A 137522-nucleotide genomic window follows, 5' to 3' on the forward strand; every position below is an offset into this window, starting at 1 on the left:
CGTCATAGTAATGTGGAATTTCCACCACTGGTTCAGGGCCACCAATGCAGATGAACGCTACGAATTGTGCGTTTGTTGAAGCTGGGAAACATTTCGAGATGCGATTGCAGGTTTCCCTCGCTTTATGCGGATTCGATTTGTGCGATTTAGCGTATATGCAGCTCGCCTGTTTCTTACCAAAATTCGCTCAATGCGGTTTGAATTCGCTCATATGCGGCTATGCGGTCGGACGTGGGACAACACTGTGTCTGTACTGTGTATGTGCACTGTGCGTGCTACTCAGCAAGCAGCTGCCTTCTCGTGCGCCCGATTTTCACCGCATAAAACGAGGGAAACCTGTACTACTCGTGAACTGCATTACACAATAGATAATTGCAATCCACTAAGAGTTTCAGCAGTTCCACGGGCCAGAGGCTTTGGCAGAGACGTGAGATCTGAGATTTGTACGTTGGGAATAAAACTCTAAATTTGACATGTAGACATCAAAAGGGCGTGCATTGCTACCATTTCACTGGGCTTCTGAACATCAAAAACCCAAATGGCATTCATTGCATGCACATTCGGTCATGCGTTCGGTGGTTTTATACATTTCAAACTTGGCAACAATAATTTCCAGTGACTGTTGAAATGTTCCCCTTGAGACAGAAACACGCTCCCCATCTTCTTGCAAATTAGATGCAGTGACAACTTAATTAATAATCGTATGAACGTGTTCACATACCGAAGATTAAAAAAGGGGATATATTTCTGGTTTTATGACAGAAGCTTGGTGATCGCTTTTTATCGCACGCGTCTTACAGAGTGATGCCCTTTTTGAAAAAAATATATCTACACACCCTCAATGAATTATTACGACACTTTTCGCGATGCAGTTCTTCTGCCGTTTATATATATATCAAAGCTATTTATCGTGGGGTTTTTTTACAACACATTTTCATTTCCAGGTAACACCGCATTCGTGGAAATTAACTGGAGCACATTTTTTGTTTAATATATATAATAATCTTATTACAATCGTTTTTTTATTACTATACATTCGTATTATTAATTATAATAATCATGATAATATAACATGATTAATTATAATTTGATTTAAAGCTTTCGTGACTGTAGGGATTCATATTCTTGGTTCTTTCGGTAAAGTCACGTAGAAGGGAAATAATAAAATAATAAAAATATAAAACAATAGAAAAAATTCTCACGACGTTTCGACTGCAACACAAGCAATCATCATCAGGTGTGAAATCCACAGCAAGAAAATAAAATAAAAACATCGTGAGAATTTTTTTTATATTTTTATTATTTCCCTTCTACGTGACTTTACCGAAAAAACCAAGAATATGATTAATTATAATAACATTATTTAAGAAAATGTAATTCCAGAAGTTTAGAAAACCCATAACTTAATGGCATTGACCAAACGGACCACAATGCAAGACTCCAAGTCGAGAGACAGAGGGCCAAAATCGTTGTGCCTCTTTCGCCACGGAACTCGTGTCCGGCATTGTCAACGTTTTAACTCTCCCGTTCAAACAGCCGCCCATGCGAACTGCGAAACCTCGGCGACTGTCGATGCTGATGAACGATGACAACGTACGGTGGTGAATGGTTCGTAAATGCTGTAACAAAAACAAAATCAGTGTCTCATCGAGAAAACTTTGGCAGAATGGGTGTGCGCGCAACACAACAGACATTGAGAAAACTTGGGGTTGTTAGGAACTGCCAAAAGTTAAGCGATCGCTTGTCTACGACAACACACTGGTCTTGTGCAAGTTTTATATTTCGAAATAATGTAATGCTCCATAAGAGGGTTTTTTTGGGGGGTTAGATCACGTAAATACAAATGTACCGTTAAACCCGCCACCACCCGACACAGCCAAGTAGCAAGGTTTGACACGTAAGCAAAACATGCCAATTAGTTACTAGTTCAGCACACCGGTATGTTGGAGAGTAAACCCACAACATCATCACGACGTTTCGTCGGTAATTACAACCAGTCTCATCAGGCGACAGCCAGAGCTGTGGAGAAATCCTCCTGCTTCGGTCTTAGATAGAGGGATACATGTGATGTTGTCACTTGTGAGCCAATCGTGTGTCAAGACCAGACGGGGGAGGTGGGGGTGCTTAATGTATTCATATAAATTACAATGTTACGCGGTTTATTATCATCATTACGACCGACCATGCACTGCAATAATTTCTAAACAATGCATGATCATCGAATGAGGCTCTCCCTCGGTGTTTGTCCTCAGAAATTATCGAGACGTCAGACTCGTTTGCAAGGGGAAACTTGAAGGACGGTTCAAGCTTCACTCCGTTTTTTTGAATGTGCAGTCATTGGTGACTTGGCTGAGGCCATCACCTCCACTTGAGACCCTTGGTTCATCACAGGTGGCTGCTGCCTGGATTCGAAGTTCTCGGTGGTGCCGGCTGTGACCTCTGTGACCACTTTTTATTACACGCCTTTTACACGCTTTTATTTAACTCACTCTGTCTGTTGTCGTATCCTCAAATCTTGTAACGCAATTTTAACCCACTTCCCAATGTGCTATCGACTGCAAACTTGGTATACGTATGTCATACTGGTGACAATACTATATTCTATCATTACAAATAAAAAAAAAATCAACAATATTTTGTATATGTTATGTTTCGGCTTGGGTCTAATTGTTCACGCTCAACTCACGTTGGCTGTAAAATACCACGGTCCCTTACGTTATGGCAAACTTCGGGGTCACTTCCTGGAATCGTGGAGTTCTGCCATTACTCGTACGGTACATTTCATTAAAGCGTGTTTTTAAAAAAAGTGTTTTTAAATATTACTTATTAACGTTCAACTCGCAGCCGATTGGTTGTTTTTTTGTAATGCCGATTCCCCATCGAACTCGTGAATTGCAGGGAAGCTTCTACTTCGGTGCTGCCATTACGTACGATGGGAGCACTCGTAACGCAGAGTTTGAATCTGCCCACGCGCGCTGGGGATGCGTGTTTGCAAAGCAGGGTTTTTACGATTTACGATTTCAAATTTGGCGATGTTACGATTGTCACCGCGTCAGTTTCCCTTTAACTGTGCAACTGTAGTTCACATTTGTGTTGTTGCCGTGAGATCTGGCGGTGTTGGTCGCAGCGGTGCCCTTTTCCACGGTGATATTTCCTCTTTGCATCGTACCGTATCGTTTTGTTGTGCTTTGATGTACTCGGGAGTACAGATATAAAGGTCACTTGAAAGTTATCCAATTGCAGTTTACTCGACGTCGGCCTGCCATGAGTTGTTCCAACAATTACCATCTGCTCAAGCTCTCAGTTACACAAGCGCGAATTATATAATAAAAATTGCCACTAAAATGATGACGTCATCTAATCACCCTGGCTCAGTTATTGTGCGAAGTGTTTAGGCCCAGGACGGCTGAGTCACCCCCCCCGTAGATATGGCAGAGGTCGCAAACGGGTTTTGATTCCTTACCCGTACCCGTACCCGGCCGTACCAGGGTCGCAAATGGCTACCCGTACCCAGCAGGGTACGGGTAGCCGGGTATCGGGTAGGGTACGGGTATCGGGTACCCGGTTGCGACCTCTGAGATATGGGCATTGCCTCATTCCATCAGTGCACAACCCTGAGCAACGCACAAGCCCACACGTGACGTGCAGCACGATGCCACCTCTACATACGTTAGACCGGTGGCTCGGTGTGGTGCCGCAGTGAAGCATTCTAATTTCACGCTCTACTGCCCCCGTCGGGTCACGGAAACGAGCGATCGTGTCGCGAGAGTAGGAAACAACATTGGCAGATGATTGCTCTGATAAACGAACCAAATCTGGCCAGGTGGCGCTGCGGTTAGATCACTTGAATTGCCATCGGTGGAAGGGCAAAAGTTCAAGTCCTGGTCTTGGGGTTGACTTGCGGCCACCCAACCAGCCTTGAGATCCGTAAAATGAAATCTAATTTGCGCAGATAATGCCGCGGGCGTCTGCACATCGGCTGTCTTGTGCACTGCTTTGTTGTTGTGTTTTTGGTGTGGCTGTGGAGCAAAACGTCGGACATCGTGCTGACCAACACACGGTGCAACCCAACATCACATCGGAGAGCTGCGCCTTGATGGACGTCAACGGCGGTTGTGATATGGAGCGACTGCCTTGGCAATGTGGGATTCCCTGCTCCACTGAGGGCCAGCAATGCGTGAGCAACCGCAACGCTCGTGTGACACCTTGACTTCGCTGCATGAACCGAGCTCCTTCATGTTGGACTCCCGGAAGGCAGTCACGTCCTGGGTTAACCTCAAAAGCCAACTGACCGAAACAACAACGCTCCTATTGGGAGGCGAAGAGAGAATTGCTTGCACGTTGTTTCAATGTACACGGAATCAAAGCAAATTACTTTTATGGTTGAACAACATTTTTACACCCAAAGTTCACGCAGAAAGCGCCCCAGCTTGGCACCATCATTCCGTGAGACTGGGCATGTAGAGCGAGGACAACTTTCTCGTCGTGACAACGAGGCGGCGGCTGAGATGTGAGACAGCTGACAAGCGATGGAATTACGATGGGAAATCTCAGGCACCCAGGCAGAGTTAAATGAGAATTCAGAGTCACAGTGAGTGTCTGTTCAAATGAGCGATATTGAAGCGATGTGCATCTCCTTTTTACAGCTCTGAACCAATGGTGGAAATTCCACGTTCCTACGACAAGGACCCCACACCTCCGATTGTGTGTATGGCGCGAAATAACTTCACCATACATAGGGCAATCACCATTGACTTATACTACAACGTAGGACTAATTTGATCGACCCCAGAGGGCTGATGGGCCGGATAAACCCCCGATAAGTATGATAAATAAGAATAGGTCTCACCCTTTCTGGCAATAAAACAGGTGTTAAGATGTTCAAACACCAAATATATTTCACTGCTCAACCCGAGCTATAAAAGCTCTGATTCTTGAATTTGCTTTGAACTGTTCGCATGTTTGCGTTCTCTGGTCTGACGCCGGTGAGACTCGGCAATGAAGATAATCGTCACGAGCGTCATAGTGACCCTCCTGTTAGGGAAAGGCAGAGTCTAATACATTTTACGCTTTCAACCTCGTTTAGAAAGCGTAAAATATCGACCAAACATAGCAGCGCAAACCCTCCCGAACAAAAGTCATGCGACTCACTGAGGCCTTTCTGTATATAGATAGATAACTACATGAACGTTACTATTGGTATCGCACACCGGGAAAACGGAGTTTCTCTGTTACTTTTAGCACGAAGATATCGTAACGGATAGCCGCGCTGTGGGTAATGTACGCACCGCCGAGACGGGCTGTAGACCAGTGACGGTTCAACTTCACCGCGTGTCGGCCGCGTCCTGTTCGGCGTTGTGTCCGACTATTCTTAGGTTTTTTTCGGTAAAGTCACGTAGGTAAAACATTAAAATTAATAAAAGTAAAATAAAATAAAAATCACGACGTTTCGGAGGCAACACAAGCTTCCGTCTTCAGGTGGGACCGTCACAGCACGATAGCTGTATCAAGTGATACGTCGTGATTTTTATTTTATTTTTATTTTACTTTTATTAATTTTAATTTTTTACCTACGTGACTTTACCGAAAAAACCTAAGAATATGAATCCTTGCAGTAACGAAAGCTTCAAACCTAGTTGTGTCCGACTGTTTGGCACCACGCGAAGCTTCCAGGCACGCAGCAGCGACAGGTCGAACATCACGCCGAATGCCACACAGCAGAGCCACGCAGCTCAGCCGTGACAAAACCCGACAAATCAGTTGCACGTGTTTGAGCTTAAAATCCTGTAAAAAAAAAACTAAAGTAAACTGTTTTAATTTCAATATGGGATCTTTCTTGCCAGTATCAAAATATAAGAAGAGGTTTTAACCTTTCTGGCAATAAAACAGGTGTTGAGGATGTTAAAACACCAAACAAGATATATATATATTTTTAGATTAGAAGTTTTCGTGACTGCAAGGGTCCATACTCTTTGTTTTTTTCGGTGAAGTCGCGTAGGTAAAAAAAAATGTAATTACTGTATCACACTTGATACAGTAATTTTGCTGTGACGGTGCCACCTGAAGACGGAAGCTTGTGTTGCCTCCGAAACGTGATTTAATTTATTTTTATATTCTTTTTTACCTACAGTACGTGACTTTACCGATAAAACCAAAGAGTAAAGATATGTTTTGTTTGTGTGTTCACCACGAGTACGTGTGGCCAATGCAGACGGGATTCCTTGCAAAAGGTTTCTATTTGGTGTGTTAACATCTGAACACGTGTGTTATTATGTTTTTATTTTAGCAGTGAAGGCCCACTTTGCTATACAGCTCTTTTTCAGAAGCGACCTGGCCACAAATGATCGCTCAACGAAGTGGCTTATCACGTGGAAACATAAAGCAGCCAAAAACTTCTAAGTGCGTGATGTTGATTCTAAACGTGGAGGGGAAAACCGGAGGACCTGGAGAAAAATCCACGCGACCACGGAGACAGAGGAGAGACACACACAAACTCGAAATATAGAGGCGTCAGGTCAGGATCAGGATCGAGATCGAGATCGAACCCACGACCTCCTGTATACCGAGCGAGGGAGTTAACATCTCAGCACCGTGGCGCCCTGCTAAGAGGACATTCCTCCGTGGTCTCCGTCATGGCTCAGGCTCAGGTTGCGACTCGACTGGCGCCGGCTCTGAGCACGCTCCAAGCGGCACAAGCGCGAGCCGAGTCTCGTTGTAAGAGGCGCGCCGCGACTAGGTTCCTATGATCACTGTTTCATTGCTTTTATGGATTTATTTTAGTGATTTTCGAAAAGTTTTTTTGGTTTGGCCATGTTTGTTTGTTGTAGTACAGAGTTAAACCGATGGCCTTAATCTAAGTTGTCTTGTGGTTGTTGTTGTTGTTTGACTTGCATCCCACTGGGATTTTTGCACACAGCGTTGGTGTACGGTGCTTTGTCTGCAATATTTAGCTGTCTTTTCTTGGATTTTCTGTTTGCACTTAGTCACTTTAAGATGTTTTCTTGTTCATGTTTTTTTTTCTGTTTGTTGCGGTTGCACCCGATTCAAGAGCCGAATGGCTCACAGGGCTATACCTAATACATGAACTTGAAACTTGAAACTTGATGTATGCACACTGCGTTGAATTCCTTTTGCACCGTACGTAGCCAAGCGTGCTCGTCCCTGGACGCAGGGCCGGATTAAGGCACGGGGCCTTTAGGAGCTGCAGGCCAGCGGGCCTCCGCCAGCTGGAGAGGGCATCCAGAGATTGAAGTGAAAAGTGATTTCACTTGTGAATGCCGAATTTTATTTGTTGTTAGCCTTGCAAAAATAAGTTAGATTTTTCTTCAACTTTGTTTTCCTTTGGAAAATATTACGGGGGGGCCTCACACAGTACCTGTCGCCCAGGGGGCCTTACAAAATCTTAATCCGGCCCTGCCTGGACGTGTGTAGAACCGGGAGGCCACCATCGGTATCTGCCTGCGAGAAGCGGGCGGTGAGGAGGTGGGGGGTGATTATAAAGGACGTGACCCGTAGCGTCCGTTTGGCCGTGACGCAATTGATTGGTGTGCTCTGCGCGCGTGCGCGTGAAGCAACTCCAGCGCGCGCCTTTGATCTCACTTTCACCGTTCTCTCTCCACCCCACACGACCACAACTGCTCCAAGCCCCATGTAATTCGAGTACAGTCGACGGGTTTCTCTCTCGCCCCCCCCCCTCCACGTGTTCATCCCTGGGGTGTCTCAACCGAAACCGCAGGAGGAGGAAGCCACGGTGTCTGCACTGATGAGTTTATGGAAGTCGCTTCCACTTATCCACCACCCTCCGGGAGCACAAATTCCACCCTCCCCCACTCCAGCAGCAACAAAGATCCCCCGTATAGCCTTTAACAGACTGTTGAGGCAAGTGCTGTTAGCGAGCGCCTGTAAAGGCCGGCACGGCACACGAGGGGGTGGGTTCAAGTTCAAGTTCATTTATTTGATATAGCCCTGTGAGCCATTCGGCTCTTGAATCGGGTGCAACCGCAACAAACAAAAAACAAAAAAATGAACAAAAAACATCTTAAAGTGAATATGTGACTGAGTGCAAACAGAAAATCCAAGAAAAGACAGTAAAATATTGCAGAAAAAGCACCGTACACTAACATGTGCAAAAATCCCAGTGGGATGCAAGTCAAACAACAACAACCACAAGACAACTTAGATTAAGGCCATCAGTCCAACTCTGTACTACAACAAACAAACTGTGGCCAAACCAAAAAACTTATCGAAAATCACCAAAATAAAGCCATAAAAGCAATGAAACAGTGGTCATAGGAACTGTGACCGAATTTTCACAATAAACGTAACCAACATGTTCTACCAAACTCTGCAGCCATAGCTGGCTGCATGAGTCACTCCACAACAGTAGGAGCATCAGTCGGAGTATCAACATTTTTCAATGCACCTTTAAGATTAGCACATTAAATCGAAACACAGATCATACTTTGCAGCGATCATCCGGAGCGAAACATTGTATTTTAGGCCACTGAATTGCAGTGGCAGCTAGGGGTGGACAACTCCTCTAGGTGGCCAGCACAACGCTCGGCCGCCTTTGTCTCCCTAGTCGCGATGTTTACACACTGCACCGGACACTCATTTGAGACTGAGTCGACCTAAATGAGGCCCAGGACCGGTTCAGATAATCGTCACAGGTGTTGGCTATGGGAATCGAACTCGGTTCGCCAACACACACACAGACGCACGCCCACTAACGTCCTCATTTTCTTGCTTTCTAAATCACGTAATGCGCAACGCTTAATTGGGGCACCGTTACAGTTCACATCGAGTGCCAAGATGCTTAAGGACCGGCGTGGGCATGCCACGGCATCGGCGATCTTGGGCGCGAGAGGGTGGGGGAATGGGAATTTCAGAGTCGGACTTTGTGAACGAAGCGATGCCAAGGATCATCTTTGGCTGGTTTTAGTGGCGTGCGCTCCGCGGCACGGGTGCGTGGGTGGAGCAGGTTGGAGCCGTGAGCTCCTCCTGTTCCACGAGCTAAAATCGGCAGGATTTTGCCTGTAGGCCAGTACTATTGGGTGGTGCCACCATCTCAGCACGCACAGAGCCACGCGTGGGAACTGCGGTGGTGTAGCCGTGAGCTCGCTCTATTTGCAATCCAGACGGATGTCGCCGGTTCGGTTCGATCTCCCGGCGCGGCAGGCGTAATAGTTGGCAGGGGTGTTCTGTTATTATTAATCCCCCCCCCCCCCGCCTCTGTACACCCGCTAGTGCAGTTAGTTGATCGGCAAGTTTCGCGTGCGGTGGGGTGAATCGTGGCTACTCCTACCTCTCCTTCTACGACGTCTGGCCAGCTAGAGAGGCCCCCGAGCGCTCCTCCTCTTGAAGGCTCTTCCGCCAGCAGTGGCGCGACCAAGACATTGCAGGGCTGCACCTTTACCCCGCCATACACATCCCCCACGATGCACCGTCCCCTTTGGTGTGCATCTACAAACACGTGCCCATTGTGGGGTTTGTTTGTGTGTCGCGTATTCCTTCACTCGGAATGGCGGCCCGATCTCATCTTGATCTCGGGAACTAAGACGGGTTGAGCCTGGACAGCGCAGGTTGCTTACAGGCCGTACACCCACGAATATGCCCCGCGACCCGAAACGGCGTGGGCAGGAACCTCGTCCAGCAGCAGATGATGACGAGGGCTGTGCGCATGTCAAAGCACGTTCGTGAAACGTGCATTCAGTATACGACCTGTCCGCCCCCACCCCCCACCCCCCTTGCTGTTTCAGTGGAGGCTCTGCAGCGGTTCGAATGGAGGGGAGGAGGGGGGCTGTTGTCTGCGGTACATTGTGCCACAGCTCTCTTCAAAGTTCAAAGTTCATTTATTAGGTATAGCCCTGTCAGCCATTCGGCTCTTGAATCGGGTGCAACCGCAAACAAAAAACTAAAACATGAACAAGAAAACATCTTAAAGTGACTATGTGCAAACAGAAAATCCAAGAAAAGACAGCAAATATTGCAGAAAAATCACCGTACACCAACATTGTGCAAATATCCCAGTGGGATGCAAGCCAAACAACAACAACCACAAGACAACTTAGATTAAGGCATCAGTCTAACTCTGTACTACCACAAACAAAATACGGCCAAACCAAAAAAACTTTTCGAAAATCACCAAAATAAAGCCATAAAAGCAATGAAACAGTGGTCATAGGAACTGTGACCGAATTTTCACAATAATCGACGAAAACAAAATGTACTGCACTCGTTCGTGGCAGCAGTGGGGTGTAGGGTTAGCGAGAGTCTCTCCGCGCGTGTCCCTGAACAGCAGGCAGCCGTCGTCTCTGCATGTGGCACCGGAGCGGGGTGGTTGTGTGTGGCAGCATCTGCGCGAGCGGGGAGAAACGGCGTCGCGAGGCCGATGGTTCGAAGATCGCTTAATTTTAGCGGGATACTTTGAGCTCTCCGTGAGTTATGTTCGCCCCGCAGTGCGCAGAGAAAACCCGATATCATCATCCGTCATCATTTACTTGTTTTATAGGCCCATCCACCAATGCACAGGAAACCCCGAGTATAGTTTATATTCACCAATTTCCTCCCAGTCAAATCTGGTTTTGGTTAGCGCTTAGGGCTTATTTGCGCGGTACATTAATCCACCTGTGTGTGTGTGTTTTTTGTGTTGCGTTGGTTGGAAGCAGCGCGATTTCACCGCCGTCTCGTCGCTCGGACCGCTGCAGAATAACAACCCCGAGATGAGGACACCGCGTGCCGCTCCTCCTGAGCGGACTTGTCGAGTGGAACTCTTTGGTTTTGTCGGTAAAGTCACGTAGGTAAAAAATAAAGAAAATGAAAACTAAATTAAATCACGACGTTTCGGAGGCAACACAAGCTTCCGTCTTCAGGTGGAACCGTTACAGCCAAAATCACTGTATTAATAGAATTTTCATTTATTTTATTTTTACCCACGTGACTTTACCGAAAAAAACAAAGAGTATGAATCCTTGCAGTCACGAAAGCTTCAAATCTAGAATTTTCGAGTCGACTTTGCGAGAGCTCAGAGGTCAAGGTTGGGTGTAGAGCCACGGGGGTGGGGTGGGGGAGCAAGGGGATGGGAGCGGTCAGTGTCGGATGAAGCTCGGTGCGGGGCCTGTAGCGTATGATGTTATAAAGATAAATAAATAAATAAAACACGTAAATATTAGAACACAATTGTTTTACTCGCATAGTAAAGTAATTGCATTTTTTTTTATTTGTCATACAGCCAGATAATACGACAAATCGCTAACCTTAACGCTCATAAAAGTTGAAGGCGGTATAGTACTATGATAATAGAGCAAGTGCAGAATCACTGAACCGGAATTGATAGTTACATTTTTATGTTAAACTTTCGTGACTGCAGAAATTCATATTCTTGGTCTTTCGGTAAAGTCACGTAAATAGAAAATAAAAATAAAGAAAAAATAAAAATAAATAGAAAATTATAAAAACAAAAAACCCACGCCGTTTCGATCGCTACATAAGCGGTCTTCATCAGGCGGAGAGAAAAAAAAGGAATTTATAGCTTTAATTATTTAGCGCGGGGCCCTTGAAAATGCGGGGCCCGTAGCGACTACATATGTAGCTACTTTTGAAGCTAGGATAATCCGGCACTAGGGGGTGTGTGGAGTAATGTGTGTCGCTGTTTTGGATCACACGGCTGGAGTTCAAACGGAAACGGTAGGAAAGGGGCGCGCGTGCAAGAGGATGGGACACGGCAGGGCTGACTGAGAAGAAGATGGAAACGCCGGGAAGTTGTATCGTATTTATAGCTGGAAGTGAAAATGCAGTTGTTTGCATTTCATTAATGCAGGGCCATATTAATACCTTTTTTAAACGAAATGTTAGGGGGGGGGGGGAAGCCACCGCCTGCCTCCCTCGCTTGATAAGTTTCTAGATCTGCCTCTGGGTTTGAGAACCAGTATACGGCAAGAGAGCACCTTCCTCGCCATGGCGACCTCTGTGCTGCTGAGTGGGACACGTGTCTCCAGCGAGGGGGAGGCGCAGTGAGTGGCAGTGCTCGGCCCAAGCAAACCCTGCAGAAATGCAGAGCACCCTGGCCAATGGCGTAGTGACGACATTATCATCTCAGTGATGACATAATCGGTGACGGCATTATCAGTTCAGTGACATTATTGGTGACGACATCGGTGACGTCATTATCGGTGACGACATTATCAGTTCGGTAACATTATTGGTGACATCGGTGACGACATTATCAGTTCAGAGACATTATTGGTGACATCGGTGACGACATTATCAGTTCAGTGACATTATTGGTGACGACATGATCGGTGACATTATCGGTGACGACATTATCGGTGACATTATCGGTGACGACATTATCAATTCTGTGACGACATTATCAGTGACATTATCGGTGACGACATTATCAGCTCAGGGGGGTGCGACAATCGGTCAGGTGGGGGCCGCCAATATTTGGATCTTGCACAATTTTCGGAAGCCAAACGTGACTGCTCTAAATTAAATGAAAACAAAACGTGGAAGGTAAATGAAAGCATTTTCATGAAAATAAATGTAAACCGCGTTTTAAATACGTTGTTGTTCTTTGACACTGTTGTTGAAAATGCCACTCGTGGTGGTCGTCAAGGAGGCTCCAACTCGTAGCTTTGGCCACCGGGGGTGGGGCCAAGGCACCCACTGCTACCACGCTCGTTACCCTGCTGCCCCTAGCAGCTCGGGGGGGGGGGGGGAGCTCCTAGGTGGATGAAAATCAGCGTATCGAATACAGCCTCACGTTAAAAGCCTAATAAACGCAGCAAGCGAATTAATATAACGCGCCAATTAGTCTCTCACGTCTCTGCCATGTCCGCATTGCTCTCATTGTGTCGCACTTAACGTGTCATTTCTTGCCCAATAGTATTTCTTCTGTCAGCTCACTAGGATATTAAACATTCGATTGAAAGGAAGTTCCCAAAAACAATGTCTGCTCAGATTCCCCCACTGGGGCCGTGCCACCAACACCACTGGAAGGAACGCAAGGCTGGAAGTGGTTTATCGAGACGGGCACCTGAGTGGCGCACACAAGTTGGAGACCCAGGGATAATTGCGGACCTTTAGTAGCCCACGTCACCTGTGCGTGCATCAGTTGCAGGAACTTTTGTTTGCGATGACATCAACCGGTATTCACCAAAAGGACCCATTGCCCATTCCCTTCCTCGCCCCACCACTCCTTCCCGTCCCTCCCCTACCCTTCCGTGATCCCCAAGTCCCTCTCTATTGCTGTCACTCAATCCTCAATGCTCGTTCGCTCCTACATCATTCTATTATGTCATCGTTTTGTAAGCTATGTCCGGTGCCTTGAGTAAAGACGCTCTATAAATAGACATTCATCATTAGATATCGGAAACATACAGGCAGCTGCGACACAGGTGTGAATGCAACATTGTTTATTCCACGTACATTATAATTCTAACCACATGGTTAGTCTTATTAATTGGAGTTATTTGTTTCGTCTACGATTATCGTTTTAATATTTTCGAGTTCCAGCCGTACCTTTACGACTATACAACACACATTAATAATGTAGTAATTATAAAAAAAAACTCACTAATGGCATGGAGATGCCTTTATCCACCAGCGAAATTGGTTATGGCCGATGGTGATGCTTCCCTTGGTATGTTGAATTTTAACATCCGTTATAAGGCAATGCTGAAGTGAATGATGGTACTGTAAATGACAAATGTGACTCGCGTTTTTATTGCCTGCATGTAGTTGCCCTGTAATCTGCTTTATAACTTACAATTTGACTGATTTCCTGTATGAAGACATTGGGTGTTTCGCACTGAACTGCGGTGCTCAATTTCAGCCGGAAAGGTCCAGCACACTATTCCAGGAATTACTTTGGCATGCCACATCCATCTCGCTTTATTTTGCCCTCCAAGTTTTATACAGCTGTTCATATGATTACATAAATATACGGTTCAATAAATCTAAGATTAGTATGGATAGGCACACCTTGCACTTCAGTGACAGTGTCTTATGCCAATAATCCCTGTACCCAAGCCAACTTAGCCGCGTTCCAATAAAAATATCAAGTGAGACATTAAGCCCTGTGTATATTGTTCTGGATTGAATGATTCTGTAACGTTCACATCAAATTAGACCACTGCCTCACAATGTGTGCATTTCGCGTAAATGTGTTCACCGATTTTCGTTTTCCCTTGGTGCTCATTAATTCAGCGCATTTTTTGACATAAAACTGCACAGCATGTTTTGGAAATTCCACTTCTCACCTTTGTGATAAGCTTCGACAATGTACAATAAAACACGGGGCTTTTTAAGTGTAATTAAAAACCGCAGTTTCATATTACAGTGTCTATTTTATCCTTGCATCGGCATATCACATTCACCACTGTCCATACAGTCTGTTCCTCATTTAATCGCGTTTTATGTTACCTGCAATCATCATCGTCAGCGCCATCCATGTTTAATCCACTGCTGGATGAAGGATTGTTGAGCCTGCACGCGACCTGATGTAGCCGCCTCATCTCCTGAATGTCCTCTCAGACGCGTTCCTCACTGAGAAACAAATTGCAGAAATTAAAATCGTCTCTTTATAATACAACGTTAATTATAAAAGTTTTTCAGAATTTTCCACAATACACTCATTCAGAATGTCTACTGTGGGTCCCCTTAAACTTAGTGCCACAATTATACACCACCACCACCACCAACATCATCATCACCGCCGTGGCCAGAGATTGCGTGACTTCTAAAAGTCTTCGGCTGAGGATGTCTCTCAGCTACCTTGATGTCCTCAATGTTACGCATCGCATTCCACCCTACCTAGGCACGTAGTGTTGTCCCACGGCTAGCGTTGCAAAGGGCCCCCTGCCACAATTACCACGCTGTGACGTTGTATCATGTGTCTCACACGGTACTGAACTTATACTGCATTCTCCCAGCTGCGTAACGTGACCGCGTGTCACGCAGCATCGTAGAGCGGCTTCTTCTTTCGCATGGCATAGCAAAAACAACAATTTCGCATTCAGGTGGTCAAGCCCAAACAACCGCGTCAGGAGCAGCGGAGTGTATCGCCGTGATGTCTCCTTCGTGTTTGTGGATCGGGGCATTGCGTCATTATACGTTGTACGATCTGTTCTGGATGACCACAGTCGCACACTGGAACGTTTTTAAATCCTTTATATTAAGTTCGCTTGCTTGCTTGCGTGCTTGCTTGCTTGCGTGCTTGCTTGCTTGCGTGCTTGCTTGCTTGCGTGCTTGCTTGCTTGCGTGCTTGCTTGCTTGCGTGCTTGCTTGCTTGCGTGCTTGCTTGCTTGCTTACGACCGTGCAAATCTTTTGGTCGTTTTTTAACCCACTTCCCGTGATCCAATCGAGCTGACATTTTCCACACAGACTCGTTGTGCGAGACAATTAATGTTCGTGAAGAAAAATTCCCAAAATTTTACACTTTTTAGGCAAAATAAATTATTTTACATATATTCAAATAGAACTCATTCATAGCTTTGGCTGAACGTCACAGTGTAAGAGCCCAGAGCGTAACCCCTCCACAGGCCGTGGCGGAGTAGCGCAGTTGGTAGCGCCCTCGCTTCCCATGCCAAAGGCCGCGGGATCGATCCCCGCGTCCTCCACAGGCGAATATATTTTTAAATCCTTTATATTAAGTTCGCTGCCACGCATATAAAGGATTTATAGTGAAAAACTTTATTTTTACGGGTTATACTTATTTTATTTTCCATTTGTGCATCAGCTATCCACATCAGAGCGGCTAAGGACAATACAAAGTAGTGCTTTAATGGAAATCGCATTTAAATTCTGCCATTCGTCCCATTGCAATAAAATGCTTTGGATGTGTTTGGCAGTTCTACTGCGTAGAGTTTACAAAGTAGAACTCTATCTCCCTGGCTTCTCTATGCATGTGATATGAAGGGCCATTGCCTGAAAGATTGCCAATGATATATTTTCCTTTTGGAGGCCACGATGTTATTGACGAATGTGGTGAACGTTTTGTTATTTGTGCGTTTGCACTACAGTTAACACAGCGTCACCAAATAATTTGTTGACGCAGGTGTCCGTGATTGTGCTGTACAGCTCTCACCTGTGTGTTCAGGTCGTAGCTGTTCAGCACGGTGAATGATGGTTCACTCCACATCCTGAAAGCCAAATATTCGACATGCTGAACAACTCACAACAGCAGTTCTCAGCTGAATATGCCTATTGATGAGTCCTTATGAAAGCAAAACAAATATAGTACTGGGAGGTTACTTCCATAAAGTTACGGACGGTTTATCCCCGATTACCAAAGGTATTAGAACGAATGTAACGTAATCAGATGAATGTATGACTTAAATGTTGGTGCATGCAGCGAATGTTGAGAATTTCAAAGCACAGTTTTATTTACAGAGAAGTGATTTTGACCTGACGCGTGGTGGTTGAACACACTGTGTGGACGAGGTGAAAGTCAGTCTGGTAAACCATCCTCAACAAGGGGGGGGGCGGTAAGGGTGAGATGGGAAAACATTTTAGACTTTTTTCTCAACCGAGCTCTGTGAAAGTGACATCAGATGCAAGATCCACAAAAAACAAAATTGTTGATTCAGCCCCCCCCACCCCTCCCAAAAAATGTCGGTGCTAAATATTTCAACTTGTTTTTCTTTGTAAACATTCTTAATACTGTTGACTAAGGAGAATGCACCTGCACAGCTCTATGTGAATCCACAATTGAATAAAGGCCTCCCCACGTGTCATCCTGTCATGGGGTTACAGACCATACGGGACTTTAACATGCCAGTCAGCGCGTGTTTTGTGAAGGCGGCGTGAAGCACACACCCTGTAGCAAAGTTCAGTGCAACAGTGGCTTTAGATGCACCGCCCCCTGCCGACAGCGGAGCACCGCAGCAGCCTACAGCACACGTTTTGTGCACGTGGTCGCCCCATCCATGCACTTTCCAGGAGGATGCCTAACTTAGCTTCCGAGATCCGCTGAGATTAGTAACATTTTACGTAATTTGGTCATTACTGCTAATTGTATACGTTGACGGTAAAACATATCATAAACAGAGCAAATTTACAAATATGTAGCCTGGCAACTGGAAAAAATGTATTAACCATTCTCCGTTCCTACAAATGTTGAGAACCAACCTCATCATTGCCATTTCCTTATAACCATAATTTAACCCGAAGTACAACTGGTGTTGGTGTACCTTAAAAAACTTGCACAATTCTGCCACCATCTGGCAGCTTCTTGCCTGAGCCACTGTCGAACATAGAGGTAGCCTCGCTTTTGAAGAAGTGTCTGCTGTGCCAATATTCGCCACCAGGGGGTAAACAAGGACAACAAACGCCACGTTAATCCTGATACGCGGACTGAAACCCTCGGGGCCGAAACGCGTGAATCGAGTGTTCTCCATGTGACCACGTGACGGTTGATGTTGTGTATAAGAGTAGGCGCTGCAGTGACAGCGATGGACTTTCAGGTCACATTCTGGTCGTGCTGAGCCACGACCACAATGCACGGGCCCCGAGTGCAAGGAATGAAATGGGGCCCCAGTGCAATTCAGAAGCAGGATCTTTATTTATCCCGGAGAAATCCGATGAGCTATTAAGCTCTCTTTCACAGATGTTCAGTCGGTGGGAGCGGAATTTGTCCCCCTTCTCTTTGTAACCCAGCGTCTGCGTCTCTCCGACCCGTGTGAGCGCGGTGCAGTTGCAGGGCCTGCACACTCGATAGCAACGCCAGCTGATGCAAAGTACGAATCCACCCTTCATCCCACCGATGAGCTATAACGTACGAGTGCCACTGTGGGAAGCCAACAGTCATCTTACCCATATGCCGTGCCGGATTATCCTAGTAGCAAAAGAAGCTACATATGCTATGGGCCTCGCACTTTCAAGGGCCCCACGCTAAATGCTTTCAAGTTATCAATTCCGGTTCAGTGATTCTGCACTTCCTCTATTACTATAGTATTATACTGCCTTCAACTTTTATGAACGACTAGGTGTTCAAGTTTAGTGATTTTTTCGTATTATCTGGCTGTATAGCAATTTAAAAAATACAATTACTTTACAATGCAAGTAAAAAGCGTGTGTTTTAATATTTATGTTTTTAGCGCCCCTTTATAACATACCAGCGGGAAGTACCCGGCGTTGCCCGGGCAAAAAAGACACACACACACACATCGACTTAAACACACAGACATCGACCCACACACACACATACATAGACTCACACACACATCGATCTACACGCACACACATATGGACTTACACACATATTGGCTAACACACACATATGGACTTACACACACAGACATCCACTTACACACATTTGAACTCTTCTATTTACTAACTCAGCTTTTAAATATTAGTTTTCAATGTACGTCATGTTAGGGAAAGAACCAAGGAGGAGGGGAAATGCAAACAATTGTTAATGCACCTTACTTGCGGTCTTGCATACTTGGCAAATTAGGATTGAACTCTCCACATGGGCCATGGACTATTTGCTTGCAGACCACATCAAATAGGACAGGGTCTTGATGGGGGTCAAGTAGCTCAGCACTGATACATGTGTCAATGTCACTTGTATGAATTTTTTCCCTCATCCAAAGCAAAATGTGAGCATGAGGAAGACCATGTTTTTGCCACTCAATGGTGTGCAAGTTACATCTTGTCTTTCCAAAGATGCCGCCTTTTTTAGTCGTAATACGCCTCATGAGTTAATAAACTTTGAGTTTAAAGACCCTTGCAATGATGTCATGTCTGTCTGTTGGCTTTTGGTTTGGATAAAGCTCAACCTGGATATCCTTCCATCTATGATTGTAAGTGAAGGTGATAAAGAGATCGGGCCTGCCATTTTGCCTGATGTACGTCATGGCATCCTGAGTCTTCTCATGCATGTATCTTGGTGCAACTAATCTACCCACATTCTGAGCGTTTGCATCTACGTCAGCATTAATAGCGTTTCTGAGATGAGCATGCTGTTCTAAACGCAGGCGTTTTTGATGAAGTTGAATGTAAAGAAGGCGCTCACTCTCAATTTTGGCATAGTCATCAACAACATACTGGTGAAAGAGGTTGGCGCACCGTAATATGGGGTTTCCTCCTTGTCTGTCCATGATTATGAAGGAATAGAAGTCTTTAGAGGAGACAGTTTTGTGATGATGTCTTTGTCCTGTAGCTTTGATAATTTGAGAAATCTGGCCGTGCTACCCATCTTGGACTTGCCACAGTATCAGGAAATATTGTAGGACATCATATGCTCTGTTTGTCTCAGGAATTCGCTTGATGGTCCTGTCTTGGTATTGAAGCACAATGTCTCTCTTACCATGTTTCTCACCCACCGTAAGAACAGGAACCTCAACACAAGTTGGGGCATTGAACCTCCCTGCGTGTGTACTCTGTGTGTACTCTGTGTGTACTCTGCGTGTACTGTGTGTGTACTCTGCGTGTACTGTGTGTGTACTGTGTGTACTCTGCGTGTACTGTGTATGTACTGTATGTGTACTCTGAGTGTACTGTGTGTTTACTGCGTGTGTACTCTGTGTGTACTGTGTGTGTACTCTGTGTGTACTCTGTGTGTACTGTGTGTGTACTCTGCGTGTACTCTGCGTGTACTGTGTGTGTACTCTGTGTGTACTGTGTGTGTACTCTGTGTGTACTGTGTGTGTACTCTGTGTGTACTGTGTGTGTACTCTGCGTGTACTGCGTGTGTACTCTGTGTGTACTGTGTGTGTACTTTGCATGTACTCTGCGTATACTGTGTGTGTACTGTGTGTGTACTCTGTGTGTACTGTGTGTACTGTGTGTGTACTCTGTGTGTACTGTGTGTGTACTCTGTGTGTACTTTGTGTGTACTGTGTGTGTGTGCTCTGCGTGTACTGTGTGTGTACTCTGCGTGTACTGCGTGGACTGTGTGTGTACTCTGCGTGTACTGTGTGTACTGTGTGTGTACTCTGTGTGTACTGTGCGTGTAATCTGCGCTGACTCAATTACATAAGCGTTGCTGCAGTCGACATAATAAGCTGGCAATACGGTCAGCAGCTTAAAAAGCAGGTTACAATCTGCATGAAAGACTGGCAGTACACTGACCGAGGTAAAGAACCATGCAACAGTGCACATTATAGACTGGCATACACTCACCCTACCTCATAGGGGCCGTCCATAAATGACGTCACGCACCTGGGGGGGGGGGGGGTCAGACATTTGTGACGATGTGTGACGGGGGTGGAGGTTTGGGAAATGTGAAGTCACATCAAAATGCGCAACTTTGAATAAATATAGACAACACGTTCTACTTAATAAAATATACTTTTTGATAAATGTTTTCTCCTACAATGACAATAGTTTAAAGCATGTTTTATTTTTTGGGGGGAGGGGCAGAGCTTTGTCACGTCATATTTGAGGGGGGGGGGGGGTCTGACTTTTTGTGACGCCGTGTGACGAAGAGGGGGGGGGGGTAAAAAATCGTCCAAAATCGCGTCACGTCATTTATGGACGGCCCCTTACGGAAATTAAATGTAACAGCTAGTACCCAGGGAAAAAAGCTTTTAAATTGTGTATATTTACGGTCATAAACCATTGGTTAATGTGTACAACTGTATTATGCAAAAACAGTATGTTTGAAGGGAGCTGTGAATTCGTGTGTGTTATCTCGCGCAGTGTCAACACAAAAGAGAAATAAATGGCCCATCACCCCCACCGAACGCGTGTGACTTGGTAGGGCCCCCCCCCCTACCGAACGCGTGTGAGTTGGTATGGTCGAGCGCGCAAGCTAATAAATAAATAACCGAAAACAACAGTAAATCGCTAATTAAACTACCTTAAAGGTGACTGACGCGAAATCGGAATAGCACTGACTCAACACGGGACTTATGGCGTGCTACCTGGCAACTTTTGTTTAGCGTAAACCCCACAGTTTAAGAGCCAAATCCTTTGCAAGTTTCCGGCCGCACACACACAGAGAGACACACAGACAAACAATTACATTTATATCTTGATTTAAAGCTTTCGTGACCGCAGGAATTCATACTCTGTGGGTCTTTCGGTAAAGTCACGTAGATAGAAAAATAATAGATCAGGTGAAGACGATTGCCTGTGTTGCGATCGAAACGTCTTCAGGTGAAGACGATTGATGTGTTGCGATCGAAACGTCGTGATCTATTGAGGTTTACGTTCTATCTACGTGACTTTACCGAAAGACCTAAAGAGAATGACATTTATAGGTTTAAAAAATGCTACAGACCCCGCACGAGCTGAATCCGGCACTGCCCCATTGGTCAGCACAGTTTCGGGGTCTCCGGCCCAAAGATGCTGGGACACGCTGCCAAGGTCATGTTCGGAATTCATCCCAAATTCTGAGCCAGTTCTGCAGTTCTGCAACAGACTCAAAAGCGGTGTTGTTGTTGTTGTTGTTTCAGAGAGCCTACTTCAACGTGTGATCAATGCGCATTCGTGATGGACTGGACTCATAAGGGTGCACAATTTTAAAAAAAATCTTACTTACTTTATAGTAATGTGTAATTTCAAAGACTGATTTGTGGCTTCCAACAGAGATGATCGATGCCCCATAGTTATCTGATCATGGATACAACTGGGCCTTGATTAGTGCATCGACAGCAGTAAACACTTTGACAAGAGATCCTCTGGCAACATTAGTTACTTCGGTTACTGCGATATTACGATATGTCGCAGGATATAACATGAACGATAATCGTATTTTAACCTTTATGCAAAAAAAATGCATGTGATTTGCCGCTCAAATATTGTTTTACGGTTACAAACGTTTAATTTCCTGACAATATTTATGAAAGAACAAACACGCGAATTAAAGTTGTATTACCCATTAAATTAATGCTTTGTAATACGTTTTCTGCAGTGATTATAATGTGACGTCATGTTTTGTTTTTAAATATTTGTGGTGTGTTGCTTAACTTACAGCATGTGCGTTTACAGGAGTCACAGATTGTAAAGTGCTAATGATTAGAAGACCTCTGGCAGTGTTATATTCAATGTGTAATAACAAAATGTATGAAATTATATTATAAACATTGCGAAATTATTAATAACATTGTGGTGTAATCGTGAAGGTGTTAAAGGGTGATTGTTTATGCTCCGTGGCGAGATCAGCAAGGTATTTTGGCTCAATTGTGGCAAATGTAATATTCAGCAGCGGTGTGGCACGATGAAGCCACGCATCAGGACGGCGACACGGCCGAGTGCAAGGGTCGGAAACCGAATCAACAAGAAGAGCCATTTTTTTCGAATTGGGTAAATGTAATGTAATAATATTTGAAGAGCCACAATGGACGTGGTGAATACGAGACGGTCCTGAGTAAATAACTGGACTCCCATGGTAAACCGAACTCCCATGGTAAACCGGACTTCCATGATGAACTGGACTTCCATGGTCAACAACCAAAATAGCAAGAAGAGCCATATTTGTTCGAAATTCAAGGGCCGCACTGCGGTCCTTTGAGAGCCGCAAGGTTGCCTAGCCCGAGTGGCAGCACATGGGCGCACAAAGTCACGGTTCGACCCAGTGGCGTAGTAGCTACATTATGAGCTCAGGAAGTATGTCGATCGGTCAGGCGAGGCCCCAATCTTTGATTTGTCTCGCACAGTCACACCAAGGCTATATTGTACATCGTGGCTTCTCTTGCCTAACCCTCATCATTGTAAAAGTGTTGTGTTCTTTTCCACTGTTGCTGAAAACAAATCTCACGGTGGTTGTCAAGAGGGCCCTAACTCGTACATTTGGCCACCCCCTTGGCCAAGGCACCCCTGCCTCCACACTCGTTACGCTCATGGGTCGATCCCAGAGCGGCTGCCCTAACCGACCACCGCACCAGGGCGTCTTCTTCTCTCGTACAGCTGATGTAGATGCAGAGCAACAACTACAATTTCACATTCTTGGTTCTTTCGGTAAAGTCACCTGATGAAGGCCTGATGAAGAACGCTTGTGTTTCGATCGAAACATCGTGGGTTTTTTGCTTTTATGTTTAATTAAATGCATTTTTTCCTTTTCTTTTTCTATCCACGTGACTTTACTGAAAGATCCAAGAATATTAATTCCTGCAGCCATAAAAGTTTTAAGTTGTAATTTCACATTCAGGTGGTCAAGCCAGGTAACTGCATCTGGACGTATTGGCGGTACAAAGGTGTATGGAATAATAATAAAAAATCAAATGTTTACCAAATTTTTTTCACTATATTTAGAACATCTCGCGGGGTAGTGCGTCAAAATCAGTTCTCGAAGCAGTCGGAAGACGAAAGTTATGAGCAGCTGGACACGAAGCTTCACAGTCTGTTGAAGTATAGCACCCAGCCTGATGACGTTTGGCTCAGCGCTTTGAATCGTGCCCGAGACTTAGTCGGTTGGCGAGGGTTAGGTTAGAGAAACATGAACAATGTTGCCTATATTGGAAAACCCTGTCTTTAAATAGCATTTGGTTTTTTCCACGAGTTTTATATTTTGACCTCATTTGTTGCCATTACCATAACCCTAACGATCCCTAGTTGCCATGCTATCATCGGCGGGTCAAGATGACGACGAAGATGATGCTCCAGTCTCACCTGAGGCTCCTAAGGCAACGCAAGAAAGCTGCTGCTGCTGCTCCAGGCGCTCGCCTTATAAGTCGACCCAAAAAATCGCATCCCTCGGACCCAAGCCAATGGTCAATATTGACCTTTTCTAAACAAGTCTCCGTATACTGAATACACCTTCGAATCGCGTCGAACTTAGCGACAGGGTCGATGAAAGGCTGATAAACAGGTTTACTGATTCAAATTTCCATTTCAAAGTGTTTTATGAGGACCGGTGTGTGACGTTGCACAGGCGTACCGCCAATTTGTCCGTTTGTGGATCGGGCATTGCGTCGTTATATGTTGATACGGTCTGTTCTGGATGCCCACAGTCGCTAACACTACTGGAGAGTTTATTTTTTTATATTTCCCATTTGTGTATCAGGTATCCGCATCTTCCGCCATGGTTTGTGCAAGCGGATGCAGTTTCGGTAGGGGTGGACCATGAGCAACTTCGTGTAAGATAAAAAAAAACCCAGGTGATCTTCTGAGTTGGGTCTTTCACTAGGTGGCGTTTGTCTGACTTCGTGCGTGGTGCTGGCCACCCACCACCCCTTCGTGTACCCTTCCGGCCTTCATCGGTGCTGGCTAACAGCACTTGCCCAAACAGTCAATTGCAGGCTATTTGGGGGATCTTTGTCTTTGTAGCTTGAACCTCACGGGCGCTACTCGCTATCAGCACTTGCCCCAGCAGTCTGTTGCAGCAGGCGGGAGGGGGAGGGGGGGTTGGGGGTGCGGTGACCTTTGGGGGGGGGGGGTGAAGGGGTCAAAGGTCGTCGTCGTCGTCGGCCTCATCCCTGCTCAAGATGGCGGACGAGGAGCAGCAGCAGCAGCGGGGAGAGGAGGAGGCGGAGGGGACGACGCCGGCAGCAGCAGCGGCGGCGGCGGCGGCGCGGGCAGCCGCTCAGGCCAAAGCGCGGCCCAAGGTAGCGGCGGGAGAGAAGGCGGCGCGGGGTGAGGGAGATGTGCGGGGCAGGCGAGACGCGAAGTGGCCGTGGTCAATGAGGGGAGCGGTGGCGCAGCGGTTAGCGCTACGCTGCGACCCGGGTTCGAATTCCGCTCACGGCCAACACCACCAGTGACGATTATCTGAACCGGGCCTTCCCTAGGTCGACTCAGCCTCAAATGAGTACCTGCTATGGTGTGTAAACATCGCCACTGGGGGAGACAAAGGCGGTCGGGCGTGGTGTTGACCACCCACCCCCCTCGTGTAACCGTGCCTGTCTTCATAGGTGCTCGCTAACAGCACTTGCCCCCTACAGTCTGTGAAGGCTACACGGGGGGGGGATCTTTGTGGTCAGTGAGGCTGGGCAGGCTCCTAGGCCTCGCAGGGGAGACGTAGCGAGACGTCTGCCCCCCGTGGTGGTGGTGGTCTCCGTGTGGCTGAGCGACTCGTGGTGGCGCAGTGGTTCGCGAGTTGCACTCCACGAACCTGGCGGGGCAGAGTTCGATTTCCGCTCACGGTGACGTTTATTTGGTCTGATCTTGGGCCTCCTCCTAGGTCGACTCGGCCTCAAACGAGAACCCGGTGCGGTGTGTAAACAACGTCACTCGGGGAGACAAAGGCGGCTGGGCGTGGTGCTGGACACCCACCCCCTCGTGTGCCGTGCCGGTCTTCATAGGTGCTCGCTAACAGCACTTGCCCCAACAGTCTGTTAAGGCTACACGGGGGATCTTTGTCTTTGGTGTGTGGGGAGCGGTGGTGCAGCGGTTAGCTGTGTTTACCTGGCCACCCGAGTTCGATTCCCGCTCACGGCCAACATCGGTGACAATTATCAGAACCGCTCCTGGGCCTCCCCTAAGTCGACTCAGCCCCAAATTAGTATCTGATGCGGTGTGTAAAACATTGCCAACTGGGGATACAAAGGCGGCCGGACGTGGTGCTGGCCACCCCCTAGTGTGTCGTGCCGGCCTTCATAGGTGCTCGCTAACAGCACTTGTCCTAAAAAGTATGTTAAGGCTATTACGGGGGGGTGGGGGGGGTCTTTGTGTAGTGAGGGATTGCGTAACAAGGGGATTATTCTGCATTGATTGTTGTGATTTGATACGTGAACCACCCGGCCAACGTGTTTAGCAGCTCACAAGCAGCAAACCACGGTAGCGAGATTTTAACGACCTCGCCTGATATACAGAAGGTCGTGGATTCGATCCCGACGCTGTATATTTGGAGTTCTCCCCGTAGTCGTGTGGATTTTTCTCTGGGTCCTCCGGGTTTCCCCCCCCACATTTAGAAACATGCGTTTAGAGTACTTGGTTGCTATAAATTGGCACGTAATACGCCACTTCGTTGAGCTATTATTTGCGGTCAGGTCGCTTCTAATAAAGAGCGATATAGCTTGGTGAGCCTTACCTGGTAAAATATAAAAATTGTGGCGTGCAGTCCGCAAGTGGCGTTTGTGCATTTTTCTGCCACCCCCTCTGCCCTTGTGCTCTGAGGTAACTCGCACACACCTCGTCGTCGTCACACCACGTCAGGATGAGCTGCGTCCCTGCATCACTGCTTACGCGTGCCCGTGCGATGTGGCCCCTCTTGCCCTCCGTCATTTCTGTTTTTAGAAGATCCAGTTCGCGGACCAACTGCAGGAGGTGAGCAAGCGGCCCATGAAGACGGGAGTGGCCGCGTACTCACGCTCCATCTCGCAGTCTTCGGCGGACAGCTACAGCTCCGGTGACTTCCGCACAGCGAGACACACGAGTCGTACGGCAGCGAATGAATGGACGGGGAGTTTTGTGTTTAATGATGCCGACCACAAGCGTTCAGTTCACTGCGAGTGGAGCAAACAGCGGCACGTAGTATTTTACGATTTTACGATGATATACGTGCCCGTCTTCAGTTTTTCTTCAGATTCCGGAATCGGAATAAAATTGGAAGAATTGTTTTTTATTATTTTATCGGTATCGAGGCTCTCACAAGGCCATGTGGGAGTGCGTGTGGCTCAGTTTGGCGCCAGCTATCATAGAGTGCAGTCGTGTCACTACAGTTCTCTGCGACGAGTACAATTCCTTTAAAAACAACAGCATTCCGAGATTCAGTGGTAAAAGGGACCCACCCTGCAACTTACAGACGTCTCGGAACAGGAAAAGGTGAATACACCCACTCGCAGTATTAACCAGGATGGCCTGCAGAGTTCGATCAGCGAACCTGTGCCGCCAACGGTGACCACGGTTTACTGCAACCGGGCCCGGCTTCCTAAATAGGTGTCATGGCATCACAGGAACAACCAATCGGATTCAAGCCAGATATTGACCATGATGTCATGATGCCTGTCTAAGAACCCAAGGTCATTAACACGGTTATTCTGACTTCTGAGGTTGCTTGGTGCAGTTTGAAGTAAACGTCGCGTATCACACTGCAAAATATGGCTGTGATAATTGGTCTTTAACTTAGTGAATTGAAACAATATTTGGAATATTAAACGCTTCTACACGTGACAATTTAATTTGTTTGGCTGTGTTGGGTGGTGGAGTGTTTCGTGATAAAAAAAAAATTGCCCAGATCATTACGTGGCCTAACCCAAAAATCTATGACGTGTGTCAGGTGAAGCCATGATAATATTAATGATGAAACATCTGCGTTGACTGATTCATTGCTGGTTCCTGTATTTGCAGCGTCTTTCTCGGAGAGCGAGGATGAGGTTTCCCCGAGGGAGAAGCGACAGTCGAACTCCAAGAGCAGCTCAGACTTCTGTGTGAAGAACATCAAGCAAGCCGAGTTCGGCCGCAGAGAGATCGAGATTGCCGAGCAAGGTAGGGAATGATAATCGTAGCGAGAGTGACAACAGTGATTTGTGCTTGATAGAGCCGCCCTCCTTCGTGCCGGGACGTTTCAGCGCTTTGCACGCAATAAAGGGCACCCCCACAATGGCAGCTGCCCCGGTGGGCACAAGGTAAACTCGGATCCTGATCAGCAAGTGAGTATGTATCTGCCAGTAGGGGAGGGGGGAGGGGCGATGATTTGCCGTGTGTAATTCTAATTGAGTAATTTGGAGGTAATTTTTAAACATTTGGCTGTTTTGGCAAATACCAGTTACATTGTGTAGATGCTTTTTAGCTATGGGAGAAACCTGGAGGAAAACCCCATGCAGAACAAAAAGAGGACATACAAATTCCATGCATAAAGGCGGCCGAGTCAGTGGCGGAATGGTTAGCGCCTCTTGCTGCTTGCTGCAAGTTTTACCATGGTGCTGCCGCCATCCTGTCACCCAATGAAAATGAATGAATGAATGCACCATTGCAGAGATGCCGGCTCTGATGGCGCTGAGGAAGCGGGCCCAGGGGGACAAGCCCCTGGCTGGAGCCAAGGTGGTGGGCTGCACACACATCACGGCGCAGGCGGCGGTGAGCCCACACCCTCGCCGTCAAGTTCACGTGAACTACACGGCATCCGTGGGCCTCAGGTTGGCCGTGGTCGAGTCTTTGGTTTTGGTTTCGTGGTATATTCCGATTCTGAGGGACGCTGCCACAGTGGTGTGGAACAGTTAGCAGCAGCAGGGGGTCGAACCAAAAAAATGGCAAAACGGAGTAAACCAGTAATTGCACGAACCAAAATTGAAAACCAAACCTTTCATCAAATGTCCTGCTCTAGAATGAAACCCCTCCCCTACAAAAGAGCATTTGGTTACTGATTTTAATGAGTTCATTCATATAAAAAATAGTGCTTTATAGATTCACTGATTACTCTAGTGGGGACGTTTGCCATGGTCAGTTAGGTCGCTCGGGAGCTAACACCGCAGTGCAACGGTCAGGACACTGGACTTGCAATCCAGAGTAGTTGGCTCGATTTAAATCTCCTGGCCGCAGGGCGGTCCATAGGCAGGTGTGGGCCCCTCGACCCTTTCAAACTAAACTGGAAGTATTACATCTGATACCGTGACGTCGAAACGCGGGGCCCGTGGCGGTCGCCATGACTCACCGGACGGCTCCGTCTGACACGACCTTCTGCCATCGGACGGCTCTGCCTGGCCCTGGCAGTTGAAGCAATGGGGGATAAGTTGATTACCTCACCACCACCTCTGTCCACCTAGCAGTTTGCGTTTAGTATGGGTGTGCCCACTTTCAATACATCCGATCAACGTGGAAGAGTACCGCAAGTTCCTTCATCAATGGCGTGAGCAAGCAATTAAGGGCCGCACCTTTACTTTTGTACTTAAAAGAGTTTGGTTTGTGATGCTAATGCCGTGTCATGTGCGATGCTAATGGCGTGTCGTGTGAGACACTAACACCGTGTGTCGTGTGTATGTGCAGGTGCTGATAGAGACTCTGTGTGCCCTCGGGGCGCAGTGTCGCTGGGCAGCCTGCAACATCTTCTCCACCCACGATGAAGTGGCGGCTGCACTCGCCGAGTCTGGTGGGAATGCGAGCAAATCCCACTCTCCCATACTACTCAACTAGACTGTTAAACTATTTATATTTTACCAGGTAAGGCCCACATATAGCTCTTTTTCAGAAGTGACCTGGATATCACAAATTATAGCTCAACGAAGTGGCTTTGTGGGAATTTATAGCAGCCAAATACTCTAAACGCACGTTTCTACATATGGAGGGAAAAACCGGAGGACCCAGAGAAAATACACGCGATCAGGGTTCACATCGAACCCATGGCCTCCTGTTTGCCAGGCGAGGTAGTTAACATCTCAATGCTACCGTGGCACCACGACACAGGGTGGCAGTGTCTGACACTCATGCCTCACAGCAAAAAGTGCCTGGATTCCGCTCCCAGCTTGCATGCATTTCTGTTCTGCATCAGTTTCCTCCGGGTTCTCTGGTTCCTCCCGTAGATAAAATAAAAATATACCAATGCTGAAAAATTAGCCGCACAATTACTTGACTGGTGATACATGTCGCGGGACACTCCTCAAAGAAAGTCTTGACACTCGGGCGTTTCTGGGTGAATACACGTAAGAATAACAGTAATACAAATTGGGAGAATTCCATCCCTGCTACAACATTAATCGATTCCTCTGTCCTCATCCCCACGGGCTCCATCATCATCACTCTGCTAGCAAAAGCCAGATGGCCTGCTCGCCAGTGGCTACTGTGAACTTGGGTGTAATCTTATACTGTTCCCTTTCATCATCATCAGCCATGGTCAATCCACTGCTGGATGAAGGCCTCTGCAAGCCGCCGCCACCTCCCACGATGCAACAGTCCATCCAGCACCTGCACACTAACCGATTTCGTTGTTATTTTATCGACCGTCACCCCTGCGACTAGCTTGTCCTGCCGGAGCCCATTTTGCTTCACCGTTTTTAATGATCTCATTAACCCGTGTACGTTTCTCTAATCCACGTGTTCCTTTTTTGTGTGCGTGCATCTCTCCATGCTTCTTTTGTGTGCATGTTCGCTCTTTGCCCGAATCACCTTGCACCATGTGGGCATTACCCTGCCATTAGGCGATGATGATTTCTGCTGTGGCGTTTTCATTTTGAATGACGTCAAGGGAACTTTTCAGCCACAGCGAAGGGTGCGGCTTGTGTAAACACGTTTATTTGTATTATTATTATTTGATACAAAAACACTTGGTAAAAGAGTAGCTTGTACAAAGTCACTCCCCATAAAAAAGTATAGAAATATCAGACGAGGTTTTTTTTAGGTTGATTAATATCAGTTGTTCTGACGTGTTTATGAACAAAACACAAACTTTTTGGAATATTGTACCATGACAATCTACAAATGTTTATTTTATACAACACAAAGACAGCCTTAATGGCATTGGCATGGCAACTTATTTTAAAAGGAAGGGAGTGGGGGAACAGAGTTGGGTACCAGAGTGACTCGGCATGTTCTTCTCTCGCAGGCTTCTCGGTGTTTGCTTGGAAGGGAGAGGCGGAGGATGACTTCTGGTGGTGTATCGACCGCTGCATTAACGTCGAGGGCTGGCAACCGAACATGGTCTCCAACACACCACACCCACACCACGACACATGCCGCACACACACACCCCACACAGAAAGACAAAATAAAGACAAAGATCCCTCCATGGTCGATCAAAACGAGTAACACTTTGTAAGGAAGATCAATGGTGGCTGTCCTATGGGCAGACTTGCCTCTGCAATTGAAATGTGGAATTTTCACCGCTGGCTGAGGGACAGGAGATGAGTTCCACCTTCAAATGCTCATTTGAGCAGGAACTTGCCAACTGGTTGGGTGTGACAGCGATGTTTTTTTGCGTATTTTACCGCGCGGTGACGGTGAGATGGCGACGCCTTTGCCGACAGATCCTGGATGACGGCGGGGACCTCACCCACTGGATGTACAAGCAGTACCCGTCAATGTTCCGCACCGTGCGGGGCATCGTGGAGGAGAGTGTCACGGGCGTGCACAGGTGCTTCATGCACAACAACAACAACCGCCATTCGCCACTAAGTGGCGGTGATGTGAACACGGCGCTTGTGCCAGGCTATTTGCACTTTCGGGCCACGTTAAGTGTCGAATGCCCGCTGGCAGGGCTTCACGGGACAGACCCAGGTGCCATGGGTTGAATGACTGAGATGACTGGACGATGCACCACCTGTGCCCCTTACTGTGCTGTGTTTTAGCCGCCTGGCTCAGTGGTAGAACGAGTGGCTCGCAATCGGAAGGTTACAATATATAATCCTGTTTGGGGGTTGACTCATTCCATCATCCCTGCATGTTAGATAAAAACAAGTACCACTTTGTGAGGAAGATCAATGGTGGCCGTCCTATTGGCAGACTTGCCTCTGCAATAGAAATATACAGATCATTACCATCACGACTGCTACGCTTGTTTTATTCAGGAAAGCCTCGCCCAAGCCTCGAGACTCAATTTCAGGAGGGTCCTCTTTAAGTTTGTATCGGGTAGGGGACGATGATTGCTCTGTGTTTTTTTAAGTATTTTTTTTCTGCCTAAGGCCCCTCCCTCCTAATTGCAGTTTGTCTCTTTTCCGCACAAGGTGACTGCAGCAACCTGTAATTGGGCTTTATTCTGCTAGTCAAGAGCGGTGATCGTCTTCTCTGTGTCATCCCAATTGAGTAATTTGCAGTGTAATTCTTCAAATTTGACAATTTTGGACCTTGACGCCGGCGCACAACAGCCTCCTCTTATTCGCATGACGTCACCGGATTGTTAACGTCCACTGCGAGTGGACGGCAGGTACGTTATGGTTTGGGTAGATATTGGAGATTTCTGCGCATCTACTGTGCAGCGGCTGCGAGATTTGGCGTTGAGTAGAAAGCGTCGGTAGCCAGGGAGGTGTGGTGGCGTCAGCGTCTTCGTGCACCATGACAACTTGATCCTAAGTGTTAACCAGAGTAGCCTTCCGCATTCAAACCACAAATCTCTGCTACAGGCAGGTGAAAGCACTACCACTGGGCTATGTTGCTGCTCCATAGAACGACGTTGCCCTAACGCCATCTTGAACTTGGCTGAATGCTACCGTGTCATTGCACGCGATTGTTGAATGCTCCTTCTGGTGGTTGCCGTGTGTTTGTGTGCAGGCTCTACCAGCTGTCCAAGGCCGGCAAGCTGTGCGTGCCAGCTGTCAATGTTAATGATTCAGTCACCAAGCAGAAGTTTGATAACCTGTACAGCTGCCGGGAGTCCATTCTTGATGGGTGCGTAGGGCCTCTGTGCGCAACTCACACTGATAAATGTTAACGCGTGTTGTGTGTTCTATGTATTTGTATATATATATCTCTAACCTGGAAAATATCCCTTGAGATGGAACGGCTCGTTTGCAAGGGTGTCCAGGGTGTCAAGGGATGCATACATAGCAAATACGTAATGACAAATATGGTAAATACGGTAAGGCCTTGTTCTTTAAAAACTGGCAATAGTAGAATTCGCGATTGTAGATACGGTATGTTTAGAAAGGAAAAATGGGGGTTAGATTCTCGTGTCCGACAACATACAAGAGAGAATTTAAACGTTTCAACATATTCATCCTGTACTCGACACATAAATAGCATCCATATACTTAATTAAATTGTACAATGATACAAATAGAACATAACACAAATAATACAACAAAATATAATACATTATTTACCTCAACACTTGAACGTTAACGATACACCAACTAGGCGTCCGTATGGCACCTCAACGAGTGGACGGCTAGATGCACAAGGCAATGTGTGTACTGCACAAGGCAATGTGTGTACTGCACATTTGTGTGAGCACGTCGAGTGTGTGTGTGTGTTACACAACGGCTTGGGTACGCCCACATGGGGGCCACAATCCACAACTGTGCAAGCATCACTCCGCCATGATGCCACGTTGCTAAATCGCAAATAGTCGAGGTGGATAGGTGCGTAACGTGAACCAGTATACAGTAAATCCTTGCATTGCGAGCATAATTCGTTCCGGAAATGTGTTTGTAATCCAAAGCACTCGTATATCAGTTGTGATCACGTGGCGCTCGGCAGACAAAGCGTATGCACGTACTACTCGTATTGCAAGACCTCGCTCGTTAATCAAATTAATATTTATTTAAACATTTTGCTCGTCTTGCAAAACACTCGCAGACCAAGTTACTCACAATCCAAGGTTTTACTGTACAAATATGAAATTGTGAATAATCGAATTTCGTGAAAACTTCCACAAATGAAAAGGTTTTACTGCACGTAAATATCCATACACACATACATAGCAAACGTCAAAGACATACACCTAAAGAATACACGTATACTTAAGTAGGTTGAACTTCTTTCGCACCGTACGTAGCCAACCGTGCTAACAGACTGTAGGGGCAAATGCTGTTCACGAGCACCTAATGAAGGCTGGCACAGCACAAGAGGGTTGGGTGGCCAGCACTACACCCTCCACCTTTGTCTCCCTCGTGGCGATGTTTACACACCGAACCAGGCACACTTAAGGCTGAGTCGACCCAGGGGAGGTCCGGGACCAGTTCAGATAATCGTCACCTGGTGTTGACCGTGAGTGGGAATCAAATGCAAACCGCTATGCTACTTTTCCCCATTGAAAGACAAAGACACACATCAACATATAAACATGCACACTCATCCGTACATATGTAGTGTGGGTTTCACGATGGTGGAGACGCACGTTTGGAGGCAACACGGTTTATTAACACAAGGCTACGATACAGCGCGTAGCGAACCCTTAACACTCGAAGGGGTTACGGCCCCTTCACCCGCTGACTAAGAAGGTACCGCCTGCGCACTGACGTGCCCCACTACTGGGGCCACGGTCTCTGAGCCCTCCGGCTAGGGGTGACCTAGGGGAGGCTGTTCTGACCCGACCCAGCCAAGGTACAGGTTTCGACCACTGGCCTGCTCGGTCCCGGCCCTTACAAGGACGTCGGGCCCCGAGGGTTTTAGGGTCGCACCACTGGCCCACTCAGACCCGGCCCTTACAAGGGCGGCGGGTCAGGTGGGTCCCAGGGTCCTAGCTAGTCGGGCTTCAGTCTTCAACTGGCCCCAGACCCGTCCAGTGGTCCGGCTTTTATACACCTCCCAGCCCCTGGCCACACCTCCCTTCCAGAGAGTTCCAGGGGGGGAGGGGTCTCGGGGGATCCTAGAACACCCCGCAGCCCTCCCTGCTTTGGGGCTGGGGAATGTAGCGACCGTTATGCCGGTCCAAGTTACTGCCCCTGGTGGGCCCTGTCTGCTACTGCAGGTAAGTACACGTAGCCCCTTTATAGCGCGCTACACATATACCTAGAAATCGAAAGCAGGCCACATATATAACAAGGGTGCCTAACAGTTGCTACTCATTGCAATAATTCACAGGCATGGAAGCGTGCACTATGTCTTCCATCATAATTATATGCTCATGATTTTACACATACGCAGTGGCGTCACTAGGGGGGTGTGGGGGGTGCGGACCGTACTGGGTGACACCATCAGAGGGGGTAACACCACAATGACTGTCTATAACATTTTTGTGCAGTGTTTCAGCAGAAATGTATTATTTTTTAATAAAAAAATATCCCTGTAGTTATAACAACAACAAAATTTTCGTAAGCCCAGCTTATATGTACTGTATCAATATATCTACAAGGCTAAAACTCTGCTAATTTACTTTTTGAACCTTCTAATGCGCTCCGGTCAGAGCTGTCATTATTGCCCAATTACAATGATGCTTCGAATCACGTGGTTTCGTCTGCACGCGCTACAAGCACGCGCTGTTGTTTTCATCGCTGCTGGTCTCTACTTTGTGAAAATCCCATCCGGTTATTATATATTCATGTCGCCCAACCTCGCGTGTCTTGTGCAGTCTCAAACGGACAACAGACATCATGTTTGGCAGTAAGCAGGTGGTGGTGTGCGGATATGGAGAGGTGAGCTTTTGTGTCTGATGCAAACTTATCTGGGGTCTAGCACCCAGTTCCTACCGAAACTGCACTCAATAGAATTCAGAGTAGAACAGCAGTCAGGGTGAAGGATGATCCAACACTCATTGATTCACTCCCATCGCTCGCTCACCGGTGGTCAGTCGCCTCCGTGTCACTCTTCTGCAAATGCAATTGTCGTGGTTAATGTTCTCATGAACTTCACTCGTTGATTCCTGCACCCGTGTTGAGGACTCGGTCTCCCACACACCGACTGCTTCATCTCATCCACACTTGTGTGCAACCAACACTGCAGGGCATAACAACTCGCTCAACCACTCACTCGGTGATCCACTCAGCCACTTAGCCACTCAATGATCTATGCTCCCACTGTGGGTCTCGACACTTCTCTTTCTGATTATTCCCTCGCATCGTCTCTTTTCCCCCAAGTTGTTGCAATAACTTTGGCTCCATTCAAGAAACGTGTTATCTCTAATCACAACTTTGATTGTGCTGTTTGTTGCCGGCCCCTTGATGTTTTAGGGCTTTGGGGCTGTGTTCAGAAAAAATTGTGTTTAAGAAAAAATATATATAAATGCAAGTGTTGTGGCCCAGTGCAGGCTGTTGTGCCCCCCATCTTGCAAATGTTATTGGCTGCTTGTTGTGTGATTCACCTAAAGTTCCCATAATGGCAAACTTTGGATTGTCTTCAATATTCCATGCCTCATCAGGAGTTGGGCAGTCAATCGGTTTGATTTCTGCTGGCAGCCAACGTCGGTAACGAATATCTTTAATAATTCCGTGGTTTACCCAGGCTGTTTCACCCTTAAATAAGTACCAGTGTGGTATGTAATGAACATCAGTGCGCATGGTGTTGGCCACTCCACGCCTGGTTCGCCTTCGGAGGTGCTCGCTGACAGCGCTTGGTCTTGTTGCGTGCAGGTGGGCAAGGGCTGCTGCTCCGCACTGAAAGCGCTGGGTGCTGTGGTTTACGTCACGGAGATGGATCCAATATGTGCCCTGCAGGCCTGGTAAACATGTCGAGTGGTTGGGTCCTCTGCACCGATACATTCACAGAGTGGCAGTGCTTTTACAAAAACATTACTATAATAATGATAATAGTTTTTTTACCCTTTTATCTGGCAACAAAACTGACACCTTTTTTACAAGGGGTCATGTTTGCATTGACCACAATACCTGCGGTCGGAATGCAAACAAAAAACACAACTCTGATAATGTATGCACTGTCCTTGAAATTGGTTGGTCCACACCCGAGACAGCTTTTCTTAGAGCCTAGTCTCACATTTGTGCATACATTATCAGAGTTGTGTTTTTTGTTTGCATTCCGACCGCAGGTATTGTGGTCAATGCAAACATGACTCCTTGTAAAAAAAGGTGTCAGTTTTGTTGCCAGATAAAAGGGTAAAAAAACAATTATATTTTGCTACTGGCAAAGGAGGTTCCAATGGTGTAAAAACATTACTGTGCTCTCGTTAATGCTGGCTGCGAGGGCTATGCGTTAAATCACTTCACTTAGTCAACAAAATACACCGACAGCACACGTTTGTGTCTCCATATAAACAATAATACTGCGTGGTTCAGCTGGAGAGCGAGCGGAAGGTTACGAGATCAGATCCTGATTGGGGTCCACTCAGCCCATCATCTCTGCAGAGTCAATAAAATGAGTACCACTTTGTGGGGAAGATCGACAGTAGTTGTTCTTTGGATGGACTCGCCACCGTCACAGGAATGTGTCATTTCCATTTCTGTCTCTGCAGGGCCCTAAACAGGAGATGAGCAAAAATGCCTTTGCTCAATTTAGTAGGAAATCACTGACTATATAGGACTCGTTTTTATCTCATCCAAACTGTTCAACCAACACACTTCAGGTTACAACAGCACACCTACTCACCCACTCACTGTCCCACTCACCAACGCACTCAGTCACCCACTCACTCACCCACTCACTCACCCTCACATTCCACCCACTCACCCAACCAGTCACCACACTGCAGGTCACAACACTTCTCTTTCTGCTTCTTCCCTCGCACTGCTACACTTTGTAATTCCCTCCCATCGTCTCTTTTCCCAAAGCTCTTATTAGTACCCTTGCTCAATTCAAGAAACCTTTTCTTACTTCGATAGTGCTGTTTGTGGCTGACTGTTTGACATATTGGGCCTTTGCTCACCAACTGTTTTAAAGGACGAAATGAAAATAACGAAAGGCCACATGTTGTGCGTTGTGGGAATGCAGCTTAGAGGGCTACCGGATTGTGAAACTCGCGGAGATCGTGCGCCAAGCAGACATCATCATCACCTGCACAGGTGAGCTGCGTTGGGCCCGGCGGCACACGCCGCCGCCGCCGCGAGGGCCCCCGTTCCGAACTCACTCGCGCCGTTCACAGGCAACAAGAACGTGGTGACGCGCGAGCACCTGGACCGGCTGAAGAACGGCTGCATCGTGTGCAACATGGGCCACTCCAACACGGAGATCGACGTGGTGAGCGCGAGCTGGCACACGCTGGCACGCAAACGCTGACAGACGCTCGCTTGCTCGCTGATATGCGCTGGCGCACACTAACACACAATCGCTTGCTGTGACACGCTAACTCATGCCGACACGCTGACACGCGCTCGCTCCTGCTGACACGCTGACACACGCTCCCCCGCTAACACACGCTGACACACGCTGACATGCTCACACGCTGCCACAGACACACCGTCATGCACTGACATGCTGACACATGCTCGCTAACACACAGTGAGACACTCGCGGACACACACTGACACCCTGACATGCTCATGCGCTGACAGACACGCTGACACACAGGCACTGACACGCAATGACACGCACGCTGGAACACGCTCGCTGAAACATGCTGACACATACAGGAATGCTTGTTTACACAGGCTGACACACACTGACACACGCACTTTCTTGCCGATGTATGCGTCTGTGTGTGTGCGTGCGTCTGAGCAGGCGAGCCTGCGCAGTCCTGATCTCACGTGGGAGCGAGTGCGAGCTCACGTGGACCATGTGACTTGGCCCGATGGAAAGCGCCTCGTTCTGCTGGCCGAGGTACGGCCATGGTCAATCCACTGCTGGATGAAGGCCTCCCCAAGCTGTGACCACCTCTCACGATCATCTTTATCATCCGTGGCCGATGCGCACTCCATTTAGCTCCTGGACACGAGTTGTTTTCATCGTTCCATCTGCGTGGGGGACATCCTCGTCGGTGCGTGCTCTCATTTGGCCGCCATTCCGTAATTAGTCGTCTTGCCGTGACATGGCCGGCGCAAGTCCCCTTCGTGTTATTAAGCCATGATGTTTATAACTTGTGCATTTTTTCCGATCCGTATGTTCATCCTGTGTCTCGGTGTCATTCCCAGCATGCGTCACTCTTTGTTTTTTTGCTCACTTTTCATATTTTGTTTCATTGTACTTGTCAGTCTGCACGTGCCTCATCCAGTCACCATAGTCGGTCATACACACTCGTTAAAAATGTCTTGGGCACATTGCCACGTTTCCTTATCACGTTCGACTTCCTATATTATTCCAATCCGCTCTCACACACATTTTGCGTCATCATCATCATCCTGGTCCATCTTTAATTAAAACAATCCCATCAGATAAATAATGACACAAGGTATAGGACGATAAAATATTACACACAACCACATCAGTAACACAGCCCAGCAGGCTGCCTAAGAAGATGTGAGTGGGTGAGCAAATGGCTGAGTGAGTTGGTGAGTGGGACAGTGAGTAAATGAGTAGGTGTGTTGTTGTGACCTCCAGTGTGGTGGTTGAACAGTTTTGATGCAGAGGTTCGTGGGTGTTCAAATCCAGAGGTTTCTCTGGTTAATACTGCAGTGTATGAACCATACAATACCACGTGCCATCAGTTTCACTCACAGTGGCTGATAACTAGTCACAGTGGCTGACGTCATTTGCAAGAGTGGGGAATTTGTGCGCAGGTGTCACGGTCCAAATTTTACACGCCGCAAATTACTCAATTGGGAAACACGCAGAGCAATAAATCATCGGCCCCTACTGTGAACACTTTGCAGGACCCTCGTGAAGAAGAGTCTTGAGACTCGGTGAGGATTTTCTGGCTCTTGAGACCCTCAGGGCAACAAGGTCCAACAAGGGACATAATGGTCTGTGTCCTGCGTTTCGACATAATCTGGGACTATATGGACATTAATTCTAGATTTGAAGCTTTCGTGACTGCAAGGATTCATACTCTTAGGTTTTTTCGGTAAAGTCACGTAGGTAAAAATAAAAAATAAAAAAATGTATTTTAAAAAAATAATAGAAATAAAATAATAAATCACGACGTTTCGGAGGCAACACAAGTCTCCGTCATCAGGTGGGACTGTCACAGCTAAATTTACTATATCAAGTTTACTGTATCAAGTAAATTTAGCTGTGACGGTCCCACCTGATGACGGAGACTTGTGTTGCCTCCGAAACGTCGTGATTTATTATTTTATTTCTATTATCATTTCTATCATTTTTAGAATTTATTTTTACCTACGTGACTTTACCGAAAAAACCTAAGAGTACTATATGGACAGGCAAACTCCCGAAAGAATGGAAGCAGGTCAAAGTCATCACCATTCTTCTGGCCCTACACCTCCAAGCTGATGGAACGTGCCATGTTTGCCAGACTTTACTCATTATCAACCCCCAAAAAAAAATCGGTTTTCAAACTAGCCTTAGCTGCTGCGAAACAGACCGTTGCCTTCACCACCCTCATAGAGGCTGGTTTCCAGCGTCAACATAAAATCGGCACAGCAATGATTGACCTCTGTGGTGCTACCTATATGACACTGTTTGGCATAGTGGCCTGCTGCTGAAGTTGGCCAAAATCATCGGATGTCGTTCTTCATGTTCACCTAATCGACATGATGCTCAGTAACCGTACTTTCAGGGTGGACCTCGCTGATATCTCTGCGTATCGTTGCTTTCTTTTTTATTTTGCTCTCTGCATTTGCTCCTTTGCTGGTGATTTTTTTTTAAGCAATTCCTTTGCTTTTTGCTGTTTTTGCTGAACGTTTTTAGGGCCGTCTCCTGAACCGTAGCAGCTCGAGTGTGCCCTCGTTTGTGCTGTCCATCACAGCCACCACACAGGTGAACTGACACGCAGTGCGCGTCGGTGCTTGGTAGTGCAACTCGCCACTCGCCCTACCACTCACACTCACGATACCACTCACACTCACGATACCACTCACACGATGCCACTCAGTCACCGCTCACGGTATCACTCGTACTCACCCTCGATACCACTCACCACTCACGATACTATTCACCACTCTCACAATACCACTCACACAATATCACTCACACTTATTATACCATTGACACTCATGATACTACTCACGATGCCACTCGCACGACTCGCACATACTCTCCACTCACACACACTCGCCAACCACGCAAACACAGCCGCAGACTCCCACTCGCACACACCAGCACACTCACGTCAGATGTGTGCTGATTGTACCAGAAGTCATGCTCTTGCTCTGGAAAGTGTGCGTGTGCATATGCTAAACGTAAAAAACGTGTGATGACATGAGATCCCAATACTTGCATGTGTGCATGCGTGCTTGTGTGTGCACGCGTGTGTGTAATGGTTAACGCGCTGCGCGAATAACCCGGCGACCCGAGTTCTATTCCCGCTCACTGCCAACACCAGTGACGATTATCTGAACCGGTCCTGGGCCTCCCCTAGGTCGACTCAGCCTCAAATGAGTACCTGATGTGGTGTGTAAACATTGCTACTTGGGAGACAAAGGTGGTCGGGCGTGGTGCTGGCCACCCACGCCCTCGTGTGCCATGCCGGTCTTCATCGGTGCTCCCTAACAGCACTTGCCCCAACGGTCTGTTCTCTGCGCGTGTGTGTGACAGGCGCTGGCTCTAATTGAACTGTACAATGCTCCAGACGGACGCTACAAACAGGATGTGTATTTACTGCCGAAGAAGATGGGTGAGACATTCACTTCATCCCTGCTGTGCATTCTTTTTCACTCTTTGACATTTGCAGCGTTCATAATACCGTTAGGTTTGTTACGCGCTGCACAGCCGTTCGTACGGTGGCCGTTGTCACGGTTCTACTTCGTCGCAAATAAACTCCAGTACTCCCATTAGACCAGCACCTACGGGACACGCTCAGACATGAGTGAGGGAAGCTGACAAAGAGCTTCAGAATCCCAAAGACGGTTCAAAAACGTTATGATCTCTGGGAGGATCAGAGCAAAGCGCTCAAGGCTCGCCCATCGCATTATGCCCCAAAGGATGCCGTTACTTGCGTACTCTGTTCTACAAAATATTGTATGCACAGAAACGCACAAGTGTTGTTCGTGAGCACATAAGAGGGCCGGTCTGGCACACCTATGATGGGGTGGGTGGCCAGCACCATGCCCAGCCACCTTTGTTTCCCGACTGGTGATGTTTACACATTGTTACATATCGCACCAGGTGCTCATATATGGCTGAGTCGACCGAGGGGGAGGCCCAAGACTGCTTCACATATTTGCTACCGATGTTGGCCATGAGCGGTGATTGAACTCTGTTGCCGGGGCACCGCATTGTGAACAAAAGACAGCTCTCTATGTCGTCCTAGACATTAATATTATTTAATGTTTTTTAGCCAGGAAAGCCTCACTGAGTCTCAACACTCTTTCAGGAGGGTGCTGCTAAATTTTCGTGGTAGGAGGCAATGATTGCTATGTTCATCCCAATGAAGTAATTTGCAGGTAAATTTTATTTCAAATCCAGGGCGGCCTGCCGAATTTGCACCGCGAACCTCTGTAACAATCCCCAAGCACGCTTCCACCGTTCCACATTAGTCCCCAATATATTTCCAGACATTGCAATATGTGGCCTGATCAAGTGAAGGGAAAATCGGTCTCTATTGGAAGCACGTTATTGTTGGTGCTTCAACAGACTGTGTGTATCACCTGTGTCCGTGTCACAGACGAGTACGTGGCGAGTCTGCACCTGCCAACATTTGATGCTCATCTCACAGAGCTCACAGACGACCAAGCCAAGTATCTGGGGATGAGCAAGAATGGTCCTTTCAAGCCAAACTATTACAGGTGAGCAGCACATGCACGAACCATAGATCGGCTCGTATGGCCTTAACAGACTGTTGGGGTTAGTGCTGTTAGCGAGCAGCACCTATGAAGGCCAGTACGGTGCACGAGGGGTGGGTGTCCCAAGTGGCAATGTTTACACACCGCACCAGGTACTAATTTGAGACTGAGTAGACCTACGGGAGGCCCAGGACCGGTTCAGATAATCGTCACTGGTGTTGGCCGTGAGCGGGAATCGAACTCTGTTCGCTCGGTTTGTAGCGCAACGCGCTAATCGCTACACTACCACTCCCCACTACTAAGGATCCACGTGTCTCACACACACACACACAGTCGCTGGAGTGCAATAGATGTTTTATCCTTGAACCCGACCAGGTGGATCATAATCGAAAGGTTGCTAGTTCATATATCCTGGGTGGGGGGGGGGGGGTTTGACTCAGACCATCATCCCTCTGGGATTGTAAATTGAGTACCACTTTGCCAAGAAGATCAACGGTGATTGTGTCCTGTGGATCGACTTGCTCCCATCATAGGAATGTGTCAATTCCACGGTCACTTGGCCCAGGGCCGTAAACATGAGCATCACTCACTTTGGCTGCTGACCTTTGATGCCAGCCTTGTCCATGTGACTGACGCAATGTTAGGCCTAATGTCTGTATGTACGTTTAACTTCTTTTATACATAGCCAACCGTACTAATCGGAGGTGCGGGCACATTGGATACAGATAGATGCATTGGATGCAGGTCAGCGTCGTTTATTTCACAAGGACACATATTAAACCCTAATTTAAACACTTGTAACAGCATTGCCACCACTGCTCGCGTTGAACCAATGCTCCTAAATAATGCACTCCCAGAATGCTATGCGTCTGATCGGTCTGTCTACCTGGCGGGACAGACGGGTGGAGCAGGAGGATGTCGCCTGCGAAGTGATTTTGTTACATTCTCCACAGAGACGCTGGTGATCTCTTTGGGTCACTTGGAAGGACGTTATTAACCAGTTTAAGTCATAACTGGCTGTGATGTTTCCATCCTACCTGCCGATGTTAGTAGTTATTTTCGACTCTCTGGTTTTACATTAACAGGTTAAATGTCTCACTAACACAGCCACCGTTGCTGGTTTTCCTCGATGTGGCGGTGGCGCTACGATCTAACATTGACTTGCTAATCTCTCACAATACAACGGCCACCTCTGCAGCTTCGTAGTGGAGGTAGCTCTCCGATTTACCCGATCTGACATTTACATGTACATTTCATCACTAGCCCCGCCCACTTCGCTTATGACCCTTGGGCTACACCCATCTACAACCTTGATAACGTCCTGCCTCAGCAGCTCTCCCGCTATTCTTTCACCTGATGACGATTGCTTGTGTTGCGATCGAAACGTCGTGATATTTGTATGATTTTTTCTGTCTACGTGGCTTTACCGAAAGACCCAATGAATATGAATTTTTGCAGTCACGAAAGCTTTAAGTCAAGATATCAAATATTGGTTACCAACATCACATTTTCAACCTAGGAGTTGTTACAAAGGACATTTTACAAATACAGCCATTTTCTTCCTATGTGCCGGGGAATGGAACGTGGCCGAGAGAGTGTCCGCCGAGGTTCGTGTAACAGGTGCTGGGTGAATTGTTGGTTTGCCAGATCGCGAGAGCTGGCAGCCTCCCCAAGGTGAGGCTTTCATCCAGCAGTGGATAGATCGTGGCTGACGATGATGGGAAGAGTCACGTGTGTGTTGTCGTCTCTAGATATTGACGCAGACCAAGAGGTGGAGCTGACGCCAGGCCGGGCAGCGGAGGCGACCTCCACGGCACGGTGTGCTGCGTCGGCGACCGTAATCATGAGCCCCCTGGTGGTGGTTACAATCATTCAGCTTCGTGTAGCCACCTTCCTGCTGCAGCCGCGGCCCCCCCCGGGGCACCACTGACGTCTACTGTGCTAGTACAATAGAGAGGTTTGTGTTCAGGTTTTTTTATTTGCCAGGACAGAGGACGTGTGTGTGTGTGGAATACGATTGAATATGTGTTGAATGAAAACCCTTTCATCTTTACTGCCAGGACAAAGTGGGTGGCCCGGATATCACCAGACACATTTGAACCAAGTTGAATTATATTGTTATTATCTCAACACTCATTCGTGGAGTTGTCGAAACAACCAAATATAGGATCACAGAGCTTGGGCAATTGTCAATTCTGGCTGCCTTCCTGCTCGTCTGGGGTTTCTCCACGGCGGCGTGACGCGGTGTGCACCCGTAACGACGCTCGATACAAATACAGCAATTATCATTCCTATTCTCACTCAAACAGCGACATTTCATCACATTTTCAGGGACTATTACGAATATGCAGAAATGCCTCGGGGTGGGAAAAATATTTTATCATCGAATGTTTTCAGAAAGTGAAAACGCCTGACGCGCGCGTTGACGATTCCGCGGTTAGATGTAGCACATCGACGTGCGCGTGTTGTCGTAGAGAGTAGTGTCGCCTTAGCGTGCGTCTCCGCTTCAGTGCTAGCGCTGTGTTTCGCATTGAGAAGCGAATCGACCCTTCTGTCAATGCAAGCTGAGGGCAAATCAAGTTGCCCTTCTCCCCTACCAACGTTACACAAGGTGCAATTTGTCACATTTCCAGTGTGTACGTATGTAGAACTTCTCTCGCACCGTACGTAGGCAACCGTGGTAACCGGAGGTGCGGGGAAAGGACAACAATCTAAACATGTATGTATGCTGAACTTCTTTCGCACCGTACGTAGACAAACGTGCTAATCAGAGGTGCGGGGAAGGACAACAAACTAAACACGTATGTGTGCTGAACCTTCGCACCTTCCGTAGCCAACCGTGCTCATCGGAGGTACGACCGGAGGCCTTTGTGCAATAATAGATTGACACATAACTGATAGCAACAATATTAATTATGACACACATAGCAGGTGAATTATATTGCCTTACTGTGGGATACGCACTTTGAACTAATTATACTGATGCATATTAGCTTGCGAAGCCTCGCAGAGTCTCAAGACACAATTTCCGCAGGATCCTGCTACATTGGGATGTTCGGTTAATTCCAGCAACGAGAGTTTGGCTTCTTGCGAGAGGTAACCGGAGAACGTGGAGAAAAGGCAGCACAGAGGAGTGGGTCACACTCAAAGCTCCACCCAGATGGATTTAATAATCCATTGCTGTACTGCCATCTTCTGGCCAGCCCCTACACTACAGCACCTGCTAGTCCCAAGCACCCTCGCGCTCGACCACGATCCAGGCTCTCAACCCGACGGCTGGCGGCAATGTCCAGTAACGAGCAGCAACGAGGGAAACGCACACCCTCCCATCACACCACCCCCCATCTCCCTACCCCATCACATCACCCCCCATCTCCCTACCCCATCACATCACCCCCCATCCCCCTACCCCATCACATCACCCCCCATCTCCCTACCCCATCACATCAATCCCCCTACCCCATCACATCACCCCCCATCTCCCTACCCCATCACATCACCCCCCAACTCCCTACCCCATCACATCAATCCCCCTACCCCATCACATCACCCCCCATCCCCCTACCCCATCACATCACCCCCCATCTCCCTACCCCATCACATCAATCCCCCTACCCCATCACATCACCCCCCATCTCCCTACCCCATCACATCACCCCCCAACTCCCTACCCCATCACATCAATCCCCCTACCCCATCACATCACCCCCCATCCCCCTACCCCATCACATCACCCCCCAACTCCCTACCCCATCACATCACCCCCCATCTCCCTACCCCATCACATCACCCCCATCTCCCTACCCCATCACATCACCCACCATCTCCCTACCCCATCACATCACCCACCATCTCCCTACCCCATCACATCACCCCCCAACTCCCTACCCCATCACATCAACCCCCATCTCCCTATCCCATCACATCACCCCCATCCCCCTACCCCATCACATCACCCCCCATCTCCCTACCCCATCACATCAACCCCCAACTCCCCATCACCACCCCACTATCACCTCTCCCCCCCCCTCCCATCAAATCGCACCTTGCACGTTGGTTAGCCACAGGCTGGAATTGCAATCCAGTTGTCGTCATTTCCATGCAGTCTCGCGGTGCGACAGGTGAAACAACGTGGCAAGTTTCTCTTATCCCTCCCACGGCCGTTTCAATCTGGCCAGCAGTATAAATAGGTGCACCACAGTCGATTTTGGCAGGTCGCGTGTGTTGGGGTAAATTGTGGGCACGCCCACCTCTTCCAAACACGTCTGGTCGGCGTGGACAAGCAGATCAATACCGCTTGAGAATTGCCTCGAGTGGAGGCCATTCTGGCAAGCAGCGGCGTGAGCGAGCAATTGCGCGCATCTCTTCCCCGTCAGCCAGTACCCAGCTGTAGCCTTGTCCGTGCATGAGGGTCCTGCGTGAGTCTATTGTTCGCCATCTGTTGTGCGCGCACACGAGGGGATCGCCGCCACATCCCCAACATTATCACAGCCCCCTGGCTGCAGCTCCGCACGATCCATAGTGGATTTAAATCGCCACTGTTTAACGCGCGTAAACTGCCGGATGCAGTAATAATTACAGCGTATCAATTGTGACACTTTGTTTACCCAGGAAAGCCTCACTGAGGCCTCGAGACTTCCTCAGGAGGGTCCTGTCGTGTTTTCGCAGTGTCGGGCAAAGTCGCGCCGTATTTCCCAGTTGAGTCGGTTTCAGAGTAATTTCTCATATTTGGCCCATGCTTCTGGGCGCCCCTGACACGGTCGCGCTCCAACACTGAAGCTTGAAAACCCAGGTCTAGTCCTAGATTCCCAGGATGAAAGTGGAACCCCCTTTCAAGCATCCACGTGTGCAGAGGCAGCAATCCGCAGCGCTTTGGTAACGCGTTATCCGCCGGTTTGCTTCCAGTGCCAAATAACATTCACATTCTGTCACTCGGGGTGCGCCTCATAACTCATGCGTGTGCACCTTGGCATAATGCTTTCTACACTAACGGTTACCAGTGGAGAGTTCCTGCAGCTCAATTGAGGCATTGGTACTCGTCTACTCGTTTACAGCCCTACAGAGCCAGTGGTGGAAGTTCCACGTTACTACGGTGGAGGCGAGTCTCTCCGTAGGATAACCACTCGTAGACTTTGCAACACAGTTGTTAGTGTTTTACAGACCCGAACCACAGTGTGAACTCGCAACATTCAGATTGCGAGCCACGCAGTGAGCCACCTTGCTCATGACAATGACCAGCAAATTGCATAATTCTACACGTCCAAAACCGTGGCCCAACGCACCGGACAATATACCCAGCGCTTCTGCTAGGCCCCCACATCTGGTAAATAATTCACACCTAAGCTCTGTGCCTCCTGCGGTAATTCACTGCACAAAAAACCCTCCACCGTGAAAATTACATTGTAGGATAACATCGCCGTGCGCACACACTCGGGGAAATCGGGTATGGCTCCTGCGAATGTGTCGCGGCTTGGCGTGTGGTGGTGAATTCGTGGGGTCGCAGTGGGGGCAGTGCTGGGCGGGCGAGCGCGCACCTTTGGCAACTCGGCTTGCTTTGCGTTGCGACAGAATCGCGATTGCGCGGGCGTCTATGCGACCAGAGACGCGGGTTCCAAAGCTTCGGTCGAGATCGAAGATTGTACAAGACGTGTAGCGGACAGCTGCGTGCCACGGGGACGGCGTGTGGGCCCCGAGTCCTGGCCGCCGTGACGGCGCTTGTCACAAGGTGCGCCTGGGATGTGGGTTGCATTTCGACGCTCGGGGATTTCGCATTACAAACGCTCGATAACACTGGTCAACACACTTTTTCTGGCATAAGGTATTCCAACGGTTTAAAGGTAATTTTGGGGTGCTGATTCCAAATTTGACATCAGTTTTTGTCTATCATATTAGGTTTTTGAGATATCAAATATTGCATTTTCAATAAAAGCTGCAGAAGAAAAATATTAAATAAATGTGGATATCTACATAAAATTATATTATAAACACACTATCCTAAAAATACAGCACCATATTTTAACACTAAAGCAGTCACTGACTCGCAACAACTTGCAATCATAAGTGACAGAGTTAATTTCGGGTAAAATCAATGAAAATGGGGTATGCCGATAGCATAAAAATGAGATGTGATAGAGCAAATCTGAGACCAGATTTGGAATCAGCACCCTGAAATCAGTCTAAAACAGCTGCAAAAGTCCAGGCCAGAAATAAATGTTTGTTTTGTTGACCAGTGTAATACTCGTCAATAGCGCCGTGGTTCTGAATATGAAAAGTGTATACTGTACTAGGTTAGGCGACGTTTCGGGCAGTGGCCCTTCACAGCACATACGTTTAACGTGTTGCTCTCCAGCGCATTCGAGGCAAAGGAGACGCTGACTTTATTGTTTCGCTCCTAAAAAAAAAATGACGATGACAAGAACCGCGACGTGTACACCAGAGACGTGTTGGAGCGAATCCGGTCCCATTTGCGTGTAACCACTAAATAGCAATGCCTCTGTTTACGGACAAGAATCAAACGCGTCACACAATGCGCAAAGGGGCGATTTGGGGTGGGAGGGGGGAGAGGTGGAGGGTATAAATTTGTCCGAAAATGTGTAATTATCATGATGATTGCGTCAAAATTGAAATACTTCCCGTCGACAGCGTCTCACGTCATGAGGATCTTGACGAGTACATTTCCGTTGTTACTGTGTCTGCAAATAAACACGGCTATTGCACTCGCGCATAAACACCGTCGTGTTGTGGCTGCTGCTGCTGCTGCTACGTCTTCTTCTTCTTCCTCCTGCCCTTACGAGCCCCCTTCTTGGCACCGGGGCCTTGGGGCCACGCGAAGCCGCGCATGTTGAGGCCGTCTTGCACCCCGTGCGCGATGTAGTGCAAGTTGAGTAGCGAGGCGGGGCTCAGCAGGGACGATGATGACGACGACGATGGGTCGCCCTGCCGGGGACGCGATGCGCTCCTGCGTCTCCCGCTGCTCCTCTTCCTGCTGCTCCTGCCCGCGCTGCTCGCCCGGCTCTTGCTCCGATTGCTCCGAGCCTTGGGAGGCTGCGAGGGAGACGATGGGGGAAGCCACCAACATGAAATAGTCGAGATTGGGAAAAACTCGATTGCTTCAGAAGTGCTTTTTGGTGTGTGTGTGTTTCAGTTTATTATTCCACCGCATCTCCGATTAGCGCGGTTGGCTACGTACGGTGCGAAAGAAGTTCAACGTACAGGAGTACGTACATCGAAGCTGAGAGCTGCGAGTGTAATACTGGTAGGAACCTCCTGGTTACACCAGCCCACGGGATTATTGTGTCCGTCCGTCCGTCGTGCATCCAAAAATGGGAGGGGAGGGGCTGGTCACCCCGTGGTGCCCTTATAAAACTCAACATTTAACCTACTCACGCCGGCTTGTGCCCGCCCTCAGTCGGGCATATTTGCGGAATACACCACGCCGCCGTTGACCCTGGCCATTGACCGAGCAACCCAACGTTCCTACCAGCTCCCTCCGCAGGAATGTGTTATGAAAGGCCGTCAGGTGTTTTAAACAGATGTTGAGCCAAAACAAAGGCCAACGACGTCAAGCGGGCAGCAACAAACAGCAGTGTTATCAACGTTTGCGATGGATATGGAATTCACACTTGACAACACATTTCACCAGGTTATTATTCTCAAGAACGTGGGGGCGGGGAAGAGACGATGATGGGGTGAGGCAATTCCAAAGTGGAGCCGTGCGAGGTAAGAAAAGCCGGAAGAGAAGCGTTGTGGCATGGCGTGTGGTGAGCCGCGTGCGTGCGTGGGTGCATCGGTGTGTTGGTGAGCAAGTGTGCGTTCGATTCCCGCTCACGGCCAACACCAGTGACGATTAACTGACCCGGTCCTGAGCCTCTCCTAGGTCGACTCAGCCTCAAATGAGTACCTGGTGCGGTGTGTAAAAGCATCGCTATTAGGGAGACAAAGGCGGTCGGGCGCGGTGCTGACCACCCACCCCTTCGTGTGCCGTTCCGGCCTTCATAGGTGCTCGCAAACAGCACTTGCCCCTACAGTCTGTTAAGGCTATATGGGGATCTTTGTTTCTATACGGGGTTATTGGGGAGCGGTGGTGTAGCGGTTAGCGCGCTGCGTTAAGAACCCGGCGATACGAGTTCGATTCCCGCCCATGGGCAGCACCGGTGACGATTAACTGAACCGGTCCTGGGCCTCCCCTAGGTCGACTCAGCCTCAAATGAGTACCTGGTGCGATGTGTAAACATCGCCACTGGGGAGACAAAGGCGGCCGGGTGTAGTGTTGGCCACCCACCCCCTCGTGTGCCGTTCCAGCCTCGCAAAACAGCACTTTCCCCAACAGTCTGTTAAGGCTACACGGGGGATCTTTGTCTTATTGTGACCTGCGCGGTGTGGAGGTGAGCGTGGTGGCTGAACACTGGCTGAGAACCAAACGATCTGGCAGACAGTCCTCAACATTGGGGTGGGGGGGGGGAGTCAAGGAGTAGAGATCACGAGAAGAAGTCGCCATGGACATCTGTGAAAAGAGCTTCGTAAGTCATCGGATTTCTCCGGGACGAGTAAAAATTCTGAGAAGTGATTCTTCGAGTGGACTGGTCGCCGTGCTGCTGTGGCCCAGAGGCACTCGGTCACTCACCATCTGACTCCCGTCACACGCGCCGGGGCCGCTGGCTCCTCTGTGTGCCTGTGAAGACAGCAGATCTCGGCAAGGCGGTCACTCTCTCACGGGGGTTCACACTCACAGGGGTTCACTCTCACAGGGGTTCACACTTACAGGGGTTCACACTCACAGGGGTTCACTCGGGAGTACACATGGGGTCACTCTCAGGGGGGAGTCCCTTTCACAAGGCCTCACTCGCACAAGGGCTCACACAGGGATATACACAAAGGGGTTCAATCTCAAAGGGGTTCACTCACGGGGTTCAACTCACGGGTGGCCGCTCCGAGGTTCTCGTCTCTGGCCGCGCTTCCCGTCGCCGTGGCAACCGGGGCGTGACTCGCGCCGAGAGACGACAACAACTACAGCCTGACAACTACAGCCTGACTTAGCCTGACAGCTACAGCCTGACAACTACAGCCTGACTTAGCCTGACAGCTACAGCCTGACTTAGCCTGACAACTACAGCCTGACTTAGCCTGACAACTACAGCCTGACTTAGCCTGACAGCTACAGCCTGACTTAGCCTGACAGCTACAGCCTGACTTAGCCTGACAACTACAGCCTGACTTAGCCTAACAGCTACAGCCTGACTTAGCCTGACAACTACTGCCTGACAGCCTGACTTAGCCTGCCAACTACAGCCTAACTTAGCCTGACAACTACAGTCTGACTTAGCCTGACAACTACAGCCTGACTTAGCCTGACAGCTACAGCCTGACTTAGCCTGACAACTACAGTCTGACTTAGCCTGACAGCTAGTCTCACTTAGCCTGACAACTACAGCCTGACTTAGCCTGACAGCTACAGCCGATCTTACACAGCCGAACAATTGTATTTTCTCACCTCATTACTATTGTCATTGTAGTGCGTATTTAATGTGGCGCTGCACTCTGATGTTGTAGGAGAAAACATTTATTAAAAAGTCTATTTAATGAAGTAGAACGTGTTGTCCATATTTATTTAAAGTTGCGCATTTTGATGTGACTTCGCGTTTCCCCCCCCCCTCACACATCGTCACAAATGTCTGACCCCGCCCCCCCCTTTCGGTGCGTGACGTCATTTATGGACGGCCCCTTACAACAACGAGCGGAGCGCCGGGCGGTTGAAATACAGCGAGTTGGCACAGTAGGGGGTGCAATCTGCCAGTCATCTCAGTCGGTCAACCAGTGGCAGCTGCTGGGTTAGGTCCCGTGACCTCCTGTCAGCGACACTTCGACCACCTCACGTGGCTTCAAAGCGCACCGGGCCTGGCACGGGTTCCGTTGTGACGTCACCACCACTTATTGACGAACGGCGGCTGTTGTTGGGCTGTTGTGAATAGAGGGGATAATGACGTCACAAGACGCGGAGGGAGCAGGTGGGATGATGACGTCACGAGACCTGTGGTGGTGAGATAGGAGTGGTGACGTCACGAGACGCGGAGGGAGCAGGTGGGGTGGTGACGTCACGAGACACGGAGGGAGCATGTGGGGTGGTGATGTCACGAGACCTGCGGTGGTGAAATGGAAGGAGTGATGACGTCACGAGACGCGGAGGGAGCAGGTGGGGTGGTGACGTCACGAGACACGGAGGGAGCATGTGGGGTGGTGATGTCACGAGACCTGCGGTGGTGAAATGGAAGGAGTGATGACGTCACGAGACGCGGAGGGAGCATGTGGGGTGGCGATGTCACGAGACCTGCGGTGGTGAGATGGAAAGGGGTGATGACGTCACGCCACACTGGAGAGTTGAGGGAGAGGGATGATGTCGTCACGTGAGACGAGGGTGAGCTAGTGAAGAGAAGGACGTCAGGAGACGCGGGGGGAGGTGCTGAAGAGAGGAGTTGATGACGTCAGGCCGCACGCCTCCCACCCGACTCCGATTCCCTCCAAGAAGCGCCCCCATCGCCCCGCCTCATCCGGTGACGTCACCTCCATCTCCCTGGGCGTTGCCTCTCTCTCACCCCGCCCCTTCTCTTGCGTTTTCCTCGTGACGTCATAATAACCACTGTCACATTGGATCACGTGGGTGTTTATCTTCTTGGTTCTTTCGGTAAAGTCACGTAGAAGGGAAGTAATAAAACAATAAAAATAAAACATAATAAAATCATTCTCACGACGTTTCGGCCACAACGCAAACACCCCCCGAATCCTATAGAACTGCCGATATTTAATCTTAAAGCCCCTCTCATTAATATTCATTAGTAGGTGCCGTCCTCAAAATGGACACCCGCCACTCCTCATAAATAATCATGAACGGCTGACGCGACTCCGTATTGTCTACCAGGGGGGGTGGCACGTGCCCCCCATATGATCAGATCGAAATCCCTAATTTCGATTGAATCATTGGGGTTTATTAGTAATAAATCGGAATTTTGCGACCCCCACTGCCACTGTGTAGCATATTATGTTCCAGGGAATCTATGAGATGATAGGACAATAGTCTGAGTCCATAATTGGCAATAAGTAACGGCAAAGCAGTTATAAGTGAATTGTGCGCAGTTGCGTATACAGTCCACACGACTTCCCTGAAGGCATTCACCTTCAGCGAACGCGATGCCGATCAAACAACGCGGTTCGAAGTCGACCCCCGATCGATGGCTGCGCTATCGCCGCACACGCGTCGAATAAAAAGCTTCGGACAAGTCATAATAATAGGGTTTTCCGTCTTTTTTCTGGCAACAAAACTGAAACCTTTTTACGAGGAATCATGTCTGCATTAACCACAATCATTGTGGTCAAAACGCAAACAAAAAACACACTCTGATAATATAGTGGCATTGTCCTTGAAACTGATTGGTCCAGACCAGAGAAAGCCGCCTCTGTTGTGCACCATTCAGTTTTAAGGACAATGAATATATTATCCGAGTGTGTTTTTTGTTTGCATTTTGACTACAAGTATTGTGGTTAATGCACACGTGATTCCTTGTAAAAAGGTTTCAGTTTTGTTGCCAGAAAAAAGGGGGAAACCCCTATTATTATATTGTGGTACTGGCAAAGGAGGTCAAATGATGAAGGGACAAGTCCTTACTAACAACTCCTATTGGAGGGGTTGCCCCCCCCCCCCCCCATTGGGTACCCCCCCCCCCCCCGCGTCATTAATAATCGTTCACGGATGACGTCACTCCACAAGCAGAAAGGTGGAGCGGAAACTTACATTTGTTTAGGCACAATTGCTTGCACGTTGCCACTGTTATAAAGTAATCTACATGTCACCTAATGTAACGTGTGCCAAAAACGTCTGCGTGTGTCTCCCGCGTGCACCTCACTCCACATGCACCATATCTGCTGCATTAGACTCTCTAAATGACATTTTCAGTAGCATTGATAATAAGCAGTACTACGCCAGTCTTTTTCTTGACTTGTCCAAAGCCTTCGATACAGTAAACCACAAGATCCTGCTTAGTAAACTAAGTTGCCTCCGTTTCTCCAGACACGTAGTAGAATGGTAAAAAAAAATGTACCTCTCTTCTCGCACCCAAACTGTATTCATAGATGGTTGGAGGTCAAACAGTGGTAAGATAACGAAAGGGGTTCCGCAGGGTTCCATCCTCGGCCCCCTCTTGTTCTCTCTTCATGTCAATGACTTGGGCACTGAACTGGATCATTCTAGGGTGAATTTGTTTGCTGATGACACGATACTGATTACTGCTGGCCGCTCTCCAGACGACGTGATTGCTAAGATCCAGGATGATTTCAACAAACTACAACATCAGCTTGTTGCTCTAAAACTAGTCCTGAATACATCCAAAACAAAGGTGCTATGCTTCTCACCAGGACTAAAGCAGGAACCTATTTTTCCCCAATTACATTCCTTAAATAATTATCAAATAGAGCAAGTAAAGATATATAAGTATCTTGGGGTCATCTTGGATTCAAAACTGAATTGTCAAGATCACATTGATTATATTGGTAAAAATACAAAATAAAAAATTGGTTTTCTGTATCGACACAAACATTGCTTCCCCCTTATGTTCCGTTTGGAATTGATAAAAGCTACCATACATCCTCTACTTGATTACTGTGACATCGTATATAAATCAGCCCCCAGTACTGTACTGAAGAGGCTTGACCCAATTTATCACTCTTGCATTGAACTGCCCATATAGGATCCACCACTGCTATCTCTACATTGGGTCAAACTTAACATTTCTTAATGATCGACGGCTTGTGCATCAGATATTATTTATTCACGATGTACTTACAAACAAATCAGCAGACTACCTGCTGGATCTCCTCTCTGTTTCGAAGAACAAATGTGACCTAAGGTCTTCGCTCATTTACCAGCGTCACATACCTTACTGGAGGAAAGACCTTTGCTGTTAATGCCTCCAGGGTCTGTAATGCTATTGCCAATAAACTGCAACTAGGAACACTACCTGTGAGATCAGCACTAAAAACTGCTCTTGAGGAGTTGTACACCCCCCACTGTCACTGCTATGCAGAGTGGCCTGAAATCAAATGCACCGCTCCGGATATCCGCTGCAAAGTATCAACTTGAGTCTCGGTTAATGTGTGCTGATCTTTAAAGGTGCATTGAAAATGTTTGATACTCCTGCTGTTATGGAGCGACTCATGCTGCCAGCTATGGCTGCAAAGTTTGGTCGTACATGTTATGTATATCGTTTATTGTTACATTTTAATCACAGTTCCTATGATCACTATTACATTGTTTTCATAGCTTTATTTAGGTGATATTCGAAAACATATGGTTAAGTCATGTTTGTTTGCTGAAGTACGGAGTTAGACTGATAATTGTATCTAAATTGTCTTATGGTTGTTATTGTTCGACTTGCATCCCATTGGTATTTTTGCACACAACGTTGATATCCGGCGCTTTTTTTCTGGAAGCTTTTTACTGGTTTTTCCTGGATGTTTCTGTTACGAAACGTCACTTTAAGATGTTCTTTGTTCATGATTTGTTTGTTACGGTTGCACCCGAGTCAAGAGCCTCATGGCTCACAGGGCTATTACCTAATAAATGAAACTGAAACATGCCGCCCCTCCCCTCATGAATATTAATGTGTGGCTGCATTTCATTACTAACGCTGAGGATGTTGGAGCGAGTTAACCATGAAATTAATTCAACGCCACATCGCACTACATTTCCTGGCTTAATTTCCTTCTTCACCACGTCTAACAAAAGGTAGGTCAACTTTACGCTTCCAAATTATGCTGAAATTAAAATGTATGATAAACTCAACATTTTTCAGCTGCTTTGCGGGTATTGACTCCCAGAGGTGGGAAAAAGTCATTGTTATGCAAGTCCAAGTCGAGTCGCAAGTCATCAAATTCATGACTCGAGTCTGACTCGAGTCCAAGTCACATGACTCGAGTCCACATCTCATAGGTGGGACAAAGTCATTGTTATGCAAGTCCAAGTCGAGTCGCAAGTCATCAAATTCATGACTCGAGTCTGACTCGAGTCCAAGTCACATGACTCGAGTCCACATCTCATAGGTGGGACAAAGTCATTGTTATGCAAGTCCAAGTCGAGTCGCAAGTCATCAAATTCATGACTCGAGTCTGACTCGAGTCCAAGTCACATGACTCGAGTCCACACCTCTGTTGACTCCAATTAAAATTGTTTGCAACTCCGGCGAGCTAAAGCGGATAATTACGTCTCAAAGCACTGTCAGCTGTTTTATCACGTACTTCAATCACTGCCATCACTGCAGTGCTGCGGTCTAATGCTGTGAGGTGTTTTATGCCTTCCTTTTCTTCTACATTAACTCACATCAATACAGTGCTACAGTTACATGCAGTACGGTTTTTATGACATTGTTTTTTGCCAATATTCCCCGCCATTACATTCAGCTCATTAATTATCGTCACTCCCCAAGGAGAAAGGTGCAGCGGAAATGAAACTTTGTTTAGGCACACATGGCATTTTTGAACGTCCATTGTCCCCTCTTTATCCAGAGCTAACCAAATAACTAATCTAGTTATTTTTCATTCATCTTTTATTCTTATTTTTATTTCATTTATTTTTTTATTTTCACCTACGTGACTTTACCGAAAGAACCAAAGAGTAGAGCTAACCAGACTACCAGCCGATAAATTACCCAAGAATGTCAGTGTGTAACGCGCGTGACGTCACCCCACGTCGACCAGCCCCCCTCACTAATAACGATGAACAGGTTACGTCCTCCACATGGACCCGCCCCTCATTAATAATCATGAGCGGGTGACGTCACTCCGCATCGAACACCCCCCCCTAATTAATAAGCATGAACAGATGACGTCACTCCACATGGACCCGCCCCTCATTAATAATTATGAACAGGTGACGTCCTCCAAATGGACACCCCACCCCTACCATTAATATTAATTAACGCTATTGAGACATCAAAGTAAAAATGAGTTATATTAAAAATACTTTTTTTTAACTCGCTTTAATGAAATGTACCCTACTCGTAATGACAGAACTCCACGACTTCAGGAAGTGGCCCCGAGGCTTGCCATAACGTAAGGCGCCGTGGTCATTTAAAGCCAATGTCAGTTTACCGTGGACAATTAGACCCAAGCCGAAACATAACTTGTAAAAATGAATGTTTAAAAATATTTTGTATTTTTTTTGATAGAATATGGTATTGTCATCAGTATGACATAAGTATACCAAGTTTGCGGTCGATACCACATTGGGAAGTGGGTTAAAATTGAGTTACAAGATTTAAGGATACGACAACAACAGAGTGAGTTAAATAAAAGCGTGTAAGAAATCACTTCATGATGAACAAGGGATTACAACCTTAAAATGAAATAGATCTGTGTCACCGCGCCCTTACAAATTGCACACGAATTGATGCAATGAATATCACGTGGCGGTCTGATTTTCGCTTGCAAGTTTCAGTTTTACTGCAATACACCCGTCCTTCGACTGGATAACGCCTCGTAATGTACGAGTTATTTTAATACGTGCAACAACGTAATAGTTTTAATTATTGAAAAGTATTAAATGTTCATAATTAAGAAGATGAAGTAAGTTATGTTATATCTTGTCGACAATTGAGGATATTTTAAATACGTTTGTTAAACGTGTTGTCTATTTAACATTTTGCGCAAAAACAACACATCGTGCCATGTGGAAAATCCACTTTTGTTGTAATCGTGGACGTGACGTCATTCTAGATTTGACGTGACGTCATTCTAGATTTTACGTGACGTCAGCCATATGGGCGTGCGATGACGAAGGCACAGGTGAGGCGGGGGGGGGGGCGAGGCAATGCGGAGGGGGAGAGGCGGGGGGGGGGGGCGAGGTGAGGTGGGTGGGGGCTGAGGTAAGGGGGGGTGGGTGAGGGGGCTGCGGGGGATCTTCACCCCCCAACCCCCTCCCCCCCCAGCCCCCACCCCCCATCCCCCTCCCTCCTCGCGCGCTCGTCATAGGGAGTCCGTGCGCATGCGCGCACCCCGCCATGTTTTGAGGGGGCCGTGATCGGGGAAGCGGCGACGAAGCGGCGGAGGCGGCGGTGACGGCGGCGGCCCTCGGGAGACTCGCGGCGGCGGGCGGGGGGAGCAGGACAGGCTGAGGGGGTGGGGGGGGGAGAAGCGCCGGGGGCTGTTGTCAGGAGGAACGGGGGGGGGGGAAGCAGGAGAAGCAGGGGGGCGAGAGACGGGGGGGGGGGAGGAGCAGCAGGGCCCGGGCGATCGGGGGAAGCGGCGGCAGCGGCATCTGAAGCAGAAGTGAAGCAAGAAGCAGCAGCAGCAGCGGGGCAACACGGCGGGCAGCGGGAGCATTCAGGGGGGGGGAGGCAGCAGGAAGCACGGGGGGGGGGGAGCGGGGAGAGAGAAGCAATCGTGGGCGAGTGCGAGAAGCAGCAGAAGGAGCCGAGCGGTGAAGGCGGCGGTGTTGGTGTTGGTGTCTCGCCATGACGATCCTGCCCAAGAAGAAGCCCGAGAAGGAGGAGTCTGAGCGCGATGGCGCCGAGCTCCCGCACGGCCTCCGCCTCCCCGCGGGGCCCGAGGCGCGAGGCGCGCGGCCCCGGGGCCCCGCGGGGGGCTCCTGGGCCGGGCCGGCCGCGCGGGACGAGCGCGGCGGGGGGGACCGCGGGGGGGACCGCGGGGACCGAGGGGGCGTCGTGGTCGTGGGGGTCTCCGGAGTGTCCGGGGTGTCCGGGGTGTCGGGCGTCCCCGGGGTGGCCGGGGTCCCCGGGGGGGTCGGGCCCCGAGAGGCGCGGGCAGCCTACGAGGACGCCGAGAGCCTGGAGTGCGGCCCCAGCCACAGCAAGCGGAGGCACCGCGCCTCCCCCCACCGGTCCTCCCGCAAGAGCCACAGGGCCAGCAGCCACCACCACGGGGGGGGAGGAGGAGGTGGTGGTGGAGGGGGGGGGAGGAGGAGGAGGCGTTGGCGGAGGTCCCGTGGGCCCGGGGGCTGTGGGCCAGAGAGCCTCGGCCTCCCCGCGTAGCGAGGAGCGAGGCCCCGGGGTGGTCGGAGGAGGTGGAGGAGACCGAGGAGGAGGAGGTGGAGGAGGAGGATGTAACAGTGAAGATGAACATGAAGCCGGGGCCGGGCCCATCCAACAACAACAACAGCAGCAGCAGCCGCAACAGGACGCGCCGAGTGGGGAGCAGGTGTGTGTGGTGTGTGCCATGTGTACCAACAGGGGGGGCACAGCTGGTTCATCTGCCTCATCTGCCTGTCATCTCAGTCGGTCAACATATGGCACCTGGGTCTGTCACGCGGCCTCGGCGTGCACCTAGCCTGGCACGACCGCCGTCGTGACGTCACCGCCACGTGGTGGCTGCTGTTGTGTGGATGGGGGGAGCGGTTGCGCAGTGGTTAGGGCTGCGAATGCGCTACCAAACCAGATCTAAAGCGGTCCCGGGCCTCCCCTAGTTCGACTCGGCCTTAAATGAGCACCTGGTGCCGTGTGTTAACATCTCCACTGGGTAGGGGGCCATCCATTTAGTACGTACGCATGGAGGAGGGGGGGGGTTAACCCAAATGCTACGTTTGCGTATGGGGGGGGTGGTCACTGAGAATGTACACATAGGAAACGGGGGGGGGGGATGAAGCCTCGATAATAATGTGTCTACATTGGCCTTCAACTGAGTTAGATAGTCCGGCGGTGGACGATCTGTTTGCTTAAACACGTGAATATTATTAATCCTTGATCGTTTCTGCGTCGATTACATATCGGCCGTTTTATAGGATTCGGGGGGGGGGGGGTGTAAAGAGTCCGCGTGGGTACAGGGAGAGGGGGGGGTCAAGTTTTGACAGATTTGTGCGTCCCTGCTCAATGGATGTCCCCGAGACAAAAGCGGCCGAGCGTGGTGCTGGCCGCCTCCTGGTTGCTGTCCCGTCCTTCATAGGTGCTCGCTAACAGCACCGGCCTTCACGGTCTGTGAAGGCCACGGTGGTGGATATTTTTCTTTGGTATGTGATGGGAGTTGTGCCGTGTGGGTGTGGTATCTTGTGGTGTCATGGGTGGTTGTGGTTTACGTGATGGTTGTCCTTGATGTGTCATGCTTATGGCGTGGCGGCATGGTGCTAGTCATGGAAGTCGTGTGGTTGTTTGGTTTATTAGTGTTGGCGAGTTTGTCCGGCTCGTTGATGTGGTTCTGTGGTGGTGTCACGGTTGTTTACATGGACACGTGTGTTCATTCGGAACGTCGTTTGACCAAGTCCTTTAGATGTCGGGGTGCTCACGAAGGCGATGTTTCCTCTCGGAGACGCTGGGTGCGTGCGCCACGGTGTTAATTCTCGTTATTGTTCGGCGAGAAAAGCCAACCTCACCGAGAGTCTTCGACTTTGTTTTTATCCTAGGAGGGTCTTGCTAAGTTTGCGCAGCAGGGGGCGATGATCGCGTTGCGTTCCCAGTTGCATAATTTGGGGTGGAGTGGCCTCTCAAATTGGGACAAATTTAGATCGTGACGCCGCGGCACACGATGGCCAAGTCTCCTTCGAACTATGCCACGAGACCTTTAACTTCCACCTTGAAGCAACGTTCCGATTTTTTTTGACTGTGCCCTTTTTTCGCTGTCACTGGCCCACTGGACGTTTTGTGCCTTTTTGGCCCTGTGCTCGTCGATTGCGCGCAAATCTTCCTTTTATTTATAGAGCCGCCTCATTCCTGGGAGGATGCCCCCCCCGGGGCTGAAGGGATGTAGGTATAGGGCGCGTGTGTGTGTGTGCGTGCACGGATGGCACATCGCCACTAGGGAGTCAAAGGCGGTCGAGCGTGGTGCTGGCCACCCACCCCATCGTGTGCCGTGGCGACCTTCTCATAGGTGCTCGTTAACAGTTCTTGCCCGAACACTATGTCAAGGCTATACGGTGGATCTTTGTCTTTGTGTGTGCACAGATGGCTTTCACGTCGCCTTGCTCGTCAAATCAAGGTGTGAGTCGTGCTTGCCCTGGCATTTGGCTGGTCGTGCGGTGTCATCGGCGCAGGCGATGCCATATGCTTGCACACGCGTGTCTCTTGTCACTGAAGTGTCAAGTGATGTTTTGTTTAACCAGGTGAGCACTCAAGAGACCACCATAGTCTCTCATTTTCAAGAGTGACCTGGGGAACAAAGCAGACAATAAACGGTCACATAAAAAAGTACAACGATGAAGCAAATAGAAATCGGAGAAAAACCGACTCTATAGAAATAGAACGCAATAATCAAGTTGGCTTGGTTGGAGGAAAGCTGAGGTTGAGGGCCGCTGTTGACGAGTAACAGGTGTTTGGCTGCGTTCGGGTTTACTAACCTGAAATAGTGATCTGAGTAGCGCTTGCTTAAATGCCTTTGCCAACTCAAAGCGCCCTTTTTATCACAACCCATCGCAAACCATTTGAAGGTGACCCACTTTGACAGCTGTCCCTATGCCGGCACAAGGTGACTACTCGGCACCGGCAAGCAAGTGGTCAATTGTCGTCCAGTAGGGGGCAGCAATTGCTTTGTGTTTTGCCTAATTGAGTCATTTGAGGTGGATTTTTTTTTATTTGGATCATAACAGCGACACACGATGGCCTGCTCATTCCAAACCACGTCACGGGGTATTAACGTTCACTGTGAGGTGGAGACGGCACGTAGCATTACACATTACGCATTAATAACCAGGGTGGTCTGCTGGAGCCGAAGCGTGAACCACTGCAATAAGCGGTGAGCGTGCAACTGCTGGGCCATGTCGCCGAACCCAGTGTGCAGCTGCTTCAACGTTGAAGGGGCTCCACTCGCGATCCGTCTTGCGCGACCCTAACATCGCAGCTTCCCTTACTTTGTGCCGGGTCACAGTTGGGGGTGGTGGGGGGAGTCTTGACGAGTCCCCACTGCGTGTGCGCGCGTGTGCAGGGCGAGGCGTGGTTTGAGAACGTGCTGAAGGAGAATCAGGGTTTCATCATCAAGCGCATGTCAGAAGACGGAGCCTGCCTCTTCCGTGCTGTTGGTAAGTGGCAAAGCATTCCCCAGACATGAGCGGCTTCATTTACTAGGCACCCCATAACGTCAGGAGAGGGTTCTTCTTTGCCTCTTAAGATCTGGCAGTTAACCAGCATGGATTCAAGCAAGCCTGCCCGCTGATGAAACTGGTCCAGAGTTTGCTTGTCTTGTTGAGTTCTAAACTTGGAGAAGGCCTTGTTGTTGCTGATGGTTTGTGTAAGAAATACTTTTGTTCCTTTTTTTCACGTGGAGAAACGAATATGCGAAGGGGACATTGCTTTTTTGTAGTCTTCTGAGGTATGGAATGGCAACTTCACATTGGTAGGTCGAGATGAGAGATTCAGTTAGGTACATCATCGGATGCGGAATTGGCTTTTGTCTCGCCGGAAGGTTACTTTAAAGGGCGACTGTGTTCACGATGCGTTCCGTTGTGTGAAGTATGTCCGCACGGCTGCAGTGTGGATTGTTCTGTCATCATCGCCACTCGTGCATCAAATGTGATCCACATCGCCCCCCTTGGGGAGTTCTGGTGTGGTTTATGGTCACCCACTGCCGCCGGATTCGTGCGCAGGCAGGTTCTTTGGCGCTTGGATCTTCAGTCTGGCTCCTGTTTTTTTAACATCAACGCCGTCCCTGTTGGTCCCCCCGCTCCTCTGGCGTGATGTTTGATTCCAGAAGGGTCTCTGCTGCGGCCCAGTGGTTCACTTGATTTTAGCCTGGGTCGCGGTGAACTAAGAGTGTCAAAGTATAGGTTGGGGCTGTAAAATAAATAAAATATAATAGTCATACCCCGATTTTCTTCTCCCCCTTTTACGTCATTTTGCATATACGTCGTCAATGTATTGATGCCACTTCCTGATTTGCGTCGCCTCATCCCACACATCACTGACGGCATTCATCCTTTCTCATATCCGTCGCGTAAGTGTTTGCCTCCACCTAACGTCAAAATTGCTTCTATTTACATTATATTCTTGGTTCTTCGGTAAAGTCACATAGAAGGGAAGTAATAAAATAATAATAAATAATACATTTTATTGTTTTATATTATTTTATTTTTTCCCTTCTACGTGACTTTACCGAAAGAACCAAGAATATGAATCCCTGCAGTCACGAAAGCTTTAAATCAAAAAATTATATTTGCATTGTTTCAATATTCGTCGCACCTTTCAAGAACGCATCCCGACATAAAGCGGAGTGCTGCTGTACCAGTAACCACGTGAGGAGAAAAAAACGATTACCTGGCAGCTGCACATATCGAAATGTCGAGCAAAGAAAATACAATTTTAACATTTTTAAAATAAAAATGCTATTTATAGTGCACGCAATATTTCACGGACATAAATGACTGTGGCTGCCGCACAGAGCCAAGCTCGGCGTAAATCAAAAGCTTGGCGAGAGAGGTGAGGCTCTAAGTGTCTCTTAAAATTCGGTGGAGATTGAGTGCCGCTGTGAATGTGCAGCTGGAGCGAGATGGCGTTCCAGACGGAGGGGGCTGCCATGGGGAAACGACGCCCAGCAATGATGGTCCGGGTCCTTGGTGTAGAGAGGGAGGAGGTTGTGAGTAACGCAGTTGGCTGCGGAGAGTTCTACCGTGAGGTGTAGTGCAGGGTGACGGCAGCGGAGAGAGATACGGTAGACGACCAAAAGTAGAGTGGCAGCGTCACAGGCGGGCGATGTTGTAGCTTACCGTGCTGTTGGCGATGATGGGAAGTCGGTGCAGTAGGGAGCAGAGCCCAAGTGAAGGAATCTAGCCGAGGATGACGGGTGTTCGAGGACAACGTGGGCGACATTGTTATGCTACTTTTGGCGTTGAGGTTACTCGATGAGGATCGAACAAGGACGGAGTGGCAACAGTCGAGATGAAACCTGACTAAGGTGCGGACGAGGATATTGGTTTTTTTGGGAGTGATGAGTGGACTCAATTGATGAAGGGCCCTGAGGTGACAAGATCTTAAGATGCGGTTGGTGTGGCTGTCAAGAGTGATGCCGAGGGACTTGATGTGGTCGGGAGTTTGTGGACTGTAGAGCCAGAGGTAAATATGCTACAAGGGAGCTGGACGTGGTGAGACGTTGGACGATGTTGATCGCGCCGCCTTCGTATTTGGAAGCATCAATTGAAAAATCGAAGTGAGCCGTGGCAGTGCAACGGTTAATGCACTGGACTTGCAAGCCAGAGGTCGCCGGTTGAATTTGGCAGTTGAATTAGTGGAACACGTTTCTGAGTAGATATGTGTTAGGCACAATACTTGAAGCACACGAGTTGGTCCGCATTGATTCGTTGCTGAAATTTGAGGCACGCAGAGATTGGGCATAATTCCACGTTTTTTTTTTGGATATCAGCCATGGTCATGTCTATTGGCACTGTTGTGCATCGTGTGTGTATCGTACGTCATGCATGGTGCTAATTGTGTGTTTGTGGATATTCTGTTTGTGTGTGTGTGTCACATGTATGTCGTGTGTGCGCGTGGCGTCTGTATTTGTGTGTCGCGCATATTGCGTGCTTGTCGCGCATACGTGTCTTTTTTGTGTCGTGTGTGTGCGCATGGCATGTGGTATGGGTGTGCGTGCCGCATGTGCACGTATCGTGTGTGCATGTTGTGTCGAGCAGCAGACCAAGTGTATGGGGACCAGGACATGCACGATGTCGTGCGCAAGCACTGTATGGATTACCTGGTGAGTGCATCGCACCTTCAACTCTTCCATTCCTGGATTTTCGCACAAAAACAAAGAACACCAGAAAAAAAACTATTCTCTGTTGTAATACTATGAACTCCCATAAACCGTGACATTTGTTCATTTCAGATGAAAAACGCAGACTATTTCTCCAACTATGTCACGGAAGACTTTACGACGTACGTGAACAGAAAGCGCATGAACCACTGCCATGGCAACCACATCGAGATGCAAGCCATGGCGGAGATGTACAACCGCACCTTCGAGGTGTACCAGTACAGCACAGGTGCTGCTCCCAACCCTGTCCACTTCCTTGTTGGACTTGTTTTTACATTATTACGTGCAGGGTCGTCAAAAGTGTTGTTTATGCATGACCGGTATTCAAATGAAAACAGATTAAAAAAACGGTTAATACCGCGCACATAGAAACATCTAGAGCGATGAACATAACGCATTTTAGATGTGGAATTGAGAAACGGAGGAATCTGCCACAGCGGTGGCATGCTTAGCAAATGGGACAATCCGGAGGTCGTGGGTTCGATTCTAACTCCCGGCGCAGCAGTCAAACAATGGGGCCAAGATCCCTGCAAGTCGGTTGGCAGGTCGAGCCCATCCGACGTGCATTATTAAACTTTCACAGGAAATGATTACCAGTGCCTGGCTCTCTTGCTCATGAGCCTCGTTCTGCTCTCTGAAGTTGCCACCTGGTTAAACAAATAAAACTTGCATAATAGAGGCTTTTGGGTTAGATCGTGTTAATATATAAATGTGTCATTAAAACCCGCCACCACCCGACACAGCCAACTAGTAAGGGTTGTCACGTAAACAGAACATGGCCAATTCGTCACTAGTACACAGCACACCGGTTTATTGGAGAGCCAAGCCACAACATTTACAATCTGAGTACGACGTTTCGCCAGTAATTACAACTAGCTTCATCAGGCGACAGACAGATTTGTGGAGAAGTCTTACTGTTTCGTTCCTTAACGTTACTCAACCATGGGGTCCTGTGAGAGGTGAAACGTTAACCGATGTCACTGTTAAATAAGGGACTACTGTACTACGTGTGTGCGTGTATATATACACATGTGTGTATGTGCAAGCGTTTGTGTGTATTTTGTATATACATGTGTCCTCGCGTGTTTGCCTTGTACGCCCACTTATCACCCCGGTGGACACCCTTGCGCACACGTTTTTCCACCTCGAGGGATGTTCCTGGTGAAACATTTTTAGATGTAGCAAAGCTGAGTGTGCTGGAGCGCACTTGATGCATTGTACACGTTTTCTCACTGCTAAACGCCTATCGTGTTTCCTGCCACAGAACCAATCAACACGTTCCACAGCATTTACAGGACGGACAACGAGCCGATCCGTGTGAGCTACCACCAAAACGCGCACTACAACTCGGTCGTGAACCCCAACAAGGCCACCATCGGTGTGGGCCTGGGCCTGCCCTCCTTCAAGCCTGGGGTAGGCCGCCATCTCTTCAACTTGAATTCGCTGTGAACGGTTTATAAAAGTGCTTTTTTTTCCGAGCCAACGCTTGTGACGGGAAATTTATTTGAAAAAAAATACTTTCGTTTACGCACAAGGTTCGATTTGTTGAGTCGCCTCTGCTCCGATTTCTCTTTGCTTCGTCGCTGTACTGAATATTTTCATGTTATTGCCCTTTGTCAGTTTGGTGACACAGCTCTCTCTTGCAAATGATGACTCCTGGTCTCGAGTTTTCACCACCTGGTTAAAACAATTAAACTTGACACTTGAAATGGGGTCTTCTGTTTGTTGGGCTGCGAGTTGACAATTTCTTTGCTCAGGCTTTTGCCACGCACTGCTGCGATTCAGGAGGCCAGTAATACAGTTAGTGCATGGCGAAAGCTTGAGGAGAAATGCTGCACACGCAGACGAAGCTGAGAACCTTAATAAAAACGCTGTTGCTGAGTTCACTCCCAAAAGCACCGCACATCTAGCTGCTAGCAACATACAGTGCAATCTCATTCTGGCCACGCTACTTCTCGTAGGTCTGCAGTTTCTTATGTACTTGGAACTTCTTTCGCACCGTACGTAGCCAATCGTGCTAATCAGAGGTGTGGGAGTAGGAAATCAAACTAATCGGCCGAAGAAATGTGCTTTAACAGCACGGGTCTCAAAAGTCTGACTGTTCACGAGTTTCTTTGCGTGTTGGTGCGTTGTTTGTGCGGTAATGCGTTGTGTGTCAGTGTGATGTTTGATGGCTGTGTCGTGTGGTTGTGCCATCTTGTGGTGCAATGGGTGGTGCGGGTGGCATGGGGTGGTGCGGGTGGCATGTGGTGGTGTTTGTCCTGCCGTTGTGGTTGGGTTGTGTGGTGTGATCGTGTGGTCGGGTGCTTGGGTTTGTGGCGGTGCACACCGTAGAATGCAGATAAAACGCTCATGCAGAGTGCCATCAAAACGTCGGAGGAGTCTTGGATCGAGCAGCAGATGTTGGAGGACAAGAAGCGGGCGACCGACTGGGAGGCGACCAACGAGGCCATTGAGGAGCAGGTGGCGAGGGAGTCTTACCTGCAGTGGCTGCGCGAACACGAGAAGCAAGCCACACAGGTGCTTCCACCCACACTGGCACACAGGTGTCCACTCGTACCATCACCACCACGAACCCGGCAACCCGAGTTCAATTCCGCTCGTGCCCAATATCGACGACGATTATCTGAATCGGTTCTGGGCCTTCCTTAGGTCGACTTAGCCTCAAATGAGTACCTGGTGTGATGTGTAAACATTGCCACTTGGGAGACAAAGGCGACCCGGCGTGGTGCTGGCCACCTACCCACTCATGTCCCGTGCTGGCCTTCATAGACGCTCGCTAACAGCACTTGCCCCAATAGTCTAAGGCTATACGATGGAACTTTGTGTTGATGTGCGTTTGCGATGCGTGGTGTGACGTGTCGTGCGACGTCGTGTGCTGCGTGCACAGCCCAGGAAAGCCACCGCCACCTGCAGCTCGGCCACAGCAGCCGCTGCTGGGGTGGGGGGCGGGGGCCCTGCGGAGGAGAGTGGGGGCCGCTCGCCCCGGCCCCGCGTCGCGCTCTGCAGCTCCCCTGACCCCCCGGAGGCCACGGGCAGCGAGCCGGGGCCCAGGGGAGGGCCCTCCTCCGCGGGCCCTAAGCCTCCCTCTCCCGGCCCATCCATCTACTCCAAGCCTCCCTCCCCGACTGCCGGTGAGATCCTTACCCCCCCCCCCCCCCCCCCCCGTGTTTTTTATACAGTTGCTGAGCACAGGCTCAAAAGCCAAAAACTATCAAGTGGCCAGCAGCAAACAGCACTATTAAAAAAGTTGTAATAGATAAAGAGTTAACGCATCTCTTAAATTGAGCAAAGTTATTATTTTAAGAGCTTGGGAAAGTGACGATGGTGAGAGAACTCTAAAGTGCAGCAGTGCGAGGGAAGATCCATAAAGAGGAGGGTTGTGACCTGCATTATGGCGAGTGCATTGGTGGGTGGCGTGAATGAGTGAAAGGATTTGCGAGTGGGTGGGTAGGTGGGTGGGCGAGTTGTGTTGTGACCTGCAATGTGGTGAACTGTGGAGGAGACAACATAGTCTGGAAGCAGGTGGCGCTTAGTATTCATGGTGATTACACACCGCCACCGTATTAACGAGGACAGCCTGACCGATTCGAGCTGTGAACGCGCCCCGCGTGTCGCTTCTCCACGCGCCATCTCCATTCCAAGACCGTAACGTGGCCGCTCGCTTTACAATGAAGCAACCATGTCACGTGCGCCGCACGGGAGTTGCCATGACGACGCTCGTGTCCGTCACGTGTGCAGGCACAAGCTCCCACGTGTACTCCCCGCAGCCCTCGAGCAGCCAGGCCTTCACGGGCCTCCACGGGGCCGCGAGCCAGCCCCTCGACTCGCGCACCGTCATGCAGCAGATGTCGCCGACGGCCTTCGGTGAGCCGACATCTCCCTTGCTCTCACCTGCCCCCCCCCCACCCCGACCCCCTCGTCTGCTGCACATGTCGGGCTTGTATCACGGTGGCGACATGTTAAGTATCTCGCCTGGTAGACAGGTGTTGGGTTAAATCCCAACCCTGACGCCTGTATAGTTTGCATGTTCTCCCCGTGGTCACGTGGATTTTTCTCCGGGTCCTCCGGTTTTTCCCTTCACATTTAGAAACGCGCATTTAAAGTATTTGGCCGCTATAAATTTCTCCACGATAAGCCACTTCGTTGAGCTACCATTTGTGGCCAGGTCGGTTCTAAATAAGAGCTGTATAACTCAATGGACCTTCCCTGGCAAAATAAAAGTTTATAGTTTTAGTTGACGTGTCATTTGCACAACACATGGTAATGAATTGTTGGCGCTGTAGTAATGTTAAGCGGCTTAAATGCGTACGATGTGTGGGGGCTGCATGTGGGTGGTGTGTGGCAACTGTACATTGGTGAAGTGTAGGAGCTGTTTGTTGGAGAGATGCGCAAGTGAAGTGTGGACTGGGAGTACTGTACGGATGATGTGAGGGGGTGATTGTGTGTGATGCGTCTTGCGTGCTGTGTAATGGTATCAGTGCTGTGTTCAATGTGTGCAAGTGATGTCTGAAGTGAGTGTAATGTACATGGGAGCTGTGTCACATGCCTGTGCTGTGTGCCTACCTGCGCATTTCTGTACATCTGTTGTGTGTACGTGGATGTGTGTACGTGGATGTGTGTTGGGGATGCGTGTGCATGCATATTGACACTGCGCAGCTGGGGGGCGGTAGTGTAGCGGTTAGCGCACTGCACTACGAGCTCGGCAACCCGAGTTCAATTGTCGCTCGTGGCCAACACGAGTGCAGATTTATCTGAACCGGTCTTCGGCCTTCCCTAGAACGACTCGGCCTCAAACTAGTATCTGGTGAAGTGTGTAAACATCGCCACTCGGGAGACACAGGCTGGCAACCCTCGTGTACCGCTCCGGCCTCCGTAGATGCTCGCTAACAGTTCTTGCCCCAACAGTCTGTTCAAGGCTATACAGGGGATCTTTGTTTTTGTTGACACTGCGCAGGTCTCACGGACTGGGAAGATGATGACATTCTGGCCTCGGTAATGGCTGCATCTCAACAGGAATACCTGGACAGCCTGAGGAAGCATGCTGGGGGCCCCCCCCAGTCCCCCGGCAGTGTCCGTGCCCCCCCTTCGCCCGACAGCAGTTGATAGCAGCCCCCCTCCCCCAAAAACGAACGCACTCCCTTCGGCCCCCCCGCGTGGCTTCACCAGTCCCCGCCCCCCAGGGCCTCATAGCAACGATTATAGCACACGGGAGCAACGCAAGAGAAAGCGGCACTTCCTGAGGACTTAACACGGCGACACTCGGGACACAGCGACAAACGACACCTGAGCACATTGACACCTAGGCACGGCAGCAGGAGATGGTAGCACCCAGAGACGCCCAGAGCTTCAGACGTAGACACGTACACAGTAACACGGACAGACACCTAGGCACGCAGTTACACCTCGACAGTGCCACCTCGGCACACGGTGACATTAACAAAGTGACACCTGCTTAGCACAGTGACACGACACAGTGACCCACTTCTCGGCGACACACACGTCCCCAGATACAGCCCAATAGCGTGTGGCTCCGTCTTGGAGCACCCTCTGGACACGTGATCGCTTCTGTTTGGGTCGTCATTATTACACCTGTCGCAGCATCGGGGCAAGTCGTCACTCGCTCCCCAGCAGGGACTTGTGGAGTTGCGACTGATCCACCACAGTGTGCCAGAGTTGCGCCACAGAAGCCCGCACGAGGAAAACTGGCAAACGGGTGGCTCGGCGGTCGAGCGCGCCAGCGGCTCGCAACCGAAGGTTCCGAGTTCAAATCTCGGTTAAAATGAGTACCGCATTGTGGGGAAGTCAACAGTGGTTGTGCTATGGGTGGACTCGCCCCCGCCATAGGAATGTGGAGTTTCCACCACTGGCTCAGGGCTGTAAATGGGAGATGAGCACCATTCTAGCCTCGATGCTCACACGTGAGCAGAAATTACCTTTTTGACGATTAAAGGAAAGGGGACTCGGCCATCCCTCCGGTACTAAGAGTAAACGGGAGCCAGCAACTCGTGCCGCCAGGACGGCCTTCGCCGCCAACGTGTGGCTTCTCATTTTTACCGTAGTCCACCGTGTCGTTAGTTAGATGTGTAACCAAAACTTATTATTTTTATTATTAATGTACCTAAAATGACATACTTCACTTTCAGTATAGCCGATGTCTTCCTGTATTTTTTCATTGCTACCTGTATGTGAATGCTGAGGTGTTGCGTGACATTTCTGTAGGTGTCTTGTAGAACTAGCGCAGTGGCCTGCGCTCTGTAGGATGGGCGAGTGGGCCTTGCCGACTCTAAAGGTGCGCGGTTCCACAGCACGTCCGGCCCAGGCAATTTCCCTTCTTGCCAGAGCCGAGTGGCTGCTGGTGTTGACGGTGTTATAATCTGGAAGGCGAGGAACAGCTATTATTGTACAACTTTGACTACTGTTCAAATACATGGTTAATTTCACGATGCTGTGAACGGTACCGATTTGTTACGCACAGACACTAAAAGGGCTGGCGGTACCGTGGTAAGACACCGCGTGGATGTAAAAAGTCCTGGTCCGTCACGCGTGATTTATTCCACTGTTGACTGCCCGACGCCGCTGCCTCCTCCCTCCCAAAATCGGCCGCTCTGCAGTTGGTGGTGGCTGCTTTCCCAGCTCCAAGTTTATGGGTCCATGTGTGGGTTTCCGTGCTGGTGAAATAGTTGAGCGAGTAAGTGGGGTGGGTGAGAGTTGGACTGAGTGAGTAAATGAGTGATTGAGCGCATTGCTACAGAAAACTAATTTGCAGTTAACGTAACCTGCGATTGTGAAGCCACTTTGCTCTGCCGCTGAGCAAACAACTTAATGGAGTTGGGCCCAACATCCAAACGTAGGATCGCCAAGCTTGGAAATTTGCTGGCATGGGTTCTGAGCTGCCTTGCCACTTGTCTGTGGTTCTCTGCAACTCGATGTGAAAACGGCGCAGCAATGAGATGTAATTTGCATGAATGACGACGCCATGTACACCCACACAAGTTATTGTTTGAGCGATTTTTTTAGTTCAACTAGATATACAACGTGCAGATCATTTAACTCGTATGAACAGTGAATCCCTTAAGCAACAGTTTTCCCAGTCCAGACAACCCATTTACAACCACCACTCCGGAACCCGGCACACCAACAGCACCATGCAGCAGCAGCCAGTTTACGTCTAAATTAGGGGATCGTCGCCGTGAGGAACGCTAAGAATCAGACTGAAGCGGCCCAAGATATGTGGGTTATCGCATCGGTCGTCATGGAGACGAGAGAATCCGCACGAGCGGACAGACAGTCCCCCGTCGGGCGCTCCTCACAGCATCTACTACCAGGGCCTAGGCTCGCCATCGCCTCTGCAGAGCCCCCCTGGAGCATCCACGGGGGGGGGCGCAGGAGGTCGCCAGCGAGCCAGGCAATTACGAGGATCATGTGACGCAGAGGTCAAGCGCCCAGGGGGGTGGTTTGGAGGTGTAGGAGGCGGGTGGAGCAGCGGAGAGAGCCTGCTCCGTGTCGCGGGGGGCTTTGCTCTCCTCTTCGTCGGTAGCGTCTGCATACGGTGTCTCCAGAACCCGCAGCACACTCTGCACCTGGAGCACGCAGACACCACACACAGGGGACAGTGTTGGTATAGCAGTGATTCCTCGTTTAACATGGTTGATGCGTAACTGAAAAGTACTACGTTAAGCGAGGAATTGCTGTTTTGAATCACGTTTGCACGATAAAATGTAGCTTGTGACATCCCATGGCAGGACAAGCAAATGAGATGAGTGAACGCCGTGTAAAGGATCAATCCGTGTACTGCATCACACCGCTTAACCGCGCAGGTCGAGAAAGTAGTGTGTCGTTGACGACTCGGACGCTGCGTTGTAGCGCGCCGCGTTGTAACAATGTGCGTTCCGCGTTGTGCGAAAACTCGTTGCTTGAACACGCGTTAGGCGAGGACTTGCCGTACTTCGAATTCTTCTTGTGCCGGTGCCAATCACAGGGCACGGGTGTCGTGGTGACCACCATTCCGAATCGGTGTGAGTTTGTGAATGTAAAGGTGGGAAGCGATGGCAATGCGGAGGCGCGACGTCGTTTTGATCTCGACCGTGCGTGACGCGGCAAACTGAGGATCACCAGGAAAGACGCCGGGGCCGCGTCTCGCCACTGCTGGCAGAAGGGTGCCTCCGTTAGAGCCAACTCGGAGGAGTATTTGCTCTGCTCTACCACGTTGACCAGACGTGTTGGAAGAGGTGGACAGGACCCACATTCTACCCCACCAGATGCGAGCTGCCGATTGACCAACTGGCAAAACACAATGCTGGGGCACACGGGTGGGGGGGGGGGTTTGGAATTTGAGAAACTGGTTCCATCCGCCACGCCAAGGAGATGGAATGGCACCAGTCGCCTATGGATGGCAAGTCCAGCGTGTGAACTGTGATATTGTAGGTGCAGCAGCAGCCCTCTGAGGCTACATGCAGTTGAACATCCCCACTTCATGCTGGTCCCGCCTCCACACCCCCTGTCCCCCCTGTATCCAGATGTCGTAAGTAATAAAACAATCGTGTAGAATTTGTACTGCACCACACGGCTTCCGTTCACTCTCACAGGGAATGGCTCCAGTGCTATAGGAAGGTAGCCACAAACAGCACCAGCAATTCCCCCTGGCTCTTTGCTTGGCCAATTATCTTAAGTATTTTACAAGTGAGGACGGACTGGAATGTTTCGAGAAAACCCTTGCGTGATGAGTTGGGGGGGTATACACTCAATCCCCATACAGGTGGAAGTTATCCCACTTGCTGTACTGCCATTGTACCCCCACAGCAACCTCCACGCCCACAGGTTAAGGAGGTATTTCCACAAATCTGTGTATGATCCACCAACCCTCGTGGCCCGTACACCGCAGCAACTGCACGCCGTGAGCAGCTCGGCCATCGGCGCCCGTCGGGGCCGATGGCCCCACGCACCTCTGTGAAGTTGCCCTCCTCGGCGGCCGCGATGGCCCGCTGGGCGATGTAGTTGCGCAGGACGACCCTGGGGTTGGCGGAGTCCATAGCGGCGGCAGTCTCCCTCCGCCACGACGCCGCCTCCAGCCCTGACACCTCCCGCTCCTGCAGCAGGCGGCAGCTGCTCCACCGCACGGACACACGGGTTACCCACTGGGGGTCGCCTACGGGGGTCATCCACGGGAGGTACCCGCTGGGGTCACCCATGGTGGGAGGGAGGGGGTCACAGCCGCTCCCGCAGGAGCTGCCACTCTACCACTTCACACAGCTGCTCCAGCCCATGAGGAGTAACTAGACAACGTGACCCATTTGCGTATCTAGCGGTGAGTGCTGTGGATATGATAACCCAAGATGGGACGAGGGGGTAGGAGTGTAGTCGACGAGATCCCAGAGGAGGGGCAACTGCCGATTCTGGCGACCAAAGAGAAGACCTCAGCACAGGTGGTGGTGGTGGTGGCACAGCGATATCAGGGCAGTGCTTGGAGGTCGGCGCGCAGCGACTGCGGGATCTGGGCGAGGAGGGTGTGAAACGTCGGCAGTGCGGAGGCACGACCGTGGAATCGACTCGGGGGTCACGACGACGGCCCCATCTGCGCCATGCCGCCGCGACCCCCAAGGCTCGGCCAGGAAAGTGGCCGTGGGGCGGGGGGGTGCCACCTGTAGGCGTTGAGCCACTGCGTCCAGGCGCGAGCGTCCTCCGCCTCCTTCTCCGCCGGCGTGGCGAGGCGCCAGCGCTCCGAGGCCTCGACGCAGCGCAGCTCGCGCTCCAGCCCCGAGCGGCCGCCAAACATGCGCAGCACCTGCGGGTTGGCCTGCGCGAGCGCCAGCAGCAGGGACAGCTGTCTGCTTGCTCGCACAAAGACAAAGACCCCCATCCCCGTGCATCCTTAACAGACTGTAGCAGCGAGCGCTGTGAGCGAGTAGCACCCATGGAGGCCGGCACGACGCACAAGGGGGTGGTGTAGGCAGCACTTCATTCTAGATTTGAAGCTTTTGTGATTAATAGAAATAAAATAATAAATCTATTCATGGCCACCTTTGTTTCCCCAGTGGCGATGTTCACGCACTGCATCAAGTACTCATTTGAGTGCGATTCAACCACGGGGAATCCCAGGACCGGTTCAGATAATCGTCACTGGTGTTGGCTGTGAGCGGGAATTGAACTCAGGTGGCAGGGTTCGTAGCGCAGTGTGCTAACCACTGTGTCACCACTCCCCACAACACAGTTGCCTGACACGGACAATAACAGCCAAGTGGCGGTGATGTCCCCACAGTAACTGTGCCAGGCTGAGTGCACTTTGAGGCCATGTGAAGTGTCAGGTTTGCTGGCAGGTCATGGGACAGACCCAAATGTTATGGGTTGACTGCAATGACTGACAGATGCACCACCTGTGATCCCCACTGTGCCAATTTGCTGCATTTTCGCCACCCATCACTCCACTCGTTATGAGCTTTGCTCCTTTGCCGACCCCGACACATTTGGAGTTTGCATGTTCTCCCTGTGGTCACGTGCTTTTTTCTCTGGATCCTTCGGTTTTTCTCCACATTTAGAAACATGCGGTTAGCTGATAAACATGTTCACGTGATAAGCCACTTCGTTGAGCTACCATTTGTGATAGCCAGCTAGCTTCTAAAAAAAGAGCTATATCACTCTGGGTAAAATAAAAAAAATAGTACGTTCGAGACGAGATGCAAGTCGCTTATCGCACGTAAAGCACTGCAAGACGCCGAGGTGATTGTGTCGTTGCAATTATGGAGCTCTCTGACGCCGTGTCGGTCCTCCAGTCACGTGGCCACCCGCTTGGCCCTCCGAGCCACGAGTCAGTGGAGACCCTTGGGGCTCGCACCTGGGGTCGATCCTCGGCTTGGAGGCTCTCTTCATCTCCTCCACGGTGGCGCACTGCCGGCACAGCAACGTCGCCAGCTCCTCCACGGAGCCGGCCTCGAGCGTCAGGCGACTCAGCAGGCGGAACGAGTTGGTGAAGTCGGCGCCTGTTGGGCCGCGACAGCCAAAGGGTCACCACACGAGCAGGATATCTCAACTTTTGAGCTGTAAAACTTGAACTCGCGTAACGCGGCATGCCACCGCCACACGGTAATCGCTCTCGACTCAACCCCTCGTCTCACCCCACATCTCCCCCCCCCCCCCCCCCCGTTCCATCACCCCACCACCACCCGCGCCGCCATCAAATGGCACGCCGGCCGCGCCCGCCGTACCAGTGCTCTGCATGGTCTCAAGCAGCGAGGTCACGAGGCCCGCGTCGTCGGGCTGCTCGAGGAGGCCCAGGCCGAGCTTGCGCCGCATCTTGCGCAGGTAGGCCGCCTCGTAGAGGGCGCCGTACTCGTCCAGCGCCGGGCGGCTCAGCTCGGCGGGCAGCGTCGGGGCCAGCGCCTCCGCCAACTTCTCCAGGTTCCAGCGGCACATGTCCGGCTGCTGATCATAGGCGTAGCGGCCGCCTTCGTCCGAGCCGTTGCACACGTAGTGAGGGTCGAACCTGCGTACGAGGGCGAGAGAGGGAGCGGCCAATTACTTGACTCGCAGCTGCGGCGGTGACATCGCCCGGCGGGAGCGCGTTCGCTGCCGCGGAGGTCACGGAGGTTCGCGCTTCGAGCCGGGCGGACTGCCCTGGTGATCGCTGCGGTGGGGGTGGACCGCGGAAAAAATGCGACCTGCGCAACGTCTGCTTCACGGCGGGCGTTAAGCGGTCCCGTGACGTTCGAAACGACGAGGTCGTTGTGGGCCGGCGTCACGTTTCACGTTTGCCAAATCGTACAATTTTACCCGTAAATTCAATTTGGATCACACGCAAAGTAGCAATCGCCGCCCCCTCCTCGCAGACTAACGCCCAATAGCAGGCCAGTGCTAAGTAACATTTTGCCCGCAGGGACGGCTGCTACTCGGAGTGCCCTTTTAAATGCGTTGAGATGAGTTTGTGAGTCACCGATCGCGTGTGAAGCGAGACGCCCAGCGTGAAGGAGGGTGGCTCCATCAACACAAATCACCATGATAATAATAATGATCATTGCTATTTTCATGACTCTGCTTGTTGACCCAAGAAAGTCTCATCGAGTCTCAAAATACGTTTTTCATGAGGATCCTGCCAAGTTTTTGCAGTCGGGGTACACTGCCGGTACGTAATTTGCAGGTGATTTATCAGCATTAGGATGTTTGCGTTTTGTTTTAGTGATGGGGGAAACCAGAGAACTCGGGAAATCCGTGCAGAACAGGGGGAGAACATACAAACTCTACGCGGAAAGGTAGCCAAGTCGGAAATCCAACACAGGCTCTTAATAATAAAAACAGGTGAGCGCCTGGACTAGTGAGGGCCTGCACAGGTGAGGGCCTTGACGGGTGAGAGTATGGTCAGGTGAGAGCCTGGATGGGCGCGGCCCTGGACAGGTGAATGATGCTTGAGCTGCTGCTTGAAGGTAAATGATGCTGTTTGGATGCCGCTGAATAGGTGCAGCAGTGGTGAGAGGAATTCCAGACAAGCGGTGCAGCCACGGAGAAACACTGCTCAGTCATGACGGTGCTGGTTCTGGGGACGATGGGAAGATTTCGATAGCTCGTGGCACGGGACAGCAATTACCGGTCCATAAAGCCGAAGGGGCCATAGTCGATGGTGAGGCCCAGGATGCTCATGTTGTCCGTGTTGAGCACACCGTGGCAGAACCCCACGCACTGCCACTCGGCCACCAGCTGCGCCGTGCGCTGCACCACCTTCGTCAACACAAAGACAAAGATCCCCCGTGTAGCCTTGACAGACTTGTTGGGGCAAGTGCTGTTAGTGAGCTCAGATGAAGGCCAGCACGGCACACGAGGGGGTGGGTGGCCAGCACCAGGCCTACCGCCTGTCTCCCCAGCGGCGATATTTTTACACACCGCACCAGGTAATCATTTGAGTCTGAGTGAACCTAGGGGAGGCCCAGGACCGGTTCAGATAATCGTCAGTGGTGTTGGCCATGAGTGAGAATCGAACTCGGGTCACTGGGTTCGTAGCGCAGCGCGCTAACCGCTACACCATACATATATACACATGCCCAGTGAGAATCATCTAATTCAACTCCTAAAGATACCTGCAGGAAGTAGTACAAGAATAAATTCCCGACACGCAGCCCAACCCGGAAGCCCGCACCTGGATCCGAGAATCCTCAACCAACCATTAAGATCCATCTCTCATCAACTCTCAGAATCAGCGATGAGAGTAACCTGCGCAAAGCAGCTTGTCCACCGCCCGGTCTCCTCTACCGCCACACTGCTTGTTTGACATTTTCATCATGACCCAGGATTGCCTGGGTCTCAAGACTGATTTTCAGGAAGGTCCTAGAAAAATACGTTTAGATTACTCTGGTTCTTTCGGTAAAGTCACGTATAAAGAGAAAATAATACATTAAATACTAGCATACGACGTTTCGATTACAACACAAGCAATCGTCATCAGGTATAAATGAAATAGAAACACAAATCTAGTATATTTAGAAATGTAATGTAATACAACAGAGTCGGATAACATAACAGTCAACACCCTACCTGGTTGATTACGTTCTTTCTGAGAATGCTAAATTTGAGAGAGAGATAAAACACAGAACCAGAGACTTATAGACAGACATATAAGTAGAGACAGATATCACAGAGATACATAGAGAGAGAGACGTACATGGGCACACAGAGAAACCACGTCTCTGTGTCGAGGCCTTAAATAGAGAGAGGGGGCGGGGGCGGAGAGAGAGGGAGGGGTTAGAGAAATTAGCATGTCAATGAGTGGCACGCTGCAGAGGGAGAGGGACAACAGCCGAGACACACAGAGAGGGCAGAACATAAGAACGACAAAACGAGTGGAGACAGAGAAAGTACACTAAATCAAATAAACCTAGCAAAATTTCGAAATATAATGCAATGCAACACAGAGGGTCGGTCAACACACAATTAACGCATAGCCTGGTTGATTACGTTCTTCCAAAGATTGCTAAATAAGAAGTTAAGTGTGAAATTTGTAAGATACAGACACGAAGACCGATACACAAGCAGAGAGACAACAAAAATCCAGAGAGAGAGAAAAAAAAAAACTTTAAACTTCCCCGTAGAAGTGGTTCATATTTAATTTGGAGCTTTCGTGACTGCAGGAATTACTCTTTGGTTTAGATTGTTCGGCTGCTATAACAGCTCACTGGGCTTTGTATTTTTTTTGTTAAATGCTTCACCTTTCCTACACTTTGCACCCCTGACGTGTCTTGTATTGTTTGTTGCGGTAACGTTCTGACCTGCCCCTACTGGTCATCTGTAAAAAGAGTTTTCGAGCTCATCGGATTCCTCCTGCAGTATAAATATTCTAATTCTGTCATCCCAAACGAATAATTTCTCAGGTTATTTTTCAGCATTGAGATGTTTTGGCCAATACTGGTTGCATTGGAATCGTTTTATTAGCATTGGGATGAAACCCACGCAGAACAGGGGGAGATCGTACACAGAAAAGCGCTCGAGTGGGGAATCGAACCCAGGCCTGTCTTTCTGTGAGGTGGGAATGTTACCACTGCACCACCCTGCCGCCCAAGTGATATAACAATAAATGTCGTATATAATGGATACATTTGGATGTGGGGATTGTCCAATTTACCGGTGAGCAAGGTTAAACAATTATTATTGGTAAGTTAAATGCTTGTACACGGGGAAATCTAATTAATATGCATGTCGGGTGGTGGAGAGACTCACAACACACATTGGACCACATCATCACATGTCCTCACCAAAAATGTTTTTTTTTACATTATAATACTGTATGTATATATCCTCTCAACTCTAAAACTCATCACACAAAAGGAACTCCCTACCCGCTAGCAAAGCCAAATCCCTGAGCTTAGCAACCAAAAGCATCACAAGGCCTACAGAAAAGCTCTCTTCCATTCACCGGCATCACTGCCGGAAGAGTGCCCAGGAAAACCGTGTCAAGAGCACAGGAATGGCACACATTCTGCTGCTCGTGAAACTGCAAGTCACGCAAGACTGCCCACTGTCTCCCCCCAGAGAAAAGGGTGCCTCTGTTGAACCAGCGCTCACCGATTCAGACCGGTCACTTGCTCACCGGCGCTCAGTCGTATTGTTATCGCTCTTCTTTCGCGACTGCCATGGTTACCGCTCCCGTGAACTTCACTACTCAAGATTCCTTCACCAGATTCAGTGCTTCGTCTCATCCACACTGTTCAACCACCACCATGCTGCAGGTCACTAAAACTAACTTACCCACCCACTCAATCACCCGCTCACCCACTCGCTCACCCACTCGCTCACCCACTCGCTCGCTCACCCACTCACTCACTCACCCACTCAATCACTCACCCACTCAATCACATCACCCACTCGCTCACCCACTCACTCACCCACTCACCCACTCAATAACTCACCCACTCCCTCACCCACTAAATCACTCAGTCACCCATTCACTCACCCACTAAATCACTCAGTCACCCATTCACTCACCCACTAAATCACTCAGTCACCCACTCCCTCACCCACTCAATAACTCACCCACTCCCTCACCCACTAAATCACTCAGTCACCCATTCACTCACCCACTCAATAACTCACCCACTCCCTCACCCACTAAATCACTCAGTCACCCACTCCCTCACCCACTAAATCACTCAGTCACCCACTCCCTCACCCACTAAATCACTCAGTCACCCACTCACTCACCCACTAAATCACTCAGTCACCACACCGCAGGTCACAACGCTTCTCTTTCTGCTCCTTTCCCCCGCACTGCTCCACTCTGGAATTCCTTCCCATCGTCTCTATTCCCCAAGCTCTTAAAAAAAAAATAACCTGACTCGATTCAACAAATGTACATCCTTTTATCCAACACAACTGACAGTGCACTTGTACGTTGCTGGCCGCTCGATGTTCCGGGCCATTGGTTCTGGGTTCAACAAATGTGTTAAGGAAGTCTGCGCAGAAGCAGAGAAGCCGCCGCCAACCAATTTGGCTGCTGCTGGGAGGCAAGGCAGAGCACGCACACGCGCACACGCACACGTGTGTGCGCGTGTGTGCGCAAATGTGACCGATACGACCGGAGGCCCCGCACTCACCTCTCTAAAGAACGCCGCGTACTTGTGGCTCGCGCCGTCACCATGGCCTTCGAGCAGCTCTGGGTAAAACGTGTCGATGACGTAGTCGAGCATGGTGACCTTGATGTCCTCGCGGCCGGCGCTGGGGCCCGTGCGCCCAGTGTCTTTGTCCGTCGGTTTGAAGATCTCAAACGAACCAAACCTAAAACACACGATGGGTCAGCGTTGTTGCATCGTGTTGTGGTTGTCCCACCTGATGACGATTGCTTGTGTTGCGATCGAAACGTCGTGATCTATTATTTTTTTTCTACCTACGTGACTTTACCGAAAGAACCAAAGAGTATGGATTCCTGCAGTCACGAAAGCTTCAAATCAAGCCTTCACTTTGTCTGCTAGGTTTAAAGTGGTCTTTAAGGTGGACTGCGCTAACCATAACAAACACGCCACTTCACTTTTCATGTCTCCCGCCTCTACCCTCCTCAAGATTTGCATTTTCGCTGAACTTTTTGCCCAGTAAGGCCACTCACACGCATGAAGTAATGGGGGAAATAAAATCACTTTGCCACTGTCAAAAAAAAAACACGATAAAATTTTACCAACACGAGTAGCCTGAGCAATGGCGGGAGGGAGCGGGAAGAGTGACCCAAGTTAGGGAGTCTCATGAAGCTCCTCGCTGACCGGCGTTGATAACGTAAACAAACCCCACTGGGTTGTGTTTACAACATGTCTGCAGAGGAAATCATTTTACTATTTTGAATCGCTTTGCATGATTTCTAAATATATATTTTTTAATTTAGCAATTTTTTTTGGTCCGTGCAAAAATAAGGCGGGCCGAGTGGCCCTCCGTTGCCGACATCGTCATAAAGGAGCTTCGTTAACCGAGGTAATTGCCGCGGCGACCGGGGCGGTCTGCCGGATCGCGAGCGCCCTGTCGGGCCGTGTCCCTGCGGTGTCTTGCCTGAGGAAGGAGGGCGCGATTCGCAGCACCACGCTGCACTGCTCGGGCCGGGCGTTGCCGTCGTAGTGGACGTCCCTGAGCACCGTGGTGTGCGACGTGACGCACGAGCCGGCGCGCGTGGTCGGCACGCCCAAGTGGTGCATGGCCTCGCTGCACAGGAACTCGCGCAGGCTCGAGCGCAGGACCTTGCGGCCGTCCGCGTGCCTGCAGAGTAGGGACATCGTCATCACCATCTCCTCAACGTCACCATGGTTACGTGTGTCCGCAGTGCTGACATCATCACCATCTCCTCAACGTCACCATGGTTATGTGTGTCTGCAGTGCTGACATCGTCACCACCACCTCAACGTCACCATGGTTACATGTGTCTGCAGTGCTGACATCACCATCTCAACGTCACCATGGTTACGTGTGTCTGCAGAGTGTGGACATCACCACCTCAACGTCACCATGGTTACGTGTGTCTGCAGAGTGGGGAGATCACCACCTCAACATCACCATGGTTACGTGTGTCTGCAGTGCTGATATCGTCACCACCACCTGAACATCACCATGGTTACGTGTGTCTACAGAGTGTGGACATCATCATCACCACCTCCTCAACATCACCATGGTTACATGTGTCTGCAGAGTGGGGACATCATTAGCACCTCAACTCAATTAACTGCAGAATCTAAAATGTGATTTTGACTTAATTAAATTGCAATTATTACTAAAACTGCTCTTTTCTTAAAACTAAAATCAAGTTTCATTCCCTTCACCTATTATGGATATCAGATACAACATCATTGAACGGAGTGCTTCAAATACTTGGGTTTACTGATTAATGTAAAATGTACATTCCAACTCGATATTGATCACACCTCAAAGAAAATCAAATCAAACATCGGGATTTTTTTCTACAGAAACAAACACTGTTTTCCCATGACCCCTGCAAATTTCTGAAGCTATCATTCTCCCACTTTTTGACGACTGTGACTCTGCTTACACATCAGCTACTAATGAAACATTAAGCAGATAAGCCCGCTTTATCATTTTGCCCTTCGAGTTACCCTGATTGTACCATACAGTACCCACCATTGTGACCTCCACTCAAAATCCAATCTCACATCACTTGAAGAAAGACGAATTCTACATTGGGCATTGTTCATCCACAAACTCCTTATTGGAAAATCTGCGCTATATGGTACATGCCTAATTCATTAACCCCATTGTCAAACCCAAGAAACTTAAGACGTCCATCTAATTTTCTTTTAACTATCCCTAGAACAAGAACTTGGATTAGGTGACAAAGCCTTTGCCGTTGCAACACCAACACTTTAGAACCTTGCTTCCTCCCCTAACCTCGTAAATATTCCTTTAAAACATATTCTGAAGCAGAAGATTAGTGTCAAATACAGCCAGGTTTGCAACATGTGATTTGTAACTTTGTATCATCAATAGTCACATTTTAATGTGCAATGTAATTGAGGGAATGTGTGTTGTTGTCTTGGTGTGGTCTGGGACTGTTGTTGTTTTTCTGCCTTGCCCCAAGCTTGCATTTGTTGTTGACAAATCGGCAGGAATTAATGCATTCGTACAATTAGCACTTTCAGACTGTATTAATATTTATTTGTCATTTTTAGGGATTTGCTTAAATTTTCTCTATCTCGCACTCATATATATCTAGCACAAGTTTACCGGCGATACTCGCAGAGACGCCTCGACTGGACATCCGTGAAAAAGAACTTCATGGCTCATCGGATTCTTCCGGGATAAAGATTCTGATTCCGAATTTAACAGTAAATGAACTCAGTACAATGTGAATAAGGCCGAGTGAAAAGGTAACCTGTGCTTTAAATTGTAAACATATACCGAGTGTAATGTAGCTTTAGGAGAGGAGAGAGACTGGATTAGACCGGCAGATTTCATGGTTACTTGCAGAAATTCATCGGTGTTGCTTTGTGTTCTCTCACGAGAAGTGGTTACCTGGTTCCCAGAGTAGGAAACTGATTGGCATGAGTGGGTGTACAAACCGCACGGCGGCCTAAGTCACCGCGTGGTTAATTTGCCCGCGATACCTCTGTTGAACAGAATCAGAATATGTTCTTGGTTCTTTTGGTAAAGTCACGTAGAAGGGAAATAATAAAATAATATAAATATAAAACAATAAAAAATTTCACGACGTTTCGACTGCAACACAAGCAATCATCATCAGGTGTGAAATCCACAGCAAGAAAATTAGATTTTTTTTATTGCTGTGGATTTCACACCTGGTGATGATTGCTTGTTGCAGTCGAAACGTCGTGAGAATTTTTGTATTGTTTTATATTTATATTATTTTATTATTTCCCTTCTACGTGGCTTTACCGAAAGAACCAAGAATATGAATCCCTGCAGTCACAAAAGCTTTAAATCAGAATCAGAATATGTATTTATACTGGAGGAATTCTATGACCCATGAAGCAATTTTTACCAGATGTTCAGTCGGGGCAAGGGGGTAAGAACGTCACAACCACAGCACAAAAACACGACAGTCGTGCAAAATACAATAAAGGTCAACAAATCACTCAAAAACACACAAATAAAACGAAACCATCCCATCCTACCAGGCAAAGCCCACGGAGGTATTAATTTCTTTTTCAGAAGCGACCTGGCCACAAATGACAGCTCAAAAAAGTGGCTTATCACGTGGAAATTTAAAGCAGCAAAAGCCAGCCAGGCATTCGTAAACGGTAGCGGTGCAGCCCTCAAATTGCTTGCTTTGCCAGAGCGAGCTCTAGAGGAAACTTGGTCTATTCTTTCTCGCCGACCAGACGTTTGGGAAGAGGTTGACGTACCCCCACACTTTACCACCCCACACTCGACCTGCCAATCGACTGTGGCCGTACCCATTTCTATTTGCCGAGCGGGTGAGGATTTAATCCAACTGGCTACCTCTGTATTGGATGTCCAGTGTGAGAACCATTGCACCACTGTGGCAGATTGGTTAAATGTAAAACGTGTTTAAGACATTGAATACTGTACTGTACTCAAAATGTCTTGATGATGGGATCCAGGTCAACCCTTGCTTAACAGAGGCGATTAGGTGTTGCGTATTTCTCAATGGGTTCATTTAATCTGCTGGTTAAAGGAAGGACACGGGACCGACCGATTAAGCGACCAACATCACAACGCACACGCAAGGGGCACCGTGATTTGCCCTCCCCTCTATCACTGCCCAGAAAATCCCATCAACTGATACCTCAGCCCATCACGAAATCCCATCACCTCTGGGACCCCTACCCCCCAAGTGCCCCCCCTGGCACCCCCACCCCAAGTGCCCCCCCTGGCACCCCCACCCCAAGTGCCCCCCCTGGCACCCCCACCCCAAGTGCCCCCCCTGACACCCCTACCCCCCAAGTGCCCCCCCTGGCACCCCTACCCCAAGTGCCCCCCCTGGCACCCCCACCCCAAGTGCCCCCCCCCCCCCTGGCACCTCGAATACGGCGTTGGCCCAGCGCCCTTGAGCTGCATCTCCCAACGCTGCCCGGGCCCCGCCTGCACCTCGCCGAGGTACATGGCCGCACCGTCGCCCAGCTGCCCGGCGAAGCTCCCGAACTGGTGGCCGCAGTAGCAGTGGGCGGCCGGCTGCGCCCCGGGAAGGACGCGGTTCCCCGACAGGAACTCGGCCGCCTCGGGCCGCGCCGCTTCGGCCTCGGGGTCGCGCAGGCCCAGGAGCCGCATCGCGGGCACGGAGACCGCGACCACGCGAGGCCTCTCCACGGGGCTAGGCCTCACCCGCGAGAACACGGCCCCGGGCACCTGCCGAGGCGCCGGGTCGCCGCTGGGGTCCAGCGGGAGTCGGCGCAGCGCCGAGTTGTCGAAGCGAAGCGTCTCTAAGGTGCCCCCCCCGGGGGGGCCCGTGGCGCACGCACGAGTCGCCATGGCCCAGGCTGGCGGCTGCTGCTGCGGCTGTTGTTGTTGTTGTTGTCCTCCTCGTCTCTGTCCGAGTCGTCGCCGGCGGCACGGGTCTGCGAAGAGGCGGCGAAACGCGCTCATCCACGCAGCAGAGACGACGAAGAGGAGAGGAGAGAAGGGAGAGGGAAGGAGGAGGAGGGGGTGGAGCTGATGGACTCGGCAGCTGAACGCGGCGGCAGCGGTGGTGGCGGTGGCGGGGTCACACGGGGCCGTGACCCTGGGCTGCGTGGTCCTCGGGAACCATGGCGCTTGAGTCACTCATTAATTTCGTTACTTTACCAATTTTTAATGTTGCACTTATTTACCCAGGAAAGACTCACGGAGGCTCTCTACTCTTTATTTTTCATGAGAGTGTTTGCCGATGTTTTTTTTCAGTAGGGGGCGATGTTGCTACTGCTGCTGCTGTGCGCGCTTCCAGTTGAGTAATTTGAAAGCAATTTCTCTGCTATTGGGATGTTTGGCCAAAAGCAGTCACATTTTCGCGGGTGTTCAGCTCTGTTCTACATGGGATTCCTCCGGGTTCTACTGTTTCTTCCCAGAGGGAGAACATATAAACTACACATGGAAGGCGCCAGTCAGAAATATCGAACCCAAGAGCGCCTTTGCAATGAGGTACAAGTGTTACCACTTGTACTGCCACAATGCCCCTTGTGACCCCTAGTTCTCGAGATCAGGCCGTGCGATTCATTGTGGCGACCACCTGCCACGAGATCAGACGAGATATTTCACTTGGTCACCTCAGGTCGGTACCATCTGAGGTGGCCCAACTCTCGTAAGTGGTTCTGATTCTCTATATGGCCAACAAGTGAATTAAGTGATAATAAAAAGTGGGACATCACAATAAGCAGACATTGTCTCCAAATAAAAAAAAATACACTGTAAAACATGTTTTACGCATCTCATCAGTTACAGCCTTTGGGGAGTGAATGTTTCATGATTAGTTGAATACAACCAAACTCTGGGTCAGTTTCAACATTCTCTTCAGGAGTCAGACCAAGTGAATTATTAAATAACCCACTCATATCTCATGGTTATCACACAATTCAATGTTGTTGACCGCAGAGAAATAGAAGCAGCTAAGGTGATGCTTGGTACTGACGAGTGACAAACCCAGTCTGGTCGCATGGATGAAGAGACACGGGACTGGTTGACACATGAAATTCCATTATCAATTGAACATCAGCCTTGATCAATCCACTGCTGGATGAAGGCTTACCCAAGCTGCCACCGCAATCATTTTTCAATAAAAAAATGACCAACACAACAATACTGACTTTAAAATGCTTTATTCAAACACAAACTTCATGATACAGCATTGAAATAAATTCGCATCTGTGCATAAGACATTGTCAACATGAACAGAACAATATTAGGTACAAGTTAGGTACAGATTAATGTCCTAATTTCAGAGTGAAAGTGATATCCTGCTCAATCGAGCAACGAGACATTGTAGCTCATCTCACGTTTACAGCCCTGAGCCAGTGATGGAAATTCTGCATTCATATGGCAGGGGCAAGTCTTTCCAGAGGGCATTCACTTACCCGTCAAGTGGTCCTCATTTTATCGACTCTACAGGGATGAAGTTCTAAGTCAACCCCCCAACCATGAGCTGCTCCCTGTACCACCAAGCCACCTGGCTTTCCTATTAGCGTCTATAAATACATTAATCGCAGCACAGGTAAACGCACGAATTGCCATCTATATCAGTTAGTGAGATGTAGAGTAATTATGCGATCCTTTACAAGCATCAATCACCATTACCACTTGCCTTTTGCAAAATGCGGACAAGCAAGCATAACTCCACATGTAGGCCGCAGCCCTGCAATTGCTGGCAGAAGCACCTCCACTAGAGCAAACTTTTCAGTGGAATACTCATTGTTTTTTTCGGTAAAGTCACATATGTAGAAATAAAATATTTATAAAAAAATTTATTGAAATAAATCACCATGTTTCGAACGCAACACAAGCGCTCATCATCAGGTGGATGATAAGTGCTTCGAAACGTCGATTTATTTAAATTTAATTTATTTAAAAAAAAATCTACATACGTGACTTTACCGAAAAAACCAATGAGTATAATTTCTGCAGTCACGAAAGCTTCAATTCTAGATCTTCAGTGGTATGTTTGGCTCTTCCATGCTGACCATATGTGTTGGAAGTGATGGGATAACTCACACTTTACCCCACCATACACGACCTCCCAAATGACTGGTGTACCCCATTTATACTGCTGGGTGGAGAGAGGCGGTGGGGGAGAACCAGAGTATTTGATCAACTTGATGCATGAGGTGGAAAATTCCACTCTGTCTTGAGAACAGAGTTGTGAAAGGATGCAATATCATGCAGCGAGGGCAAAGCTAGGGTCAAGTTTAATCACGACAAAACCAGTGTCCATTTGTCTTTCATCAGAGTATATACAAAAGTAGCAAGTTGTACTTTACTTTTCAAACTTAGGTAAAAAAAACCTCAAACATGTGCTAGCAATGTCACAATGCCAAGGAAAGAATAATGGTGGTGCATTTGAGTAAATAAGAGCCCGGAGTGTCTACGTGGAGCAGTAACATGGCCCAGAGGCTGCTTCTTGCAGAGGTTCGTAGTTTGAATCTGACAGGCTTCCCTGGTTGATCCTGCGGTGTGTATTAACCACAACACGCTACACGTGGTCTGCTTCACTCAGTGGGCGTTAAAGATCTGATGACGTCATTCAAACAGTAGGTCATTGTGCCAAAAAAGAGAATATTACACTGCAAATTACTCAACTGGGAAATACATCTCAACCGTCACTCCCTCTTGATAAAGCGTAGCAGGACCCTGCTACCTGAAAGAAGAGTCTTGAGGCTTTCCTGGGTAAACAAGCACGTGTAGAAGTAATCGTTATTGTCAGTCCCCTCAACCACTCCACATGCATTCCTTCCGTCAAACTCCACACCTCAAGCAAACCCTCCCCGTGTCTTCCTGTCTCGCACCTACAAAGGCTTCAGGAGCTCTTCCCAGCGGATAGGCTGAGAGAACACCTCCCTGTGCAGCCACGTCTCGTAGCTGCAGCAGAAGTGCGAGGGCAGCTCCGTGGAGCGGCCCAGGAGGCTCTGAAGGCAGTTGTCGACGGGCGCGTAGTCGCAGCAGGCCGCCTCCCCGCTGTAGCGGCGCGCGTTGAAGCGCTCCACGCTGGCCCGCAGAGCGCACTCCTCTGCCTGGAAGTCCCAGGGCCGCGCGTCGATGTCTGCAGCCGCAAGACGACAGCAGATTTCTCAAACACACGGCGCCCATTGGCAATTATCCATAATGTATTGCGCGTGTGTGAACACAGTACCGGACGCTGGTGGCTATGCTGCACACGACCTGTAATGCTGCACTGTGCAGGCAGGGAGGGTTGGTGGATCACACACAGATTCGTGAAACTCCCCATCTTTCAATGGCCGTCGAGGTCACTGACATCTCCTGGCTTGCCAGGGCATGGCAGTAAAGCAAGTGGGTTAAATTCCATGTGTACGGGCGATTGAGTGTTACCCCCACCTCACACGTGGGTTTTCTCCAGGCACGACGCTTTCCACCCACATGTATAAAACTCTTCAATCGAGTTGCCTAAACAAGCTAATATAGGATCGCAGAGCTCGGGCAATCGCTGGTGTTGCTTCTCACCGTCTTCCCTGGCACTTGTCTGTTTCCTATGCCTCTGCGAGTGAATAAAAACTGCGCACACTCCGAGAATATTACTACGATTAACACCCAGGCAGTGGCTCGCTCGCCGCAGAGACCTGGCACACAGGGAAGGACGCGCAGAGCTGGCCACATACCGTTTCCAAAGGCCCAGTCGTCGTTGAGACGGTGCCGTACTTTCTGGTAGATAGCCGACATGGTCTTCATGTTGCTCTTTCGCCACTGCCGCCCGAGGTATTTGGTCTGAACCTTAAGCAGCTTGAGCACGTAAAGCTGCATCGTGGCCTGCTTCACCTTGAGCGCGCGCTTGAGAATGGGCGCCGACTTAAACACCACGAGCATCTGTCGGCAGACGGCGCCACATCACGCACAGCCCTAGCTGCGGACAATGTCCTTTCAACGGGGGTCAGGCAGGTGATAATGATGATATTAAACTTGTTTACCCAGGGTGAGCATCGCATCGCAGGAGGGATTAATGTTGCAATGTGTAATCACAGTTGAGTGGTTTACAGGTACGTTTTCAGCATTAGGATGTTTTGGCCAATATCATTTACAATGGGGGTTTTTCTTTTTGCTATGGGAGGAAACCGGAGAACCCAGAGGAAACTAAAAATCCAGAGACACCCGAGTCAGGAATCAAACACAGTCCTTTCTCACGGAGGCACAAGTGTCACCACTTTGACACTGTGCCGCTCACCCCTGATGAGCGTCAACTCAAGAAGTGCGTAGGTAAATATCTCCTAAGTGGATAATACTGTACGATTATTTCACGTGTAATCTGGTGAGACTGCATGTGACGAGGTCACTAGTTGTTGCTTAAGTCGCCCTCCTTCCACCCGGTCTCCATTGACCACAAAGACAGAGAAACACGCTGCAACTAGACAGCGTCATTCAGACGCTGTCTTTCCGACAGACCTGTTCTTCACCTGAGGACGGCTGCTTGCGTTGTGGCCGAAACGTCGTGAGAATTATTTTATTATGTTTTATTTTTATTATTTTATTATTTCCCTTCTACGTGACTTTACCGAAAGAACCAAGAAGATGAATCCCTGCAGTCACGAAAGCTTTAATTCGAAATTTATTTCTACATAATCAATAATCAGGCAACAGGCTTCCACACCAGTCCCTCTGTATAAAAATAAAATTATTTTTACACATCCCATTAGCTGCACGGCCATCTGGAAGTGCATCATTTCCTTCTATGTTTCATCAGCAGTCAGGTTTACTTGAACCAATGCTGGTGAACTGCCATATCTATGCAAGATTTTTACAACATGCGTCTTGTGTAAAGGTCCTCTCCGAACTAAGGAGTCGAACCGATTGGTTTTCAGGTATGGTGCGGGTAAACACAATCAGTTCAACTGGTTACAGTTTAATTGGCTTACAATGCTCTTGAAAGATTCAGTCCCGGTCAAAGATTTGCTAAAACCAGTTAAAATTGTAACCAAGCCCTGTTTTAGTGTCCATTGCATACAACAAATGCTAGTTCGGCATGGCTCACCATGGTGCGCGAGTGTTTCCACTTGGTGAGCTTGTTGAGGATTCGGAGGAGGTTTATGCATGAGAAGAGATTCCTCCAGCAGAACTGGGTTTCATCCCCGGCTTCCTGTACCACACGGACAGCAGAGTAAACACGTCACTCAGTTTGCATTGTAATGGTTATTTTGTGTAGCGTCATTCGTGCAAATTGCATCTCAAACCGCTGAAGAATTTGTAATGCGTGCAGAACGCAGTTAGAACCGGTGCCAACAATTACCTATACTGTAATGTTTGTACACATTGTATACAATATAATCGTTAGCATCATCATGCAAAATATAAGGCAATAAATAAGTAGACAATATACCTATTTTTCATATGTCTCCCCATATAAAATAATAGTATTTTCTTACACATCCATCAGCCACACAGCTTTGTGGGAGTGCATTTTTTCAGGAGCATTGGCTCAACATGAACACAACTTTAGACCGTTTTCGACATTCCGTGTCCCATCGGCAGTCAGGTTTGCTGAAAGCAATGCTCGTGAAGCGATATGGGAAGGAGGTGTATTGTTTGTTTAAAAGTGTTACCGATATTCTTCACAAAGACACAAATTATATTGTGTTATTAGATAGTTCTGCGTCAAACTAGGACTCATATCTAACAGAAAGGGTTCCTTGTCTATTGGTTCAAGCAACCTCCAACTAACTGCTGACGAGACATTGAATAACGAAGCTGGACCTGTGTGTGCTTGTATCAAACCATTGCTACTCATAAAAAGGCTGTGTAGCTGATGGAATGTGTAAAAAATACTTTATTCATGTTGACATAGATATGGGAAGGAGGCTTATTGGATACTTATTGATTTTGTTACAGATTACAGAGTCCTATAAATATTTAGTTTAATATTCAAATTTTAAACAATCCCACATCAAAATAGATTTTATGGACATCAAACTCATGCTTCATGAGATTGTCACTAGTTTTTTGCAACTTCTATTAAGTGGCCACGCAGCAAAACACTTGAGCTGTTTTGTTTGGCATACGAACAATAACTAAGTTTAACAATGTTGAATGTTTGAGGTCATTTGTCTAATCAACGAAGTGTCCAGATATTCAGTAATTTAAAGCTGGTGGTCTGGATAAGGCTTTTATACACAATGCTGGACACCTTTGTATGCTGTTAAATCTAATCACACACAAGCACGAGTAATATCCATTGCAACATCCCCCGTTAAAAGAATGACTCGAAATCTCAGCAGACCAAACTCTTGGAACTTTTAAAAGACATCTTACACATCTGCAGTTGTAATTCATGTTTAATATGGAGATGGGTGGTGGTGGGTGGAGATGAGGTTGATATGAGGTTGAGGTCAGGACTTACCAGGCTCTCTGCTGTCAGGTCAGGGAGGTCATGCACCACGCAGTATGGGTAATCCAGCACCACAATACTTAAAAACAGAAAAACACAAGTCACATCAGGCGACACAAACACAAGAGCAACTCCACATTGTCCAGGCATTCCTAGCTGTGGCTTGCAGCAGCACTGCTAATGAGTTGACTTGCAGTTGTATTTGACACAAGACCTCGTGTCTATTGACACGGGTGCAAAAACCACCCTCAATCCACGGTGATGTTTCTGTAACTTTATGTTATTTGGTTTTGACAAGTAATTTGTCCAAGCCAACCTAACAACAAGACATTATTTTCTTTCATAATGATTCTTGTTTGTGCACAGTTTGTTCTGGAATGCAGTGTTTTTTTCTCTGATTTCTATTTGCTTCACTGTTCTACTTAGTTTTGAAGTTATTGTTTTGTAATATTGGTTGATCCAGATGATAAAAGTGGTTTTACTGGGTGCTGGAGCACATTCATGCACCGTCAGCTGCATTATGGTTCCAGACGGAATATTTAGAGAATTATAATTGGAACTTTCCTGCATGTGCTCAATTCTGCGCGAAGGGTTGACACTGCCAGCATTGGTGTCTTGTGACAGAGGCAACGCTCCCTAGAATCTACAACACTCTGCCAATTTGGATAAAGCATGGGAGCTGCCGTGGTTGTAATCGTTCGCAAGTTGGACTTGCAATCCAGATGTCACCGGTTCGATTCAAATTCCCGGTGCGGTAGCTGAATGGGGTAAGTCGCGTGTGGTGGGGTAAAGTATGGGAACTCCCCTACCACTTCCAACATATCTTGTCAACATGGAAGTCAGGAGCAAATGCCCTGTAGATTTTACTCTCGTGAAGGCCCTTCCACGAGCTATGCGGCGTGAGCAACACTTGCATGGCCGTACCATTCCCATTACCTTTTCTTTGACGAGACATTGCTATGCAGTGTCAAGTGACATGTGGGGTCCTCATCTATAAACATCTGGCAGGTTCACCAGCATTGCTTCAAGCAAGCTCTTGCCGATCGATGAGACACCGAAAGTTGAAACCGATTCAGAAATTGCTAGTGATGAACCACCGCTGTTGAAAATAAATCACTCCCAGAAGGCCATGTGGCTGATGGGATGTAAAAATAAAAATTTTATTTTTTTACAAGAAGGGACAGATATGTGAGGGAGGTGAATTGTTTGCAGATGTTTTACAGATTTAGAGCTCACACCTGTTTTTGGCTGCGATGTAAGACATGATGTTTTGGTTGAAGAACTTCAGGATGAGAGGTATGCAGTTTGCAAACACCAGGTGCTGGGACATATACTCAAACTACACACGCCACACACACACGCCAGCCACACGACACGTAGCTGTATTGGCCTCTGTGGGTGTTTTCACAAGACATTTGTGAAATGGCCATAATAACAATATTTGTGTAGGTGTTATATAGCATTGTTATTAGCGCAAATCACATCTATAAACGTTGCTGTAGTAGAATTTGTAACATGCACAGAGGTGTGGGAAACCACGCGCAAGCGGGAGAGCAGCCAGAACTGGTGCCAGCTTTTGCTGTGGTCCTATATTGAGATATTTGGGCAACACCATGAACGCGTGTTTATACATGGTAGTGCATGCATAGGGCCCACATTGGTTAGACTGTAATGTACCGCTGCCTGAGAAAGAATGCAAGGCTGCTGTTCTGAGGTTTGTTTGTTTGTTTGTTTTATCACTTATCACCATCGCTGAGCACAGGCCCAAAAAATATCAAAAGCGTCAAACGACCAGCAACAAACAGCATTTTCCATTGTAACAGATAAAGAGTTAACACGTTTCATGAATTGAGCTACATTATTATTAGAGCTTTGAAAAAGAGACGCTGGGGAAAAAGTGGAGCAGTACAAAGGAAAAAAAGAGAGAAGAGTTGTGACCTGCAGTGTAGTGAGTGGGTGAGTGAGTGGGAGACTAAGTGGCCGAGTGTGTGGGTGAGTGAGTGGAAGAGTGTGTGGGTGAGTGAGTGGAAGAGTGAGTGGGTGAGTGAGTGGGTGAGTGAGTGGGTGAGTGGAAGAGTAAGTGGGTGAGTGAGTGAGTGAGTGGGTGAGAGAGTAAGTGGGTGAGTGAGTGGGTGAGTGAGTGGGTGAGTGAGTGGGTGAGTGGGAGAGTAAGTGGCTGAGTGAGTGGATAAGTGAGTGGAAGAGTAAGTGAGTGGGCTGGAGAGTGAGTGGCTGAGTGAATGTTTGAGTGAGTGTGTGGGTGAATGAGTGGGTGAGTTCTGATCTGCAGTGTGGTGGTTGAGTGTGGATGAGACTAAACTGTCAGTCTGGTGGTGAGGTTCACAGGTACAGTAACCATGGTAGTAGCAAATTAGAAGTAACATACTGCTGCTTTACTCTTAATTCTATCAAGTGCAGCGAGGTAGGAACAGGATTAAGCATTTGGCCGAACTTGTGCTTTGCACAGCAGCAGTGAAAATGGTTTGGAGGAACAATAACAGGAGTTGGGGTTATTCCATGCTCCAGACTCCATTCCATGGTGTGCATGCAGTGTGTGTGCTCACCTGGTAAATGTGGTTGAGTTTAAAGTGTTTCAGCAGAAGCAGCAGCAGCCCTGAGATGGCCTTGACGATAATCTCTTTGTGCCTATTGACGTCGATGCCCAGCTTCATGCTTTGCAAAACCGTTATCCTGCAAGCACACCCAAGCCACAGTGCTTTCCAGCTCAGATGGCAGATAATGTTCATCAATGAGCATCTGTTGTGAACAGTTAACCCATGTGCAGATTACAGGATGACAGGCAAGAGGATTTAATAATGTTACTTAGCATCATTCATGTAACCTGCATCTCAAAACTATGTTTTATTAACCACAAGAAAGTGATAAGGAAACCAGAACCAGCCTAATCTATGTGGTCCCATCAACTACTATAATGAGCCAATAATGTCTGTGTGTCCCGCGCGTGACGTTACTGCACATCGACCAGCCCCCTCATTAATAATCATGAACAGGTTACGTCCTCCACATGGACCCCCCCTTATTAATAATCATGAGTGGGTGACGTCACTCCGCATGGAGAACCCCCCCCCCCCTCATTAATCATGAACAGGTGACGTCACTGCACATTGAACAGCTCCCTCATTCATAACCATGAACAGGTGACGTCCTCCAAATGGACACCCCCTCCATTAATAATTAGTGGGTGACGCCACTCCACATGGGGGGGCGAGGCACCTCCTCCCCCCTCCTCAGCGTCAACTTACAACCCTCACTACAAAGGCAGAACCCTCACGTCACGCGATCTCCGTCACGCTGTTGAGACATAGAAGTAAAAAGGACGTCATGATGAACAAGGGATTATAAACTTTAAATGAAATAGGTGCGTGTCACCGCGCCCTTACAAATTGAACACGAATTGATGCAATGAATATCACGTGGCGGTCTGCTTTTCGCTTGCAAGTTTCAGATTTACTGCAATACACCCGTCCTTGGACGGGCAAAAGGCGAGTATTAGAATGTTTGGCCAATTGTATTCATCGGCGTTTTAAAGATGTGGGAGGTATCCCGAGTGCCCGAAGAAAACCCATGCATTCGATTGGGGAAACACTCAGTCCCCTACAGATTGGAATGAACCCACCTTCTGTACTTCCATACCCTGGCAAGCCAGGAGATGGCAGCGACCTCGACGCCAACAGGTAAGGAGTTTCACGAAACCTGTGTGATTCACCAACCCTCACTACCCGCAGTGCTGCATTACAGGAACGTAGCATAACCGCCAGGGTGCGACATAACCGCCAGGGCACAGTGTAGCCGCTAGTTTCGCTAAAATGTTAATGGGCTTGTTGTGTGAAATGCATGCACGGGTCAATGAAGGCGCGTGGGGGTGCGTGTGATGGGATGGAGGGCAACTCACGGCATTTCCTCTGGGAGTACGTCTGCCAAGATGTTGATGGAGTCTGTCTTGGCCTTGGATGTGGGTGCTGCTGCTAGCAGTATTTTGAGCAACGCAATCTGTAAATAAAAATACATGAGGCATTAAACTACTCAAGTGTCCTGGAAAACCTCGGCATCGTTAGGTGAGTGTCCGTTAATTGGGGTCCCAATAGTGTAGAGGGAAGCCCTCTCCATATATATGGCTCCCAGAGGCAGATGACACCAGTGAACATTGATGAGTACTGATGAGTCCTAATGAGGGCGAAACATGAACAGAGTTGTTTCTGTTGTCACAGCTGCCTGCTGGAGCAGACATCTTTTTCAACTCTTTGTTTTTGTGAACGACTCAATAACAAGGCCACTTGTTCAGCCCTTGAGCTGGTGGTCTAGACAAGGCTGACAGCAGTGTCCATGTGATGTGGTGGTCATGTGACATGCCTCTGCGCGTCGTTACATCAAAACCTTGCTGTTGTTTTGCTGCCTTGCCCAAGCTTGGGAATTGGTGTACTAATCCAACATTATCTAGTTTACATATTTAATTTGTATTGATTTACTTACCTTTCCCATACTTTGCACTTTCCTTTTATTATTGATGTTGCAACCCGCCCCGACTAGACATCTGTAAAAAGGGCTTCATAGCCCATCAGATTTCTGAAGGATAAATAATGATTCTGAGGTCGACAGCCGACAGACAATGGTCTCGTGCAGCACAAACTGAGAACCCAACGGCTACCGGAGATTGTGAATAGTTAAAACCAATAAACACTACACATGGCGTGAATCACTTCCCATGGTCCCCTGGAGGTCACCTCCGGAAGCACGCACCATGTTCTGCGGGAGGTTGGGCAGCATCCCCTGGTAGAGGATTTCTGCTGGGGTCTGCTCCACATCCTCTTCCCCCTGCCGCACGCACAAGACGCAGAACCCCGCAATGAGACGTGCGCGCAGAGGCGATCGAAGGGCAAGCGCTCAACGTACACCAACCGACAACACTGCTACACTGCACGGGGGGGGTCATTCAGCCAACGAGCACCCACATTTGTCAAAATTATTGATGATCCAGCACTCATGGATTCACTCCTATATCTTGCTCTCTCGCTGGCAGTTAATCGTCTCCTTATCACTTTTCTATTGCTACTGTAGCGGTGCCATGGCCTAGCGGTAATGTGTTTATTCTCTTGCTGCAGAGATGCACGGTTCTAATCAGGCCGTTAAATATTACACTCAGAATCCGTTTGTAAAATATTACACGGTGGATTATTATGATCCCGTACCTCATTCGAAAAAAAGAGCAGGACCGTTGTGTCGTGGCATCAAGCTAAAAATTTGGCAATTTTAAGAAAAATTACCTGCAAACTGCTTCATTGGGAAACCCTAGCAGGACCCTCCTGAAATAAATAATTGAGACTCGGTGAGGCTTTCCTGGGTAAAATAATAAAATAAAATTAACATTCTTCCCTCATTGGATCCTCCGTTGCACTTGTGGTAACCATGCCCCTTGTTACATTTCACGTTCAATTTGTAAATCACACCTATCCTCAAAATCTACGTTCCTTGTACAACGACAATCCGCCCAGGTGGCTCAGCGATAGAGCGAGCAGCTCGTAATCGGACCTAATGCGAGTTCGAATCCTGGTTGGAGTGGTTGACTTGGCCCATCATCGCTCAGGGGTCGATAAAATAAGCAACACTCGTTGGGAAAGTCAACAGTCACTGGCTCTGCAGGGCTGTAACCAGGAGATGAGCACCTCCTCAATGCTCATTAGGCAGGAACTCACTCCGACTCGCCAATGACAACTGCCTGCTGGGAGAGCTGGGAGAGCCGGTACCTGCAGCACGGGCATCCGCAGCAGCGTCTCCTCCCGCTGGATCTGCACTTCAGCTATCGATATGTACTTGTGCTGTCAGGAACACACATGCAAAGAGACACAGTGGTGAAGCGTCTGCTGATGCAAAGTCACAGGCTTGTAAAAACAGTGGTGAGTTACAGGACGTTTATGTTACATAACATTGGTTTACGTTTGTGCAATGTTTTTCCATTTATTCTGTAACACGGTTGGTTTTGCACCGATTTCAATTTGGTTGTCTCACTTTGATTTATATTTGGTTGTTTTGCTCCGATTACTATATGCTTCATTGCTGTCATACATTTTTACGATATTACTTTTGTCATTCCAGTGTCCCGGGCCACTTTTATAAACAAGGTTTAATCCCAGTTACTTGAGTTCTCACCAGGTTAAACAAAGTAAACGTAAAACTACAGCACCTGTTTCAAGATGAGCACACTCTCGTGGATAGGCCGCGGCAGTCCTACCACTGTCTCCGTGTCCCTGAGAATGTTGACAGAGAGGTCATCATCGTCATTGTTTTAACACGTGTCTGTGCGATTGAAGCGAAATTATGTTATTATTATTATTCCACTCGTTTACCCAGGAAAGGCTTATAGAGTATCTTTATCAGAGGGGGCCTTGCCAAGTTTTACAGTAAGGAGGCGATGTTGCTGCTATATGCGGGTATATTTTCAACATTGAAATCTATGGCCAATCAGTTACATTGTGTGTTGTATTTTTATCTGGGGGAAGAAACTGGAGAACCCGAAAGGAAACCCAATGCAGAACTGGGGGAGAACATACAAATTCCACATGGTGAGGGTTTACCCCTTTGTGTACTCCAGATTCCTCCCATAGCTCAAGAAAAAACAACGTAACTGCTATTAGCCAAAACATCCCAATTCGCCCTCTGCTCCACATGAGATTCCTCCGGATTCTACAGTTTCTTTCCAAAGCTAAACACACTCGAAAATGTTAACTGGTTTTGGCCAAAAATCCCAAATGCCGAGAAATTACTTACAAATTAGGATTACACATATTCTTTGGTTCTTTCGGTAAAGTCACGTAGATAGAAAAATAATAATAAAAAATAAAGTGAATAAAAAAAAATAATAATAAAAAACACTAATGTAGACTGTAGCCTGGTTCCTAATAGGAGTGAGTGTACTGGCAATCTATAATGTGGACTGGAGCTTGGTTATTCAGTTTTGCGAGTGTACTGCCAGTCTATAATGTAGACTGTAGCAATGGTTAAGCTGGGTGAGTGTACTGACAGTCTATAATGGTATTACACACATTGTAACATTGTGCCCTGCTGCAAAAACTTGAGCATGACTCTACTGAAAAAAAGTCTTGAGACTCAGCGACGCTTTCCTGGGTAAACAAGCGGAACAACAATAATAAATTTTGGCAAAACGAACACAACCGCTCATGTCTATTGTGCTCGTGGCGTAGATGGCAACTTCCAACAGAGAGCGGAAGACTCACCCTCCCAGCTGGAAGCCGATGAACTTGCTCCGGCTCGCTTCCAGAAAGTGCTCAATGTCCTTCTCCCTGCGAACACACGCGCTCACGGCGGTCACACCTCGCGCTGCAGGAGGCAGCAGGCAGCTGTGTGGGGGTTCCTGTTGCGACACCATTCGCGCGTACGTTTCTGTGACGCACGTTGAGTACCGGGAGGATGACACACTATGGCGCGGACGGTGTTCACCGTGCATCACGGAGGAGTGCGTGCCCATCGAGCACCAGGCGGGGAAGCTATGCAACGCACCACACATACTGAACCCACCTGACTTTGGGCCCCCAGGGCAGGCCCTTGGGCACGTGCAGGTGGGAGATGGACGAATGAGAAGCCAGAGCGTGGGACGGGAGCAGGTCCTCTCGCTCCATGAGGTCCCCCTCGTTTTCCGAGCCCCCCTCCCCCTCGTCCCCATCCTCGTCCTCGTCGCGGTTCTCCTCGCCCTTGTACGGGTCCTTCTCATTGAATGAGTCCAGGCTATCCTGCTTCAGCAGCCCCTGGTGCAACGCACATGCCACGGTCACCGTACGTGCAGAACGCGAGGGTTGTTCAGATCGGATTGGCCGTGCCTGGCGGTGGCCGTGCCGGGTAGTGGAGGGTTTTTCTCTTTCATGGGCGAACACGGTTGCGAAACGTTAACTACCTCGCACAGGAGATTGTGAGCTCATTCCTGACCCTGATGTCCATATATTTGGAGTTTGCATGTTCTCCCCGTGATCGTGTGGATTTTTCTCTGGGCCCTCCGTTTTTTCCTCCACATTTATAAACGTGCTTAGAGTATTTGGCTACTATACATGTCCACATGGTAATCGTTGCGCGATCAATAAAAAAAAGTTTAATATCTTAGTATTTTTCATGCAGTAACTATATGAAAGAGACCCAGTCACAAGTTTGGCAGACGTACAGGAAAGTGAAGCAATAAAAACATAACGTTAACCGGGTTTTACCTTCTTTTTGTCACAGTTACCCTGTAAGAGACGTGATCACAGGGTCTCGTGGTGAGTTTATGACATGTCGTGTTGTCGTGGTGAGCGTATCACGGTGAGCTTATCGCTGTGGCTGCCTCGTGTGGCTGCTACCCTGCGGGGGCGGCGCGCTCGCTTCTGCTGCTGCTGCTCCATGATGTCGGCGGCGGACGCGGGGGGAGAGGCGGCGCGCATGGCCCGCGTCACCGCCAGGCTATCCTCGGGCAGCACGGGCAGCGCCAGCTCGGCACGTCGTCGCACCTTGCTGCTCTGCAGCTCTTCGAAGCCTCCGAGGGACAGCTGCGCTCACGCACGGCATGGCAACGCAGGTTCGCGCTTAACACGTAGGGGTCGGTAGCTAATATGACGATTGTTTGGTCTAAGTTACCTGCAGGTTACTCCATTGGAATTAGACACGGCAACATCGCCGCAACAGTGAAAACACTGCAGACTGTGTTGAACACAGCGCCTTCCTTTGTGATATCCTCGTGCTATACAAATGGCATAGATAGCAAATCAACTAAATGATCATTGTTGCAATCGATTTTTTGGTTCGGCCACAATGATTTGGCCAACATTTCTGGCGTAAGTCCCTCCATCACCCGATACAGCAAAAAAACACCTTCAAACAGGCTAATAGTTTTAGCTTAAATGTAGCTTGGTAACATAAACAAGTAGGTGACATATAATCAATAACCAATCATAACATATATAATCATTAGTAAAGCTGCAGTTAACATAATGATATTCTGCTGCAAGCTATTATATTCATGAGTAGTTACACTGAATAACACATCATGTTAATCATTGGCCCAGATCATTTTTATTGAAATGTAAGTTAATCTAAAATGGTGAATATCCAGTTTGAAACATGATCGTCTTGCTGCGAGGTCAGGACACATGTTTAGGAAGCTGGGTCAGGTGACGCAGCTGATTTCCTGGATCTTGAAGATGCTTGACGCAGCTTAAAGCGAAACGTCGCGTATCTGTCTAAAATTAGTTGGGAGAATTGCTCTGCAATTAACTGCCGACTGAGCTGAGACAATAATAACCGACGCGTTAAACACGTGTACACCATGTGACAATTTTATTTGTTTGGCTGTGTTGAGTGGTGGAGGGTCTTACGACATAAACACTTTGGCCAGATCATTACGTGTTTGTGTACGAGATTGACGACAATGATACTCTGAGTTGCTAGTGGGAACCTGGCACCCAGTGTTTGTCACCGACCCACTCTCTCCCACTCACCCTCTCACATCCGCTCACCCACCCACATTCGCTTACCAACCCACACTCACCCACCCACATACACTCACCCACACACGCTCGCTCAACCACCGACACACTCACCAGCACCACCTTCCACAGCAAGAGAAGAACCTTCTTCATGGGAAAGTGCGGCGCGTGACCGCTGCAGAACCGCGTCAGCATGCCAAACAGGATCGCTGCCAGAGGGTCCTCTCTGTATATGGGGAGGCCTGCACACACACACACGATTTATCACAGCATATGATCGATCCCTAGATTAAAAACCCAAACAGGCCCACTCTCTCTCAGACACAGAGAGCGGCTTCAGCATGGAACAATCTCCCACACAGACATATGCCACCTGTCTCAAACATATTTATATCTTTAATCAAAATGCAAGCACACAAGCTTACAAGAGCACAGTCTAGATACACCGGCATTGTACACCATATCATTATTTATGTATTACAGTGGCGCATGCTGCGTATTTAGAGTTATGGGTGCATAGCCACTTGCTAGTCATCTCAGTCAACTCATAGCACCTGCGTCTGTCCGGTGACCTGTCGGCAGCAAGAGCCTTCCACACTTCAAGTGACCTCAAGATGCACCTAGCCTGGCACAAGTGCCGTGGTGATGTCAATGCCACTCAGTGGCAAATGGTGGTTGCTGTTGTTGAGTGTGTATGTGTGTGGTATTTGCATTCTATGCCTTCATGGACACTTGCAAACGAGTTTTTTCATCTCAATTAATGTTCCAGGTGAAATATTTTAACACATAAAATTTTAACAAAACACAGGACACACACACACCAGGCACAAACATCACCACAAGCAACTACAGCTACACCCACTAAATTCTCTAATCATCTCATCTAAACATCTTCTTGCATCCCTGACACTTTGCACCCCCCAAACTCACCCCTCACTATAATACATATTATTCATCGTTATCTCATCCAGAACTGCTTCCTTAGCTCCCAAGACTGCTGCTGTCTGTCACCCTCACAGCAAAAACAACCCCACACTTGACCGCAGCATCCTGGCCAATTCCACCCATCTGAAGCCCCCCCCCCACTCCTTTCCTGAGGAAACGGTGGCCTCTTGTGCATCAAGGCGCACGGCAATGGTTACCCAGGTCTTGTCGAAAGGTGTCACGCATTCTTGTCCACTCGGGGCGATCTCCCTCCTCCTCTCTCCGCAGCGTCTCCACCATGATGTTCATTATGTTCAGCAGCACACTGCAGGTACCACGGGTTCACGCAAGACCAACATGTAAACAACATGTAACCAACATGTAACCAACACGTACTCCCAGGGCTAATCGCAGCCACTTCAAACACCGTGAGCATGTAACACACACACACAACTTTGCACATCAGGCAGTCAATTAGTACCATTTAGTTAGCTATGAATTGATTCATTTTTTCGAATCCTGGTATTGGCTGTGAAAGACTACGTGCCAAGCTAAACCCAAGGATATATGGGAGACTTCATTGCCTCTTTGGCAAGGGTGACCTGGTTTACACAAAGAACAATTTAAGGACACAATATTTTAACATTTTAAATTAAACAAATCAAGCCTAACTTTAACAATAAATTGACACAAGTGTGAATAAGGCTAGTAATTCGTGAATGTGATTTTGCATTTAAACAACTTAAATAAAAAGATAAACAGGACTGTAATTTCTGGAAAATAAATTGATTAGCATAGGCAAGTAGGACATGACACATACGGTAATTAAACGTGAAAAAAATGTGGGTTAAGGCTGCCACAATCTCTCGCACACATCTCTCAAACCCACATGCATCCTCAGCCCCAACCACAGCCACTTACACCACAATACAACATGTAACACCACGCACACCCGGGCACATCCCTCAAGCGCCCAAATAAAACCCAAACTCCTGCCAGAAACACAACACAGTGACGAGCAACAGGTGACAAGGGCTGATTTCACATTAGCGAAAATGATAAACACTGTGTTGCGTTGGTAGCTGCATGTATAAAAAAAATCGTGTAAATTGATTATTGACAATTATGCCGCGGCCCAGCAGTAGCGCATTCGCCGCTCGTTGCAGAGGTTCGTGGTTCATATCTGGCAGGCCGCCCTGATTTGCTTTTTTACCAACGAAAGTCTCAACTCTGTTTTGGGAGGGTCCTGCCAAGTTTTTGCAGGAGGGGGCAATATAGCTGCTAAGCCAATCGAGTAATTTGCAGCTAATGTTTCAGCATTGGGATGTTTTTGGCCATTTCCAGTTGCATTGTATGTTGTTTGTTTTAGCTATGGCAGGAAACCATAGAACCCGTAGGAAACCCATGCAGAACAGGAGGAGAGAGAAAACAAACTCCACGCAGAAAGGTGCCCGAGTTAGGAATCGAACCCAGGACCTTTTTGCTGTGAGGCACAAGTGTTACTACTGCACCACCCTGCGATGTGTGCTAACCGTAAAATACTACGCTCCGTCTGCTTCAAAGTTGATGGTAAAGATCCGGTGACGTAATTAGAAAACATTTCCAATGTGTTCCAGCGTTACACTACAAATTTGAAAAATTACACCGGAAATTACTCAAGTTGGAAAACACATTGCATCATTACCCCCTTACTAGCAGACGAATTCCCCACTGGCAGACCTGTGCGGTCACCTCATGCCAGACAAGGACAGCTACCACTGGGGATGCCCTTTGTGAACAGTTCTATTAAATTAAAAAATGTAAGGCAGTTTGAGTTTGTGAAGAAGTTCAGCGAACGCCCTGTACATGTGACGATTATGATCACGACGGTGATTATCTCACTCCTGTGATAACTGCTGGATGGCACCTGGGCCCTCAGAAGGCCTCACTCACCGCAGCTCCGTGCTATCTGCCAGCGAGATGGCCGGTTTCCTCAGGGCACTGCTCAGAGCTTGACTGTTACTGCAACACAACACAGCTCAAAGTCAAAGTGAGTTCCGGCTCAAAAGAGCATTGAGGTGGTGCTCATTTCCTGTTTACAGCCCTGAGATAGACATGTACATTCTATATTTCTATAGCGGAAGTGCAACTATCCAAAACACAACCACAATTGACTTGCTCACAGAGTTATACTCATTTCATCCACCTTGGAGGGGTGGTGATGGGTTGAGTCAAGCCCCAACCAGGATTTAAACTCACAACCTTCAAATTGAGAGCCACTCACTCTACCGGCAAGTCACCTGGCTGGCAACACAAAACAGCCGGACACAACACATGCAAGACGGATTCCCTATCCATGTCGCAAAAAATGGGGCCAGTGTTCAAGCATTATTTGACCATAACTTGACCAAACTGGTCAGTGCGAGTTGAAGGCAGGGTGCATAGACTTTGGAGAAGGCTACAGTAGAATAGATTTTTCTGCACTGCCCTCTGCTGCCCATAACGTAGCACCACAGCAGCCTATGATACCTATTATGCACGGTGGTCACCCATTCAAGCACTATCCAGGCTCGAACCGGCTTTGCTTACAACATCCGAGATAATTGGGAGCATTGCAGGTGATTTGGTCATAAGCATAGTAGTGTTATTATAAAGCGTGCAGGTTTGCCTGGCAGAAATATGATTTTTTATTTCACACGGTAGAATGTTATACAATTTATATACAGCTTATATTTATAACGAAACTTAAGGGGGTATTAGTCTAGTCCTCCACATTGACCGGACGTGTGAGAAGAGATTGGCGTACCCACACTTTACCCACCACACGCGACCTGCCGATCGACAAACTGTGGCGAACCCATTTACACTGCTGTTGGGTGGAATCGAACCGGCAACTCGGTACATGTAATGTGCAAAAATGCAACTGCAACTAAAATATAGTGCGTGCTTACTCAGTTTCCATGTTCAGTAATTCCACTAGAGCGTTGAACGTTCCGACTTCATGCAACAGGAACACATTCTGTCGCACCCACTTCAATACCTCTGCCTCGCTGCTGCAATCCGCAAACGTTCCTGCAACGTCAACAGTTCATTTTGCAACGTCAACACATTTCATTCGCAACGTGCACACGACACGTGGCAATTGCATACGACCGGTGTCCAGCTTCAATTTCAAAAGCTACGATGTGCTCTCTGCTTCACTCAAAGTTAATGTTAAAGGACCCGTGACATCCTTGGAAGATCAGGAGTCCATTGTGTGCCGGTGTAAAGCTCCAAATTTGCTCAATTTGAAAAATTACACCTGAAATTACTCAATTGGGAATCGCACATCGCAACATCGGCACCGACTCCAGGACCCTCCGGGACAACATAGCCACCGTGCCCATTCACATCGAGCTACAATGTCAAAATCCGGGGAGCCAGCACAGGTGGGGGGCACGTACCCTGGGCCAAGTAGAGGATGGCGCGTGTAACCTTCAGCCGCTTCTCTCGGCTCGTCACTTCCAACCCATCAAGCAGCTTGAGAATGCAGGAGCGTCGCGCCTCATCTCCCACGTCCTGCCAGCACACGCCCTCCCCTGCACCACCAGCGGAGGCCACAACACCAGAGGCGGTGAGGAAAGGGAACCGACACCACCAGGAGAAGCCACACCACCAGGGGAGGTGCAGGGTCTCGTGCAAGGCAGGGAGCGATATATTCTGGTCCATGGACACATTCACGAGTGCACGCAACAAGTCATATGGATTGCCGTGCCGGGAGATGAAAACGAACCGGCAACCTCTATGGCAACTCCTCTATAAAACTGTAATGTTACGTCCGGCCAGGTGGCTTAGCGGTAGAGGCTCACAATTAGTGGCAAGTAAAGCTCTTGGGAGGGGTTGACTCAGCCCATCATTCCTCTGGGGTGGATAAAACCTCTATGGCAACTCCTCTATAAAACTGTAACGTCACGTCTGGCCAGGTGGCTTAGCGGTAGTGGCTCACAATTAGTGGCAAGTTAAGATCTTGGAGGGGTTGACTCAACCCATCATTCCTCTGGGGTGAATAAAATGGATACCAATAATGATTGTCCTTCGGTGACTCACCCCTGCTATAGGAATGTGGAAATACACTGTCACTGGCTCTGCAGAGCTGTAAACAGAAGAGTCTCAATGCTGATTTGAGGAAACGCCTGACTTTTGACGGTACAATGATAAAGTATGAATATGTTACACTAACAGGCTGTGTGTTTGATGTAAAAATACCGATCGATTTGAATTCCTCATCAAAGCACTTCCTGTTAATGGCAAATTCGGGCTCCTCTGTGTAGCTGTAGAGTTCTGAAAATCAAACAAAACGCAAGTCAAGATTAAGAGCCCGAGATATTTTTTTTTAAACAGTGGCTAAGGACAGTACCAAAGGCACAAAACGTCAAGCGGCCACCAACAAAGGAAACACGTTTCTTGAATTGAGCAAGGTTATTGTCAGAGCTTTGTAAAAGAGACGATGGGAAAGAATTACAAAGTGGAGCAGAGCAAGGGAAGAGGCAGAGACGGAGTTATGACCTGCAGTGTCGTGAGTGGCTTCGTCTATGAGTGGGGTGGGTAAGCGAGTGAGTTGTTGTGACCTGTAGTTCTAGATTTGAAGCTTTCGTGACTGCAAGGATTCATATTCTTAGGTTTTTTCCGTCTTCAGGTGGAACCGTCACATCCACGACAGCTGTGACGGTTCCACCTGAAGATGGAAGCTTGTGTTGCCTCCGAAACGTCGTGATTTTTATTTTATTTTACTTTTATTAATTTTTAATGTTTTACCTACCTGGTGACTTTACCGAAAAAACCTAAGAATGTGACCTGTAGTGTTCATGATGGTTGAACATTGTGGATGAGACGAAACCGGTCAGGTGGAGGAATCAACGAGTCAAGCTCAGGGGAACAGTGACCATAGTCGTAGCAATTTGCAGGACTCAAACATTATCATTCTTGTTGTGCCACCTTTGTTGGAAGGCTTATTTACCAAAGATGTTAAATAAGTCGTGGTGCCCTGGAGCTGTGATCGTTACCAGAAAGCTCAGCTGAGTATTCATCCGAATCGCTGTAGTTAAACTCCAGGTCTGGAGACTCGGGTGAACCCTGAAAAGGAAGCACAACACCACAGTGTCACATCAGTGCCTCTCTTCGTGGTATCCCGCGATCTGCCCGTGCCCTCTATCCCGCCATGCCCCCTCTCTCTCTACGTGCCCCCCTCTCTCTCTCTCACCGTGCCCTCCATGCAACCCCCCTTGTTCTCTCTCACCATGCCATGCCCCCTCTCTCTGCCGATGCCCCCTCACTCTCTACCCATGCCCCCCACCCTTTCCCTGCCCATGTCCTCACCCTCTCCCCACCTCCCCCCCTTCTCTCACCATACCCCCTCCATCTCTCTTCCATGCCCCCCCAACCCCCTTTCTCTGCCCATGCCCCCCTATCCTTCTCTCCCTACACCCCCCTTCTCTACCCATGCACACTCCCTCTCTCTCTCACCAAACCCCCTTACTCTCTCTACCATGTACCCCCACTCCCTCTCTCTGCCCGTGCCCCCCCCCCCTTTTCTGTACATGCCCCCCTATCCTCACACCCCCCCCCCCTCTCTGTCCATGCCCCCCTATTCCTCTCTCCCAACAACCCCCACCCCCCCCCCCTTCTGTTGTCCCCCCATTCCTCTCTCTCCCCACACCCCCCCCCCCTTCTCTGTCCATGCCCCCCTATCCCCCCCCTTCTCTGTCCATGCCCCCCTATCCCCCCCCCCTTCTCTGTCCATGCCCCCCTATCGCCCCCTATCCCTCTCTCTGCCCCCCGATCCCCACCCACCTCGGAGTCCTTCCTCTGCCCGCGCAGGACGTCTTTGAGCTTGGGCAGGCCGCGTTGGCGGCCCGCGCCTCCCGCCTCCATCATCATCATCACCACCACCTCCTCCCCCTGTCTCCACGAGAGGCGAGGGCCCAGCCTCTCGTGCCCGAGGGCGGCGGTGACTACCGATCGGCGGCAGGGGCCGGGAGGCCGGGAAGCCGAGCGAGCGGCTGCTGCTGCTGCCGAGGCTTAGGAGGAGGCTGCGGCGAGCGGCGAGGGAAGAGAGCAGAGTCAGTCAAGGGCGTGAAGAGCGAGTGGACCGCAGGGGGCATGGGTGACAGAGCGCGTTACATGCAGAGGGGGAGAGAATGAGAGAGGAGGGAATGAAGAGGGATTGACAGGGAACCTCGCCCCCCCCACCACCACACACAAACAACATGGCGGCCGCGCGACACGTCACGCGCGCGTCACGCCGGTGACGTCACCAACGCGGCATTCCCCTCACGCGGTGACCCCCTCAGGTATCCCCTCATACAGTTATAGTACATTGCTGATTCTATGCCACTACTCAGTGATACCCTCAGATATTCCCTCACGGTAATCCCATCTTATAGTGATCTCACAGAGTGATCCCCTCAAGCATTCCCTAATCCAGTGATCCCCTTAGATATCCAATCAGTGATACCAGATGTCCCCTCACACGGCGATCCCCTCACAGCGATTTCCTTCGATATCCAATCCCAGTGATGCCCTCAGATATCCCCTCAAACGGTGACCCAAGTATCCCCTCAGATTCCCCCTCACAGTGATATCCTCAGATATCCCTCGCAAGTGATTCATTTTGACTGTCCATCATCCCTCCAAGGTTGCGGATCACTGGATGAGGGTATTCCTGCGGGGATCAATAAACGAGGGGACCACCGTGTGAGGGGATCATCGTGTGATGAAACACCTGAGGGAATCACTCTGTGAGGGGACCGCCGTGTGAGGGGGTATCTGAGGGTATCACTGCATCAGTGGGGAGTTCAACAGTGATCGTCCTAATCATACTCGTCCCCGCCACAGGAATGTGGAAATGTCCACGGTCTCTGGCTCTGAAAGGGCCGAACGAGCAGGAAACTGTGGGACCTTGAGAACCTACAGGAGTTCATCTTCTTGGTTCTTTCAGTAAAGTCACAAAGAAGGGAAATAATAAAATAAAATTAAATATTTTTTTTTTAATTCCCTTCTACGTGACTTTACCGAAAGAACCAAGAAGACGAATCCCTGCAGTCACGAAAGCTTTACATCGAAATTTAACCTACAGGAGATGATGATGATGATGGGGCGCGGGGATAAAGGCGCAGCGCTGCAGCGGCTCGTGCCACACCGCTGGTGGGATGGCCTCCAGAAGAAGGGGAGCTCTTCAGTGGGGTCACGGTTGGCATCCTAAACTAAAAACTATTTTTTAAATAATCAAATCTTACCAGGGAAGGTACCACTGAGCTAAAAAGTTATGTTTTATTTATTTCAGAAGCGACCTGGCCACAAATGATAGCTCAACGAAGTGGCTTATCGTCGTGTGGAAATGTATAGCAGCCAAATGCTCAAAACGCGTGATTATTGATTCTCAACGCGGAGGGGGGGAAAAAACGGAGGACCCGACGAAAGATCCATGCGACCAACGGGGATCGAATCCGTGACCTCCTGTATACCAGGGCGAGGAAGTTTACACCTCGGCACCTCGACGCCACCCTGGTTAATACTGCAGCTGCACGGTATTAAACACGCGAAGATACACGTCGTCTGCTGCAACAGTGGACGTTAAAGATCAGGTGACGTAATTCTAAACGAGTCGGCCTTTGTGTGCGGGGGCCACGGTCCACATTTGAAAAAAATTGACACAGAAATTTACTTCGTTGGGATGACAACATAGAGTAGCAATCAGTGCCTCCCCCCCTACTGGTAGACAAATGCCTGATCGCAGGAAGTTCTGGACTTTTGAGTCTCCTTGTGCTGCATAAAGACAGCTGTCACTGGGGGTGCCCTTGGTCAAAGCAGCAATCGTCACCCCCTACTGACAGACCACAAGGTTGGGCATCTGGCTGACTATGGCGTATGTGGCTTTACAGACCGAACGAGCTGGATGGACATGCAGCATGGCAACCAAAATAACAAGCGCCATTTAAATTTTCAAATTCGGTCCCAAAAATAAAATAAAACCTCCCCCCGCCCCAATATTTCAAGAGCTGCAATAGATGTGAAAGACGTCACGAAGCGGTCCTTAAAGAGGAGCCGCGGGTTGCCGACCCCTGCTCCTAGTGTCACTTCTCTGATGGGCCGATGATCTGAAGACTGAATGAAGAACCTGGTGAAGAAGAGTGCAAAGTTGGGCTCCAGATAAATACGAGCGAAACAAAGGTCGCGGACAACAGTCACGCACAACGTGAGCTTCGTGTCTCGAGTGACAACTGAGGGGGGGGGGGGTAACACAACAGTGGGTTTACCTAAAAAAACACGATATTAAGTAAAAAACTTAGTTTGACGAGAGAAAGCGACACTCCTTTAGTTCCAGAAGAACGCTTCAAATTGTGGAACGCGATTGTCAGGCGAATACGCGGACGTTCACAAATGGAACAAAAGCTAAACAAGTGCGCAAAGAATGACACCGATAGGGAAAAGGGAACACGTGGCAATCAGGAAGGTGTGCTTGGGCAGGACACATCACGGTTAGGGATGGTGGCCGATGGTCAGGACAGGTGGGGGCATGGAAAAAGGTGGATGAATACTCCAGGCTTATCCCAAAAACCCCCGACAACTTAGCGACTCTCGACCACGTTGCGATGAGACGCACACAGCACAGACCCATTCACTTGAGCTTTATTTAATCGATACTCCCACGACAAACCGAACAAGGATGCGTCGCATCTCGCAGCAAGGAACACACGACTCGTCGTTAACCGTGGTACGAAAAACCAACGCCATTGAGAGTCGCGCAAACCAGGACCGACCACACCGGCCTCTTTCCACACCACAGGGAACACGGAGCAATTGCACGATACAGGGTGGATGTAAACGAGGGAGTGATTAGCCCCGGGGGTGAAGGTTAAGTCCCGTAAAATAAAATCCCTCTTTACTTTTAAGCCAACGGTTCCCAGGACCCCAGGTTTGGTCTGCAGTGAGAAACAGCCCACGTCAAGCAGCCAGCATAAATCGGCACTGTCAAAGTTGCAATTGACAAGTGTTTCTTAAATTGAGCAAGGATATTTCTAAAAGCTTTTGAAAAATTACAATAGCCCCGAGGGATATTTTCACAGATATCCTACTGGACATCTGTGAAAGAGCTTCATAACTCATCGGATTTCTCCAGGACAAATAAAAGATTCTGATTCTGGGAGATCAGGAACCACCGATCAATGCAGGAGCTCGTGTCTCGATCCCGTTCACTCGAGCGGTTGTGCTGCCGCCATCTTTATCTCTGTGCGCCATCCCACGTTTAAATAGAAGGCAATGGGAGGAGATGCGTAGAGAGGTACCCACATCCAGACACACGCGACGCCACAAATCCTAGGGTTACGGGTGGGTTTAATCATTGACAGCCCCGACGCTGCAATCCATGCGATCATTGTTGAGGAGGTGTAACACCCATGTGAGAGTTATGTTTGCGGGAGTGCAAGCAGTAGTTGAGCGTGGCAGTGCAGGCCACCTAGGCGTCATTGACGGCCATGTTGCCCAGGTTGGCAGCGAGGCCGTCTCCCTTGCCACGCTTCTGCTTCTTGATCTGTTCCTGGTCAATGGGAGCCGACTTCACAAACTTCAACTCCTCCTTCAACCCTGCAGAGAAAACACGCAAACAACCACGTGTGGGCCCGCGCGGTTCGTTCAGTACCGAAAATCCCCACAATTCTGGACGAGTCTCTACACTAGCAGTACACTGGGCCGGGATGAGAGTTCACGTGATTCTGACTCCTGGTCTGCTCATGTCCCAAACACCTGAAAAATTCCATCACTTCACAATTGTCCACGGTCACTCACTTAAATAAAACAATTTTATTTTACCAGGAAACGCTCGCTGAGCTATATAGCTATTTTTCAGAAGTGATCTGGCCACAAATGATAGCTTAAAGAAGTGGCTTCTCATGTGGAAATTTATATCAGACAAATACTCTAAACGCATGTTTCTAAATGTGGAAGGAAAAACCGGAGTACTCTGAGAAAAATTCACGCGACCACGAAGAGACTTGCAAACTCTAAATATACAGGCGTTAGGGTCGGGATCAAATCCACGACCTCCTGTATACCAGGCGAGGTAGTTAACATCTCGCCACCGTGACGCCCACACTCTCCCAGCTGCATCACAATGCAACGCTGATGGTTCTGTGCGACGACTTCACTTTCCGTTGCATCTAATATTTGTTCTTGTCTGTTTACACATTGGTGCAACAATCACAACACTTCCATGTGAATGTCTCTTTTACTTAATGTCACTGCAGAATGGTTGGGTTTTCTCCAATTTGTATTTGTTTGCTTATGCTCTAATTTCTATTTGCTGTACTTTTTTATGTTATTGCTTTCATCATCTTGGTGACCTAGGCCAGCGATGCTTTCAAGCGAGACTCATCCTGGCCTCTCGAGTTCCCATTTGATCACACAAAATAAACCTGAATGTGCGAGCGAGTGGTGCGGTGGTCAGTGCGGTGCTTCGTTCGTACCGGGAGGCATGAATGGCCGTAGAACCTCGGGGACCACCACGCCAGTCTCGGTCTGGTAGGTCTCCAGGATGGCGCAGATGGTGCGTGTCGTGGCACACATGGTGGCATTCAACATGTGCACAAACTCCGCCTGCACGCGTTCGCCGCACACATGCCCATGTCACCCACGTCACCCTCGGCAAGCGTCGGCCCAGTGGCCTCCGCATGTAGGTGCTCGCTAACCAGCACTTGCCCCCAACGGTTTGCACAAGCTACACTGGAGATCTTTGTGTTTGGGGGCCATCCATAAATGACGTCACGCGATTTTGGACGATTTTTGACCCCCCGCCCCTCGTCACAAAAAGTAAGACCCCCCCTCAAATATGACGTCACAAAGCTCTACCCCCCCCCCCCCCACAAAAAATAAAACATGCTTCAAATCGCTTTAAACTATTGTCATTGTAGCGCATATTTAATATGCCGCTGCACTCTGATGTTGTAGAAGAAAACATTTATTAAAAAGTCTATTTAATTAAGTAGAACGTGTTGTCTATATTTATTTAAAGTTGCGCATTTTGATGTGACGTCACATTTCTCAACCCCCCCCCCCCCCCCCCCGTCGTCGCACATCGTCACAGATTATCACAAATGTCTGACCCCCCCCCCTCGGTGCGTGACGTCAGAGCCATAGCGAGAGTAGGCAAGAGACCGTGGAGGAGACACCTGCCTTGTCCATCATTTTCTTGGTTTGGCCGTAGCGTATACGCAGGCGCCGCGCCTGATAGTCGGTGCAGTTTGAGCAGGACACGAGCTCCCGGAATGCGGCAGAGCCGGGGAACCACGCCTCCAAGTCCAGCTTCTTGGCGGCCGCGTGGTTGAGTGCCCCTAGAGGTCGGTGTGGCATGAAGTTGCGCGCGCGTGTGTTAAGGGTTTTTCGACACGAGCAACACGACGCACGCAGCCTCCACTCATCACCACACACAGCAATACACAATACCACACCTCACACATCACCACACACACACACAGCCACCGTCAATAACAGCCACCATTCACCACAAAGTGGCGGTGACTTCATCGTGGCGCTTGTGCCAGGCTAGGTGTACCTTGAGGCCACGTGAAGTGTCAAAGGCTCACTGCTGGCGGGTCACGGGACAGACCCAGGTGCTATGGATTGACTGAGATGTCTGGCAGATGCACCACCCGCGCTCCCCACTGTGCCAACTTGCCAAGCCACAACATTTACAATCTGAGTACGACGTTTTGCCAGTAATTATAACTAGCTTCATCAGGCGACAGCCAGATTTGTGGAGAAGTCCACCTGTTTCGTTCCTTATATAGAGGCATAGATATGGTGACCAGACTTCTGTGCTCTTGCGCAAAGTGGGGGGGGGATTAATGAGCCAACATACAATTTGCATGCGCATTATGCGAGCCCTTTGATCGTGTCCTTCCTGTCCATTGTGTGTATTAAAATTGCCGTACCAACGGTAATCCCTATTGAAGTATGGTGCCCTGTATAGGCGATGCATTTCAACAATGTATTATTTGACGATTCGCTTCCACGCAGCACGAAGCCGGTAGCTATCACCGCAGCACTAAGTCGGAGCCCACTGCCGGCAGCAGACTAATACGCACTCGGAGGCCAGGTGCGAGTCACCTTGTGCCCACAAGGACTGCTGCCACTGGGTGTATACGCTTACAAAAGCGTTCAGAAGGGTTGTGATGCCAGTTTGCTCTCTCCGAAACAGCACGGAGTCGAGGAGGGCCGGGCCCCACCAAACACACGAACCGCTCTCCAACGGGTGGTGGCAGTGCAGGTGGGCGCCACGATGGTGAGATGTTAACTATCTTGCCTGGTAACCAGGAAGTCGTGGGTTTGATCCCGACCCTGACACCTGTATATTTAAAGTTTGCATGTTCTCCCCGTGGTCTCGTGTATTTTTCTCCAGGTCCTCCGGTTTTTCCCTCCACATTTACAAACAAGTGCGTTTAGAGTATTTGGCTGATAAAAACATTTCCACATGACAAGCCACTTCGTCGAGCTATCATTTGTGGCCAGGTCGCTTCTGAAAAAGAGCTACATAGCTCAGTGGGCCTTGACCTGGTAAAATTAAAATAGTTTAGTGTACAGTTTAGGTGTGGCCGTGTAGCCGTGGTGCGTGCGAGCGGGGCGGGCGATGCGCACCGGACACGATGTTCACGATGCGGTACGGGATGCCCAGCTCTTGATAGAAGCCCTCCGCCGTCTTCACCATTTCGTCAAACATCTCCCAGGACTTGTTGTCGTGGGGCGACGTGTAAACAAACTGCTCGATCTGCACGAAAACAGCCACAGAGGCGAGTTAAACCCCATCGAGGTACCGAGTTGAACCCCCACTCCACCGTGTAATGCAAAGCAGCTTCCCCTTCCCTCCCGTGTTTATTGAGTTTGTGACCCATGCTTGGTCAGGATTGGGCAATGACATAGCCCATAGACTCACACATTGCCCATAGACTCACATTGCCCATAGACTCACACACAGCCCATAGACTCACATTGCCCATAGAGTCACACACAGCCCATAGACTCACACAAAGCCCATATACTCACATTGCCCATACACTCACACAAAGCCCATAGACTCACATTGCCCATACACTCACACAAAGCCCATAGACTCACATTGCCCATACACTCACACAACGCCCATAGACTCACACATAGCCCATAGACTCACACATAGCCCATAGACTCACATATTGCCCATAGACTCACACATTGCCCATAGACTCACATTGCCCATTGACGTGTTGCTCTTGTTGTGTAATGAGCTTGTGAGTAGGGCCTGCCGACTCATCGCATACAGAATGAGCTTTCCCTGGATTCCTCAACGTGAGTCATCGCACACCCTGTGCCATTTTATTGAGGGACTGTGTGTTGTCTTGGTGTGGTCTGGGACTGCTTTTGTTGTTGTTTTGCTGCCTTGCTCAAGCTTGCATTTCGTGTTGAAAAATCGCCATGAATTAATGTACTTATGCAATTTGTAAATACAGTAGAACCTCGGAGATCAAACGCCTCAGAACTCGAACAATTTGTTGATCGAAAAAAAATTTCGACCATTTTTTGCCCCGGATATCGAACAAAAATTCGGAGGTCGAACAACTGGAAAGAACCTGTCTGGGCCGAGACGCGTAGCCAGGGCGACCGAGACAAAGACGAATGACCCAGTTTGCACGTAGCTCTCGCTCAGTGCAGACCCGCAAAACATCGTTCCGTTACTGCATTGAGTCACTTCAGAAACATCTTAAAACGGAGGCAGAAACAATCCTCTCTTGATCAGTTTTTAGTAAAAAGGCCCTCAAGTGAATCACAGTTAGTGCTAGAAAAAAGGCAAAGAAAATAAAGAACCCCAGAAGGGCAGTTACCCAACGTTTTTATGGAGGGGGACTCCCCTTCCAAGCAACACTGACACTTCCTCCTCCTCCCCTCCTCACCACCTTCCACTCAAGCCATCCACTCTCCTTACTACAGGTAAAGTGAAGTTCAATGTTCATTTATTCTATTCATTATAACTGTGTTTCTTGTTTTTTGTTTCCTTTTATGTACTGTACTGTATTTTAATATTGTAAATTTTGTGTAAAAATGGCCCATAATAGGAGCATCCTTGGGTGGAGAACCAATTAATGCTATTTCCATTCATTCTTATGGGGAAAATTGATTCGGTGTTCCAACAAATCGGTGTTCGAACACGGTTTTGGAAGTAATTAAGTTCGATCTCCGAGATACCACTGTATATACTTTATTTGTAGTGACTTGCCTACCTTTTCTCTATTTTGCACTCCTATTGTTTTGTACTGTTTGTTGTTGTAACTTGCTGACCCGCCCCCTACTGGACATCAGTGAAAAAGACCTTCACAGCTCAGCGGATTCCTCCAGTCTCAATGAAGTCTGAATCTGATTCTCTCCCAGGATTCCTCAACGCGAGTCTACGGCGCTGGGGCCGACCGCCGCGTGGGGCGATGTAGAGGCAGGAGAGGCAGTCGACGGCCGCAGGAGTGACGTGGTGGCGAATGTCTGAGAGGCTGGGAGCTGGTGGCTACCGCTGCATGCGGCCTCTAATGCTGCACTGTGGAGTTAGGGGTTCGTAGTTCATGCACAGATTCATGATCCCCTCTCTATACCCATGGGCATCAACGTGGCCACCATCTCATGGCTTTCTAGCATCTCATGGCAGTACAGCAAGTGGGTTAACTTGCATCTGAATGGGGATTGTGTTACCCCCACCTCACGTGCGTGTGTGTGTGTGTGTGATTTCTCCGGGCACTCCTCTTCCATTGCACACGTATATAACACTCGTGAATGGAGCGAATGAAACCTGTGCAGCACGTTACAATTCTACATACACAATTGATACTTGGGTTAAGAAACAGAATGATCTGGTCAAATTTGTGTCGTAAGACGCTCCTACACCTGACAAATTACAAAAACTTAAGTCGTCAACTGGCTTTAAGGCGTTTAACGCGCGTAGTCTCGTATTGTCTCGGCTCTCTCACCCGGTAAGTTAGACAGCGATTCTCACAGCCACATTTAGCCATTAGATACGCGACGTCTTCGATCGAGACTGCATCAAGCATCATCAGTACGAGGCCCAGGAAGCCCAAACAAAGCAAAGGGAAGCTGGAGTACGCGGCGTTTGTGGGCAGGCGCCATGCCGTGCGCCCGCACGCGTCATCGAATTGGTTCGCTCGCGGCCTGCACTCCTCGCTCCGCTGCGTTCGTTGTTTTTCTCTAAGTCACCTTCAAACTCATCACCACGGCGGCAACGATGGCGACGACCCTCACCTTCTCAAACTGGTGCACGCGGAAGATGCCGCGCGTGTCGCGCCCGTGCGAGCCGACCTCCTGGCGGAAGCAGGAGGAGAGGCCCGCGTAGCGCATCGGGAGCTGCTCCGGCTTGAGCCACTCGTCGCGGTGGAAGGCCGCGATGGGCTGCTCCGACGTGGCGATGAGGTACCTCTCGTCGACGGAGCTGTCGTCGGCGCGCTCGCTGCCCTTGCCCACCACCTGGCGCGACCCGGCGTGCGCACGTGTGTGTTGCGTGTATCAGCGGGCGTGTTTGCACACGTGGGGAGCGGTGTGGCGCAGTGGTGGCGAGTGTGCCGAGTACAAAACCAGCAACTGGAGTTCGATTCCCGCTTACAGCCAACATCGGTGACGAATACATGAACTGGTCCTGGACACAAATGAGTACCTGGTGCGACGTGTAAACATTAATAGTGGGAAGACAAAGGCGGCCGGGCGTGGTGCTGGCCACCGACCCCCCCTCTTGTCCCATGCAGGCCTTCATAGGTGCTCGCTAATAGCACTTGCCCCAACTGTCTGTTAAGGTAAAAATCACGACGTTTCGGAGGCAACACAAGCTTCCGTCTTCAGGTGGAACCGTCACAGCCACGACAGCTGTATCAAGTATCAAGTAATACAGCTGTCGTGGCTGTGACGGTTCCACCTGAAGACGGAAGCTTGTGTTGCCTCCGAAACGTCGTGATTTTTATTTTATTTTACTTTTATTAATTTTAATGTTTTGCCTACGTGACTTTACCGAAAAAACCTAAGAATATGAATCCTTGCAGTCACGAAAGCTTCAAATCTAGAATGTCTGTTAAGGCTATACGGGGATCTTTATATGAGTATTTTTGTATGCAGCGTGACTGTGGGTGAGCATAGTTTTATTTCTTACTATTATTATTGTTTATTTATCACAAAATCTAGACTCTTTTTAGGGAGGGTCCTGCCAACTATTCGCAGTAGGGAGAGCGATGTTGCTGTATGCGATCCCAATTTGACACTGGTAACCCTGAATGTGTTCTTCAAAGAACACGCGTAAAATGAAATTTCGTAAATCGGAACGGCTTTTCCCATTAACTTCATACAAAAAAATTTAGGGATGTGTTTCAAGACATTTCAACTCTACCCCTAACCTAAAAATGTACACCTATATCACTTTTCACAATACCTAAATATTAATTTTAAAAACGAATATTAAAACGATTGAATAAAAACTAATTTTAAAATAAAATTAACCTTTTCAGGGAACTCACCAAAAGATGTGCATGTTGATATGACTGGAAAGATGATGTGGAGGCATTACCGTTGCACTGTAAGCATAGCGCGATGCTGTCATGGATGGATGACGCAGCCTCCCGGTGCTTTTTGTTGCATGATATCAAGGCGCGTGCTGGAGTGCGGTGTGGGACGTTCACCCACGCACCCACCCACCCACGCACCCACCCACCCACCCACGCACCCACCCACGCACGCACGCACACACCCACCCACCCACCCACCCACGCACCCACCCACCCACCCACGCACCCACCCACGCACGCACGCACACACCCACCCACCCACGCACCCACCCACCCACCCACGCACCCACCCACCCACCCACGCACCCACCCACGCACGCACCCACCCACCCACGTACGCACCCACCCACCCACGCACACACCCACCCACGCACCCACCCACGCACGCACGCACGCACGCACCCACCCACCCACGCACGCACCCACGCACCCACCCACCCACACACGCACGCACCCACGCACCCACGCACCCACCCACGCACCCACCCACCCACCCACGCACGCACCCAACCACGCACGCACCCACGCACGCACGCACCCACGCACGCACCCACCCAAGCACGCACCCACCCACGCACGCACGCACCCACGCACGCACGCACCCACCCACCCAAGCACGCACCCACCCACGCACGCACGCACCCACGCACGCACGCACCCACCCACCCACGCACGCACCCACCCACGCACGCACGCACCCACGCACGCACGCACCCACCCACGCACGCACCCACGCACGCACACACCCACCCACGCACCCACCCACCCACACATGCACGCACCCACCAACGCACGCACCCACGCACGCACCCACCCACGCACGCACCCACGCACGCACCCACCCACCCACGCACACACCCAACCACCCACACACGCACCCACCCACGCACCCACCCACGCACGCACGCACCCACGCACGCACCCACGCACGCACGCACGCACCCACACACCCACCCATGCACACACCCACCCACCCATGCACGCACCCATGCACACACCCACCCACCCACCCATGCACGCACCCACCCACCCATGCACTCACGCACGCATGTACACACCTTGTAGAGCTCCTCGTCAAACTGGCTGAGCTGGGCCACCTCCTGCATGACCTCCTTGCGCATGAAGAAGGGCGGGTAGAGCGGCGTGTAGCCCTGGCTGTAGAGTCGCTGCAGCGCCAGCTGGATCAACGCCTGCTCCAGGAACACCAGCGGGCCCTGACGGAACGATCGCAAGCGGGAGTTTAGTTTTTTGATACCAACACAGTCACTGAGCACGAGCCCGAAGGAGAGACATGCGACCGGCCGACCGCGATGCCGACCGAACTCGTCACCTCCGGGTGTCGCCACGTCTGCGTCAACGTCAGTCGCTGCAGACACACAACTCCGTCACACACACAAAAAACAATCCTCTCTTGACCCCGAAGGACCAAAACGTCAAGCGACCAGAAACAAACAGTGCTCTTGATAGATCCAAGAGTGTAATGGGCTTCTTGAATTGGGCACGGTTATGGTAGAAGAGATGACGGGAAGAGGGAATTCCAAAGTGGAGCAGTGCAGGGAGGAAGCATGAAGTGAAGAAATGCGTCGTGCATCTTCAGCAAAATCCCCGAAGTCGGTATGAAATGGCTCAACATTGTATCTTCAATGAAACGCAACGTGACGGACAGCGCAGCACCACGCACGCACCTGTTATTGTGATTGCTCTCGTTAACCCAGGAACAGCCTCACCGCGTCCCAAGAGTATTTTTCAGGAGGGTTCTGCCAAGATTTCCAACAGCTAGTTCTACAGCACCCTTCATCTTCAAATGACAAAATGGCCCACGCAGAAAAGGCCCGCAGAAGCGGATAATCCGGAGCTCACTCCGAGAGCTCACCTTGAGGAAGTAGCCCCTGCTGCCCGACACGATGGCCGCCTTCTCGCCCTCGTACCCGTCCACCATCACCACGAGGTCGACGTGTGAGTAGCGCTTGCGGACGGTGACGTCGCCCCACGTGCGCTCCACCTTGTTGTCCGCGTCCTGGACACACACGAGCGGTCGCCCACGACACCCACCGGACCCCGTCGCGCTCTCATCATCATCATCATCTCCACCTCGTCATCTCCACAGCGTCACACCGGCACGGCACTGGGACGCGACACGAAGACGCGTGCGCGACACGCACACGCTGCATGATGCTGTGTGTGCATGTTATGCTACGTCTGTGCGAGTCCGTGTGTGTCTGGGTGAAGCTGTCTGTGTGGGTCCGTGTGTGCATGTTATGCTACGTCTGTGCGAGTCCGTATGTCTGTTTGTGTCTGTGTGTTGCGTGAGGCTGTCTGTGTGGGTGTCTACATGAGGCTGTCTGTGTGGGTCTGTGTGTGAGGCTGTCTCTTTGGGTCTGTGCGTGACCCTGTGCCAGTTTGCGTGTCTGCATAATTCTATGTCTGTGTGTGTCTGCGTGTCGCTGTTATGTTTCTGAGTCTGCGTGTCTGTGCGACGCCGAGTCCTCGTGATGACGGAGAATGCCTCACCTCGTCGTTGCTCACGGGCACCGAGGGGTGCAGGATGTTGCCAACCTCACGGAGGCTGTCGAGGCGCACGGCCTCCAGGCGCAGGCGCTCGGTGTCGCCGAGCGCGATCGCGTTGTCGATCTGCAGGCGCAGCACCTTGATCTGCGCCACCGACAGCGCCTGCAACAGCAACGCAAAGTCTCCCCCTGTAGCCTTGAACAGTCTCGAAGGGCAGATGCTTTCAGCGAGCACCTATTAAGGCCGGCACAGCGCACGACGGGCAAACAATGCTCTCGGCCGTTTTTGTCTCCAGGCCGCAGTGCTGATGTTTATGCACTGCAACATGAACTTATTTAAAGATGAGTCGACCTAGGGGAGGCTCAGGATAGGTGCAGACTTTCGTCACCGACGTTAATTGCAAACGAGAATCGAACCCAACTCGCTGGGTTCGTAGCACAATGTGCTAACCACTGCGCCACCGTTCCCCACATACACACGGTGCTTGATTGCAGTGCTACACCTTTACCAGCATTGTTGCTTGATCTGCTCCGTGATTTGGTCTACCGGGAGCTGCACTGGGCACCATCCCTCCCGGCTAGCTGGTAGGGAGATGCACGTAAAGTTGAATCACAGTCAACAGCATGTGTGGTCCTGCTGCTCAATTGAGAATTGAGGCATTGGCGCTCACCAGTGGTGCAAATTCCACATGCCTATAATGAGGGAGAGCCACTGTTCATCTTCCCCAAAACGTGGCACTCAATGTATCGACTCCACAGAATGACGGGCAGAGTCGATTCTCTGACCAGGATTTGAGCTCGCCACCGTCTGACTGCGTTCGCGAGCACTGCCGCCGCGCCACCTGTTTGTCGGGTTCCGCCCAACAAGCTCGTCGTCGCGCATCTCCGGACGCGATAACGGCCCCGGCGAGCACTTCTCAACTAAACGCTCTGCCCAGGCCAACTGGCAGGCTGCCGCTCACAGCAGCGGCGACGGTGCTCGCGCGGTGCCACAACTGCCCGCGGCTGAGTGCTTACGGCCAACGCGTCCGCCGTGAGCTCATCGAGGCCCGGCGTCCCCTCGGGGAGAGTCTCGTCTTGCCCAGGATCTTCCTTCTTCTACAAACACGCACATGCACACATACACGCGGCGTCAACCACCGCTGCTGCAGAACCAGTGCACGCACTTTCGCCGCACCTCCGATGAACACGGTTGGCTACGCACGGCGAGAAATAAGTTCAACATACGCACGGGGCAGTACGAGGGGGGACGTCGGGTTTCACGTGGTTACAAAGCAGGATTCGGAGCAGGTGACGTCATTCGAAACGAGTTGGTCATTCACGGTCCAAATTACACCACAAATTGTTAGGAAATACGCAGAGCAATCGTCGTCTCCGACTGATAAACCTTGGCAGAACCCTCCTGAAAATTTGTTTCGAGACTCGGTGAGGCTTCCCAGGGACACAAGCGTGTGACAATAATTGATAATACCCCTTTTCCACTGACACATTCGAGGCGAGCCAGCACGGTGCCTGAGCCCAACTACCCGAGGAGAAGTATGAATCTAGCTTGGGGCCAAGCGGGGCCAAGCGGGGCCAAGGCGTGGGGGGCTAACGACGCATGCGGTGTGCGCGTGGCGTGCCCCTGCCAGGTCTGGTTACGTGCCAAGGCGCAGAATCCCGAAGTCAATCAGCCACGGGACATTCGCTTGGTGCCATGCTAGTGGTCAATGCGACCATGCCTGTGGCTGCCGACGTGGCCATGCCAGTGGTCAGTGGCGACGGTGGCACTACCACAGTGGCACTACCACAGTGGCACTACCACTGTGGCACTACCACTGTGACACTACCACTGTGGCACTACCACTGTGGCACTACCACTGTGGCCCCCCCCAGCGAGGACTCTGACGCAAGAGTCGAGCATCCGAGCCTCGGGCAAGCGGGGAGACGCGTTCTGGTCTCGCGATCGCTGGCGCTCGCACCTTCATCTTGTCGCCGATGGTTTTGCTGCACAGATTCTTGAGCTTGTTGAGGTTGTCAGCGCGGTACCTGCCTGTACGAGACATCGCACATCGCCACACGCCGCGTGGTCATCACATCACCATTTATCATCATCACAAAGACAATACCGCCCGCATTACATATTTAGCATACCACATCCTACACTGCACCACATACCAAGCCACATATCCAATACCACACCAAACAAGCCAAAGGTCCCCTATATAGCCTAAACAGACTGTTGGACCAAGTGCTGTTAGTGAGCCCCTATGAAACCCGGCACACGAGGGGGTGGGTGGCCAGCACCAGTGGCTGGCCACCTTTGTCTCCCCGAGTGGCGATGTTTAAAAACGGCACCGGGTACTCATTTGAGGTTGAGTAGATCTAGGGGAGGCCCAGGAACGGTGTCGATAATCGTTACTGGTGTTGGCCGTGAGCAAGAATGGAACTCGCTGGGTTTGAAGCGCAGCGTGCTAACCACTCTACTACCGCTCCTCTTCGCACTACACATACCACCACATCGCGTACCCAATACCACACACACCACACGTGGGGAGTGGTAGTGTAGCGGTTAGCGCGGCCGCCCGAGTTCCATTCCCGCTCATGGCCAACATCAGTGACGATTATTTGAACCGGTCCTGGGCCTCCCCTTGGTCGACTCAGCCTAAAATGAGTACCCGGTGCGGTGTGTAAAGGGAGACAAAGGCGGCCGGGCGTGGTGTTGGCCACCAACCCCCTGGTGTGCCGTGCCCGCCTTCATAGGCGCTCGCTAACAGCACTTGCCTCAGCAGTCTGTTACAGGCTATACGGGGGACCTTTGTCTTTGTGTCGTGACGCCCCCACGGTGCCTGTGCCAGGCTAGGTGCAGGGTGTGGAGGACGCGGATTTGTCCGCTGCACTCACAGGCGCGCCACTGCGTGTCGGCCTGCACCAGGGTGTCCACCAGGCACACGTCTTTGTATCTCCGCGTCTGGTTCTCGCGCACCCGTGCCGGGTCGCCCCCCTTGTCCGCGCGGAACAGGTCCAGGTCGAGCACCATGGCGACGGGGCCTGCTGCTGCTGCTCCTCCTCCTCTTCAAAACCTCGTGGTCCTTTTTCACGGTCCTTCCTCCTGCTGCACGACACACACCACGACACACACACATGACACACACACATGACACACACACACACGACACACACACACACACGACAACACACACACACACACACGACACACACACACACACGACACACACACGACACACACGACACACACGACACACACACACACGACACACACACGACACACATACACACACGACACACACACGACACACACGACACACACACACACGACAACACACACACACACACGACACACACACGACACACACGACACACACACACACGACACACACACGACACACACGACACACACACACACGACACACACACGACACACATACACACACGACACACACACGACACACACGACACACACACACACGACAACACACACACACGACACACACACACGATACACACACCTCGTCTCCCTCCACTGCGCGTCTCACCTCGCCACATCGTCAACATATTGCTCGCTCCATCTCCCTCTTGACCCACCTCGCTTCCCCATTCCCCAGCTACTACTCTCACTTCCCTCTAGCTCCTACCTCCTCCTCGTCTAGTGCTCGTCTCTACCCCCCCCCCCCCGAACCTCGTCTCTCTCCCCTCCGTCTCTCACCCCCCCCGTCTCTCCCCCCCCCCCTCCGTCTCTTACCCCCCCCCTCCGTCTCTTACCCCCCCCTCCGTCTCTTACCCCCCCCCCTCCGTCTCTTACCCCCCCCCTCCGTCTCTTACCCCCCCCCCGTCTCTCCCCCCCCCCACCGTCTCTTACCCCCCCCCCTCCGTCTCTTACCCCCCCCCCGTCTCTCCCCCCCCCTCCGTCTCTTACCCCCCCCTCCGTCTCTTACCCCCCCCCCCCCGTCTCTCCCCCCCCCCCCACCGTCTCTTACCCCCCCCTCCGTCTCTTACCCCCCCCCCGTCTCTCCCCCCCCCTCCGTCTCTTACCCCCCCCTCCGTCTCTTACCCCCCCCCCCGTCTCTCCCCCCCCCCCTCCGTCTCTTACCCCCCCCCCTCCGTCTCTTACCCCCCCCTCCGTCTCTTACCCCCCCCCTCCGTCTCTTCCCCCTACCCCCCCCGTCTCTTACCCCCCCACCGTCTCTTACCCCCCCCTCCATCTCTTACCCCCCCCCCGTCTCTCCCCCCCCCACCGTCTCTTACCCCCCCCCTCCGTCTCTTACCCCCCTCCGTCTCTCCCCCCCCCCCCTCCGTCTCTTACCCCCCTCCGTCTCTCACCCCCCCCCCCCTCCGTCTCTTACCCCCCTCCGTCTCTTACCCCCCCCCCCTCCGTCTCTTACCCCCCCCCCCCTCCGTCTCTTACCCCCCCCCCCTCCGTCTCTTACCCCCCCCCTCCGTCTCTTACCCCCCCCCCCTCCGTCTCTTACCCCCCCCTCCGTCTCTTACCCCCCCCCACCGTCTCTTACCCCCCCCCCCCACCGTCTCTTACCCCCCCCCGTCTCTTACCCCCCCCCCCCTCCGTCTCTTACCCCCCCCTCCCTCTCTTACCCCCCCTCCGTCTCTTACCCCCCTCCGTCTCTTACCCCCCTCCGTCTCTTACCCCCCCCCCTCCGTCTCTTACCCCCCCCCCTCCGTCTCTTACCCCCCCCCACCGTCTCTCACCCCCCCCCCCTCCGTCTCTTACCCCCCCCACACCGTCTCTCACCCCCCCCCCCCACCGTCTCTCACCCCCCCTCCGTCTCTCACCCCCCCCTCCGTCTCTCACCCCCCCCCTCCGTCTCTTACCCCCCCCCCCTCCGTCTCTTACCCCCCCCCTCCGTCTCTTACCCCCCCCTCCGTCTCTTACCCCCCCCTCCGTCTCTTACCCCCCCCCCGTCTCTCCCACCCCCCCCACCGTCTCTTACCCCCCCCCGTCTCTTACCCCCCCCCCTCCGTCTCTTACCCCCCCCTCCGTCTCTTACCCCCCTCCGTCTCTCACCCCCCCCCTCCGTCTCTTACCCCCCCCCTCCGTCTCTTACCCCCCCCCCCTCCGTCTCTTACCCCCCCCCACCGTCTCTCACCCCCCCCCCTCCGTCTCTTACCCCCCCCACACCGTCTCTCACCCCCCCCCCCACCGTCTCTCACCCCCCCTCCGTCTCTCACCCCCCCCCTCCGTCTCTTACCCCCCCCGTCTCTCCCCCCCACCGTCTCTTACCCCCCCCCTCCGTCTCTTACCCCCCCCCCCCACCGTCTCTCACCCCCCCCCTCCGTCTCTCACCCCCCCCCTCCGTCTCTTACCCCCCCCGTCTCTCCCCCCCACCGTCTCTTACCCCCCCCTCCGTCTCTCACCCCCCCCCCTCCGTCTCTCACCCCCCCCCTCCGTCTCTCACCCCCCCCCCTCCGTCTCTTACCCCCCCCCCCCCGTCTCTTACCCCCCCCTCCGTCTCTTACCCCCCCCCCCCCCCGTCTCTCCCCCCCCTCCGTCTCTTACCCCCCCCCTCCGTCTCTTACCCCCCCCCCTCCGTCTCTTACCCCCCCCCCCCTCCGTCTCTTACCCCCCCCCCCCCTCCGTCTCTTACCCCCCCCCCCTCCGTCTCTTACCCCGTCTCTCTCCTCTCCCCATATCCTACCTCGTCTCTCTCCTCCTCGTCTCTCTCTCCACCTCCTTCTCTCTCCTCTCCCCGTCTCTCTCTCTCTCCGCCTAGTCTCTCCTCGTCTCTCCCCGTCTCTTACCTTGTCTCTCTCCTCCTCGTCTCTCTCCCCTGCTCCTCGTCTCTCCCCGTCTCTCTCCTGCTCCTCGTCTCTCTTCTCCTGCTCCTCGTCTCCCCACGTCTCTTACCTTGTCTCTCTCCTCCTCGTCTCTCTCCCCTGCTCCTCGTCTCGTCTCTCTCCTCCTCGTCTCTCTCCGCCGCCTCTCGCCCTCTCCACCTCGTTCAATGAGGCTGATGCAACCCGCGCATTGCGCATGCGCAACACGCCTGCGCCGCCCACGTGGCCGTGCGGCGTGACGCTCGGTCACGTGGGTGGGGGGGTGCTGCCCGTGGCATTTGGTAAACCCACCGCTGTCAACCTCCTGTACACTATACACTACACTACTATACACTACACCAGTGGTTCTTAACCTTGTTGGAGGTACTGAACCCCACCAGTTTCATATGCGCATTCACCGAACCCTTCTTAATTGGAAAAATAAAACATGATTTTTTCAAATTCAAAACATAGGTATATGTTTTACTGGCGCACAAAATGAACCGTGCATCAACATCACTGGGTTCAAAGAACAAAACCAGCAAAACATGATTTTCACACAAAAACAAAATAATGAATACTTACTGCAAATCAGTGTGACTTCTGCTGTTGCCTTTCAGAGACCAGTTCAGAAATGCGCGGCTTCACCTTGGCAAGTGCCACTCTCATGTCATTTTCGCAACAAAGTCTGTTCCTTTTCTTCGTTTTTATGTCCAGCATCCTCGAAAAGGATTGCTCGCAAAGATATGTTGTAACAAACGGTATGAAAATCTCCAGGGCTTTCTTAGCAATAACAGGGTACGTTACCATTTGTTGACACCAAAACGTTGAGAGCGTTGTTGTTCTGAAGAGTTGCTGTTGAGCCTGGCTCTGCTGAATTTCAATGATTTCGTCGAGGTATTCATCATTGACATCTGCTGTCTCAACACTAAACGCGAACGGCTGTCTCACCCATGCTGGATATGACTCTCTTGTAGGGAAGTATCCGTCGAGAGACTTTGCAAGCTCATCTAAGTGCGTGGCAATTCCTTGCTTCAGTTCCGCGGGTACAGAAATGTCTCCGATTCCAGATACATCTTCGATCTTACTTACATAGTCGTCCAGCAGGGGAAAGTTTGCGAAGTTATCGTTCTCTGTTCGTCGTTTCCATAACGGTATCTTTTTTTTTAAAAGCCTTCAGGTTTTCCTCCGCTTCAATGATGTTGACTCCACCGCCCTGCATCTGCTGATTCAGATGATTGAGAGCTGCGAAGATATCAGCCATGTACGCTAAAATGAGAATGAACTCAGAATTTTTGAAGCAATCTGCATGACAATGTTGGTGCTCTTGCAAAAACAGGGCTAATTCCACACGCATGGCAAAAACACGATTCAGCACCTGTCCCCGGGATAACCACCGAACGTTAGAATGGTACAGAAGTACCTCGAATTCAGAGCCCATTTCTTTACACAGCTCACTGAAGATGCGGTGCCTCAGAGCACTATTTCGCACATAGTTCACGCATTCCACTACAATTTTTAATACTTCTGTCCGTTTTGGAGGCAAGGTTTTGTTGCCAACGCATGCCTGTGCAGAATACAATGCGTAACAATGATGTGTGGTGCATCGGCTTTCACTAGCGCACCAAAACCACACCATCTTCCCAGCATGACTGGAGCTCCGTCCGAACAAACTGCAGAAACCATATCCCACGAAAGATTGTTGTCTTTGAAGAAGTCATCCACAAGTTTCTTCACATCGGCTGCCTTAGTTGTTGTTGTAAGAGGCTTACAAAATAAAAAAAAATCTTCCTTTATCACGTCGTCTTTCACATAGCGCACGAATACAGCAAGCTGGCTTAGATTGGAAACGTCTGTGGTCTCGTCGAGTTGCAGGCTGAATTTTGCCGGGCTTGAAATCAGATCTGCAACTACTTGAGCCAAGATGTCTTTGCTCATGTCCTCTATTCTGTCGCTGATGGTGTCATTTGAAAGAGGAATTTGGGATAACTTAACTGTAGCCGCTTTCCCAGCATGATATTCGACATCTTCAACACAGCTGGTTTTATGAGTGTTTCACCAATGGTGTGTGGCTTGCCCTGCTTTGCAATCAGGTAAGCAACTGCGTACGATGCTGTGAGGATCGGTTTGTTGATGGGTACAAAGCCGAGAACAGGCAGAGTAGCCTTTTCATCGAATCTGGCTCTCTTCACCTTGAATTCAGCGAGCGTGGTGTTCTTGTATTCCCCATCTCCATGCAGCTTAAGGAAGTGTTGCCTTAGTTTTGCCGGTGCTAGACTAGAATTGCTCAACTTGGCATTGCGAATCATTCAGTTAGGACGCTGACTCCCATCACGTTCCGTTATACATGTGAATCCATATTGTACATATTCGTCCGACCACTTTCTTTTTTTGCTCGACATAGTTAGTATGAAGGCATTAAAATATTAAGAAAGAAATCACACGACGTACCATCACGACAGTCACAAGTCGACTACCGAGCGCACCAAATTCCCTGCAGCACAGATAGGCCAAGCGATGTAGCGTGATCACTTGCAGCCAATAATGGCCAAGCCGGACGTGTCATCAAAAATCATGAGTCGGGTGTGTGACTTAACCTCCGCCGAACCCCTGAGACTGACTCACCGAACCCCTGGGGTTCGATCGAACCCAGGTTAAGAACCACTGCACTACACTATACTCTACTACACTACTATACACTACACTACTATAGACTACACTACTATACACTACACTAAACACTACACTATACACTACACTATACACTATACTACTATACACGACTACATACCTGTCAACCCCTACCTGATTACAGACCAATTCAGATCTTATTGGTCACCCCGTGCCTTTATAAATCTCAGCGTTCGTTCTACAAAGTCCCATCACAGGGGAGAGACACAAAGACACATGTTGTTGTTGTTGCCCGCATTGAAACGCCTGTACGCCGTACGGACCTGAAAACGCAATTTCCCTGTACAAGAATACGGGGTGACCCGTATCGATTGACAGCTATGCAAACCTATTTTGCTCTTTGTCGCTTGCCTCCGGTTGGTGGTGGATCCGAGGTCATACTCTTTATTTTTTTTCAGTAAAGTCACATAGGTAAAAAAAATGAAAACAACTAAATTAATTCACAAAAATAAAATAAAAATGAAAACAAATAAATTAAATCACGACGTTTCGGAAGCAACACAAGCTCCCGTCTTCAGTAGTGAAATTCACGACAGTAATTTTGCTGTGGCGGTTCCACCTGAAGACGGAGGCTTGTGTTGCTTCCGAAACGTCGTGATTTAATTGATTCGTTTTCATTTTTATTTTATTTTTGTGAATTAATGTAGTTTTCAACAACAAAAAAACCTACGTGACTTTACCGAAAAAACCAAAGAGTATGGATCTTTGCAGTCACGAAAACTTCAAATCTAGATCCGAGGTCAATCGCGAAACTCGACACAACGCTTGAACTCCAGGCCAACGCTGCGTTATCAGTGCTCACATGTTTACTCCTGTGCAACCCTGCAGAGCCAGTGACCGTGGAAAATCCACGTTCGTATGGCGGGGGAAAGTCCTACCTAGGATAACCACGGTTGACTTCGCCCCCAATTTCCCCTAGATACTATCTCATCTCATCACCATTGTTCAACCACCACCAACACTGTCACGACACACTTCCCACTCACCAACCCACCCACTCGCCACACCGTCACAACACTCCTCTTTCTGCTGCCTCTTCCCTCCCATCGCCGTCTATTTCACCCCCAAGCTCCTATAAGAACTTGGCTCAGTTCGAGAAGAGAGTTTCACAACTCGTATCTATTACAGCCTTGAGTGCGGCTTGTTGCTGGCTGCTGAGCCACGAGATGGCATGCGATGTCACCGCAGAGCTTGTGCCAGGCTTGGTGCACGTTGGGGCGATCACGTGTCGTCGTGTCGAAGGCTGCTCGCAGGAGATCAGGGGACAGACCCAGGTGGCACGGGTTGACTGAGATGACCGGCAGATGTGTAGGGGTGTTACGGAGGGGCTGTTATAGAATGGGATCAGATGGGAAAGAAACACAGTGGGCGTGGCTATGTCGGTGCACGGGAAGGTGCTCCCAGCGACGTCCGCATCGGGCAGCCTGGGGGGCTGACTCGGAGCTGGGATCCCCCGGGGCCCCACCCCTCAGCGGGGGTTTTGGTATAAAAGGGGATGAGCCGGAGGGCTCAGGGAGAGATGTCGAAGCTAACCAGTGAAGACTGAAGATCGTCGTAGGTAGAGCCCTGGACTCCCCTGGATCGCCGCCCTTATCAGGGCCGAACAGGATCGAGCCAGCGGCGTGGTCCCGAGAGCCAGAGCCGGTGCTCTTGTACGAGCTGGTCTGGGACTCCGGGTACCGTGAGCCCGACTTACCAGTGTCGGCCTAGCTAGCCTCCCCTAGCCCGTTAGTGGAGGACCCAGAGGTAGGCTAGGCGTAGCTAGAGAGTGTATCCCCAGTTAGACGGGTGAGGGGGCCGATACCCCCTCCAGTGTTGTATGTCAGTGTTGTGCAGTACCGACACGGAATAAATACGTGTGCCTCCAAACCCCGGCGTCCAGTCTCCTGGAACATTATTACAGATGCACCACCTGTGCTCCCAATTGTGTAAAAAAAAAATGTTCAATCACAGTTCCTATGACCACTGTTACATTGCTTTTATAGATTTATTTTGGTGATTTCGAAAACGTTTTGGTTTAACCATATTTGTTTGTTGTATGTCAGAGTTAGACTGATAACTTTAATCTAAATTGTCTTATGGTTGTTATCGTTTCACTTGCATCCCACTGGGATTTTTGCACACAGCGTTGACATACGGTGTTTTTTCTGGAAGACTTTGCTGTTTTTTCCTGGATATTTCTGTTTGCGCATAGCCAATTTAAGATGTTTCTTGTTCATGTTTCTGCTTGTTGCGGTTGCACCCGATTCAAGAGCCGAATGGCTCACAGGGCTATAACCAAATAAACTAAACTGAAATGAAACTGAAACTTGCTGCGTTTTATCCTCCTGGCACTCCAATCATTGTTTTGAACGTCGCTCCTCCGCCCTCCAGTTTTTTGCTGGAGGGCGACTGCCTCCAGCTGTCCTGTAGCTTGACAGTGCACCTTGCGTGGCACTGCCCAGTAGCGTCCTTCACAAGCCTCCTCCTCCACACCACACACACCGACCCACCGATGGGAAAAAGAGCCACACGGGCTCCAGTAAACACACTCACGCGCGTTTATTGACGCAGTGGCTCAACATTGGAACTTAAAGTTCCCTAGTTTAAAACCGCAACCGAATAACAAAAGTAGCTTATGCAAACGGAGAAAAGCCATAGCTAATTTCACTCTAAAAACAAGTTATGAAATGTAAGACCTGCGATTCTCGTGAAATCAATTCGGTGTCGAGTTGCGATGAGATGCACGTGAAAGTCTGAATATTTATACTGGAGGAATCCGATGAGTTTTAAAGCTCTTTTTCACAGATATCCAGGCGGGTTCCGTTTACGGGGACGCCGTGCATCGGCGGTGCCGGCAACTGCTTCTCACGCACGCACGGCTCCAGTGTTACAACTAAACTCACTCCCAGGCCACGTGGCTGCAGGGGTGTTTAAAAAAAAAAACTTTTATAATTTAATGTGGAGGGACAGATATGTGAGGGGCGGCGGCGTTGGCGTGATTTGTAAGTGGCCTTACCACTCTTGTGATCGAGTAAAGAAATGACGGCAAGCAGTCGCATTATTCCGGTTGGTACGCACGCCGCAGTATTAATCGGGGTGGGCGGCCTGCCGGATTCGAACCGCGAACCTCTGCAACTAGCGGCCAACGCGCGACCACCGCTCCGGGCCGCTCACCACGCCCCCGTGGGAAGAATTGCAAAACGCAAAATCTCCCTTAAAAAAAACGGAATCCGAATTTCTTAAATCTGAAACGCGTCGCTAGCTTCTAGTCCATAATCCAGGAATCCTCAGTGGCACAGAATTGCACTTATAAAGTACTGCATGTAACAGATGCCTTCTTAATGCGAGAGGGCAAAGCGTGAGATGTGAATCGGAAGGGGGAAAAAAAAACCGACGCGTTATTCACGGGCGAACCACGGGGGGTGGTGGGGGAGGAGGGGGAGGAGGGGGGTCGTCGCAAATCCATGCACGAGTCCACGGGAGCGATCCGCGCAGATCAGAACGACACTCACACACGACCATTCGTGTCGCGTCCACGCCGCGTTCAGCCACCGCACTGCAGGTCACAGCAACAACTCAACAACCCCCCCCCCCCTAACGCGCCGCACTCCAGGTGACCTCAATTCTCATTCCTGCGTCATCCCTCGCGCGGCTCCACTCTGGAATTCCACCCAATTGTCCCCCCCACCCCTCACACGCACACACACCAAGCTCTCATAACGAGCACAACCCTGGCTCAATTCAAGCCACGTGTCACACTCTCTGTCCATCACCGCGACGATGCGACTCGTGCCGTTTGCTGCTGGCCGCTTGACGTTTTGGGCCCGCGCTGTGCAACGGTGTCGAAAACAAACAAACAGAAAAAAAACCGCGTGAACAGAAACGACGACCTCCTCGGGTCACCCTGCGGTCACAGCACTCACGGGCGAGAGGCGATCACCTCGGTAACGGCCCCACCCCGAGCCAAGCTGCTCCTTCTCCCACGACACCCCGTGAAGAGAAACTTCATCACTCGACCGGTTCACGCAGCCAAAGCACAATGTCCGGGTCTACGAATGACCCGTTCACAGCCGACGGTGACCTCCGCACAGTCCCAATACAGTGGTCAACTCCCTTTTAGGCAAAAAATCCCCCCCCCCGTATAGCCTCACCAGACTTTTGGGGCAAGTGATATTGGCGAGCACCTATTAAGGCCAACACGGCACGCGAGGGGGTGGGTGGCCACTACGATGTCTGACCCACCTTTGTCCCCCGAGTGCCGATGTTTATATACACTAAACTATTTTTATTTTTTTACCAGGTAAGGCCCACTGAGCTGTACAGCTCCTTTTCAGAATCGACCTGCCCACGAATGATCGATCGACAAATTGGCTTATCATGTGGAAATTTCTCGCAGCCAAATCCTCTAAATGCATGTTTTCTAAACGTGGAGGGAAAAACCGGAGGACCCGGATAGAAATCCACTTGACCACAGGGAGGCCACGCAAACTCCAAATATACAGGCGTCGGAGTCGGGCTAGAACCCACAACCTCCTGCACACCAGGTGAGGTAGTTCACATCTCACCACCGTGGTTCCCCACTGCACCAGGTACTCAATTAAGGCTGAGTCGACCTATGGGAGGCCCAAGACCGGTTCGGATAATCATCACTGTCGGTCGCCGGCAGTAATCGAACTCGGGTGGCCGGGTTCGGAGGTGCAGCACGCCAACCGCTACACCCAGGCACAGAGGCAGGCATTGCAGCCCACAGCGGAGAGCGATCACCGCGGGATCAGGGCACGGGGAAACCGAGCGGGCCCGGCCCTGCGGACACGAGTGGGGGCTGGAGCCCCCCGTGCCGGGCTGGCGTGTGCGGTGCGTGCAGCCGCTGTCGCGACCGGGCGAGGGCGGTTAGGCATCGCTTTGATACCGGGGGGCGGCTGGAGTTGGTTTCTCATTGTGGCACGAGAACGCCGGTAACACCGCTTTGAACCGGTTCGCCGTGCGAATATAAAAGTTTCAGTCGCAGTTTGAGGTTTCTCGAATTGGCGCCAATCACAGTCCTCCACAGTTGCGTGCGGTGGGGTAAAGTATGGGTACGCCCATCTCTACGAACATACCTGGTCAGCTGAGAAGAATGTACCAAACTCCCTCTAAACCTTTAGCGGAAGCCAATTGGGTTACCGGGTTACCGATCATAGTTTAATAACCCTCACTGAGTGTGGGAGAGTGTAGAGGGGAGGGAGGAGTGTGGGTGAGTGGGGTGTGGGGTGTGTCAGGGAGGAGTGTTGGTGAGTGTAGAGGGCAAGTAGGAGTGTAGGTGAGTGGGTGATTGTAGAGGAAATCCAGCCTCACCTCTGTGATGGTGTCAAATGATAATACTGTGATTGTAAGCAATGCCATTGGGAGAAGGCTGTGCTGATGCTAATCAGCTGTTACCCTCATGGCACTCACAGCCACAACAGAGGCGAATGGGGGCGCTGGACTGGTGCGAGGGGCTGGTGAGCCCCTCACCTTTCAATCATGTCCCAAAACCACGAATTAAACACCAAACTAAACTTGTGCCGGGGGCTCCGAGGGGGTCAGGCAACCATGACGTCATCTGACTAAACCATGTTTGGCCGAGTTCAGAGACTTAACCCCCCACCTCCACGACCCTTGGGGTTCATCCAGAAACAACGGGCAATCACTGCGGCTGACCATGTGGAATGTGGACATGCTCACTGTGGAGGAAAGGCTGACATTCCTCCGTCGGGAACTTGACCGCTACTGTCTGGACCTCTATGAAATATAGGAGGGGGGCGGTGGACTGGTTCTGGCTCCAGTCACCACAGGGATGGACAGTCCTCCTCTCTCAGGGCTGGAAACTATCAAACAACACCGAGTGGCACTTCTTGGGCAGTGGTTGTAGGAGGCTGCTAAATACCGGTGCAGACCATGGGCTTGTATTCACCACGCTGTTCTGGCATCGGTGCATCCACATGCCAGGTCCGTTTAGAACATCTGCTGGACTGCGGTGATGGAACAGCGGATACAGGCCCATGTCCTTGAGATCACATCAATGAAGGGCGGAGGAGCGACGCTCGCAACGAGTGGAGATAAACCGCAGCGAGTTGGCACAGTGAGAAGCACAGGTGGTGGTGCATCTGCCAGTCATCGCAGCCCACCCATGGCACCTGGGTCTGTCCCGTGACCTCCTGCCAGCAGCAGCGAGCCTTCCACACTCCAAGTGATAGCCGTAATGTGCAATGAGCCTGGCACTAACGCCGTGGTCATGTCACCACCACTCAGGGGTGAACTGCTGTTTTACAGGAAAGGCAGGGGTGTAGGGACGTGGAGAGAATTAGGTGAGTCCATAAGAGTGTGGGTGAGTGGGTGAGTGTAGAGTGGGTGAGTGTGGAGGTGAGTGGGTGAGTGTAGAGTGGGTGAGTGTAGAGTGGGTGAGTGTAGAGTGGGTAAGTGTGGTGGGGGTGAGTGTGGTGGGGGTGAGTGTAGAGTGGGTGAGTGTGGTGGGGTGAGTGTAGAGTGGGTGAGTGTAGAGTGGGTGAGTGTAGTGGGGTGAGTGTAGAGTGGGTGAGTGTAGAGTGGGTAAGTGTGGTGGGGGTGAGTGTGGTGGGGTGAGTGTAGAGTGGGTGAGTGTAGAGTGGGTGAGTGTAGAGTGGGTGAGTGTGGAGGTGAGTGGGTGAGTGTAGAGTGGGTGAGTGTAGAGTGGGTGAGTGTAGAGTGGGTGAGTGTAGAGTGGGTAAGTGTGGTGGGGGTGAGTGTGGTGGGGGTGAGTGTAGAGTGGGTGAGTGTGGTGGGGTGAGTGTAGAGTGGGTGAGTGTAGAGTGGGTGAGTGTAGTGGGGTGAGTGTAGAGTGGGTGAGTGTAGAGTGGGTAAGTGTGGTGGGGGTGAGTGTGGTGGGGGTGAGTGTAGAGTGGGTGAGTGTGGTGGGGGTGAGTGTGGTGGGGGTGAGTGTAGAGTGGGTGAGTGTGGTGGGGTGAGTGTAGAGTGGGTGAGTGTAGTGGGGTGAGTGTAGAGTGGGTGAGTGTAGAGTGGGTAAGTGTGGTGGGGGTGAGTGTGGTGGGGGTGAGTGTAGAGTGGGTGAGTGTAGAGTGGGTGAGTGTAGAGTGGATGAGTGTAGAGTGGGTGAGTGTGGTGGGGTGAGTGTAGAGTGGGTGAGTGTAGAGTGGATGAGTGTAGAGTGGGTGAGTGTGGTGGGGTGAGTGTACAGTGGGTGAGTGTGGTGGGGTGAGTGTAGAGTGGGTGAGTGTAGAGTGGGTGAGTGTAGAGTGGGTGAGTGTAGAGTGGATGAGTGTAGAGTGGGTGAGTGTAGAGTGGGTGAGTGTGGTGGGGTGAGTGTACAGTGGGTGAGTGTGGTGGGGTGAGTGTAGAGTGGGTGAGTGTAGAGTGGGTGAGTGTAGAGTGGGTGAGTGTAGAGTGGGTGAGTGTAGAGTGGGTGAGTGTAGAGTGGGTGAGTGTAGAGTGGGTGAGTGTAGAGTGGGTGAGTGTAAAGTGGGTGAGTGTAGAG

General features: G+C 50.0%; 5 protein-coding genes and 1 long non-coding RNA gene across 14 annotated transcripts; 2 read left to right on the forward strand and 4 right to left on the reverse strand.

Annotated features, from left to right (window-relative positions):
• Nucleotides 1-24353: 24353 nt before the first annotated feature.
• LOC144729299 (S-adenosylhomocysteine hydrolase-like protein 1) lies at nt 24354-44211 on the forward strand. Of its 2 annotated transcripts, XM_078609448.1 has the most exons (17): nt 24354-24495; nt 26126-26237; nt 27179-27316; nt 27807-27907; nt 28814-28916; nt 30366-30460; nt 30787-30893; nt 32027-32143; nt 34767-34830; nt 35764-35852; nt 37076-37146; nt 37227-37321; nt 37802-37900; nt 39887-39955; nt 40733-40811; nt 41802-41922; nt 43671-44211. In XM_078609448.1, exons 1-17 carry the CDS (start codon nt 24376-24378, stop codon nt 43675-43677), a joined length of 1587 nt encoding a protein of 528 aa, XP_078465574.1. In that variant the 5' UTR covers nt 24354-24375; the 3' UTR covers nt 43678-44211. The 2 variants fall into 2 exon arrangements, with proteins under 2 accessions (XP_078465574.1, XP_078465577.1); XM_078609451.1 differs by lacking the exon at nt 43671-44211 and having other exon boundaries at nt 41802-41926.
• A 4021-nt stretch (nt 44212-48232) lies between these two features.
• On the reverse strand, nt 48233-50918 carry LOC144729300 (uncharacterized). Of its 2 annotated transcripts, none has more exons than XR_013587687.1 (3): nt 50838-50918; nt 50543-50590; nt 48233-48963 (listed from the first exon to the last, which is right to left on the reverse strand). It is a non-coding gene; the product is annotated as an uncharacterized LOC144729300 (long non-coding RNA). The 2 variants fall into 2 exon arrangements; XR_013587686.1 differs by having other exon boundaries at nt 50824-50906.
• Nucleotides 50919-58893: 7975 nt separating this feature from the next.
• OTUD5 (OTU deubiquitinase 5) lies at nt 58894-71084 on the forward strand. The gene is made up of 9 exons (XM_078609459.1): nt 58894-59115; nt 61825-61918; nt 64520-64584; nt 64714-64870; nt 65906-66054; nt 66976-67161; nt 67532-67775; nt 68383-68508; nt 69599-71084. Exons 2-9 carry the CDS (start codon nt 61882-61884, stop codon nt 69745-69747), a joined length of 1113 nt encoding a protein of 370 aa, XP_078465585.1. The 5' UTR covers nt 58894-59115; nt 61825-61881; the 3' UTR covers nt 69748-71084.
• Nucleotides 71085-71637: 553 nt separating this feature from the next.
• SELENOO (selenoprotein O) lies at nt 71638-85944 on the reverse strand. The gene is made up of 9 exons (XM_078609458.1): nt 85103-85944; nt 81646-81849; nt 80709-80889; nt 77216-77346; nt 75843-76120; nt 75473-75617; nt 74283-74468; nt 73587-73746; nt 71638-72224 (listed from the first exon to the last, which is right to left on the reverse strand). Exons 1-9 carry the CDS (start codon nt 85663-85665, stop codon nt 72054-72056), a joined length of 2019 nt encoding a protein of 672 aa, XP_078465584.1. The 5' UTR covers nt 85666-85944; the 3' UTR covers nt 71638-72053.
• A 909-nt stretch (nt 85945-86853) lies between these two features.
• STRIP1 (striatin interacting protein 1) lies at nt 86854-108720 on the reverse strand. Of its 6 annotated transcripts, none has more exons than XM_078609454.1 (21): nt 108307-108720; nt 107520-107589; nt 106723-106797; nt 105921-106055; nt 105429-105549; nt 104431-104499; nt 102717-102823; nt 101689-101816; nt 100453-100638; nt 99644-99855; nt 99343-99408; nt 98292-98355; nt 97855-97926; nt 96815-96925; nt 96006-96103; nt 94657-94783; nt 93331-93431; nt 92105-92171; nt 90743-90847; nt 89379-89583; nt 86854-88804 (listed from the first exon to the last, which is right to left on the reverse strand). In XM_078609454.1, the coding sequence occupies exons 1-21, from the start codon at nt 108394-108396 to the stop codon at nt 88551-88553; spliced, it is 2463 nt and encodes an 820-aa protein (XP_078465580.1). In that variant the 5' UTR covers nt 108397-108720; the 3' UTR covers nt 86854-88550. The 6 variants fall into 6 exon arrangements, with proteins under 6 accessions (XP_078465580.1, XP_078465579.1, XP_078465578.1 ...); XM_078609453.1 differs by having other exon boundaries at nt 99644-99858; XM_078609452.1 differs by having other exon boundaries at nt 99644-99870.
• Nucleotides 108721-111128: 2408 nt separating this feature from the next.
• SARS1 (seryl-tRNA synthetase 1) lies at nt 111129-127638 on the reverse strand. Of its 2 annotated transcripts, none has more exons than XM_078609471.1 (12): nt 127452-127638; nt 124475-124685; nt 123553-123623; nt 122609-122689; nt 121596-121754; nt 120958-121101; nt 120143-120298; nt 117781-118002; nt 115144-115273; nt 113683-113840; nt 112977-113106; nt 111129-112098 (listed from the first exon to the last, which is right to left on the reverse strand). In XM_078609471.1, the coding sequence occupies exons 2-12, from the start codon at nt 124608-124610 to the stop codon at nt 111971-111973; spliced, it is 1515 nt and encodes a 504-aa protein (XP_078465597.1). In that variant the 5' UTR covers nt 124611-124685; nt 127452-127638; the 3' UTR covers nt 111129-111970. The 2 variants fall into 2 exon arrangements, with proteins under 2 accessions (XP_078465597.1, XP_078465598.1); XM_078609472.1 differs by having other exon boundaries at nt 127346-127550.
• Nucleotides 127639-137522: the final 9884 nt, after the last annotated feature.

The sequence above is a fragment of the Lampetra planeri genome, chromosome 32 (assembly GCF_965212315.1).
Source record: "Lampetra planeri chromosome 32, kcLamPlan1.2.h2, whole genome shotgun sequence".
Classification (NCBI taxonomy): Eukaryota; Metazoa; Chordata; class Hyperoartia; order Petromyzontiformes; family Petromyzontidae; genus Lampetra; species Lampetra planeri.

Coding starts and splice junctions, on each gene's coding strand:
- SARS1 (XM_078609471.1), bottom strand. CDS start 124,610: ATGGTGCTCGACCTGGACCTGTTCCGCGCGGACAAGGGGGGCGACCCG. Junction 118,003..120,142: donor TTGACGAGGAGCTCTACAAG/GTGTGTACATGC, acceptor GGGTCGCGCCAG/GTGGTGGGCAAGGGCAGCGA. Junction 113,107..113,682: donor CCAAGAAAATGATGGACAAG/GCAGGTGTCTCC, acceptor GAACGCGTGCAG/GCGGAGTTTGTGCACATGTT.
- OTUD5 (XM_078609459.1), top strand. CDS start 61,882: ATGTCAGAAGACGGAGCCTGCCTCTTCCGTGCTGTTG. Junction 67,162..67,531: donor ACGAGAAGCAAGCCACACAG/GTGCTTCCACCC, acceptor CTGCGTGCACAG/CCCAGGAAAGCCACCGCCAC. Junction 68,509..69,598: donor GATGTCGCCGACGGCCTTCG/GTGAGCCGACAT, acceptor GACACTGCGCAG/GTCTCACGGACTGGGAAGAT.
- LOC144729299 (XM_078609448.1), top strand. CDS start 24,376: ATGGCGGACGAGGAGCAGCAGCAGCAGCGGGGAGAGGAGGAGGCGGAG. Junction 35,853..37,075: donor ATATGTGCCCTGCAGGCCTG/GTAAACATGTCG, acceptor GTGGGAATGCAG/CTTAGAGGGCTACCGGATTG. Junction 37,322..37,801: donor CCAACACGGAGATCGACGTG/GTGAGCGCGAGC, acceptor GCGTCTGAGCAG/GCGAGCCTGCGCAGTCCTGA.
- STRIP1 (XM_078609452.1), bottom strand. CDS start 108,396: ATGATGATGATGGAGGCGGGAGGCGCGGGCCGCCAACGCGGCCTGCCC. Junction 99,409..99,643: donor CCCTGGGGGCCCAAAGTCAG/GTGGGTTCAGTA, acceptor GTGTGTTCGCAG/GGAGAAGGACATTGAGCACT. Junction 90,848..92,104: donor ACCTGACAGCAGAGAGCCTG/GTAAGTCCTGAC, acceptor CGTGTGGTACAG/GAAGCCGGGGATGAAACCCA.